General features: G+C 40.0%; 1 protein-coding gene across 1 annotated transcript; it reads right to left on the reverse strand.

The window, feature by feature from the left end:
• Positions 1-1508: 1508 nt before the first annotated feature.
• On the reverse strand, positions 1509-40186 carry tmem121ab (transmembrane protein 121Ab). Its single transcript, XM_051408526.1, has 2 exons — positions 39825-40186; positions 1509-4458 (listed from the first exon to the last, which is right to left on the reverse strand). Exon 2 carries the CDS (start codon positions 3653-3655, stop codon positions 2711-2713), a length of 945 nt encoding a protein of 314 aa, XP_051264486.1. The 5' UTR covers positions 3656-4458; positions 39825-40186; the 3' UTR covers positions 1509-2710.
• Between the last annotated feature and the right edge of the window lie 90273 nt (positions 40187-130459).

Genomic DNA, 130459 nt, shown 5'->3' on the forward strand with positions numbered 1-130459 from the left:
AAATAGCAGCAAAACTACACTGTGATAACGCTACATAATATAATTAGGCCTTATGGTGGAGAATTACTGTAAGACAGGAACTGGACTGAAAACAGACAGCCAGAATGAACTGGATGTGCCTGTGGAGATACGCCTCAGAAATATTTAATACTCCAACAGCAAGAACAATCAATATGTTTCTACAGAAGAGATTCCAAGAGAAGGGCTTGTACAGATACTGTAAGCCCCGAACTGATCCTGCTCACCCAGTTAAACGATTGGTTATTTGATGAGCGTGAAGCAGCAATATAGTGGGCACTGGGAATGAAATCAGCACATCAGGGTTTATATTTAGTTTCTTCCTAAACAAGGTTTTGTGACTCTTCTTTGCTGTGTATTTTGCATATTTTGCAAAAAACTTCCTAGTTTGTCCGTAAGCAAATGTGCTGTAACTTGGGTCTTGTAGCAATTTGCCAACCAAGCACAATTTAACCTGAATATAAATAAAAATATAATGAATCTGTTGCAATGGCTTTCTTTGCTTCACTAAGGACATTTGGCAGCACAGTGAGCAAACCTACTTATATCTTTCCTCGTTCTGTAGTTGTACTCCTGCAAATGAGGACAACTTAAATTAATTATAGCTTGCAAACCAAATATTAAAGCAGTCATATCTTTCTTTGTAAATTATAATATGACTGAAGCTTATTCTGGTCTTTGCAGTCCAGTCAGTCGGATTCAGCTCCTATGGTTGAAATTGAAAAAAAAAACATTGCACTACTTTGAAAACTGAATAAAATCAGAATGATCTTTTTTTAAAATGTCCTACATTATGTTCATGTAAAGTAAAGAGAAATGTCACTCCTTTGGTAATAGTCCAGTCTCTTTGTCACTCTGCAGCCGACAGTTATTGTTAATGGAGTGGGGCCGTTCAGGGTCTGAGAGTGTGTCTCCATGAGCTGAGATCAGCAGTTAACCTTCATTAACCTGTCGACAGTAAAGTGACTTTCCTCATGGGGCTGACCTCTCCGCCTCCCACTACAAACACTTGGGTCAGTTAATAAAATTCTCAGTGGAGACTTGAAGGTAATTCATCAGCTGTAAAAAGTTCTATTTGATAACTGATACCAGGTCGGTGCAGAGGAGATTAGTGTTAACAGAACAGAAATGCAAGTGGGAAGGTGATAAAGAGGACTGGGAGGAAAGGGGAGAAACAATTTGAAAAAAGGTTCATACATTTTTATCACATTTTAAAAGATAAATTCATTGCTTGCTTTCCCCAAATGTGGTAGCCTGAGGGGTAGAAAATGAATGCCGGATTCCTGGAAGAGGCTGCTCAGCCTAAATATTTATGTGCTATGTGGATTCTTCCATGCAAAACATAACAGAAATGCCTTACTGTTGTGTTCCTGTTGTGTAGCTGTTGCTTTCGAGTACACCAAGAGCACCACATAGTCCTTAATTTAGCTGAAAATAAGATGTCTTAAATCATAATGAACAATTTGGAAAAAGAAACCATGCTCTCATCATTATTCTTTTATTTATACTTTTATTAAAACATCATTGGCCTCCAACAAGTAAAGAATGTACATAATATTAATCATAATAATAATAATGAGAATAATAATTATAATAAACTGAATAACATCAGAAAAAGTATTTTCTGTTTGTATGTTATTGTATTTATGTTTATCTTTTGTCAATTCTTCAGTGAGGTGTTCTCTGGACTCTGATCTCTGCATTCTCTGACTTCAAGCCTTGAGCTAGTTTTAAAGGAATGTACAGTACAGGAAACAGAAAGTATCTTAACCCCATCATATATTTGTTTTTTTTTCCTGACATATTTAGTCTTGTTTGCAATTCATCACACACACACACATCACACACTCACATCTGTTCCAAAACAATCTGAAATAACCTAGACCTTCTGTAGTGAACACGTATGCTTGCAGGCATACGTACTAGACTAGTGTGCGTGCACATGGACACACACACACACATACGAAGAGTAAAACACACGCTTGGATGGCTGCAGTGGATGGTGTAAGTGCTGAGCTCCGGTGCTTTAATCAGACCTTTGGTCGTAAAGCGTCACACTGACCAAGGCAGCAGCTTCCACAGAGCTCTTTTCTCAGCAGAACCAAACACCGAAGGGAACGCATTCGTCTGCCACCAACCTTACTCTAGCACAGCACAGTTAGCCCCCCATGACTGACCTGTGTCACTCTCTACTCCTCCCCTCCATCAGTGCTTCACACTGAGTGGTTTGTCCTTTGGTGCTGGAATACAAAGGAAATGCCACACTGTCGAAAAAGTGACCTTTAAAAAATACAAGATACTCACGGAGGGGGTGGGGTGGGGTGGGGGGTGACCAGCTGTCCATTTTACACAACATAATGTCACCAGGCTGCGCAGTGTGGAGATTGTCTCTTAATAAAAGTTTGAACTTTTAAAACATTTGAAACAATTAAAAACACAATAGCACGATAAAAACTTTTGACTTGATTTCTAAAGTCTGCACGCTGCACTCAGAGTCAAGTGTAGGTTTACAGTATGTTCTGACAGGCAGGTGATGCTGAAAATCTCTTTTATGGTTTCACAGCAGTTCATGTGGGCTTGACAAGAGCAGAATATCATCCTGTCATGCAGCTGATTTCTCTATCTACCTCCTCTCCTGGAGCTTTCATAAAAAGCAGTCAGTTTCTGATGGTGCTCATTCCAGCGCTGGCGGTCATGTGTCAATGACGTCCTGAGCCGGCGAAGGTTCATGTGGCAAACTGGTGGCGTTGGGCAACGGCTGCGTGTGGCTGACAGAGTTCTGCTGCAGCTCTAGCGCCATGGCGTTCTGCGGGTGGGGGAACTCCTTCACCTGTCTGCGGTACTCCAGGAAGGTGGACGCCTTGGTGGCGATGGCCACCACATTCTTTCCGACAAAGATGGTGGAAACGCGGCTGTCCTGAAACAGCACCATGTTTACACCTCGTATGAGGATGGTGACCACGTTTATGGTGACCAGGCTCAGAACTGGGTACAGCATCATCTTCTGGGGTGACATGTGCTCCCCCTGCATGCTGATTTCACTCAGTGACACGCAGGGCAGGATGAGCAGCAGGATATAGCAGTAGAAGAACATCAGGCCCTCTGCCCAGATAGGCAGGCCTGTCCGCTGGGGCTCCCACAGGTTGGCTTGGATATCCAGGAGGTCCAGCAGGTCCAGAGCCACCCAGAATAGACGACTCCTCATGTCTTCCTTCTTCCGGAAAGTTCTCACATATTCCATACTATCCAGAGCTACTAGAACCAAGTACAAGCCTGGTACACACACAGATAATAATAACGTCAAAGCCTTCCGGGCCACCGTCTCCAAACTCTTCCTGTCTGCCTTGCAATTCTGGAAGACAAAATAGAGCTTGATCTCCAGGACAAAGATGTACAGAAACCAGAGGATCATGGCGTATCCTCGTCGGGCGGTGCGCACCTCGGCACCGACCCACACTGCCACATATCGCAGCACTATGAGGAAGCACACATCCCCTACCAGCACTATAATACACACACCAATCTTTCTGGGACCCTGGTTCTGCTCCACCAGGTAGGCGTCCATGAAGGCCATGCTGGTCATGATGACGATGGTGGTCAGGCACACGTGGCGTTTGTCTGGGGGCGGCAACACCATGGCGAGGGCACCTGCTGGCTCTCACTCTCTCTCCCCAGCTTTCAAAAGTAAAAATAGTCCAGAATGTGAATACCTCTGACAGCTCTGGTGTGCACAGGAGCAAATGTCCAGCTAGTGTGTCTAATATTAAAATAATACTATAAGTCACGGCACTAATAGTCCATAGAGGAGGACGGTTATTGCAATGTAGAAGCAGAGCAGTGTGTGGAGTCAGCGGAGATATGCTGGCTGCTGATTGCTCTCAGACCATGTGGAAACAGGAACATCACCTCGTTACTCAGCGCACTTCCATTGATCCGCCTCTGCCCGTGAGCAGCAGCTACACCAAGGGCTCTACAGCTGACACACCATGACTGATAGTAATCCACAGAGTCAAATGGAGAATACTCTGAGAGCATGCTTGGTCTAATGGACATGTGATGGGATTGTGGGACACGGTGCTGCAGTGTAGAAATGTTTATGTAGGTGTTTGGTTTTGGATAAGACAGTGTAGGAAGCAGTGAATGTATTCGTGCCCGTGCTGCAGCTCAGCATGTGCGAGGAATTCCTCTTTGGATACTCCTCTAGACGGTGGTGCAGTGTGTGTGGCTCCTTGAAATCCTGCAGTGTGTGTGAAGGGAAACGGAGGAAAGAGAGGAGGGGAGTCTGCAGTGGCCAGAGGCCCCCAGCCGCCATAAATCACGGAGACAGCAGGTCAACGGCCCATGAGGCCTTGCGTCCGACGCCGGCTTCCCTGGGGGGAGGCTCTTACTGAAGATCCATCCTTCCCCCCTCCTCTTGCCACGTGCCAGCCTCTCCACAGCCTAGAGAAGGGAGAAATAAAGAGGAGAAGAGGGGGAGGGCAGAAGAGAAGGAGAAAGAAACCTGTCAGCACTACTGGGCCATATAACACGGTTTTCATTGCCAACGGGCCTCCACATATGAGGAGCCAAGTAATGTGTCAGCTTGGCTCAAATATAGCCTGTTTCACTATTGATAGGGCAGAACATATTGCGTATGTTACAGTGGGACTGCTTCAGGATGTCATTACCTCTCTATTGTCTGTGACAGACAGCTGGATGCATGGCTCAATATGCTCCAGTGGTAATGTTATTATATTCAGCATATTTAGGACCATAGCACCCAGTAGTTTAATTTTGGGAGTTAAATTAATAGAGGATTTATTACAAGAAATTGTAGAAGCCAATTTTAAAGTATCATATAGTAGCTAACTGCTCAGTACCTCTTTTGCTTTTTCTTGCATTACTTTGTACTACATTTTCTTCTTATTCTGTGGTAAATGGAGAAAAAAAATTATGGCTAATTGTTAATTTCCTGCAAATTTTGAGCATGCCTGGTGTATTGTAGTTTCTAAACTGAAACAAGGAAATTATGATTGCACTGTGTGGTATATTTCTTATTAGGATTATTAGGCATGGAGTGTCGGAAATGCAAACAAAACCCTCTTCTCCTTGATGGATGTCTAAAACATGTATATTTTTATAATGCAGTGATAATATCCCTCATGTTTTATTTGAGCTTTGTTTCAAGCTCCATTTACATTCTCCAATTACAGTCTATTTTTGTTGAATGATGTTTCAAGGTGTTTCTGTTTTGAACTGTTTAGTATTCCAGCTGATGTGTGTCTCGATGTGTGTCTCGAGGCGTGTGACAAGTTGGGTCAAGGGAGGCCTCTCATCAACAGTCCAGTACAGGACTTTCCAAAAAAAAAAGAAGCCAAAAAACGATACAGATGCAGAGCTTAACTCGCCAGCAGGAGCACACCTTGTGCATTGGCCTCTTGCATAAATAACACAGCATGTCTAAATATTAGCATATAGAGAAAACAAGGATGGGTAAAAGAAAGTGAAATGTGTTAATTGAGCAGAAACGTCTCACTCAGGTCGACTTTAGTGAGCTTCGGCAGGAACTAGAATTTATCTGTTGCTCTGTTCTGTTCTGTTCATTTCTGTCTGCTCCTCCTGTCACTGGATCCTTCAAGCAGAACACAAATAAATCACATTAGTGTTTCTGTCAGCTGAGGTACGTTTCAAATCAAGATATGACTGTATCATTCACTGGCAGTGCTCCAATAACCAAACCTGTTAGGCTAAAGCCAGTGACCATGAAACTTCTGTGTCTGCAGTATGTAGCCATCCCAAAATGTTCCGGCACTCCGGCACAAAAAGTGCAATGAGGATAATTTTAGGTGACATACAGACCTGGACAGGAATGAATAGTATATAATAGCTTAGTCTAACTCTCCACAAAACAAAGCACAGGTTATACCTGACTTGTTAGTTTGTTAGAAAGCCTTCAGTGTGTGTACAAACATTAAAAATCGATCTTAAAGGGGCACTCCAGTGAGTTAGCGTTGCTTTTCCATAAAGACCTATAAGAGACATATAAAAAGGGTTAATACAGCATCCATAAACCAGCTGGGGGCCTTTGATGCATGTCTCCTTCATTTCCTGTAATTTCTCTACTATCGCTAACTAATAAAGGCCTAAAATGATGATGAGGTCTGGGCTATTTTCAGAGTCAAGGGAGACTTTGTTTTCATTGGCTGAATAGTACTCTCCATGACAATCAATTTGAAGTTGATGTGTAAAGTCGGTGAAGTGCCTCTTTGACTAAGATTAGTGTACTGATTTCTAATAATGCACCCTCTGCTGGAACTAATGGCTTTATCAAGGGTTAATAAGTCATTTATAAATGCTTTATAGATCAATTATCTATATAATATTGTCTGGAATCAGCTTCAGCTCCCCACAACCCTCTAAGGATAATCAGTTAGAGAAAATGGATGGAGATCAATTATAAGACGTAAGAACAAATTTGGGTTGCCATCATCTTGTCTGAAATGTCATCGGGTTGGTATTTATATATTATATATTTTACTATATGGTAATAATGCAGTTATAAATGTTAGTAATCCATTGATCATAGGTCTGACACTTTATAAGCCATTAAGTCTGCAGTTATAAATGTTAATGATAATAAGATATTTGTGCAAAATATGTTAGTTAATTTTTTTTCACACCATTCTGACATCTGTATGCTAAATATGTCATTGTAACCAGCAGCCGATTAGCTAAGCTTAGCATAAAGACTGGGAACAAGGGAAAACAGCTAGCCTGGCTCTTTCTGAACACAACAAAACCATCCTTCATCCAAGAACTTGGTGTTTTATGAAGGTTAATGTGTTAGACAATTTCTTGGGTCGGAGCTGCTGCTAGGAAACCATCTGAGACTCCGGGAAGTTACCATTCCCAGCCAAAAAATCATCTTCCCCATAATCATATATAAAACATTATAGATTAAAACAACAATATATAATTATAATTGGTCAATAATTCGTGAGGTGCTAGTTGGCAGATTGTATTAGCCTTAGAGCAAGTCTTTATGCTAAACTAAGCTAACTGGCTGCTGGCTCCAGCAACATATTTACCACACAGACATGAGACTATTGATCTTCTCATCTAACTCTTGGCAAGAAAGCGAATAAGCATATTTTCCAAAAGATTTGTCCAGATAGTCTGCAGCACTTTTACTCTCTAACCAGTCAAAGGGAGTTCTCACAAACCTAGACCTTGTTCTTTGTAACGAACATTGTCTACGTTATCAATTATTAAGCCATTAGTTACAACCTAAAGCCTGTTTATAAAGGGTACCATATTAGAAAGTGGTACCAAGGTTGGAAATAAAATAATAATAATTTCACCATCTCAAATATCTCATCAAAAGTGTTTTTAATAAAAAATTTGTGACTCATTTTAAAAAGTCAAATTCAGAAATGTATTACAAATAGTTCCACCAATAGCCTTTATTTACTTTTCCAAATCAAACTCTTTTTATTTATTTATTTTTTATTTATTTATTTACTATTTTACTCCCATTTCAAGAAACTGAGCTCTTGATATGAGCGATTTAAGTATGTGATAAATAAACATGAGTTTGTTTTCAGCCACGCTGTGTGAAATCACCACAGCAAAATAGGCTTTTGAGCCTTTTGAATAAGATCCAAACATTGTGGAGAGGTTATTTTTCATCAGAAAATACCACCCTTGAAGAACACTGTATGTACACCCATAAAGGATATAACCCTGAGCTTTAGTATCTCCTTGAAACATTTCAATGGACTCATTGTGCTCTGTCACTGCGGCATGTGTGCTGAAGAAGAAAAATAACATGTTACATCTGCTAACATCTCAAATCAAAGGCTGTTGATGGAAGCCCAGTTCAAGAAGAGCATGGCACCAGAATGAGCCTCATTTGTAATCCAAGCATGGATTTGAATGTTTAAAACCCATTATGTAGAACAGGGCCTAAGTAAGAGATTAAATTCATAAGATGGTGATTAATTGACTGATTAGCAGAATGCTGTGGATCATTAACATGCTATAAGGAAGGCTGCTCCATATATACAGTACATCACATCATCATTTAAATGCCATTAATTATCAAAAAAGACTTTGAGATTGTTTCCCTAATGAACGGATTACAGTTGGCGTGACAATGTATGAGAGTTCTGTATTGGGTGGTTTGAACCTCCCAGGAATTATGACTTGTGAAACATGGATCCCGAGATGTGATTGGTGCGATTTAGCGATGCATGGGCGCCCTATGAAACAGGAAGCTGATGAACTTTGACAGTAATAAATGATTATTAATCCCTCCGTCATACTGGTGAAAAGTGCCTTTGTCTGTGTGAAATGACAGAAGTGCACTGCTCGGGCTTTGCATATTCTGTTCAGCATTTATAATGTATAGCTTCAGGATAAAGATTAGCCCTGGTTGTCTCCGCAGAAATAGAAAAAAGAAGGGAAGAAATGTCCATTCATATGAGATTTGACAGCTGTGACGACTATCATTTCACATCTTTATTTGACTTTTTTTTTCCCCCTGTGAGAGCACGACGCCTCTGTGTACTGAGAGCTGTGGATTTCAGCTTTGCTTATATGCTTCAATTACAGCGTATTAATGATTATGGTGTACTATAAATAGTCAACATGGAAGGGCTGCGAACTGGCAGTACAACATTTCTTTGCAGAGGGAGGCTGTTATTGTGTCTGTAGTCCAGGCAATTATCTCTCTAAACAGCCAGAGCTTCCTTGTCAGGCAGTTATATTAACAGTTAGCCTCCCTGACTGGCCGCAGGCTCCCACAACAAGGACAAAGGTTAGAGCAGTCAGTAGCATTACTCCTAGTTTTTTTGTTTTGTTATGCCAATTGTTATAAAAACAGTGAGAAGGTCAGTTTGGGCCAAAGAGCAAGACAAGTCAGTACAACTGGAGGAACAGTATTTTGGCACATGATTCTTCCAAAAGAAAAATCCAATCAAGAGTTGTTTAAGCAGTAGTATTTCCAGGTGCTGCTTTTGTATTTGCACGAAAACAGTTGCTTTTCAAGCTCTTAACCTAATTACCCGTGTTCTTGCCATTGATGTTTGTCTTTTCTGACACAATCGCACAGAGCTTAAGGATAGTGAAGTCTTCTGAGCTTCAAGTAGCTTTTCTTTTCACACGGAGATGTTCTGACACTTCATACACCTTGTGAGGGCTGTGAGCAAGCACTTGTTTACAGCAGCAAAATCATTTCATCCTGCAACTATGGATAGTATGCTCTGTTACCTGTGGGCTTCAAAGAAGACTGAGATGTTTATGCTTTTGGGAAGCCACATTGTTATGCATTAAATGTATCGTATTACATCCCTAACTCTGCTTTCACTCCACGTTTCTGCTCTCCTTTCTCCTGCCTCGACACCCTGAGGATGATCAAATGTTTACGTCAATGTCAGCAACACTGCAGTGGGACAGCACAGGTCTCCAGAGCGGTCCATTTTGTCCGATATTTATGTCAGGTTGTCTTCATTAGGGCCAGAATGAGACCCATATGTTGTCTTGGCTGCCAGCCATCTCCATCATCTCAGCAGGTGTTCTGCGCCGTCCTTTGTGTTACAGTCAGCGCTCGGCTAGTTTTGGGAGAGGTGGCAGATTGCTTTGAATTTGCCCAGTACACAGAGTACAGCTCAGCACAGCTCAGCTGAACAAACGCTTGTACACACACACACACACACACACACACACACACACACACACACACACACACACAGACAAGCTTAACACACACATATGTACTGCACAAGTATGCACTCGTGTGTGCATGTATGAAAGCTCTTACACACACACTTTCCTTGCCTGAAAGGCCGCTGACGGGATGACAATCTGCAGGTCACGTCTTTATACCATCTTTCACTGCCTGATAACGTTCTGTAATCACACACTGATCACATACATCCTGTATTGAGTCTAACATAGCAAGGTATTATATCCCCAAATCCCTAAATACAAGATAAAATATGTCTCCAATAACCAACCTGGCTGTATTAAAAGATGTCAGCTTGATTCCCCCCAGTCGCACTGATGAATGTGTGTGACATCTCTTAGGCGCTCTGCACATTTCCTTAACGTATTAAAAGCACCAGACTCAGCTGCCCTCAAAGGGCTTAGCCTTGTCTGTGATGCATTATTCACAATGTATATCTACTGTATCTAATGGATTACTGTGGTGGTGTGTTGAAATTCTAAACACGTCTGTTTTGCATTTTTGTTGTCATTATTCTCGGCTGGTATAGTCCTTTCCACCTATTTTGTACAATTCAAAGGCACACACCTCATTTAGTCAAAACACAATGCACAGGATTGGTATGTACTTGCTACTCTTAGATTCCTATTCTCTTGTTTTCTTGTTATCCCTGCATAATACGCTTGTAATTGCTTATGAGGTTGCACTGGGTTAGAATACTGAGGAGGAATCGGAAACTAAGAAGAGGGACGTGTTTTGTAGCAGTGGCTAAGCTCATTTTATCACCCATTATGGTTGATTAAGGCTGATCCTCACTCTACTTTGCCATGTCACATTGTGTGTGTGATAAGCACTGAAGGTTCATTTCAGCACATAACTGTAACTAACCCAATCTGTATTCGGGCTGTCTGTGCTTTTAAATAGCCGTGGGTGTTGATCAAACGCTGCTGAAATCAAACAAGCTGCACATGACAAAGGATAGATAGATGCTACGCAGCCTAGGCTCCCATAATAGGCATTGTATAGGGTTAGATGTTGAAAGCAGCTCAAAAGTGCTTTCCTCCAACTTGGCCCTCAGCAGCAGAGACAGGGGGCTTTTCAACATGACAGACGTGTCTTTTTCTCCCCTGCCAACTCTCAAACGGCCATAATGCGCAGAGCGTCAATCAAAGTGTATTCTTTATTCACAAAGCTGGGGAGAGGATCAAAGGCACCATGCCACAGTGAGTCATCATCAAAGTGAAGAGCAGCCCTCTGACATCCCACCCGGCAGTTAGTCACTGACACAGGGGGCGAAGATGACTAGTTGTCCAACGTATACACATGAGAAAGACATTCTCGAATACTGTTCAATAATGATGCTGTTTAAGTGGCTACAGCTGGGAAAAGTTGAACCTTTTGTTTACATAATCTTCATTTTATCAATCCAGTTTTGGAAGTGGCTGATATTACAAGTATCAGGTCTATATACAGTTGAGAGGCAGTCACTGAGAGCCCCTGTTCCACGAGCTTCTGTAACTCAATGCAATCTCTCAATAAGGGTTTCTTTCATCTGCCTCTCTGAAAGAAGTGAATCCTTTGGTTTAGCCTCAATATTCCACGATCGATGAGTATCTACTACAGCACTTGCTATAAGACTTTGAAGCCTTGATGATTTTATGAAAGTTGAACCATGATTTATTAGTTAGCCTTCATAAAACAGTAGTCCCCATTAGATTCTGAGGGAGTTCCTTTTCAACTTTTTAACCGCCCTTCCCCTTCCCTTTCTAGCCTCAGTCTGCCTAACTGGTGACATGTAGCCCATTTTTTTTTGATAGGGGGGGATGCTGTTTGTTCAAGGCAGCTTAAAATAACAATTATATTACATAGCTTTTTAGAAATATTCCATTACGTTTTAGACAAATGGAGTGAATTGCATGACATACTGCCGAGCACGGTTACATTTCAGGGCTGTATTATTAATTAATTTTGCTCTGCGTATAGCCTAGGCTACTCACTACTTACTGCCCTGTGTCTGTTAATCAATCTGTAATCTGTAATTTCGTTATTAAGTATTAATCAAAACTAGGAAGAAGAAGAAATTAGCCTGAAAAATATAAAACTGTAAATAGGTTAAGAAGTAGCATTAATTGATATTTACGGGACATGTTTGCGGTGGAATAAGCTGTAAACACTGACATATTGTGACATTATAAAGTTGATATGACAACAGTGTTGGCAGACGGCTGCCCTTTTCCACATCCAGCAGACACCGAGTGACATGATTTTGGGTTTGGTTGTTTTCCTGTTTTGTTATACTCAATAATACTCACCCAACAAAACCTGTCTTTGTCAGTTTTCCCTCCATTTTTGATGGAGTTCAGTTCTGCCTCGCCCTGATTATTTTCATCTATGTCCAGTTATCCTCACCGGTGTATTTAGTCTTTGTGTTTTTTTTTGTTATATTGCTTAAGTTCGCCCTTGTTCATATATGAAGCCTTCAGTCTGCTCCCTCGTGTTTTCTCAGTATCTTCCTCAGTTTATGGACTATCTTCTTGTTTTCTTGCATTTAGGATTTTGCCTGCTCGTTTTGATTTGACTGTTTTGGACTGCTGCCTCATGGAAGTTTATGTTTCACCCCGTTTTTGCAATTACACCATCTAAACTGCACCTGCTCTGCTTTCAAGTCTGCAGTTGGGCTAAATTCCTGTCTCATAACTCAGCTTGCACAACTGTGACACTGAGCAACATTAGCATTCATTTGAAATGTTGTTTCTGCACGCCTGAAGAGGGTAAGAACAATATTCACTCTCATATTACCTCTTTTCTTTTTGTTTGTGGTTCTTTGGCTGCTTAATGATGTTCACCAGCTAGTGGCAAACTGTGTCTGTCTGCTGTTTGGTGTTTGGACAAGTAGCGTACAGTTGGTTTATTAAAGCTTTCCACCTGAAAACAACTGCCTGCTGAGGCTGGAAATGAGCTTGAGTTGTGTTGTGAGAGTGAAACCCCTGCCGCCCCAGTAAAGTTGCATGTCATAAAACCAAAACAATGAGCTAGAACACACAAAAACGAAGAGCTGAGAAGATTTTTCTCTGTGGATTCTTATGAACCAAATTTTTACATTAGTCATTTGAAATTTTGGATTAGTGTAGCTGTATACACTACCTGATGTTTTTGCTGTAGACTTTGAAGACCCCTTTTGCCATTGTTTAAGAGGACAAAATAAAATAAACCCAGTGAGAGATGGGGAAACACGACCAACTACTGCTGTCTGTGTAAACCTGATCCTATAAAGAGAAACCCCACGGAATTTAAGAATTATTACACCTGTGGTCTCTGACATTCCAGTTGACCCACAAAATACGCTTTAAAACCCAAATGTGCTTTAATGCTGCTGTCGGCTCTGATCAACGAAACATAAACCATCTGGAAATAACTCCTACATTTTTCCCACTTTTATAAAAATTCCCAGATTGCAGTCAGTGAAGCAGCAACACATATAAATCCCAGCTGCTTTTGTCCCTGGCTTTTTTTGTTTTGCGACTTAAACTTGAGTAATAGCAATTAGAAATTCCTGAATAATTAAGTCTAGCTTCCTTTTAATCCCTTCTGTTAAAAAAAAAAAAATACACATTCAAGCACATACTGTAACTACCCCTCACACTGATAATTGGATTGTCCCCTCAAGTGATTGTTGGACGCCCCCTTTAATTTTTTTAATTGAGAGCCACAAAAGAGCATAAAGTGCCGCAGTGATTACCATTACCCTCATCTTTACACACACAGAGACACACACAAACACACACACACACACTCAGACAAACATCTCTGGCATGGCATTGAAGCTGTACCATGGTAACACGCTATTACGCACTCCTCTAGCTTTTAATTCTCCAATGCACCAACACAAGAGTTTAACAAGCATATTGATTTGCCCACGCGACACCAGCTCTCATATTCATTTCTCTAATGATAATTTGGGTGTGCGATCACCCAGAGACAGAAGTGATTTTTATCCAGCGGTTTTACAGGGAGCTCCATTTAATCTTTGTGTCAATAACCCACTCCTCCCCCCTTCTCCTCTCCTAAGCTTGCTCTTTTAGCCATGCCTTGCAATTCCTCCCCCTGTGTTCACTGTCGCCATTTCTAATCTGGCCACCCTAAGGGAGGTGGCATCCATACCTCATTCCAGTCACGCTTCTTTCTGTTTGCTTTCCGTTGCGCTTGGGGGCAAAACGACTTCCCAAAGACATAAAAACCTCACAGGTCCTATTCAGTATTTATCATTTTCGTATTGCGTTAATGCAGCAAATCTCGACTGAAAATGCAGAGAGGCAAGAATCCTTCGAGTTTCTGTCACTAAAGCTTGTTTTGTTTTCTGTCTCAATTAAACACCCACTCGCCCTGCTGCTCTCATTAGTTTGCATAAAGCAGATGTGCACTGGCAGGTAAAAGGGCAAGACCAGTCACCTTCATACACCGTCCCTCTGAGAGAAAAGTTAAAGCAACTGGAGAAAAAGAGAAAGGAGATGAGATGGAGAGAGAGAGGGACTGATTCAAGAGAGCAAGGGTTGCTGTTCCACGTGATTGAATAAAAGGCAAAAGAGATGCGATACAGGGAGGATTTGAAGTGCTTGCTAATGAGCAGGGAGTTAAAACGAATGGCTTTGCAGAGGATACAGATTTAAATTTTTACCAGCCAAGGATTTATGATGAGAGTGAAAAACAGGCAGAAAGAAGCAAAAAATGTCCTTTTCAACAAGTCATTTCATCTCACATTCAGTCTTAAAAACTTATTTTCCATGGAACAAGAGAAGAAAATCTATTGACGGTGTGGGAAATGTTCCCCATTTTAAGGATGATAGGTTTTTAAAACGAAGTAGAAGATCATTTATCCTACGTAGAAATGTTTGGCAGCGAATGAGGATTTTTGGCAGATTCTGTTCATATGCTTTCTATCATGTCTGTGAACATTGCAAAACTTTGAATGTGTCTCACAGGCAAGGTGTTTGCTGAAGGCGACACCTGCTTTGTATGATAATGAAATGGAAAACAATATTTCACTCAGGATTAGACAATTGTTTGCCGTAAGACTCGTGGAGGAGTGTTGAATTTCTTGGCAACTGTTTCTGCTGTGGTGTGGTTGTGTATGACTCTGAAGTTCACAAGTACTGTGCACCTCTGAAAGAAGGATCCATGCAAGTTGTATTTTACGTTTTGGAACCCTACCAAAACCAAAATAATTGTCCAACTGTAACTCAAATTTTACTTCTGGATGTTGCTGGTTACGCCTCATGTTCTACATAAGACCAGCTAACTCACAAAAATACACACGCTTTTTACCTGATTAGCAGATAACACTCCCAGACACAAACACACACAAAATGCCATAAAGAGGGGCCTCTGCCATAAACTAATGTTACCTGTGTGGCCTTGGCATGGAAAAGTTTGAGAACTAACCAGTGGCTAGCAAGAGAGCTAAAAATAATACAACCGTTAATAAACCGGAAGACATATTCCTCCCATTTTGGTGGATGTTAGTTCACTTCCATCTCCCACACCAAATTAACACATACCAGCCCTGCGTCTCCACTGAACCCACACAGAAACTGATAACAACAGCTCCCATGTAATCCCTGGTAAGACAACAAACCAATCTCACTAAAGTGTCAATGTAAAGGAGCACTACTGTAATTAGCAGCGAGAGATAATTTCAATTAAAATCCCTTGCACCACTTAGTACAGGAAACGTAATCAGATTACTGTAACATGTGACACAGTAAAGCACAAAGTGTTACTGGCCAGCAGTTAAGGACACATGCAAACATACTGTGTGAGTAAAGCTTAAAACGCCAACGCACCTGCTATATATTTCCCTTCTGTTTCTTGACTGACAACTCTTTTGTTGCATCAGTGAGGGACAACTTGCACTTTTCTCTCGTTTATTTTATCACAATATGGGCTGTGTCACAAATCACTTCCCATTTACTATACAGCAAACAATACGTTCTATCTGCTACTTTATTTGAATGTCCAGATTCTAAATGTGAAATTTATGCACCATATAGTGAACCCAAAACCTTCCATGGGGCATATGTATATATCTATGTATCCATACACGTGTTGCTCCTTAAGTGTATTACAATCATTTCATGGTTTAAAGATCCATGATGATTTGAGAGGTTAGATTTTCTACTACAAGTGAATGCACAGTCACATCAGTTAATTTAAATGTAAATTAAAAAATATATATATTCTCCTGGAACCCCATTGAGTTGATAAAGGTTCCTCCCGGAACCCCTCCCCCCAAATGAGCAAGTGTTCCTTGAAGAATCCCAGAGTTCCTTGAGGCGCTCCTAATGTTTTATAGATGCAAAAAATACAGTAATGCAGCACAATAATGAAGATTACTAAGCATCTGAAATCCCAATTTACTGCTCACTAGAGCATCAGGGAGTGGTGAATTAGTGAACAAGATCCATAATAACTCAGCGTTACCCTTCCACTGAACTTCAGCAGAACTTTGTGCAATATACTGATCCAAAAGCCAAAAAGCAATAAGGCAGCTGCAGAATTTGTCAATATGTGATGCCAAGTTTCCTGGCTGCAGTGCCGCAAGATAGTGGCCAGAATGTTAGGTAAGGGGGCTGTGTTACAGGATAATAATAACCTGTGAAGTGTGGCCTCAGAGCCAGCGTGTCAAGATATTCATCATAGTATTTAGTGACAATTAGGGATCAAGTATTTCATTAAGTGCACTTAAAAGAAAATATCATGTAACACTTGGATTATTATGGTAGGTATGGCTTTATGGAATCAGTAAAATGGCTGTCTTGCATAAATTAATATTAATGGTGCAAGTAATTCATTTAACAATTTGTACTGTTGTGTGCAAGACCTCTCTACACAATGGGCTTTGTGAAGTACATCACGAATCATTGGCATCCACTTAATGATACTAGCATATTCTTCTGTTCTTAATGCAGGCATCTTCTTATCAATTAGGAAGATTTGAAGTTACGCATTAAAGAATGACATGAACATCAGGTTGTCTGATGTAAAGAGCCCTACAGAGGCCTCCAAGCAGATGGGGCACAGTAATAAACTTCTGTTATGTCATGCTCTTCCAACAATGCTACGCAGTAATTTACAAACAATCAACAATGCAGAGGAGTCATTAAGATAAGTAATTAAAATCTGAGGTATTAATTATGTGACTGCAAACAATTAAAGTATGACATACAGAGAGAAATATATAAAAAAATAACTTACATGATTTATGTGTTAGTTTTATGTGTCGCTAAATTCACCACTAGGGCCCACCTGGCAAGAACCAAGTCACCTTTTATCTTGAGGCTTGAGGATGGCATTAAATGCATCTGTGGCTGTTCTCTGGCTCAACAATATTGAAATAGCTTTATGGCACAATATACTGTGATATCAACATTTGATTATGTGCATCAAGGGACTGTACGATGCTGTTCATGTGTAGTGTATTGCACATTAATGTGTATAGTATAATAGTCACAAACAACCAGTTCCACAACCCTTTGCAGCGTAGGGTGAAATCAACAGGCTACCCAATTCATCCATCCACCTCCCAGTTTGTCAACTGTTAATTGGTCTGCCTTTCTTGTTTATTAATACATTACAGTTCTGTGTGTTGGCATCTGCAGAAGTTCATGTGGCAAAATCATTTTGAAGGTCAAACCCATTTCCTGGGTTATTGTAGAGCAGAGTACCAAAAAGCCAAAACTCTCCCATGCATAATTATGTATGAAAACTCTCAAGTTTATTTATTGTTTCAAAATAAAAAATGACACCTGTGCACACTGGCATCCACAAGAGGATTAGACAGCATAAATCGGTCAACTATGTGACATGCTAACTAGGTGGGTAACTATCTTGACTCACAGCAGGTGTCTGTCCCTTTAGGATTTCGCAGGCTTTTTTAGGGATTGTAGCGTCCTAAAATGCTTGATTTCACAGCATATGTTCTACAAATGATGTTTCATGCTACAATGTAAAATCCAAAAATAGCTTATTATGTTTTTTGTATATATGATTGAACATGGTGTTCCTAGTGAGAATAACACGGCATTTTGTAGCACGATCATTCATTGTTGTCATCATCTAATAATGTCGCTGCATCATGAATTGATTTGAAGATTGAGAAAAAAATATTGTCCTCTCTTTACTCAAGGTCTCAGATGAAGCTTTGGGGGTTGTTGTAAGCTAAAAAGTCAATCAGATCAATCAGCCAACTGCTGTCAGCCTTTTTAAAATGAGAACAGTCTCCATCTGTGGAGGTATGATGCTGATGTATACACACACACACACACACACACACACACCTCAGGCTAGCCTGCACCTTCATCAGCAACAGAGTGTATAGAGGAAGAATTAAAAAGCAGCAATTTGCTGTCTTTTCTTCAGAGCACACTCTGTTTCCAAATGTGCCTCTGCCTTTGGGCTGTGCTGTGTCGCCTTTATTAACAGATTAAAAGCCAAAAAGTAATTGAGAATTAGCAATTCATCAGCAAGTTATTGGCGGTTTGGTCTCGCCAAACTGGGTCTAAAATCATTCAGGCCATGGGCTCCTATTTTAGCAATCCTATTTCTCCAGCTCAGAGAGGGAGTCAGTGGAAGCACTCTGTTGCCTGCTACTGTAGTTCTTTTTGAGGTTTGTAATGTCCTTTGACAGACGTGGAGCCCTATTTAACTGCCTCCTACATTGACACGCAATTTAGTTTTTGCTAATTATAGGGTACAGCGGTCATAAATTATTCCCTGCTCCTTAGCTCTCCCTCACCCACTCTCTTTCTTCATACACAGACAGAAACACACATACCCACACACCCACACTAACCACACAAACAAAATTACCCATCTGCTGATTTTCACACTGAGGCTGAATGTCACATACAATGCGATGGCGCACACTGACTCGGGGTGGGGGCTGAGAGAGAGAGAGAGAGAGAGAGAGAGAGAGAGAGAGAGAGATGAAGAGAGCAGGGCGAAGAAACGAGAGCAGGGAAAATCCAACAGTTCATCTCTCCCCTGCTGTTAAAGGCCATTCATAAATACTCAGCCTTCACTGTGCCTCACAGTCACAGATTCTGTGAGACTCCAGTGCCTCTGCACATTGCAAGCAACGCTTTAAATTTATCACAACACCAAAAGTTCGAAACATTAAAAGCATCTTGACAGGAGAAGAGGAGTCGGAGCCGGAAAAAGGCAGAACAAAAGTAGCCTGCTAACATCAGAACACAGAGCTAGAGTTCCCCAATTATAATAATGAGACATGAGCTGCTATATTCAGTTTGCATGCGGCAGGAAGGTACTTTAAGATTCTGATAGTGCTGCAAGGGCTGAAACTTCTATTAAACTGACTTTCTGCTGTATATATGCGATACTGTGCAAATGTGTCACTATGTCATGGGGTTAATAAGGTCAACACAGACTGTCAAACACACAGAGGCTAAATGAGTGAGATAAAATAACAGAAGTAAAGGATACATCCACAAAATATATTTTCATGCAGATTTCATGCACTTCCTTTGTATTCAATATGGGAAATACAAAGTACTTACTAAATTATTACTTGTTAAACAATTAAAAGACAAGCACAGAAAACATCCACAGGTCCCTGTAGATTAATGGCTCACAGTGTACGCTTAACCATAGGCATGTTGTGTTATCTCAGCTGTTAGACAAATAAGACTAATGCTTTAAAATATTAAGATTCAACTACTACAGTTCCCATGAGGATTTGACATCATTTCTGTGGCACTGAACACTAACACTGAGAAATACTTTTTTTTAAAGGTTACTAACAAAATAAACTTTGTTTGACATGACTAGCTGCTCACATTTTACCGTCCAACAGGCTGCAGTACACCAGCCCAGAATCCCTAGGAATTACTTCCATATTGGACAATTGTGCGCCTCGTGATTTATGTGCAATGCCAACATTCAGTGCCAGTGCAGTGCAGTACTGTGGCCTTAATGTAGCAAGGCAGAAAGTAAAGTTATGGAGTTTGAGGTGGTATAGTCTAGTAGCATGTCAAACTTTCATGCAGGAGACCAGAGTCTGGGTCTCGTTGCAGACCGTAAATTCACATTTACATTTAAAACATTTACTGTTTTATTAACCGTAACAACAATTACTCTAACTCTAACAATACCTTAACCATATAGTTTATTTCTTGTTCTTATATTTCTTGTGGACAAATAACCTCAGTGTGATCACCTTTTCACAACATAAATAACATTATATTATCTATGTATTATCTATCAAAAAAAAGTTTGATGGCATTAATTGCAAGCTAGTTAGTAAGTCAGATGGTCGATCTCGATCTGTGTTTGCGTTATTATTCACTGTACCTCGCTTCTCCATTGCCTGGACTAAGATGACTTGTGTCAGGAGGCAGTTGGAAAGCAAGAGGAAGGATTTTGTCTAAAATGCTAAAGAGAGAGAGAACTGTAAAGCTGCACTGGGTAACAGACATCAGTGTGAGTGACAAACAGAGGCATAAAGAATAAATGTACACAGTGTTTTTTCTTCTCTCTTCTTTCTGTCTTTCTGTCTGGTCATAAATGTTGAGTATCCACAAGGGGGAAATGCTCCAATTCTCCCATTTCTCTCCTTGAGCGAGCTCACAGATTCCTCCCCTCCTTTCCTCTACGTCTTTGCTGTCCTGATTTTTTTCCTTATTTCACAGAGCCTGTTTGACCTGCACTAAGGGGATACGACTCTGCCCTCCTCACCCCACACAGCGCTAACAATCTTCTCCTGCTCCCTATTATGCTGAGCATTCGCGGCGCACACCTCGCTCAAGGTCATTTATTCAAGGCTAAGCTCACACTGTTCATATTTACATAGCAAGGGAGAAAGAACAAGTGCTTAGAATTAGAATTAAACCTCTATAAGATGTGATTTTTTTTTAAAATAATGATTTAAATACAGTATTGCACAGTGTAGCCATCCATGTTAAAGCCAAATTCCTTTGTTGCTGAAGCGACTGGTCTCCCGGCAGAGACTGGGGTGTGATATTAAAGAACAGGGCTATAATGAAGACCTCACTCCCTGGAGAGAAAACACTCGTGGCCAGTTTCACAGACATGGATTACGCCTGTTCCTAGACTAATTTGCCTTTTCAGCGGGTGTCTCTTTGGAGAAATCTCTTTAGTTGGAGTCTATGCGTAACCGACCCCTGTGTCTCACTCCTGAAATTATTCTTAAATTTAACTGTCTAGCCTTTTCTCTCTCTTGTCTTTCTAAAAGCATTGGACAGACATGGACTCCATCCACAATCTCACCCCTCCATCCCTGGCAAGGACTCTAGATTTAAGACCTGAGCAGATAGCACAAGTTGTACTGCTCCAGCTTATTCATCATGTTAAATATCCCTTAGCCTTCTGCTCCCTCGGTGTAGATTATTCAAATGACGGCTCCCTCATATTTGGAATTAGGCTGTAGACATATCGGCTCATAAATTGGCTCCATCCGACAACCCACTCCAGCTGCAAAGAACCCCCGTGATCTATGTTCTTGTGTGTCATTATGTACTATTATTCCATTTCGAACATGCTAGTGGGTGCTGCGTCTGTGTCAGCCACCCAGATTAGAGTCATAAAACTTGGCGCTGAGATGATGTGACATTTCGCCCGGGCTGTAAAATCTCTGCAGGCTGATCGTACTTTCACACTGTAAATTCAAAGCCTGCAGTAAGAGCACTGAGTCAGGCACGTGTATGCTAATGATTTGTTAAATGTGTGCATATACAGTAGGAGGGGGTGTGTGTCTATTCTTGTTTGTATGTGCATTCATTACATTTACTTAAACTCCTCCCCTGTTGATGTCTGCATGTGTGTATATATGAATATATACATGCACCATTCACAAGATCTAACACAAGATGCATTTGGGTATCTGAAGTCTCTGCATGTATCCAGCCATGACTGAACATGTGTGCGCACACAGTATGCATGACTGTTTGTTTGCCTCTCCTGCATGCATGCTTAAAACTCTGTATGAATATTAATCATGGTCTCTTCTACTGTGTGTGTGTGTGTGTGTGTTTGTGTCTGCGTGGCACTATCAGTATCTCCCCAATCCATCGGGTGGGGTGGCAGCGGGTTGTACAAGGGAAGGGAAAAGGGACAATGAATGACATTGACAGGCAACGTGCTGCAGAATGTCTCCCCGTTCCAGGGACACTGAGCTGATCACTGATAGCAGATGTGTGTCTAATTGCGGAGGGGTTGGGCGCCCTGGTTACGTCTCTGTCTCCTCTGTCTCTGCCTGCCAGGAAGCTAAGCCCCCTCCAGAGCCCCCAATCACTGCTTCTAATTAGAGGCCTTATCTCTGTCAATCACCGCGCCTTTCGCTCGCCTCTGCGGCCCGCTGCACGGATAACAGGGTAACGGGCCTGGCCAGGATGGCGCGGTGGTCACAGAGGACGAGAAAAAAGATAGACGGGGAGAAATGTTAAAGGGAGCTGACAGAAGGCGAGAGAGATTTGGTGAGGGAGGATCAAAGAGGTGTGTGTTTGTATGCTTGTGTGCTAAAGTGTGAATGCACTGTGTGTGTACAGGTGGTGTAAAACTGTGTGAAAGTGAAGTAAAGGTAGAAGGATGCAAAGCTACTTAATTCAAGTAAACTCAGCTTCCCCTGATCCATCCATACAGATCCACTGAGCTTCTCCACTGGAGCAGTTGAAGGTTAAGTGCATTGCTCAATGGCAACTTAACTGTATCTATTAAGTGAGAGGAGGACTCCCCCTCACACAATAGCTGCTTCTATTGATGGTTTTCAGTCATAAAACCATTTATCTGCCATGTTCAAAAATAAAATGATAAGATAGTGGCATATACAATATGTAGTTGTAAATAGATAAAGTAGTATGCATGGTGCACACAAGCATTTTGGACCAGCTAATATGCTAATGATGTTACTATCTTTGCCTATAACATCTAACAGTTCATGGCTGTTAGAGTTAGACTGTTTCAACTTTATGGAGCTCTACATTTGTTGAAATACCATCTCAATATAAGGCTACTTGGGACTTAAGAGTGAAGTTCTCTTGGTGGAAATTGTGGAAAAGACTGTTTCATTATACGTGTGTATGCATGTTTTCCCTGGAACTGCAGCAAAAGTGGTGGAGCATCAACTGTATCACTTTTTTAATTCTGTTACCTCATTATTGAATCCAGCAATTTAGCAGAGTCAAAAGTCATCGACTGACCAGATAACAGCACACGTTTATTAAAGTTGTGAACTAAGACATAGTTAATTTAATACAGAGATCCACAGATTGGATTGGCTATTTTACTCCACCATACAGAGGTGATGTGAGAATATTACATACTAAAAAGATAATAAAGACGTTGCAGACTTTGGCTTAAAATGGAAATTGTGTTACCAGTGTTTCATGTTTAACTTAACGAGAAGTTACATACTGCACGTTTTGAATTGCTCGATGCAAAAACTTGTATTCTGGGTTGTACATATTAGTGTTTATTGTTTAGCTCAAAGTTTGCCTGCTTTCCAAGAGCGATAGAGCCACAGCTTAGATACGCTTAGCTTAGCTTAGCTTAGCTTAGCTTAACGTAAAGACGGGAAATAGGGGAATCAGCTAGCCTGGCTCTTTCCAAAGTTCAAAAATAAGATTACAAACTCATTTAAGGGTCACTAATTAAAATATAACTCATTGGTTAAGTCCTTGAACAAACGGGAAATGTAAATGACAATGTGTGATTTAGGGGGAGTTGTGTGTTGCAGATATTTTCTATCCAGACATGATATGAATCTTCTCACCTCACAGTTGAAAAGAAAGCACACAATACAAGTGTATTTTCCACAATGATGAACTATTGCTTTAATTATTGCTGGTCTTTTGTGCATAATGGTTACTTATGTCTGTAAATCTAGTGCGACGTGAGAACATTTTGTGGTGTCTTCATACATTTTATTATTTATAATGAAGCAACAATTTATCAACAGTGAGTAATATCATTCAATAGGTGTGGGAATATGTATTTATTAATCTAAAAATGACAGGGTTTGATACATGCTCGACTCATCATACCAATACAACATTTAGAGAAATATCTGAATAAAATTATCACGACATATTTGTCATTGGCTTTAATCCATTGGCCATCCAATGTCAACTCCCATTTCCTTGTAACTGAAATGTGTTCATGCTCATTTTCTGTAGCTGGTTCAAGTTTCATTATCAGTCTGAATAAACCACAGTTCACCTCAGAGAGTAAAGACACTTGGAGTTTTAGGTCCTGTACATCTATGATTGTAGATTGTTGTAAAATGAGATAGTAGTTACTAAGATAATCACATCGTAGACATATGTGAACAGAAAACGTGGGTAGAGGGAGATGAGAAGCTGAGGTTAAGGAGAAGAGATTGAAACAAAAGGACGGACGTGTGGCGGTGAAACTTAAGTGTGGGATAAAAAGGCAGATTAGGCCAGAGGTGAATAGGGCTGGAACATGTCCAGAGAAAGAGAGAGTGAAAGAGAGAGGAGGGAGAAGGAGGAATCCTCTCCCTCTCCTCATCTCAATGTCTCTCTATGCCGGTTCTGTCTGGGCACCTCTTCAAAATCAATTTAAGAAATTACCATTCAGCCAGAGTTCCGTCATTAGGATTTTATAATTTCATCTTCCTCCTCCAGTGCCTTTATCCCAGAGCCCCTCAGTTCATCTCTGCAGTACAACCCCGGTGAATAATTAACCGCAGCCGTGAGCGGAAAGACGATGAGCGTCACAAGCGTTCTATCATTCACACACAGCCGCACACCTTCAACGGCGGCGGTGGCTGCATGCTTTTAAGTTTCAGCCTCTGCTTCTATCTCTCTGCGGTTTTTACTTAAATCTGACACACCATGTCTCTCTCGCACGCTAACATGGCAGTGCTCTGAGACACAAACACAAGTTCTTACACACAGGCTCAGATGGCAAGCATGTCTAACTCTCTCTCTCACACACACACACACACCCACACACACACACCCACACACACACACACACACACACACACACACACACACACACACACACACACACACACACACACACACCAACAAACACACATGTCCACCTTATCATTTGCACACACATTTGCTTACTGTCTCATCTGCCCTTCCTCTATTCCCTAAAGGCAGTTTAGCTGAGGAGGCAGAGGTAGGTGGGGCAGGAGGGTTTTGGGATTGGGCTTGGGGAGTGTGTGTTGGGTGAGGTTGTAAGAGCAGCACCTCACACTCTACGACCCTAAAGAGAGACAGCAAGTTGGCAAGGCTCTTCGTCAATACATAATAGAGGGAGATTTGCTGAGGCGGGGGAGGCAGAGCCTTCATCTGCCCTCTCTCGCCTGCAGTGTAGAGCTCCACAAGCCAGGGTGAGGTCAGAGAGAAAAGGATGGCGGAGCTATTGGTGGTGGGCACTGGTTAGAAGTACACAAGGTGTGGGTCTTAGGCGGGGCTTAGCCTTAAGAACAGATTTCTGGCCAATCAATAGGAAGGCTCAGTCGTATCCTCTGCAGTCCAGTCCAGCCATTTCCAGACCTCTGAGGCCAACTCATTCTTTGTGTTGCAAAGGCATTTATTCCGGTGCCATTTGGCTAATGGGCCTGTGGTGTGTAATATCTGCAGCAAACAGCAGCAATTATTCCTTATATTCTGCTAACACAGGTCCACCATGTCCCCAGAAATGTGTGCTAATGTTTTGCCAAATAATACAGTACATCTAGATCCGCAGACTCATGCAATGGCACGCAGTCAGCGCCTAAGAGGTATTTTTAATAGATTTAGTTCTGCAAAATGAATACATTTATTCTATTTGCCTTACACCCAATTACTGTATGCATATTATTGTTTTTCTCCTTTTTGCAGTCTTGTTGTTTAACTCTGGCTTCTCATTTTGTTAATGTCTTTAGGTTATCGATTTAATTTGTTTCTGTCTTTCTTCTTTTTTTTCTGGTTCATGTAAGGATGTGATATTTGTGTTTTCTTTAAACTCAGAGTTACAAACTCAGTGTTTTCTCCCTCTTTTTACACACCAGCAGCTGGCCACTCTTGGGATGGATTAGCATGTAATTGTGTAAAGATATTTGTGTTTCGCAGTCGATAAATCCTACTGACTTTGGTGATCCCCTGACTTTCGTTTGAGCTCTACCACGAGGTTCACATTTGCAGATTTTATTGAAATATCTCAATAACTACCAGATGCATTGCAGTGCAATTCTGAATTCATGGTCTTACTGACTTTTGTGAACATTTTAATTTAACATAAATATTAGTACAGAAATTCATGGTCCCCAGAGGAGAGATTCTGATGACTTTGTTGATTCCCTGATTAAATGTATGCGCTTGATGAGATTCACATTTGTGTTTCAGAGGGAAATGTCTTGACAACTTTTGGATGGGTTGCACAGGGCAGACACTTATGGGTTTTGTGAACATTGTTAACTTCCACCATTAGGTCAGAATTTCATTTCATCATCAGTTCCTCCAATACTTTGGATCTAACAGCCCTTACAAAGCCTCACAGAGCTGCTAGTGTGGCTGTCGACTCCTGTTAGAATGCAATGTGTTGTTATGCTGAAAGTGCTCAGTATTTTTAAAGGAAAAGAGAAAATTGTTTTATTTTTACAATGATAGAAAAACAGAAGCTGTTCTGGCAGGCTCCGCAACCTCTAGAAAGCCTAGTAAGGGTAACTGATTGGTTACTGTCTCTGTCTGGAATCATACCATGGCAGAAAAGGGAGACGGCGCCAAAAAAATTGCGTTCCAAAGGATGTAAACTGGAAACAAATCAGCCAGGAGCTGCTGGCAGATGTGCATTCAAATCACATCTCTCGGTTCTGATAGCATGTTAGTGGAAACCAAAAGTAATAAAAAGTTAAAGTATGGAATATTTGCTATCCAGTTGGCTTGAGTTGGTTTACAAATGGGCAACACTTAAGAGGAAAGAACCAGGTTGAAGAGAAGAGAAAAATACGTCTGCCTAAAATATATATTTGTCTGGATATTTAGCTGTCATCCTTCTTGGCATTACAACTGGATAAGCCTCGGTGATATTGTTGGCATGTGGAAAGGTGTGTGTGTGTGTGTGTGTGTGTGTGTGTGTGTGTGTGTGTGTGTGTGTGTGTGTGTGTGTAGCTATTTAGTGTTTAGGGCGGTGATGTCTGTCTGAATGAATGCCCTGCTCTTATATCATGGACAAGTGTACTTAATCAACACTGTTTACAGTAAAGTTAGGGCTGTAGGACAAGTATAAAAACTGTTGGATACATTAGTTTTGACTGCTGCAAACTAGGTGGAATTTACAGATTGGAAGTGGCACGCTATCATTCTTAATAATGCACATTCCCCAAAGTGTTGACTAATTGGAACCATTAAAATCTTGACACCGGTGGTTAATTTGTTTCCTTGTGTTTTATAGCGATCATTTGTCCCATCGGAAAGCTCTGATGAAACATGAGGTGATTACGCCAGTAAGTGAGTCTGATGGAGTTGGAGCGGGATGAGCGAGGCACGGGCCAAAAATTCACACTTCCCAAAACCCCTAATGTCATCAGTCGCTGACATTTTCGTCACAAGAAAATACTGGGCCTGGATTGTCATTGTTGTGACGAACAAGACCTTTGCGAACGTTCTGAGACCTAAATGGGAGAATAGTCAGCTTGGCCTTTCTGTGAAATCCTTGAGGAGAACACAGTGAAATATCTTAATTGGAAAGAGATGGAGTTGCTAAGAACACACATTGATCAGGCAGAAACCACAGCTGTGGAGGCTGGAGGGAGGGAGGGGAACATAATGCAAGGCTGTTGTTGGACAATAGTCATGAATCATGTAAGTCTGCTCTGCAACGAAGAACGGGGGTGGCTATCTGTACAAACTAGTTTTTAATACAGACACAGAAAACTCCAAGGCCACAGGATTAGATGAGGATAACTTTTACATAACAGAATTCTATTTAATTCAATTCATTCTTATTTATGTTCAGTACAAACTTCAAACAAACTTTCAAAAAAAATAAATAAATATAGACTCAGTGAACACACTTCCAAATCCAATACAACAGCTCAGTCATAAATTCAGCTGTTACAAAGATTCTAATGTGCAGTTTTGATTGACACTACACTGTGGTGGTTTTAATTTGACTATATGTTTATAATAAGAGGTGTTTTACTAGAGGTATAATACTACTGTCATTTGCAGTAGTACTGAACTGGAGAGCTTAATAATGAAAGGCGTTTCTAATGTTTTTCCCATCCATTCCTGCTTCAACTTCTTTCACCTTTTACCAATTTGCGCAAAACAAAGTTTGTTTAGTTCATCAAATCCCTGAATAAAGTGAAAAATGACAATTATTAATAATGTTTCATTAACTTTCAAATAAGACACAAGAAAGCAGCAAATTACACAACTAAGCTGTAACTGGGGAATGTTCTGACAGGTTGGCTCGTAAAATGACTGAACAATTAATTGATAATCAAAATAGTGGACATTTTTCCTTCTGTTGCCTGACTGACTGACTAATGTTTCAGCTCTAAAGTGAATGCCAATCTTTTAAAATGAAAATGTCTTCCTTTAACCTTGACACACAAAGCACAAACAACAGGGACAAGCACATTTCTTTGTTTTCCACCAGTACGTAGCGATGATAAGTTGTGTTTTGTGAGCTTCAGTTGACATTAGTAAAATCTTATTCGATGCATGTTTTAATCATTTTTAGTATGCCTTTAGGTTTCTAGTTTGTTTATTTTAAGGTGTTTCAAGCTCCTTGGTTTCTTACTCCTATCTGGCCTAATTGGTGCAGTTTCTCTTCTACCTGCACTTTATTCCTGTTTTTTTCTGTATTTTATCACTGTGCAAATATATACTGTAATCCCCCGTGTTGGCCTTGTGGGAATTTTAGTGTTATGCTCTACCCAGACCCACAGGTTCCTCAGCGCAGTCAAGAGTGCAGAAGTGTCGCTTGTAGCTTGTCACGGCTATTGACAGAGACCTTGTAAAACTCAGTGAGTCCAGTCAAGCAAGGCACCAGTCAACCTCCGATTCACCTCCTTGACTCCTGTTGACCAGCTCTGATGTAAACAGAGTGCCAGCAGAGCACTTGTCTGACCAATACAGTATGCTGTCTGTCTGCTGCTGTGATGCAACTTGACTCCTCATCCAGTTTCGAGCCTGCATTTGTGCATTTGTGGATTTCAATCAACTTGCATCACTGTGAGTGACTGCTGTGATTGGGAATGTGAGCATTTCATTATTGTTACACTTCAATTATTGGCGAGAGATTAAGAGCAGTATGAGATATCATTTGGCCTGACAGGATTCCGAGGAAAAGCTACTGGAGGACCCAGATGCTGCTGGTTTCATCAGACAACTCCAGAGTGTTTTTGAGGTTAAAAAAGAAATTCATTACTATAAAGTTTTAGTGATTGCGAGCAGACGGACAGGGAACGTAGTGATATTGATCTGCTGAGGCTAAGAATAATGTTCAAAGGCATCAAGCTTCAGGGAGTAGGCTGGTCGGGTTTCATTAAGTGTAAACATTTTCAAGAAAGAAACAGCCTGAAATGAGAGAAATCTAGGGACTGGGAGATGAGGGAGCGATAGAAAGCCAATGAGAAAAGAGAGAACAATTCATGTACTTTTTTTTTTTTTTTTTTCCTGGAGCCATCTCTTTTACTCTGCGGCCAGCTCAGGATAGATGAGCGTGTTTGCTGGATGATGGAGCTTTTCAGCCTTGGTGGTGGCTGCAGTCCGTGTCTCTGGCTCTGACATGAAACTATGGGCAGCAGCCCCGGGCCCACACTGCCAGAGCTCTGTGTGGACAAGGATGAAGCACCCACCATAGCTTTAGCTTCGGTTCCAGTAACAACACCCACATAAATGGCCTATATGGGCTTTTAATAAGTGTTTGAACAAACAGGCACTTGCATCTGCTTTTGTTTGATGTGTTTCAAGGGCATAGTAGTGTCTGTTTGGCAGAGTGGGCTTCCACCTGCCGAAATGCATCGCTGGGATGATAATAGCATTTGACTTCGATTGAGGGCTTTGCGACGGGCAAGGCGTGAATTGTTTCATCTTTGTTTATCAATGTTTTTCCCATGGTTTTCGGCTAATTGCAGAGCAGAGTGGCTTGCAGAATGCCTATTAGTGCCGTGCTGAGTTGAGAGACAGGCCAGTGAAAAAAAAAACTGCTCATCACTGAAAACAAGAAAAACCCACAAGCACTTACACACATTTGAATGTACAATAATTCTTCTTTCTTTTTAGCGTGCACAGGCATACACATTTTTCACATCGCTTGTGTGTATCCACACACACATAAGCATGAAGACAACAGGCCAAGATAAGACAGACAAGCCTTTTGTATTTGAGCCCCCACACAGAAAATGAAGCAGTACATGAGAGTACATTACTGCCGGGTGTGTGTGTGTGTCCTTGCATTATCTTCTGCCTGTTGGTGCTGGTGTTTAAGTGCTGCTGAGAGAGATAGAGAAAGAAAGGAAGAACGGAGGTGAGGGAGGTGAGGTGAGGAGAGATAGAGAAAGAATGGAAGAAGGGGGGAGAAGGAGGGGAAAGGAGCCCTATATCTCCTGAGTCCCCCTCCACAGCCCAGGGGCAGTGACACAGCAGCAGCTGCTTCTGCCTTTCAGAGCGACAGACACAGTCGTATGAAGCAACGTTCATCCCCCCAGCAACAACTACCGGCTGCCGCTGTGGACTAATCAGTCTACCAGTCCTGGCTTCAGCCCGGCCAAGGGAGTCTGACCCTCGTCAGGCTTGATCTGTATCAGTGCTGATATACACAATGGTTACTGCGCTTGCTGGGCTGAGACGTACAACACACAGGCAATAATGTCCTACAAACGGGTCAGGTGGCCCCATACAACAGGGTTAATTCCCTGCCATGGTGGCCACCCTCCTGCACTTCACAAAGCCATTGAATTTGTGGAGGGCTGGCAAAGGCCGGCAAGTGACAAACGAGAGGGGAATACAGAGAGCAATACAAGAGCGTATGAGACATGGTCCGCTGGCTCACTCCATGTGTGCATGTGTGTTTGTTTGTGCTGTAATTAAATCATGAGAGCCTCTGTTTTGGAGCACTGCACATGAAGCCTAGACTAGCTTGGGTGCTGACTTCGTGGGCCTGACTTAATTACAAGCAAACACACATACTGTAATTACACACAAGCACACCTGCACAGCACCATCAGCTCTGACAAAGGTTGTCCAAACAATATTTTCTACAGGAACAGTTTCAACTTGCTCTAATAAGCATGCTTGGAGGACGATCCAAAGACTTTCCCTCATTATCTACTGTATGCATTCAGCTTGGACAGTCCTTTAACCTTCACTCTGGCTGTTTTTGTCCATTAGTAAATAGATAAACAGTACAGCAGGGTACTGTCAGCACAATATGTTGTGGCTATTATGATAATATTTTTATGTCCTCCAGTTGGGTGAAATCCTTCACAAATGTGCACATATATATATGTTATTCAACTTATTGGGCCACACCATAATCTATTTAAGCAGCATAGAGCTGTGCAGACCGACATATGGTGACACAGCACTGCATGCACACAGACATACACAGCTGCACAGATCCGCCCTTTGAGGACATCTACACACTCACACTTACACACAATACACAAATAGACAAACATATCATGGCCCTTACACTTTGCATTAAGCTGTGTCTGGCTGATTTTCAGATCAGCTTGTTTTCCAGATGCTCTCCATTTGTCTTGCTGCTAAACCAGCATGGCATCATGCAGGCGGGGCCACCAGAAGGCCAAGCCTTCTTGTCACCCTGGGACCCTGATCCGAACCTAGCTGTCACATGCATGCAAACAGAAGACCAGCACAAAAGAAAAAATGGAAAATGTCATAGCTAACAATGGAACTTGCTCTGACATTTTGATGTTCCCCATCTTTTTGTGATGTAAACATTCAGCCCTGCAATTGGGACCTGTGATTCCCAAAATCTGAAACATTGTAAACCCGAATTTAAACCCCTTTTTTTTATTTTCAAACCACAGATTTGAGTAGAAACCAAGATAAAGTATTTTTAGCCTCCAGAACAAGTCACTGAAACTCTCTTTTCAAAATATATTTCAAAATATATTCCCTCATTTGGTGTTGTAATGATAGTAGTAGAGAGCACTGTCTTAACATGTCGTTCCAAAATCTCCCATAAATATTTAAATAGGTTGGGATCTGGCAAGTACAAAAGCCATACATAGTATATCATAGCTGTCTCTAAACTTGTCATTCTCCACCAAGCTCAGCGCAGCAGGGGGTGGGGAAGGTAGTCGCAGACGCTACAGGTGGATGCTCTGTGACGAAGGGGCTTTTGAAATCATATGAACAGAAGTAGTGGCAGCAACACTAGCAGCAAGTGACAGCATATAGCTTTCAGGTGAATGGTGTGGCAGCAGGCATGGCAGCAAAGAGTGAGCAGAGGACTGTCAGCTTAAGTACACCGCCATGGTTGAAAGGGTGCATTGGATATATGTTGCAGTGAGGGGAGTAAGCCATGTGAGTGTAGCGACAGACTCGAGTTGGCTGTCTTCACTAGCTTGCAGGTTTTGCTTCATGTGTCTCCAGTTTTGGGTGATTTTGAATTTTCTGATGATCTGAGGGATTAAGTGTTCCTTTTATGGAGTGCGAAAATTCTCCTACTACCTAATCTAAATAAACCATTTCAAAACCCCATGGATTATCAGAAAAAATGCATCGTCAAAAAGCTGAAAACAAGCCTGTTTTTCTTAGCTAATGAAAAGGTGATGTTCTGGAAACACATGATTCACATAATTTTCATACGCAGGAAGCAACTCAATGGCCCTTCCTGCCCTTTATGGAAGCATTTGCATTCATTACACATCTGCACTCACTAAATCCTGTTTTTCCTTTTATTTGTCACATACATTTAACTTTTACAAGTGGACTATCAGAACTCCAGAGCCAAATAGGGGTGAAATGTCAAAACACTTTTCACTCTAAAATGCTCGGTTGATCTCCCTTGCCTTTAGTGGTGTTAAATTAAAAGTTATTTACTGCAAAATGATTCATGGTTTTCAGAATTGGAAACTGTTAAATGTCTGGTTCACGTCTCACTGTCACCGGTAGGGTGCTTCCTACCCACTCACAAATACACCTACTATAAACACAAGCACAAAACCCACACACGTATGCTTACACACATACCCAAGCACAAACCAATTCATGTTAACACATATTGCCACAAACACATGCTCGACTAGATTCGCACACACAGAGAGTACACAAATGTATGCACACACTTACCATCTGGACAGGTGCGCATACTTGCAGTAATGATACAAGAGGATGGAAATGCGAAGTGAACACATGCAAACAGGAGCAAAACATACGATACGGTTTATTTCCTGTCTAATAGTATTAGATACCAGAAACCAGGAGCACTACTGTGACACCCTCGTTATGCACGGGAGAATGTATGCACATATGAATTCACAACCAAACACATATGCTGATAGATTAATGTGGATGCTTGTTATGCTGACAGTCCAGGCATTTAAGCCGGTACGTTACGCTTGTCGTAAGCTGTTTCCTGTAAGAGCTTCAGGAAAATGTGAAAATGTAAACAGAGCATAGACAGACACACACTTTCTGTCACTGCCTATCGTCAAGATGAAGCCATTCAGAGACTCTGCATGAAAATGGGTTTACAATCGTACTTAAAATCATTATAAAGCAAACAGTCTCTGTGGGATAATATGGCATATTAATGTTTATGGACACTTAAATCCTCTAGAGCCTCCAGCTACAGTACATTGCCTTGCCCTGTTCATTTTTGCATGTGATTCTGCTTTGGCTAAAGTTGCTACCATTGCATCCCATAGCACATATATACAGCTCCAGAGCAACAATAAAGTGTATGAATTAGATATGAGGTTGACACAGAGATGTAACCGATCTGTTTGCTGTTTGCCTTCACGCTGCATTGCCCACTTTACACAGAGCTGAGCAAACACAAAAATAGATAGATAGATAGATAGATAGATAGATAGATAGATAGATAGATAGATAGATAGATAGATAGATAGATAGATAGATAGATAGATAGATAGATAGATAGATCAACAAGTCCTCATATTTAACTGGAAAAAGAGGTGATTTGTCAGTGCCTTGCTAAACAACTACTATTATCCACTCTACAATTAAAAGTAACATTTGAAAAAGAGTACTTGTACTTCAGTGCTAGAAGGGTTGGCAACTAATAGTTCAACACATAATCAGAAAAATACTAACCATAAGTGTTGTTGTGGTAGAAACCGCACACTCATGTTATATTAACATTGACAAGAGCAACATGTTTCGCTCAGCACTTCATTGGACACATAACAGATTTTTTAGATGTGCATAAGTTAGGAAATATAATCTTTCAGGAATAATGGGGCTCTGTTAGAGTCATAATTAAGCCACCATTTATTTTCCTGTGTGTTGCTGTGTGGAGAAGTCTTTGATCTTAATGGCACAAAATCAAATTAACAAACCATAAAATTTAACTAAATAAATAAAATGTTAAAAACACAAATGCAAAAACAGGCTTCATTTTTCAGGGAGTTGTAATTATGACCTTAGTATTTGTAAAATCTTGGCTCTAGCCTTATGGCCATAGTTAAAAAAATACTTTTACAAGTTAGAGAAAGACTGTGGTCATGGTTGAAACGCTTGACTGTTGGGAGGATGCGAACTGTGATATCTGGGCAGACACTTTGCATACACCACAGCAGCTTGGTGTAGCTGGCAGTAGCTTGTTAAGAAAACATACACATAGGTTGTTTTCAGCATTTGGACAAATGGCCAATGTCATCATTTTCAGGTAACGATGTGATAGATAGATAGATAGATAGATAGATAGATAGATAGATAGATAGATAGATAGATAGATAGATAGATAGATAGATAGATAGATAGATAGATAGGTAAGTACATACATACATACATACATACATACATTCATTCATACACATACATACATACATACATACATACATTCATTCATTCATTCATACATACATACATACATACATACATACATACATACATACAGTAAATGCATGCATGTTTTGGTTGAGTGGTGGAGTTGCAGACATCAAGGGATGCATCTGGAAAAGACAAGACTCCTCTCTTCACCACAGGCCAGGCCACTCCACTTGAGCTGATTGATTTCCCATCAGTTCTGTATCCCTGATAACTGCATGCCTGGAGGGCTGCAATGGCTCCAATATTTCACTGCTATATACCCGAACAGCCACGTTCTGTTTAAAGCATGATTTTCAATGTGTGGAAACGTGCGCGTGGAAGAGGTGTGGGTTGGTGTATAGGTGGCTGTAGCTATGTCAGTGTATGTGGGGATGGGGATGTGTGTGTGTGTGTGTGTGTGTGTGTGTGTGTGTGTGTGTGTGTGTGTGTGTGTGTGTGTGTGTGTGTGTTGAACAGCAGCTACCTATAAGGTATTGTTTGTGGTAATGACATGCCAAACATTTCTGCATGTATAGAGGACAGGAAGACGCTTTGCATTATGCTACAAGTCTGATTTTTTCTTGTCAACAATCCTCCACTGTAGCAAATTATTGAGCTAGTGGCAAGAAAATACCCACAGTAAAAACAGTGATAAGGAAAAATCTTTAACCACCATGCAGATGGTGCAGAGTTTTATGACACCATAACACCTACCCGTCTTCCTCAACACTGGCAGTGATTGGTCAGAATCTTCACATTTGTTTTCTCCTCCAGCAACACTCTCAGATTTGAAGTCTTTGATTTATAAACGTCCAGTGTAGCTATTGCAACTCTGCTTTATGAGATGCTGAGCAGATTGCCAAATTGCCCTCCAACAGAGAAACTGCCATTCAGGGTGGCAGTGATTTTTTTTAAAAAGCTGGATCTAATCATACATCAGTTCTTACCGTGTTAAAGTGTGGTACTGACAGAAAGATAAACTTCTTATCTTCCATTCAGGGCAATTTGCTTCTCTGTTGGAACAACAGCAGTTACTGAGCTCTAGCTGTGACCCTTACCCAGTTACCTTTCCAATTTGTATTCTAGCCAAAACCATTATGCCTTTTTGCTGTGCATAATATTATCTCTGAGGATGTTGCAGACAAAACCTTCAAACAGCTGGATAAGAGCTTATGTCTAGGATATGGAATACTCTGTGGCTGTTTTCTCTCAGATAAAACCACAGTAATGTTCACCACTGCCTTGTTACATGTAAAATGACCGTTTAATCTTAAGAGTACTTTTAGCTAGGCATGGATAAAAGCTTGATTAACACTTAAAAAGCCAATGAATTTCCTGGCTCCTCAGGGAAAGCCAACAAACCGTTAATTGAATAGGTTGGATGTGTGAGTGCTACTTTCTTGCCTGAATTTCAAAACCTCTGGTTTGTGCAGAAGTGTGTCATGGAGAAGTCGAGGAAGGGGGATTTTAACAAGGATTTAAAATTGTATAAATGTAATTCCATTCTCATCTTGAAAGAGTGAAAATGTTCTTTGAACAACCATTATTTATATACTGATGTAAAGTACTGGTTTTACACTTTCAAGTTTTATATCTCTGTTTTGGCTTTACTTTTGTGCTTCTGGGTGCATATAATCTGTGTTTGTGTGTGTGTGTGTTTGTGTATTTGCATGTATAGTGATTAGAGAAAGAGAGGCAAGCAAAGTGATGCCAGTTTTTTTTCAAAATGCTGCGCTTACATTAGCATAGATCATGCAGCAATCCATAATACATGGCTCGTTAACAAGGTTGGTATTTTTGATCCATAATTAAGGAGTATATTTTCAAAGAGTTTCCATAGTTAAACATGTGATGGCTGCAGGCTGCTTTCCCCTCTGCCACTCCCAGGCCACGTTATTGTACAGTATGGTAGCTATTGATTCACCGTGCCATTTGGCTATTGATTGGAGTGGATGCCATTATGTCAGTGAGATTATAGCCCTCCCAAGCACAGTGATTCTGAAGTGGAAAACCAGTGGCTGAGAACCAATGAGATGAGCTGAGTGCTTACTGCATCAGATGCAACAGCAGCTGTGTTTCAGCTAATGACATAGAGCGAAGCACAGCACAGCACAGCACAGCACAACACAGAACAGAACCATACAGCTTAGCGTAGCATGGCACAACCTTGCCCAGAGTAGAGCCGAGCACAGCAAAGACAGAGCACTCTCATTTCTCTAGTTTCTATCAGTGCCAAAGGGAGCTATAGAAATACACAGGGGAGTGAAAAATCACATTGACTATTCCGGACACACAGATTTTTTATTGGTGCGGCTCATTGCGGCCTAATATTCTCTGTGACAGCCATTGCCTCCCAGATTGTCTCCGGTTGATCATTCAAATTGACCACAATTCACTATAAGGGGGAGGGGTTTTCAGAAGCCTGGATGATTGGGAAGGGGGGTTGTGGAGTGAGGAGGGTGAGTGGGCGTTCACTGCCTCGGCCTGCTCTCTGGCTTTCACACCGGCCTCGTCACGTAGTTATAGCAATATTGAATTTAATTGCGTCTCTAGCAGGGGCCTGAATTTTAAAAGACCCATAAATGGAACTCCAGGCATGCAGTAACATGATCCACTGTGCTGTGAGCACGCAAAGTGCACACTCATGAAAAGCAACTAGGTCTGCAATCTGTGTAATTCAAAAATCTGAAGCAGAACCCATCAACCTGCTGTGTCCTGGATGCCAATGAGGGCTCGTGTCTGCTGACCCTAAGGATGTGTGTGCTGTGCCATGGTTTTCAATGAGGCACAATTTGAGACAGTGCACCAGTTAAGAGGTAACCCTCTTGGTGACAAACGCCTGTTAAACTGGCCTTGCTTTTATGATACAAGAAACGCCTCCAGATAAATTCCCCGAATTCAGTGTCTTGTGTGCCCTCCAACCCTGGGAGTTTCATTGCTCTCTAGACAATGGCAGTTTAAAGAGAGGTAACAGGCTATTGTGTGGCCTGCCCTCTGTAGGGCCACTATTCAAATTCAAATTCATAGTCTGTTTATTGGATAATAAATTGAGCATGAAAGATTAATTTGCATTTATCTCATCACCCCCATGATATAGAGCAGCAATTTCTATACAGTAGCGTCCAGAGCTTAAAAACCCAGGGGCAAAACTGGCATATCAAAATGTGCTTTCTTTCTTTTAAGTACACTGGAGTGGAGCCCTGTGGCAAAATATCCACTATGATTCACACGTCTTGCTTCCTCCCACTAAATTCTTGTCACTCACAGTCTGAGAACGACATATCAGACACACTTAACACCGAGCCGAGAGTTATCACACATTCAGTGCAATCAAAATCCTAATGAACATCATTAAAATCAAGGATTTAAAAGCTGAGGATTACATCACTGTGCGTTTACACAGTCAAGAGTGTGTGTATGCTTATGTGTGTGTGAGTGTGTGTTAAGGGCTATCAGAGCCTGTTGGAGCGCCGCAGGCAAAAAGCATGGGGGTCACCTCTTATTCAAAGCATGCCTGACATGGGCATTTTTCTTCCTTTACATTTTCAGATTTAATTTCTTTGTGCAAAAGAGCAGCAGCAGACAGTTCAAGTGATGCATGGAGCGAACGAGGAAATGGAAACTGGGTGGCCACATCCAACACCCTTCTGGTAACTAAAAGGTCACATGTTTAATCCCAGGGACAGCTAGTGTGCTGCTGGGATTACAAGGCTGTCAAATTAATAAGTCCTTGAATGTGACAGTATTTACCAACTCTTGAGACATTAGGGTTATGACTATGGCTCCAACCAATGATTATTTTCATTAACCATTAATATGCTGATTATTTTCTTGATTAATATTAGTATTTGGAAAATAGTGAAGAATGCCCATTGCAACATTGAACTACATATAAATATCCAACTACTAGTCGCATACCACAAAGAAAATTGGCAAATATTCATAGTTGGTCATTTGTGCTAATCTAACTATAATCATTTGAGCTCCTGTTAATACTAATGATTGCCAAGTTAGCAAATACACCATGAGCATTATAATGGATAAAACCTTGGTCAAATAGGTGCCACAAGAACCCATACAGGGGGTCCATGCAGCAGCCATGTTTCCTGCTGAAGTGCCATTGAGCAAAAAAGAAGAAGAAAGAAAAACCTACAGGCTGAGTAAATCACGCTGGATTAACAGCCAAAGAAATGTTATATAATGTAAATGTATAGGTTAAAAGGGAGCGCCTGTCTCGTGCTCATTACCAGACAGTCAGCCTGAAATATCGGTGTAGTGAGGAAGCACGAGGGGGTCGTGAGGGTTATATATTGTCTTAGTGACTGCTAGCTGTTGGCTGCGTGCCGTGGGGGTGGTGTGTGTGTGTGTGTGTGTGTGTGTGTGTGTGTGTGTGTTGGGTGGTGGTGGTGGGGGCCTCAGAACATGGATAGGCTGATTTTTTTCCGCGCAGACCGGAGGAGGCACGAGCCGCCGCTTGCCTGGGCACGCGCTGACTCTTCAAAATAAACAGCTGCCTTAAATAAAAACTGACGGGGAGCGAGACCGAAGCATAGCACTAATGATAATGAGGACGATTATAATGATGTTTAGGGATTACTTTAGCTTCTTCTTCTGCCACATCACACCATGTGAATTCTCTATTAGCTGCAGCAGAGCGTCCAAAAATGAGCCGGTTTAACACCGAGAGAGAGAAGAGCGGCGGGAAGAATCACAAACTAGACCGGCAGAAAGTGGCAGCATTGGGGAATTTGTTTGTCCTTTAAACTCACAGACTCAGAAACTCGACTGAACTGCTATATATATATATATATATATATATATATATATATATATATATATATAAAAAAAAAAAACCTGAAATGAATTCACCCCAACCTCGACTATTCCCATTTGTAATGTCTGGCTTGTCTCCCTCCGAAGCAGCACTGAGACAAGTCGAAGCACGTTCAACATATTGTAGAAGAGTGATTATCTTTTTTTTTTTTTTTTGGTAGCCTCCCGTTTTCCGACTAACATGTGAGACACGAGCAAATGAATAAATAAATCAAAGCTGCTGTTCAACTCTGCTGGCTTACCTCCAGTGGACGGTTAGTCGCTGTCCAGGGTGCTGAAATGCTCAGTCTCTGTCCAGGGTGCTGAATATCATTACAGGCTCCGGGGGGTGGTGGGGGGGGCTTTGTAAAATCCGCTGCGAGGAGGCGCCGAAAAACGCCGGTCCAACAACAACTGCTGCCGCCGTTAAGTTACGTTAAAGAAAAATCCCATTCCCAGCCGCGTGTCAGGCACAACAGAGAGATACTGAAAATTGCGATGTCTGATAGAAATCTTAAGGAGTGCAGACTGCTGGCTGCGTGGAGCCGCTTTGGCAAGTGTAACTGCTGAGGCTTCTTCGCTAGTTGCTTCTTCCTCCGGATAGGCTCCAACCACCTCTCTCTCTCTCTCTCTCTCTCTCTCTCTCTCTCTCTCTCTCTCTCTCTCTCTCTCTCCCCTATTCTCCTCGCTCTATCAATCACTATTCAATTCAAATATGTTGGAGTGACAAGAGGGAAAGCAATAGCCTCCAGTATCCTATACAAGCAACAATAGACATGTGCAAATGACTGCCAATACTTAAACAGAAATCATTTAGCATTAGCTTTATTGGCAGTGATGTGATAAAGAAACATTCAATTTGACTTAATTCAATGCGACTGTGCCAAAACATCTACAAGCTATAAGATGAACACAGGGGTAAATCTCTCTCTCTCTCTCTCTCTCTCTCTCTCTCTCTCTCTCTCTCCACACACACACACACACACACACACACACACACACACACACACACCACACACACACACACACACACACACACACACACACACACAGTGGTGAATTGAATTGAATTTATGGTCAATTTACTTATGTGGAGGGAACAGCCATCTGTTTCCGGCACCTCCTGCCCCGTCATTTTTGTGCGTGTTTGTCTTTTTGTTTCTAACAGAGAGCAACAGTTCTCCACAGAATATTCCTGCGGTAAATGACAGTAAAGCAAACTCTGGTGGGAGCATTAGTCTTGAAAAACAATAAATAATGTGATAATTAATTTGGGAAGGGTGCCATCTATGAAAAGTGTCTTACATTATAAGAATGAGTGATGTCATGGGAAATAATAATGAGGGGTCAGGTCACTATAAACCCACATAGTATATGGGAGCAGTGATACTGAAGTGCTTCTATTGGAGAATGAAATGTAAAGTATAGTCCCTGTTAACTTAAGACACTAAGAATATTATTTATATGACACATTACATTAAAATGCCACCACACCATAAGTGGCTGTCCTTTAGCAATATTACAGAAATAGGAGGTGAAAATGACAAGAAAAGTCTGCCGCCTCTTTAGTGGTGAGACTGTATGTTTGAATTAAAAAGCTCATAATGACAGTTTTAGCACATTTATCATGTTAACATTAGCTAATTATTAATGCTTTGCTTTAAACCTCTCTAGTTAGCATTTATAAGCAATATGTAGACAGCTCATAAATGGTTCATAACCCAATGAAATGTACTGTAGTTATAAGCAGATATAACTGTTTATTCATGTATTCTTAACATGTATGCCCCATAAGTGAAGGCTGGTGTAACAGATATTGAATGACAATATAAAAGTTAAATAATGTAAATAATTTATTCACAGGAGAAGTTATAATACTAATACTAAATACTATGCTTTAATAAACACTAATGTCCTTACATCTGCTTACAGCTACATCCTGGTGTGTTACAGTATAACCATTTATTACATGTTTATATACTGCTGATAAATGCTAAATAGGGGAGGGCTAAAGTTCCATTGCTAATATTGTTTCAATTATTTACCAGTACACACAAAGTACAGCTGAGGCTGATGGGAATGTCATTAGTTTTGTAGTAGTATTGGACACATTGACCTGATGATAGACGTAAAGTCAGGGGATCAACAAAGAGATTACAATTCATCCTGAGGGGGAAATAAATATGTGAATTAAATTTCAGGACAAACTGTCCAATAGGAATTTGATTCAGAACCACAAATGTCAACCTAAAGGGAAAATTGTTTGACTTACCAAAGTCTTTAGGATTCATCTTCAGCATGAATGTTTGTACAAAATCTTGAGCCAACCCATCCAATAGTTGTTAAAATTGATGAACTTTGGTGGTGGTTCACTAATTGGAAGGTTGTTGGTTTGATCCCCGGCTCCTCCCGTCATGTGTTGAAGTATCCTTGAGCAAGGTACTGAACCACGAATTGCTCCTGATGCTGTACATTGGTGTGTGGTCTGTTTGATGGGCTTTGCGATCACTATATGTGTGTGAAAGTCGCATGTATTGTAAAGGTGCTTTGAGTGGTTGGAAGACTACAAAGGCGGTATACAAGTACCGTTTTTTATTTTTTTTTACAATATCAACACTAAATCCTTTGGCTATCTATCCATAAGTTAAATAGACATTTCACTCAAAACCATAAATGTCAACCTCATGGTTGCGCTACATGAAAAGTCTGCGGATCATAAAAGTCATTAGGATTCATCCTCTGGGGACCATGAATCTGTCTGAAAATCCATTAGTTGCTGAGATATTTCAGTCTGGACCAAAGTAGTGGACTGCCTGACCAACCTTACGACCAACTGAGCATCCATACAGCCATGCCACTAAGGTGGCTAAAAATATAAAGCATGATATTATTTTCTACACCCAGCACAAGAGAGGGAAATTTTATCTATTATACAAGACATTAAAATGCTGTCTTGTAAGATAAGGTAAGAGATTTGAGGTTGAGTGTGCAGGGGCACTTTAAATAGCTATCTAATAGCAATATTATAGAAAAAGAAGACAAAAAAGATAAGGTCACTAACTCACTATAAACTAACACAGATGTAGTATACGTAATTATAAGTAAGTAAGTAAGAGTATTACATGTAATATGATCCTATAGAAGACGTAGGTACATTCAAGCATACTGTAAAGTCCCAGTTGAAGTACCATATACAGTCTATAGGTTTGCTATGTCCTTGTGGGGTTGTAATAGGAATATTGCAGTGTTTTTTCATCAGGGATTTGGCTGCCCCCCTCACCATAGAGGAGAGGAGTCTGCTCTGTCTCATTAGCTTTCAGAACCACATCTATATAGAGTGACTGCACACAGCTACTTCAAATCAAGTAGGCACAGAAAAACCCTCCTGCACTCGCTCGTCATTTTAAACTTATTCAGATCCCACACATACCGGCACCACATTAAAAGTAATTTTCAATGATTAGGGTTTTCATAAGCCAATCAGTGCCGATTAGATTCAGGGATAAAGGGAGATGTGAGGTGACTGTCTGAGTGAGCTTTGATGGGGGAGATCAGAAGGTTATTCCTCGGCCTGAGTCAAAGTGAATGTAGGATGAGAGGTGTTAAATATTGAGGATTCCCGCCTCCCCTGTTAGAACTCAGCTTCAGTGTTATGTAATGATTTTTCACATGTTTTTGGGGGTGTGGGAAAGATTGTCCTCTGGCAGCCAAGGAGGGGAAGTTGACTGATTGATGCGTGCTTTCATCATCCAGGGGTGAGGCACTACAGTCCACTGTAGCTACCTGTGTGACTCCAGCAGAATTTAAAGTGCCTGAGAAAACCATTTGATACAAATGTTCTTTTAAAGAAAGGAGCAGTAGTATCGCAGTACAAATTCTACATATAAATCCATCTTTATATTCACAAAACTACAATGCCTTCTTGTATTCAAATCAATTCACGATATCACATGGTGGAAGATCCTATTAGGGAACTTATCTCTGGGTTCCACATTTGTCTCAATTAGGCAACACAGATTGATGCAGTCATTATACAATACACCATAATACATCTTTTTTAATCATTATAGAACATTATCTGGAAAAAAGTGTGCAAGTACCAGAAACGTAACAGATAAAGTGACATCAGCTAAGGACTTTATAACACATCAGTTTCACAATCAGTGCAACAGGATTAAGTTTACGACATCTGTGCCACCATGTTATTGCCTAGTCTAGGGGCCAGACTTTGTGTAACAGAAATGGGAGTGGATCAGTAGGTACAAAGATAAAGCACAAAGCTGTAGGTAATTTTAGCCCACATTGCCTTGTACTTAATACTGGCAAAGTGGCTTATTTTGGTAGTTCTGTTCACACAGCAAGGGGTTTTGTCCTCAGATTACTATGTTGTGTTTGTTGACCAGTGATTACCTATGAGAACATCACAAAAGATCTGGTGATGAGAGTTGTTTGTATTAACAGATAGAGTCTCTACACTAAGAGGTGGTGGAAGAGCTATTCAGTAAAACACTAGTAAATCACTATTTTTACAACAATGTACCACATAATAATAAGAAAATGTAAAGTAACCGCAGCAAATCTGCAGGTTCCACGGCCTTTACTGAGCTTTATAGTGACTTAGATGTCACGTCCACAACGTTGCAGTTTTGGTTCTCTCTCACCGCTCTCATAGCGCTGTTTTCTGTTTCGCAGCAAGAAACTGTTTTCAATGAAAACTCTCTAAAAACCCACTGTATATGCCTTGCTCAGCACCAAACAGCTGAAAAACACAATTAGCAACTAGTTGGTGAACAAAGTGGAGCATTTAGCTCCTAAAGAGCAAGACATTTCCCTCAGCAGTCGGTGGAGACCAAAAGCAAAGCTTAAAGAGAGTGAAAATGTGATCTACATTCATTAAGTAGCAGAAACACGACTCCAAATGAATGATAATGTTGCTCCATAACAGCTGGATGTATAAATAAGCAACAGTTGTGAAATGTCGATGTTTTATTCACAAATATTAAAATGAAAATAAAATACTTTCTGCTGCCTCGAAGTGGCCATAAAATGTATGTGTAGAAAAATGTACAAAATGCATAAAAATCAAAGTTAGGTTATTTTATATTATATAATTGGAATACTAATACCTCCATGTGTAAGTAGCATTTATATGTTGTAGCTGGTTATGTTGAATCTAAGCTGAAGTACTTCACGTAGTGTTATTTTATAAGATCTATTTTTTTGTATATTATATATGAATCTGCTAACTTACTTATAACTCTAGCTGATGTAGTGAGTTGAAGAACATTATCTGCCTTTGAAAATAAGAGAATTAGATGAATAAAATAGCATGTTAAAACACTTTTATTATGTAAAAGAGCCTCAATCATCAAAAAGGATTATACTGTTGGACTATGTAATTGTAAATTGTATTTCAGGTTAACCTCGGTCCACTGAGTTGGTGGGTGCGGTTTCAGTTTCTTCTACCAAACAATAGAGTCTTAAAGTAAGCGTGTCTCAAAGTAAAAGTGTTACTAGATGAATAATTTATATTTTATGATGTGATGAACTACAGAGTCAACTGAGATCTTACAACATTCATATACAAGTGTTAAATGTATTCATTTCAATCATATAAAATCAGATCATCAACAGCTCTTGATTGAAAAAGTATTTTACACCTCAGAATCTGTTTAAGTCCAGATTTCTATCTTTATTTCTCTAAGACTGAAAATTAAGTCCAGTCAAGCAGACCCACATTTAACCACATCTATTGATTTCAGTTATCCATTTATTTTGCCGTTGGTCCTTTACTAATTATAACTAGCATATGGCAGCAGATGTGCATTTTTCATTGAACAGAAGTCAGTTTAGTCAAACTTCGTCACAGTTTACAAAACTTGGGAAGATTTGAGAAGTTTCTCTTAGTGTCTGTTTTTACAGAGCAGTTGTTTTATTCTGAAAACGTAGCATTTGTTGTGACTCATCATCACAACAAGACTGCAAATGTTTTTTTCAGTCACAGTTGTGTGAAAAAGTATCACAGTGCTTGAAGTATTGTTAAGTTTATTGGCAAAATACTGAATGGATTATGACAACTTCAGTGGAAGGACAAAATAAGACGCTCCCCTTCTAGCGCAATCCTTTTTCCCTTGAAGTTGTTTTCTTTGCCTTCATTTCTGTCTCCAATAAAAAACTGTTCAGAAGCTGTAGATCTTTTTTTTCTGCACTTAACATTCTTTTTTCGATATTGAGTTGTGCAGAAAATGTGCATTTTTAACGCTTGATGCGCACACACTGCAACAGTTATAAGGGACCCTCCAGTGACCAGAGGCGTTGAAGCTGTGGTCTCCCCTGGCCTGGCCTAAATTTACTTGGGCTTAGAACTTAGGTTGAACCCTCGGGATCCAAACAGAAACTGGTGTAAATGAGGTTAGCGTTTCAGTCACTGTGTCTGTGTGGCCAGCAGCTACTTCCACAGTTCCAGCTTCTACCCATCTGCCACTGACCCTTGTTTTGCCAAAAGACCAATTGCGGTTTGTGGCTGCCAGATTAGTCTGTGGTGACATAATGATTTTGTCCCACATAGGGGTGATTTGACATGCTCTGCTTGCCTGTCTGTTGCTTGCAGGCTCTCCTCCTCAATCCGGCACTCTGCCTCTGTCTCATTACTGTCAAACACATCAGGAGATGGTTCATCCGTTTGGTGCACATTAATGTGCGTGTTATGTGCCACCACATTCATAGAAAACGTCTTCAGTTATCTTCTCTCATATTGTCTGTTTTCATGCAGCTCTTATTGGGAGCCTGCTATTTGTTCTCATCTGCATGATTTCTACTTGCTATCCATTATTCATGTTTTCTCCACACACAACTCGCTTTTTCTCGCTCTTAGGCTTTTTCTCATGTTAAGCTTTTATTTTCCCCCAGCTTCCCTTCTGTGTTTGCTCTGAGCAGTGCTTTGAAGTCATGGTGCCGGCCCAGCCCAGCTGTCTGGACCAGGTAAGTTGGGATTTATTCTGAGTTTCTTAATAACTGTTTAAAGTACTTTAAATTCAGTTGAACTTACTTTTCATGGCCGATACTCTACATACATACAAAACTTAAATTCTCTGTGTTATGGATTGGATTTAAAAAAAGGCCCAAAAGCAATGAAAATAAACCTTGAAACCCCCCTTTAAACCTTTTAAAATGCACTGATACTTTACCTTTTGGCTCATTAAAATCAATATATACTCCAAACATCACTATGGAGTGATTTTTCTCCAGTGTGATTGAGGATACCTAATAAGGTACAGTAAGATGAAACTTTAATGATCCCCATGGGGAGACTGGGCAGTGCAGTATAACAAAATGTAGCAATGCAGTGTAAGTAAAGAGAAGGAGGCTCTGCGTCTTGCTTCTCACAGATACATAATTCACATAAGTACACCTTCTCATGCATAATGATATAGGTATAAAATGTGCAGAATATAGATTTGTGCTAAGCCATTCACAGACTCTGTGTTTGGATGTCCATGCATTTTCACCTCTGCATGAACCTGTTTCATATTTTGTTTATCCTTTATCAAAGTGATATATATAGAAAGAGAGAAACAGATAAGAAGGAGGCAAACAGATAGAGAAAGTAAATCCTTCCAGGTAAGAGTGCCAGTACTTTAGGTGAGGTGTTGGCAGCTGAAACAACCTCGCTTCCCCTCTTCTCTTCCCTTCTCCTTCCATCTACACATCCTCCTGCCACCCTAACTCCCCTTCTCGGCCTTGTGCATCTCCTCATGGCTCACTTTCATCTGCGCTGCACTATAAACAGAGCTTCTTACCATTTCAAAGCTCATACCTGTAACTTCTTCTCGCTTGCCTCACATCTGCAAGGCCAGCAACACACAGCAAAGTACAGTGGGACCAGAACTCAATGCACAGGTGGTGGAATTTTGCCATTGGTAAAAACTGTATGAGGGATGATAAAGAGCCAGAGGAAAAACGCACACATTCAAAGTTTAAAAAAAAGATACATGGTGTATAAAGGATTATACAGCACATCAGGCAAAGAATGATGTGGATTTGAGCAAGTGTGCAGTCTGACACATGTATCCTTGATTTGTTCATTGTCAACGCATGTGTAAATGTGAGAGGATTTCCATGAAATATGCTGTGTGTCATTATGTGTGTGTTCATGCATTTGTGTTTGTATTTATTAGGCAGACATTTGGCATTTGGAAGCCAGCTAGGGGGCTTTGAAGCATATTGCGCGCATCCCTCTGTGTGTGTTTGTGTGCACACTGATATGTGAGTGGAGGTGGTGAAGTGCATTAAAAGCCTGCCTGGCACTCTCTGTGGAGAGACAGGGGGCCTGTTCCAAGATAAAACTAGACTTAGATCAGCATGTTGAGTTTTTGGCAGAATTAGCTCATTTGCATATTGATTGTGTATCTGATAAAACTGAATGCAAAAAGTAACATGGTTTATTACAGCCAAGGGACTAATATTCAGCTCCTGCGGCACATATGGCTTCGTGAATATGAATCCTTTGTTGCAAAACTTACTTTGGCTGCGAGTAAATTTGACAGCTTACAATCTTTAATCCTTACTCCTATTTATGGCCTGTTGTTTTTATTTTTTCCCTCTCTTATTCCTTATATACATGTTTTGGCAAGATAAGCATTTCTTGTCCTGTGCTAATATAGCAAATGAAATTGAATTGCAGGGATGAATTGAATGGATGTGTAGGATGAGAGTGAGAGTGAGAAAAGGAGGGGGTTGGGAGGGAGTGAGATTAGAGGGGGGGATTAGTAGGGGGCAGAGTGAAAGAGAAAGAGTATTGCTCTGCCAGGTGAGCCGTGAGGTGAGCCAAAGCTTTCAGAGATTATAACAGAATGGTCACAGGTCAAACAGGGGGACACGTTGTTAGAAACCGGGCGGCTTTTCACCTCCCTCAGCTCGATCACTGTAGTGACCCATCGTCAGTTTGTGCCTCATTACCCGTCTCTGGATCAGCATGTTCTGAAACAAGGCGCTGAAGAGAGAAGGCAGCTGCTGATTGAAGCGACGTTGATAGATGTGGGATGTGAGAGGAATCTTGTGTATAGGCGTACCGGCACAAAAGATGGGGGACTGGAGTAATTCTGGACAGGAAAAAAACGCAAGACCTTTTCAAGCAGAAAGGAGCACTGTGTCACACAAGCCCCTTATTTGTTTTCTGTCTGCATAGAGTACAGAATGTCATATATAATGAAGTAAATTTAAGTTATTGTATCATAATCGTAAATATACGGGAGGTGGACAAAAACATAAAATCTTCATAAAAAGGGACTTAAAGGATAAGGCTGGAAATATTCTATATTTTTCTTACTGTCAACAAATCCCATGAAAAGACCAAAAACAACAATGTGTTTGTCCTTGTCTCAGTACTTGCCTGCCCTATCTGTGACACTCAGCCTAAAGCCCATTTGTTCCCACTGAACAAGTAAATCTTTAAAGATCCATTTCAGACATGTTGAGATGTATAAAAAATACTCACATGGAATAATATTTGTATCTGTTTTGGTTTTTCCACAAAAAAATGCTTGAAAGAAATTAGATCTATTCCTTCTCCCTCACCAAAAAATGCAGAATCTATGAATATGCAAATGCTGCTCATTTTCAAAACGTTAACTGCTGGACACAAGATGTCTCCTACTTCAGTGAGAAGTCCATTCTCACTAGTATCTCACTCGTGTAAACTGCATATTGGACAGAGAACTTTTCCTCCTTCAGCTAGTGAATGTGAAAACAACCTTCTAGTATCAAACTCTGCACATACATCATTCTGCACAGTGAAGGTCAAAAAACATCCAAGTAAAGTAATAATAAGCTAAATACATTTTCGAGTGGAGGGGGATTTTAAAAATGGGTTGTGAATATATACTTTCATTTTTTTTTTAAATGCTACATAAAATACTGGCCACTGTAATTAAACAGGAGTAAACTGTATATTTGTTTGTATTTCCAGCCTCTGGTTTAAACATTTTTCTGTTTTACGCCACCACAGTGTAAGCTACGCTGTTCATATTCATGGTAATGAAAAACATGTGTTCTGCACTTTGTGTGTGCAAAGTTGTGGTTCACTGATATGTTTTTAATAGTTTTTGGAGCTCTATGGCACAGATGAATAAACTCTATCCATGTTTTGCTGTACAGACCTTACTAAAATCCTTGTTGGTTTTGGTCTTTTCATTGGATTTGTTGACAGTAACAAAAATACACACACACTTATCCTTTAATCTTTGAAGGAACTAAGTCTCTATTGTAAACAGAGCTACAAAGATGTGTAATATTATGCTGCATTCAATTAGCAGTGTCAAACCCGTACAGTATGTATTGTTTATTTTTATCTTATCCCTGTAGGTTGAACTTATGTCCGCTGTTCCTTTGGATTTTTTTTAATAGACAAAAGCTTAACTGATTAACTGATATAACCCATCTTTGATTTTAGATTTGGTCTCTCTCCTGTATGTGCATATATAAGCCAAACAGTAGTGAAGCCTACATAAAGACACATTATATTGTGAACCAGAGTGAAGTCCCTTCACTAGATGCATTTGGTCTTGAATTATGTGAGCACTGCCTTAATTCTGTACCTGGCTTCAAATGCAGGCAAGGACACCTGATGAGAACATGTTGTTTTACAAGCAGTAAACGTCAGTGTGAGTAATGTTCTCTTTGGTTAGAAAACGAGTGATGTTACAGAAGAAAACAAAACAACATAATGATGCATACAGAGAAGTGTCTGCAGGTTTTGGTCTTTCTCTCTTTAATAGGATTCCTTTACTTTGTATTCTCTGGAGCCTCACACACAGTCCCAGACCACCTGTTTGATCAGCCTCCAGTGGCGTGAAGGTGCAGCCAGCTAAGACCAGACCGAGCACAAGGCAGGCAGAGACCTGATATGATTGTCCCTTTCTGAACAGACCATGATATCTGTGCACTGACGAAATCTTGTGTAAGACAGCTCAAACACACAGTTCCCTCACCATTACTAACACTAATTAGCTTTTCCAGCAGGCTTTCATCTCACACGGATTGATGCTGTTTCTTTAGATTGACATTCTCAGATTGTAGGATTGCCTGGAGGTAGAAAGGCTGATTAATAACTTGGGTCTGGATGTAATTACTGTGGTCTCTGCTAAGACTGCTGAGGGGCTCTCAAGCACAGCATTGAACTCCAAGTTGTTTAAGGCGTCCAACAGGTGTCTCTGTCTCACAAGATGGCTATGTTTATGAATTATATGTGGAGAGACAATTTTTAATTAATTGTAACCTTAAGTTGTTGTTAATTGAAATTGCAGTGATGAATGTAACAAGACTCTACAGACTCTCTCTATCTATCTATCTATCTATCTATCTATCTATCTATCTATCTATCTATCTATCTATCTATCTATCTATCTATCTATCTATCTATCTATCTATCTATCTATCTATCTATCTATCTATATCCGGCTGTCAGTGTGCACAACATGCTTGCAATGACAATGCTGATGTATAGCAACAGAGTTTATATGTTTAGCATGCTAACATTTGTAAGTGCAGCTAAGGCTGATGGGAAAATCATTTATTTTGCAAGTATTTGTACGTATTTAATTTCTTCAACATCTATCCAGGAGTTATTGAGACATGATGAAAAACCAAGGCTCTTTGAAATATTTCAATAAAATCCACAAATTTCAACCTCATTGTGGTGCTACAGGAAAAGTCAGAGGATCACCAGAGTCAGCAGGCTTCCTCACCTGTGGACCATGAATATCTGTGCTGAATTTCATGGCAATCCATTCGACTGTTGGTATTTCTATCAGGAACAAAGTAGTGGGCCGTTTGACTGACATTGCTATTCCTACAGCGATGCTGCCAGCGTGGCTAAAAACCATATACACACACGGTGTCTTAGTGTCATCTCTGCCCTCTCTTCAACAGTTGGAGTGAAAGTAAGCATCATTTTCAAAATAACATAAAAGCGCCATCAAATTTCACCCAAACAGTTTGAGAAGAGCTGAGCATTTTGAAGAAAAGCTCTACTTGCTGTCGCAGAGTGAGGCTGACTAGGTTATCAGAAAGTACAATATAGGAGAGAATGAGGTACACAGTGGACTTTTGAATCCACAGTGCAATCATCTTTCTGCAAAACACTCAAATTATACTCGGTGGTATTAACACTGAGAATGGAAGGGAGTGGATAATGATAGAAAATTATTTTGAGGTGAACTATTCCTTAAAAGCTATTGATTCTCAGGTGACAGACACTTGTGTCCACACATTGATTCCCCAAGCTCTTCTGAAGTAAAGTGAAGTGAGAGTTAATTATTTATTATTCTCTTCTAAAACTTATAAATGTATTACTAAGACAAGCATTACAGTATGTTCTTTAATAATAAATACTTTCTGTGGGGAATTACACTTAAAATCGTATCCAGTCATGATGCTTCCGAGTATTGGGATCTTACAGACCCATAAATTAAGAAAGCAAATCAACAGAGTCTTAATGCATTTTCTTGAAGAATTACAAGCTAATAAATGTATACTTCATTGGATTTCTCCCTTCATTTGTGAATTTTCTAAACTCAGGGCCTCTTAAGTTTGACAGCCAGTTTAGATTTTGGACACAAAGTCAATTCATGTCCAGAAGTCATGAGTTAATGAATTTTATTGACCGTGCAGCTCACATTTGCTTGGCTGATCATGAATCATAAAGTATGATAGCAGCAAAATAACCTGTTGAAAAGAACATGTCTCTTAGTTGCACATAAACACATGTTAACACCCAGTATATAAAAGCCTGTTCTTCCAGTTTTTTTCAAGACATCTCAGAAGGCCTATTTGAAATAATGAAATGTTTAGAAATTCCAGTTGTCAGACCAATTACAGTATGAAACTTGCATGCTTGGTAAATTGTTGCGCTCAGTCTAATTTATGGTTTAAAAATAATTTAATTGCATGTGTAAACCTCAACAGATATTCAGAGAAATATGTTTTTGCTTATCAACATTTTTTACTCAATAACTGGATTAGTTGGATAAATGTAAAGAATAACAACGTTCTGCTGGATAAACTGTGTTTTCGTGCATTAATTCTACCCCTAAACGCAGTGAAACGAGGTCAAAAGTGCGAAAGGTCCAAGGGCTGGTTGAACAGATGATAGTTTTGCAGGAGAATGAGGAGTGCAGATGAAATAATTAAAGGGCAACAAGAATGGGAGCAAAGATGTGAGACGTAGAAAATGGTGAAGGACAATAGAGCAAGATAAGATACAGAAATGAGCAAATTGAAGAAACAGAACATTGATGTAGATCTAAAATAGTCTCTTGTGTAGTATTTCCTTCATCTTTCGTTGAATCAAGGTTTTGACCTTTATGTCACGTCTGCCCTCTCTGTCTCATTTTTCACAGTGAGTCATTCTGTGTAACAGTGCAGTAATGCCTAAAATTCAAAAATCAAAAGCTTTGTGTTCCAAAATCCACCATGTTTTGACGTGTTGAAATGGCGGTGCACAAAATGTATGATTATTCTTTATTGTTTGGTCCTATTTTGCTGCAGTAGTATTTTCAACTACTTTTCCCAGACATCATTTGTTGGTGTGTTCACTGTGCTGATGTCTTTTTTTCTTTCGATGAAGTTGATTATCTGTAAGAGGTGCTGTTTTGTTTGCCTGTTTATTCGAGGTGGCTACTACTGCTACTGTTTGCCTGCTGGAGACATAAAATGCATCTTATACCAGATTTAACCACTTTTATTGTAATTAGCAATTATTTTGATCATAAATTAATTGTTGAAGTCGTTTTTCAAACAAAAATGCCAAACATTAATTTCCCCTCAACTGAGACAATTTATGCTTTTTTTGGTCTTACATAGATAGATAGATAGATAGATAGATAGATAGATAGATAGATAGATAGATAGATAGATAGATAGATAGATAGATAAGTAGACTTTATTAATCCCCGGAGGGAAATTGGGTCATCATAGCAGCCAGGTACTTTAAAATACAATAAAATACAATAGAATAAAATACAACAAAACAATAAAATACTTAGATAGAAAAGATAAAAAAAAGATAAATAGGTAAGTAAGGTATAAAGAGTTGTAGTTGCAAGATGGTGGTAATAGTACTGATGACATGATGGTAGTGTTATTGTTAATAACAGTATATAATGATAACAGTATATAATGATAATATTAATAATATTTATAATAATATAATAACAATATGTATATATAATATGATGACTGGACAGATATACATGTATACACATAGACATTATATATTAATATTGATATGATGTAAACATGTGTCATATATTCAGCCTGTGCAAGGTGTGCATACATACATACTGTAATATATATACACAATATATATATACACAAGATATGATATGATATATAGCATATGTATAATAGATACTTGACTATAAAAGAAGATATACATACAATAGATAATATTTTATTGTTATATAGTAATAATAATAATAATAATAATAATAATAATAATAATAATAATAGTTGTAATATATAATGATAATAATAATAATAATAATAATAATAATAATAATAATAGTAATAATAATATAATATTATTAATATAATAATAATGTATTGTATAAATATGATATATAATATCAACATGGTTTATATTAACACATATAAGTGTATGTCTTTAGGTTTTAGAGTACTGGTCCAACAGAGCTTTTTGATTACATAACCCTGGGTTTTAGGAAATTATGATGGCCATTTTCACATGCTATTTTGGACATTGTATGTAAGAAAATGCAAGTGCATCATTAGTTGCAGCCCTGTACAGAATAATAAACTCAGGATTCATTGATACATGTTTTCTGCAGTATGTATTTTGGATAAAATTGAGCTCATGTTTGCTCTAATGTAAACCATGTAAACAATACTAATACTTAAAGGGCCAATATGTAGGATTTAGTGGCATCTAGTGGTGAAGTTGCAGACGCAACCAACTGAATAACTCTCGTCTTCCAAGCCTGTAGGAGAAACTATAGAGAAAGAGAAACTGTAGGAGAAACTATGGTGGCTGCAAAACTCCTTCTAACCAAACTCAAAAGACCCTATCTACAGTGAGCGTTTGGTTTGTCTGTTTTAAGCCAACTTAGAAACATGGTGGTTCAACTCCATAGAAGAGGACCTGCTCCCTCTGTAGATTACACACTGGACCTTTAAATTACACCCCCTAGCTAACTGACTGTTTTTCATTGTTCTACAAAAGTGGATCTCAGGCTAAATGTTTCTCCCTACAGCTGGACCAATAAAGACTAAAAGGCCGATATGTCTACCAGCATTAACTTATTGCCAATACAATATATTGGAATCATTGGATATGTCAACTGATAAGTTACAAGAAATTGCAGGACACAAATGCCAAAATATCTTTAATCTACAGTCATTTAGGAACAGTGTTACCACCAGAGAGCCTTGGCAAGTTTATGTTTCAGCTGTAAAAGGCTGTATTTCTTGCATACAATATATTCCACCATACATCACTGGATTTAATAATTCTTATTTAGGGTCATAGTGGACTGTAGCCTATCCCAGCATGCACTGGGCCTCAGATTCAACTAAGCATATTCTACTGGTAATTTAGAGATTCAAATTCACTTGACCTGTATTTTATTACTCTTTGATAAGAGGCTGATGCAGCTAAGGATAAAACATGCAAACTTGGAAAAAAGATGCAAATTCAACAAAATGTGAGATTTATCTACACAGTGCATCTTTATAAACTCAAGGGAGACAGTTGACCTGGTAAGACTAGAGCAGGAGACAAGGCCAGAAACAGCAGGGTGGCAGCCAGCTCTAGTGTATTAGCCTTCCAGCGTTGTAGTGATAGATTTACACAATACTCAATCTCTGACCTTTCAGTCTTGCCAAAGCAGCAGAGGACGCCCACATTTCTCTCTGTCTCCTCCCTCCATCTCTACCTCTCTCTTCTCAACCTCTTGAGTTTCCCTTTCAAAACCAATCAGTGGCCTAAAGACTCTCCTTTCTTTTCCCCGGACAGTCTTTTGCACCTTTTTATGTTCATTAAAGGCGAGTTTGATCTGATTTAACCACTTAGCTCCACTGGAAGAAGAACAGAAGAAGAGGATGCATGCAAGAGTTACCTCAGCCGTTTTTTTTTTCATATTGTATACTTCCTGATAGGAGGCTATGCAGGCTGAAATCCAACCACGCTCCAGCCTCCACAGGAAAAAGAAAAAAAACTCGAATCCATAGCTGCCTGTAATCATGGAAGCTTTTCTAGAAGGTATCAAAAAACAAAATAGCAGCTTATTTCTTGCCAACTGCGCTTCTGCTCCCTGCTTTTTATTGCTCCCATTTTTTTCCTGCTTGTTTTTCTGCTTTTCTCTGGCTTTGCTTGTCTCTTTCACATAGACCACATTCTCATTATTTATCACTCTTCCAACCTTGCTGCTTATCCTCCCTCTCTTCTCCTTTCTCCTTACCTTCTGTGCCACTCTCTCACTTAAAAGCATGGCTGGGTGGAAACTCTCCTCCCAGTACCAGTGACCCAATTACTCTAAGTTGTCCCTCCCTAGTAGGATGTAGCAGTGTCCCTCCCTGGAGACTCCGCCTGCAGCACACAGACGATCCATCACTCTTCGCTGCCACCTCCCTCTCGCCACATTTATTATTGTCACACACACACATTAAGTGGCGTACACATTCCCCCACATGTACGGATGCCCTCAAATGCTCTAAAAACCAGACATACACATCAATAAAACACAAATGCATGCATAAGTAGACATATGCATGAATTTGATTTACATGCATTTTTATATGCATACACACACACATATTGTTGCATAATTACTGGTGGGCGTCTGACACATGTTGACAATTATTTCTTTTTGCTCTGACACCTCATCACACCTCCAGTCTTTGTTTGTATAATCCTGTCTGGGTTTTTCACAATCCTGTCATTAGAATTTGATGAAGGGGGCAGGCGTCATGGAGGCAGTGTGCAACCATTAATTTACTGAATTCACCGCTGCTGCTCCTGGAAAAAAAAGTCCTGTTCAAAATAGGTGATGGCAGGTGGGGTTGCATATAAAATGTTTTCATTAATCTGTACAAAAGAACACTCACATTACAGTTAATGTAAAAACAGATTCCAGCCCTCTATTTTAATACTAATAACATTAACTGCATTTATCTGAAGTATGTTTAAAGGAAAATATTATCTTACTTGTTGAATCATAGTCTAAATGTATGCTTTTAAATGGGTGCAAAGTCACACCAGAAAGTGGCACAGAGAAATTCATTTGTGTGTGACGTGCTGTCTACTTGCAGGTTGTGCAGTGGCTTACTCGTAGCAAAATGGATACAAAGAGAAACAGCCTATTGGCACTGCCTCTTATTCTGCAGAGGTTAGCGCTATCGAGCCACTTTCCAGTTGGTCAATGGTGCAAATGTGTGTGTTAAAGTTGAATTTCAAGCTAAAGCACCATGAAAAAATACTTGGCCTCTGTAAGCAAATCCACTGATTGTGGTGATGACATTGAAATTAAACCATTAAATTGAATTACTTGATTCATTTGGCTACATACACAGCAGACAGAGAGCTATACCTGACTAAGTCCAATATTCACTCTTCATTCAGCTTTGTTTTCAATTCAATTACTTTTTTTTTTTTTTTTTTTGAAAAGTGCAAACTTAAACTGAGTTATCTCAGGGCACTTTTCAAATAGAGCAGGTCTAGACTGTACTCCTTATAAAATGATTTATAGAGACCCAACAGTTTCCACCATGAGCAAGCCCTTGGTGACAGCAGCAAGGAAAAATTTCCTTTTAAGAGGCAGAGACGTTGAGCAAACCCAGGGTCTAGGTGGGGGGCCGTCTGCCTCGACTGGTTGGGGTTAGAGAGAGAGAACAACAGGGAGAGGGGGGTAGAGGAGGGAGGGGTGGGTGGAAAAGAGAGAAATACACGGACAAAGATGCACAGCAACAACAATAGCAACAACTATACTAGTAGAAATGGCTGATGATGAATCAGTTGACGACGACAGCCATAACGATGGTTAATGATGATTATAGTAATATGACTAATAATAATAATAATAATAATAATAATAATGTTAGCAGCCATGATCCATGAGAACCTGCAAGATGAGAAAGCACAAAAACTCTGGGGAAGAAGTTGAGTTAATTACATGTATTATAGGGATATAAATGTGTGCAGATAAAGAGGGAGAGGAAAAGAGGAGCTCAGTGCATCGCTGGAAGTCCCCTGACAGTCTAGGCCTATAGCAGCATAACTAAGGGATGGTTCAGGACTCACCTGAGCGAGCCCTAACTATAAACTTTATTAAAAAGGAATGTCTTAAGCATACTCTTAAATGTGGCAAGAGCTGTCTGCCTACTGAACCCAACCTGGTTGCACAGGAGAGGAGCTTGGTAGCGTGTTTGTTCTCCACAAAGTCACTAACTTTGTGTGTCTGCTGTTTGATGCAATTCAGGTAGCGTACAGTGGGTTAATCTGATTATTTTAGCTGACAGTGTGACAGTGAATCAGTAGGTAAAGTTACAGGCCATTAAATCAAATAATGCTAAAAAGGTGCTAAAATGCGAAGCAGAGCTGAAGGGGCTCCAGAGTCAGGTAATATTTTTTTGTGGATTTGTCACTACAAGCGACCCCCTTCTTATTACACATGGTCATCTGAACCATTGTTTGTGTATAGCTATTAATTAATGCAGCTTTAGAGGATACATTTTAAAACATAACTACATGTTCACTTTCAGACAAAAATCTGAAGTAGTACTATAAATGAAATCAATGAAATTACCTTACAGTTGTTGTCAATTTTTTTATTGATGCTTTTTTAAATTATATCTTGACAACCTATTGATCACTTGCCATTGTCAGCCATTGTAATGGTTAAATCATTTTTGCTAAGCAGCTCAGACAGGCCTCAGTACACACTCTCATCAACAGTATTAGGAGAAGGACCCAGACCCAGCAGAGTATGAACACACAATATGTGACAGTTTGGGCATGTTGATCTTTCTCAGCAACTAGCAACTCTGTCAAATCAGCAAAGTAAGGAAGACTAAATAGGGTGCGTTGGGGAAACATGATTATCTCCAAGCAAGAAACTAGACCAGTCAATAACACTAATAGATTAATTGAGACAACAGGGGATGGAGTCCCATCTCTAACTCTGGGCATTAGTTTAATGATCAGAAATGCTGAAACAGGCTTCGATTGAGTTCAGCCAATGCCTTGCCTGCTGGACCTCTAATGGGTCCAAAGTAGGTTTCTGCTTCTGTCTCTCTGTATATGTGTGTGTATGTTTCTGTCTCTAATTCTTTCTTTGTGTGTCAGTTCCCTTCTGGCTGTGTAGCTGCTTCTTGTGGCCCACAGGCTCCATGGTGATTGACAGATGCTGGGAAGGGAGGCAGAAGGGTTATCAGCCCATCTGACAATCAAAGCCTGCTTAAAGTAGAAGCACACAGCATCACACAGAAAAAAGGCCCAGAAGTTGGGAGGAAAGATTTACTGAAGTTTAATGGATGGTTTTTAACCCCTTTCGCCCAACAAGACTGACAAATAACACACTCTTGCTAGATCTGGTGTTGGGTGTATCATGGAAACATGAGTCAGAGATGATGGAAAAGAACCCATGAAGGTCTCAGCATGGGTCCTCAACTGATGTGCAGACCCCCAGAAAAGACGAACTTGCTGCTTCGTGTTCTCCCAGCATGGCAGCTATCCAAGCAGGTGGGTTGGATGAACCCTTGAAATATGTCCCGCTGAGAATAAAGGGGGACGAGCTGGAGGTTGTGGCCAAGAAATCTGCTTACCTCCCTGGAAATCACCTCAATACTTTCCTTGCAAAATGTGTCCTTTGATACTGGAACTGCTGCGGCTCCTTTTCTTCTTTCTTTTGTCTTCCTCATTGTCCTCTTTACCTGTCATGGGTGCCCAACAGCTGAACAATGAATTTGGCAAATTGCTCCTCTTGTGTGGATGCTGGCCTGGAGATGCTCCAGATGGTGGTAGGAAAGTAGGAAGCTGTGCTCTGTCCACAGGCTAGCAGTGTCAGCCAATCATCCAGGTACAGCACTCGTCAAAACTGAATTGGTGTGATTTGCCCCTAAAGACATTTTCTTGTATGTAACATGTCTGTATGGTGTGTGATTCCACCTGACATATGTCTAGTAGCTGCCTTTTGGCAATGTTGTGTACAAAGAAACAATGTCAGTCAGAACCTAAGTGTCACTTTCATTTTTCAGAAGAGTTATTAAATAGGCACACCTCTGAAGAGAGAGGAAAACCAAATGGGGGAAAGCCAGCTCATTAAGTGAATGATGATCACAAGAAGTCATTAACAAAAGGTAAGACCACGAGCCAACAGCTGCAACGTTCTCCCCCAAGTCAAGCTCACAACTTTTTTTAAAGCAGCCCATTAAAAAAAACGGAAGAAACTGTTGAACTAGTTTAGTTAAATCTTCGTGAACTGAACTTTGAGCTTGCTCTTGTTTAGTGTGAACTGTGAGGATAGGTTCGTTAGCTCTCTATCAGTAGGTAAATGCTGCTGGTAATTGTGTAACTTTGCCACTGAGATATACACCCGAGGTAAGTTGTTGAACGTCCCCTCCATGATGTAATCATGATGATGCTAATGTTGTGAGGTATTAAAATATAACTGGATGAATTTGTGCTAAATTGGTCATCTAATATGAAATAGAAGAAGCTAGCTTGCTAGCTGCTAAAATGACTTGTTCGCTTATCTTTTATAGTGTGTTGGGTTTGAGGCAACTTGTATGACATACCAGCACTCGCTTGCAGGCCGCCAATCCATCATTCCTCCGCCTAACAGCACACAATGTAGAAGGGCTACAAGGCTTGCTTAACTACCCAGTGTCAGTGGTGTCTGGCTTTGCTCAGTTACACATACTGACACCATTTCACATTTAAAACCATTACAGCTCTAACAGCTGAATAAATGCAGAGTAATTACTGACTCATAAACACTCAGGAAATACTCGTCAAAATGTAAACCATGAGGTCATAGAAAAAAACAAAAGCCTTGTCACAATTTTATTTGTGGGCCATTCATGTGTGGTTTCAGCCAGAGAAGGATACCAATGTGGATTTGCTATGAGCCCAAAAACACAGAAGCCTTAAACTTTATTGGCGAACAGCATTCAGCAAGTGAGCAGCTTTCATTGGAAGGAATGGAACAATATTTGGAACATGATGAATTGAACACAGAAACAGATTGGCATCTCCAAATGCTCTTGTCATGGGACAAAAAAACACAACACATTTTACAGTAATTGTGCCTGTTGGCTATACGCCCCATTTCCTCTCAGCCATAGAGTTTAGCAGCACCCTGGCTAACTATACCATTAGTCAAGGTGGAAGAATAGTTAGCAAGCTTCTCAGACGAGAACGGTTGAGGGGATAGAGATAAACTCTTTGTTTAACTGAATCACATGTGAAAGTGTTGCTCTTTCTCTACTTGAGTTCTCTAACGGGATAATTAAGTCATCCTTAAACCTTAACACCTACCACAGGTGTATACAAATCTCCTCACAAATGGGAGTTCAATGTATTGCCCTCTTTTACATTTGCAGACAACAAAACATAGTAACCACTGATAATTCTATTCAATACAAGGCGGTTTATTCTTGCATCAGTAGCTATCTCAATTAATCTGAAGGTGAGAAAATGTTGCTTAATCAGAGAATATAAAACATTTAAAAGCAGTGGAGTATAAAAATGTGTGCAAAATATTATATCAGTAATTCAGTTGGTTTGGGGTGGGGGGCTGGTGCCTGACTCTCACAGGGGGCCACCCATGCTAAAAATACTGGGTATAGGGTGTTTTTATACAAAGTCACCCACCACGAGGCCATATTCTGACAGTACTTCTGACGCTAATCCTCTGGACAGCTTTTCAAAAGGACTGATTTTGTTGGTGCTCTGAAACATCATATCACGTTCCCAAACATTTTATGTGGTGTCCTCAAGGCGCAAATTATGTCTCGGAGGCACAGAGGACTGTTTTGGTAGTGCTGTTTGCTCTGTGCCGTCTGTAGATACTAGCAACATGGGAGTGACGGCAAACGCTGGCTTGCTGCACCACAAATTCTGTTCAAAAAGACTCTCTGTGGCAGTTCTCTGTACCTTTCTGTTCTTCCCCACTGTCCCCTGTAAGCCACAGCCTCATTTGTAAAAGAAGAAAGACCTCTCTAAGCACGCTGTGGCCTTCTTTACGAAAGGAAAGAAATTGCAGAGATTATGTGAGCTGGGTTCATTTGATGTTGTGAGGGAGCTGTACATAATACGGTTCATATACTCAAAGTGTGTTGTGTGGTATATTTTTCCGTGTGTGTAAGTGGGTGTGTTCACTAAATAACTATGTGTCATTTTGTTTTTGGGTGACTTTCTGAGTCACTGTGTGTGCTCTCTCCAGAATTCATTGCAAGAGTGGAAAATGAAAAGCTTTGCATGTGCCTGTGTGTGTGTCTATCTATCTAAACGTCAGTATGCCAGTGGGGTGTGTGTGCATGTGTGTCGCAGTGCTCCTGTATGGGAGCTCAGCAAGACAAAGAACCCATTGAGTCATTGCATGAGACTCCCATTGCAAGCAATAGCTCCTATTTTCAGAGCTCCCTCGCTCTCATTACGGGCTCACACTGCAGATAGAATATGGCTGACATTTAGCCATTATGCTCTGCCACCGTCCTAGCCTGTACTAGCTCTTCTGCACTAATCGACTGTGTTAACGAGCGGGTTAAAGACCATGGTAAATGGCATTAACGACAGGCCTGTGAATACAGTGAAGGAAAGAAAACCTTTGAATAAATGCACCAGGTTAAAGGCAGCTCAGAATCAGGGAGTGGGTTTTGCCAGGAAACCAGGGGCTTTGTAAACTCTCTGAGGATATAGCGCTGCGCTAGTCATGATCTCAGGAGGTTTTAAAAGGGTGCTGCACCATCTTGAGAGTCACAAAGTCCATGGCAAACCAATTAACACAGAGACACATGACCTCAGCAAGTAATGCAAAGCAGTGTGACGTTTTTTTCCGAGACACAACTGCCCTGCTCTGCTACCGAACATGATAATTTCTCTTGTCAGGGTGTGATTATCTGCTCTGGACTCACTCTGGTCGCCCCCCTCCAATTATGGTGCTCTGAGGAAAAAAGTAATCAAGACATGAAGGCATGATGCCAGAGCCAGCGACGCTTTGCCACAGACATGTCCCCTCACTAGGAGAGGGACTGAGTTCTGGTGTTTATATCCGTTAATGATGAGCATCACGATGCTAAGGGAAGGTCTGAGAATGTTCTGCCCTGATGCTTTCGTTGACTACATCCACAAGGCCACCACAGTAATATAAAGCCGTCCTCTGGTATGAGAAAAAAATAACTGGGAGCAAAAAAAGTGAGTGAAAGAGATAAAGTGAGACAGAGACACAGAGTGGGAGGGAGGGAGGGAGGGGATGGCTGAGCTGACTGTGCCCAGTCACCATGGCAACCCCTTTGACATGCAGCTGCCATACCTGCTGCCAATATCGGAGCTTTACTCAACCATTTACTTTGTGTCTTTGTCTAAAAGATACACACAATGTCATTTATATTATGATTATAGAATACATATACAGGATGCATATGTGTGCGTCTGAGAATCTTTTTAGTCTGCCAGTATTAATGTACCTTGAGTGCTTACAGTAATTATGTCTGTGAGCTGGTGTTTGGCAGAAAAAGGTGCTTTAAAGAGAGTTTTCCGACACCTCTCACTGGTAATTACTTTGAATTATTACCATAGTTTGAACTGAGGAGCCCTGTTGTATGCATATGTGTGTTTTGAGTGTTCTGCGGTGTGTATTTTCCAATAAAAATGTAAGGCTTTAAATCTCTCATCTTACCAGAAATTTCCAGTGTTGCTCTGTGATGGGGAGTTGGTACTTGATATCAAAGAAGGAATGTCGGTTCTGAGTTGTGCAGAATGACCAGTACATACTGCCTGAGGGTGGGTGACATCTGTACAGCCTGACAAACTGTGACAAAGCACCTGCGGCTTCACAACCTCTGCACACACAAACACACACCTATACACACACCGCATCCGAAATGTTTACATGAGTTTGCTGTGATATAGATGTATTATGCATATGTGTACACACACTGGACAGCTTCTACTTACATACATCTGCACAAGCATATATACACAGACATGCGTGCTGACATACATGCATACAGACGGACAGAAGCGCTCTCACTGGGGCCTCAACACCTTGAAAAACACCTGCAGCAATGTAAATCTCTTCTGGGTTCTGCAGAGCTGCTGTGTTTGTATTTTAGTAGAAGTGTTGTTTTGGCCCCAAGAGATGCCAGAAAGCCGGTACACTCATGCACACACACAGACACACACACACACACACACACACACACACACACACACACACACACAGACACATGGACATTCATAAATATATCCACACACAAACACGTGAGTGCCGGCTCACAAAGAGGATGGCTTTGAGCTTTTTTAAAAAAAAAAAACTGCAGTAAGATTCATAAACACACCAATGAATTAATAATGGTGCTGTCAAAAGCAACTCTCCACTCAAGCCGCTGTATCCGGGCAAAACTCTTCTCACATGTCACCTCCTTGTCACTCAGTCTCTTCACACGGGGATCAGGACACAGATAGTCATGCAAAGCAACAAGTTGCACTTTATTTTATCTTTCAATACCCTTAGGCAAACCAGGCAACTTCAAGTGAAATGTCAATACTTCCCTTCAATATCATTATTACACAATAGTCTTATTTTGTGCCATAGTGAATCATTTTAATCCAGGCAGGCCACTGACTGAATGAATTAGAATTGGGTTTGAGTCTAAATGAAAAACAATTTTTCTTTTGTATTTAATCTTTAGTCATGTGTACCGCATGAGGAGGCTTGGTTCTCCTTAGAGGCTAAGGTAACAGGAACAGGAGTGAAATGTAAAATAGTGAAATGTTAAGTAGTGCTCCAGAGTAGCTATGTGTTTATTACGATATAATCCTTTGTCATAATAACTTAATATAAATGCAAACGTTCTAATTAGTGATTCTGTATAAGGGCTTCTAAACTGCCAGATTTACATCTTCTCGTTTAAATAATCTTTGATGGAACATGCAAGTGGGAAAGACAGATGGAAGGGTGGATAATATAGTTGTTTTGTGATTTCCAAGAAATTATTTCAAACATCAGTGATTTTACAAGTGAAACCTGAGAGTGTGACAGACAACTGCTTTTATCACCGAATACCAGCTTTCACATACTAATGGAAACAGTCCCCAGATAGCAAAGTTGTTACTTCAACATTGAATTATGGTCAGAAAGGTTGCTAGATTGTTGAGGTTGACTATTCTACATTTTCAACATGTTTACAGCAGTCACATATGTAACCTCTAGCCTTTATGAATGATAATCCAATGTTGGATACATTATCAATGATACATTATCAATGTATCCAATCATCTTTTAGAGGTCACCACAGTACAGAAACAGATGAATGATTTGCATTTAGCTACTGATGATGGACAATCCTTCATTTTAGTACTCCTAGATCTTAGTACAGCGTTTGACATGGATGATCCCACCATCCTCATGTTTGGCCGCAATGGGTGGACATCCGTGACATGGCCCTTGAATTGTTTAAGTCTTACCTGACAGACAGGACTTGTATTGGTATTGCTTAGTCTAGTGGTTAAGGCTTTCTACTGGCCCTGGGTTACAGATGGCAGATTTTTGTCAGCTGTTACCCAAATAACTTCAATGAAATATTCTCTCTTATAAACTGTCTTGAGGACATTAATGGATGGCACAAGACTGAAATACTTCTATTTGGCACTGATTGCTTCAACAAATCAACAAAACAAAAAAAACACCCTGGGTTTATAATCTGCTTTATTATTCTGCAATGTAGAAATCATACAGTACTGCACCTTAATGGTCCCCCACAATTTGCAAGAAATGGTATGTCCTGGGCTCACTAGGCCCCATATTTTTGTACTGGCTGCAGGAGAAACTTGTGGGGAAAGTACTAGTCTTTCCAGTGTCAGGGTTGTTTGTGTTTTTAAATGAGATTTTGTTGCACTGTGTGTTATTTTGTCCATAAGCACATTACTCTACATTGAAATCCAGGCCAATACAACAACTGCAGTGCAAGTGCAATACATAGTAGACAGATGTTCTCTCCACTTCGACCACTGCAAACATTCTACCAAAATCCGAAAAACCTTGGAAATAAAGAATGTGTCATCTTAGTTTTAAAAAAAAGTTTTCATATCTATCATTGTTACGTTCCCCATGAGTTTGCTAAATTTGTCTTTTTTAATTTTTGCTGTCTTAGGAATGTACTGCAACACAAAGACATATCACAACTGACCTTCAGTGGTTCAGAGAAACACTGGAGAGACAAAGAGGAAGAAATGACATGAGGTGATTGCAAGACATTTAATAATTTTGTTAGTAAACATTATCCAAATTTAAACTGATTTAACTACTTTTTGGAAATGTTTTGAAAGTGAGAGTTTTCTTGGATGTTGACAATGTCATGGTTTTGAGTTTTCGGCAGTTATTTCCTGTTTTATTTTGGTAATTATCCTCCTAATTATCTAGACCTGTGGATCCCTTAGTCTTGGTTTTCCTCTGTTTTCCCTTGTGTTCCTGTGTTGGATTTATTAGCTTTTCATGGACTTATCCATTTAACCGCCTGCCAACCTTCTTGTAAGTTCATTCACATTAAATTACCATCCTGCTGCATTTGAGTCCAAAATGTTTCCCTCAGTTATGACAGAAAACGAGACAGATGCTAAAATAATCAATGCGGGGCAAAAAGAAAACAGAAAGACAGGACATGAAGAGCAGGAAAACTACAAAATAAAACTTAAAAAAAAAAAATTAAGTAAAAGAAACAGGATAAGGACAATTACCAAAAAAAAAAAGAAAACTCAAAACTATAGTGGACAACAGTATCGTATTGTAAACATATCGTGTTTATGGTAGTTAATTAGTGTATCATTGTTTCAATATATCAAAATCAACTACTGGTCTACAGCTACGCTAGGTGCTCTGTGAGGTTGTAGTGGTGCTGTCCATTGCAAAGAAAACTGTTAGACAAATAGCTAAAAAAATCTGTTTTTCATCTTTAGCTGTCATGGCGAAGTTAATGTAATAATGGGTCAGAGGCTAGTGTCAAAATAAAGACCTTTATTATCCTGTGACAGATGGGTTTATTATGTTATTAGCATGGATGTGTTAAGAGATGTCCTTAGCAGTATTACTTGCAATATTGTATGATATCTATGTGGTATACGGTGAGCCAAAGGTTAAGAAAAATTAGCTGATGTAAGAAATTCAGCCAATGTCGATGTTTTGTGAAGATTCATGGACAAATCACTTACAATATGTATGGTACTGGTACAGTTTAAACACAATCCGTGCGTAGGTAAATCTATTTCTCCTGGTGATGGACTGGAATTTTAATGTTCCTTGGTTTGACTTAGAAATAACAGGAAAACAACTGGGAATAGCAGTATTGAGGACTTTTCAGCTGGTTTTTAAAGTCTGTTACTTTCATCTAGTTTTATCATATTCTGACAGATTCGTCCCACAAGACAGAAGGCATACATATCATGAGTGTTGGAACCAAACTTCAGCTTGTCTGACAGAAGGTGTGAAAAATATAGTTTCATGAGCTAATGTTAGCTCCTGTCAGCTAACAGTCAACTCAGCACATTATCACCTGGATCTACTCCTCTGCAGCTCTCACTGCATTTGATTCAGAGCCCCCTTGTGTTATTTTGATAAAAAAGAAAGAGAGAGCAGGAAGGATTTTCTGATACTTATTTGACCATAACAGCAAAAGCAATATAAGCCATATATCCTGTATCAGCAATAATCACAGACTAGCAATAATCACAGACTAGTTTGCATGTCATCAGTCAATGTGCTTAAATATTTCAGTAACATTTCATCATCATCAGAGGCTTTTGGCCTACAGGAAGCTTAAGTTTTCTCGTGACAGAACATGTTTTCTTTTTTCAATCAGTAGCTACGGAAAACTCAAGCCAGAAATAAATATTTTTCTGTCATTTAATAAAGACAAGATTAATTTTAACAGAAACAAATGTCTTGATTTTAAACTAGAATTTTATTAGATTAGGCACGGAACATGATACTCCTGGTTAATGGTCTGATAATATAACCTCAAGGGAGTCTGTCAGGATGTGTTCCCTGATTGAGTCTGAATAACTTTGAATTACATCTTATAGCTACAGTACCAAAATAAAAACACTGAGAAAAGCTCTGAAATGTGGCAATTGTTGTTTTCATAAGGACGCAAAAATCTTCAAACCACCTTGATGGATCGGCTATGTCCTCAGTTTGTTTGCAACATCAAAAGAGGTTCAAAATGACTAAATTTGGTGAATTCTACCTTGAAAAGCTGACCATTCACTGAGCTGCTGCTGATGCTTCAAATGTTCCACCTGCAAAGCAGAGGGACTGGATTAAAGGCATAAATAACATGCATCAATTACTGCTGTTGGTGTGCTTTATTATATCCAAAGCCTTGAGAATAAATGAAAGTACACACACACACACACACACACACACACACACACACACACACACAATCACAATCACACACAGGTACTGAATATGTGCTTAGTCCCAAAGCTAGAAAACCAGAATCTGCGTAATGAACTGAGTTTAGTTGTGAGTGAGTTTTTGAGGATCCTGGAAATGCTTGTGGTACTGGGCCTCTGCTGCAGAATGGTAGAGTGAGTGTTTATTGTTAATCATTTTTATGTCTTGTTGTGTCTTTGTCTTATGGAAATTCAGTATTGTTCATTATCTTCATATTGTTATTTTTGTTTGTCAAACATGTGTATTTTACTTGTGTAAAGCTAATTTAATTTGTGTTTAATGAATGAACAAAGAGCAACAGAGACAGAGGAAGTCAGAAAAAAAAGAGAGGGAGACAGTATTTCTTCCTAACTCTGACAGACTCGAGTCTTTTACATCTCCGCTGACTTTGAAAAGTCATGATTGGAATACTGAATAAGAATATTCGCATTCTCTTTCCATTGTGTGCTTGTGTTTGCGACAGCACTTCAAACCCCCAAGACTGACACTTTTAGCAGCCTATATTTTTTTGCTGGTGAGGCGATACGGTAACTGAGATAGAGGGTTTTGTTGCAGCTCATTGCATAATGTCAATAGACAATTAGGCATTTACTGGATTCTACCCGCAAGCTAATTAGAGCTACGTAATTAGCGAAGGAGAGTCTTAAGTGTTTCCAATTGGAGCACCAGATAGCCACTTAGGCAGTGCTGTGCTCTGCTTTGGCCTGACACTCCAATCACAGCCCCAGAGACACTCAGATGAGGACTAGAGGTGCTTGACAAAGTTCAACATAGCGTTAACTAAGGATAAGTGGTGTTCAGTAGCGACAAGAAGTGGAATTTTTTTTCTTCAAATGGTCGGTGTTGTTTCTGTATGGCCTGAACTCACATTTAGAACAAAGTCCTTGAGCAAGGAGGCGTAGGACTGAAACTGTAAGGCTTTCACTAGATATTCACTTTAGAAATGAGTGCTGTGCTGGTCTTTCTGAGAGTTTTCTCTGAGCACACATCTTCTCTGGAATGACACTATCTTGGTAAAAGCCGACTAAACATCTTCTGAAGATGTCAAACACAACTTTTCTTAGTTACACATTCCAGTCATGCTCATTCGCTTGACCTCACTTCATCTTACAACTCATCTTGCTCCTTTGACTCTACCCCCTCTGTCTCCCTTGGGTTTCGTTTCAAAAATGCCTCCTCTCCTTTGCTGTGATGGACTTCCAGCTGTGATGCAACAGTTTCCAGGACTGGCTTGTCTCTTCGCATTGCCCCTGTCTCTCCCTGCTTTACATCTATCTATCCAAACTCTTCCTTCTGATGTGCTCAAATCAACAATTCAGTCACATCTAACTCCCATCCTTCAGTGTATTCACGATTCTTTGTCTTGTTTCTCCCATGGCTCAATCGGGGGGCACAGAATGGCAAATTCAGGTCAGGCAGGCAGGCGGCCATCAAACATAGCTTTCAGCTGTGAATGAAAAGAGCATGTACGTGAAATGGCATTTCTGTGGCAGATCTGAAGGTAATTGTTACTTTTACTGCAACACCTGAACTGCTGATGGTTAGTGGACAATTTCAGGAGAGGTTACGTAAATGCTTTCTCAATACCAAGCCAATTAAAATGATCTAAATAGGTAATATGGTAATATTTTATATTATTTCTCGCCTTGCAAAGAACAATACATACAAATTGTGAGAGTCAAGGGAGGCCACATTTTCGGGCATTATAGTTAGTTAAGGAAGTAGAATTGTCCTTAAACTACAGCGTCCCTGGAATGAAAATGAAACAAACAAACAAAATTAACAAGAATAAAAAATAAAACTTTGTGTGCACAAAAACTAATGTAGATCAGTGGTTACCAGACTTTTTTTTTTCCAAGCATCACGTTTTATGTCCACATAGCGAAGATCTACCGTTTATCTTTTGTCAAGGAGAAACTAACACAGGTATGAAATAAAGGACCCCGACCCCAAAATAAACCTGGAAGACACACACTGGAAGAACATCTGACTTGCTGCTTTTCATCTAACCTGCTCATCGTGGCTACTCCTCCTTTTACGGTTCTCCCTGCAATATTTATTTAAAACTGACCAGCTGAAAAACTAAAATGTGCTTGTTGTGTCCACAAAATTGTAGAAAATATCTGTTTACCCTTACCTCTGTTACAAACACTTTGCATTTCCTGTTGCTGCTTGAAAATAAAGAGATTTGCCTATATGCAAAACTTTAAATGTCAAATGAGCAGTAGGAAGTGATTCTTTTAAGCATCGCAGAATAAATAAAGAATAAGCCCTGGAAGTATTGTGAATGAAATAACAACTGAGCACAGACAGACAGATCAGACCCATCCCCATGACACAATTCACCAAATATCATATTTAGTTAAAGACTTTTTAAACTTTGGGAGAAATTCTACTAGGCTAAAGTTAGTTATCTGAACAAACAGTGAAGATTTATTTATAACCTAATCATCTTCTGGTTATATCAGAATGTCAGTCTTTCGCATTCTCTGTGTTCTCTTGAGCAATTTCCTCCGTCTTTCCATTTCTAAAACATGCCATCCACAAATGTATGGAAACCCTCAAGCTAGTGGTCTATACTGCCAGTGGCTTGGATTCAGCCTCCCCTCTGAGCAGAAAAGGGTTTGCGTTTGGACTCAGGCTTCAAGCGTAAATCTGTCCGCTCCTGATAGAAGCCTCAGCCCCACTTTTTATCACAGACACTTCATAAGTGATTCCCAATTGGACGCTTTCCTGAACTGGGACCCAGAAATCAGATTGTGAATGACTGTGACACTGCAGTGTCCCTCCCAGCAGTGTGTTTAAACCGCTCTCCCTCCTGCTGAACGACAGCAACCTGCCAATAAAGCCATTTAGTGTTTGAAGATGGGACGTTCTCTACAATGCCTGTCTGGACCCTAAGTCCTTATTAGTCTCTTACTGAAGTCTCATGAACTGCTGTTCTCCCTTCATGGTCAATCAAAGTCACTCCTTATTGGTGCTGACGATGAATCTAGCTCACATTCACAGAAGCTGGTTTTCCATCCAAAGAGTTCTGCTGAAATGATGGTCCACTGAGTTATAAAGCACAGCACGCTCTGAAATCCCAGTAAAGGTCAGACTCAGAAATGGTGACTGAAAGCATTGCCAATCATATAATTATAGTGGGTTTTTTTCCCTTTTATATTCAGTATGTTTTTTTTTTATATGTATGTAGACCCTTTCATTTGAATTGTGTGACTCAGACACAGCGTGGGTCCAATTGAACAACGTGTCAGCAAATTCTGCAGCAAGAAATCAATATGTACCCATTAAAGTAAACTGAAATTTAATCATCACTTTTTGTGTAACAAAATGTAAACTTTATTGATACTACAGCAATTGTGCATGTATATACAGTTTTTAAAAGAAGATGAAGCCAATTTTGGACATGACGATAAGAGTCATAACATAAGAGACATAAGAGTCCTCTCAGTGGGATTTTACCATACTGGTGGCTGACTGACATCTGATGTTCAGTGTTGCTAAGAGACACACTATCAACCTATGTATCATACTGTACAGTATATCCTAAGAAATGCTGATGCATTGCATTTATTTCTCTATTTAGCAAGCCAACATAAGATTATGTACCATTTCACAGCTCCTGTGCAGTTGGTGCTCCATTTGTACCACATTTATTATAAAGAAGGGTCTAGCTACCGTTAGCTGCGTTGCATGCACTTGCTTGCCCGGCCATGCACTCCCACACAGGTGTTTTTCTAGTATTCTTGCTGCTCCAGGTTCATAGACGATGGGAACTGCACTTCATACTGTGTACCAATAAAAAATTAAATGGGTATTTTACCCTACCCTTACAGGTGCAAACAAAGCAAAGAGAGAAATACAAATCAAGCACAGTCTGTACACACAGTCCCGAGAAGAAGTCTAATCAACCAGAATAATTAAAATCACCTGCGTGGTTTTATCATGATTGTGCAGGGCCTTTTTGAAGTGAGTGAAAAAGCCTCAAAACTCATAACAATGAATGCAGACAAATTGAATTGGCTAAGAGTAATAGAGGTCACAAGTTAAAGCACACTGGAAAGGATGGATAGACACTAAAACACAACTAAACAACTCAACAGTTTAAAAGTTGTATGTCTCATTGTAATTGCCTCAGAACTGAGTCAACTGCAACACAGTCCCAATGCATAATGGTATGTTGTGTGCTTCAGACAGCAGTCAGAAACTATTTCTATCCAGAGCCCAAACAACAACATCTGTTTGTTCTATTGTGTTCTCCAACATCTGGACAACATTTGGCGAAAGACGTTGTTCAGTGCACAACTTCAGACCTGACTTGTTTTGGGTTACCTGGAGCCTGTATCACAAAGCAAGTTTAACTCTTTGGGTTACCTGGTAACATTAGTAATCTGGGAAAGCTGCTATCATGAAGCTGTTTGTCAACAAACTTCATGTACTATAAGTTTTCCAGTCCAGCTGTGACAATGTTCACATGAAAAAGACAAAATTCTTAATTACAAGTTAATCTCAGGCAATATCATCACAAAAGAGGAATATTTAATATGACCTAATAGAAAACTGTGATTTCCATGGGCAAATATTTTTGCTGCTGTGAAGGAAAGTAATACTTGGGTAGGTAAAAATATATGCAATATCACCACATAAGTAGAATGGAATGAAAAAATATTGCATCCAAATACTAAAGGCAAGGCTATGGCTATCATTTTCAAGATCTTCTGTATCCCAGTATTAGAAATGAATGGATAACACATTTGTTATTTGAAACCATTGCAATTATTGCAAAAGTATTGCATTCATAACTGAGCTAATTAACAGTATGCAGTGGAATTATTTTTTTATTTAGAATGATCATCTCATTGAGTCCAAAATGGCATCTACACTGAAGCAATCACTGTCATTAATATGCAGCTATAAAAAACTCAAGAGGGCTTTTAATACAGTCAGCTATAGAGGATCTCTGTTTAGACTTTGTTTAAAAAAACAACAAAAAAACATAGTGGACACATTGTCCTACAAACAGTTCTTCTATCTGTGGTATAATTATTATGGCAAGCAATGTGTTTTGTTTTTGAAAATGCAGTCCCTCAAAGTTTGCATCCTGTTGGAATGATGACTGCATTTATCCAGTGACCTGATTGATCAGCAGGCCGAGCCATTATACAGTACAGCCCTCTGAACTGAATCTACTACCATTTTCACCAAACCTGCAAAATGGTAATTATTTCCTCTAGCTCATTTTGACATGTTTCACTTATCAAGACAAACACCATACTTGCGACCTATGCAATGAGAACCATGTAGCAGCTGCAAATTTATGTGCACTTTGAGAGCGACGATCATTTGACAATCAATGCGATGCTATTTGTGATCTGCATGTAAGCAGTGCTCGGAAATTGCTTTTGTGAAACAGGCCCCAGGTTGGCTGTGCAGCCCAGGTTACTTATTACAAGCTTTGTGATACTAGGAAAAAAAAAAAAAGGATAGCCAGCTAACCCATGAATGTCACTATGTGATACAGGCCCCAGGTCTGATGTTTGTGCCCTAGAAATCAATGCACCCCTAAGGTGCAAACTCTGTTGCCTCTTGTCTGTCACAGCCTCCCACATCATCAAATGTAATTATCACTGAACCTTTGATTAGAAGTTAAATTTCTATCCTCGAAGAGCTGGAGGCTTGAAGAAATGTCCAGTATCCACTACACACAGTTAAGGAAGCATGTGACAGAAATCCAAAGCTGTCCTGAAAATAAATGGTGACCCAACTATAATTCTCTAATATTTTTTTCTTTCCAGAACAATAGGTGTGTATATTCCTTCGCCCTCATCTCCACTCGTTGTCTTTCAATCTTCCGCTCTGTTTTGGGTGTCAGGCAAAGAGGAAGGAGTGGCTGCTGTACCGGCGTGACGGAGTGGGGTTGCTGTGCTTTTTTGTAGCTGCTGCAGAGCTGTCAACCGGTCGCCTAGGGAGGTAGACATATAAAGACAACGAGACAGGGGGTGTCACACAGGATTGAGCTGTCACACATATTGAGGGAAGGCTTCTGTCATCAGCCTCTGCGCACTATCCACGAGGTCACACACAGCGGGACTCAGATTTACATTGAAATTTGAATGCTCAGAATGCTAAGTATTCCATTTTATGCATAAGTGATTGTATACAGGAAATAAGTATTTTAATCACTATGAGAGAGTCTGACATGCTTGTGTAGGGGGCTGCACAACCACGCCTGCTGTTTTTTTTTTTTTTTTTTTATTCATGTTGATATTAGACGTGTGTTCTCTTTGCTTAATATGTGTGTGCAGTTCTGATAATGAAATGCATGAGTGGAAGGTTCTGCGGGACTGTTTAGATTGTTTGCTCCCGTTTGTGCAATAAGCCGAGGGTAAATTATTTTTAAATTATTTAAATCCCTGACCATGTTGTGTGAATATATAAAAGCATAAGTGAGTAACACTGTGCTGCGTGTACATAGGTTTTATTATTTTGAAACTTTATCGCTTTGAATAGTTAAAGAATCTGGTGGAAAGAAAATTTTCAATGATTTAAATGTCTGTATAAATCAAATTTTAAAAATACCGATTACTTTTTTTTTTTAACCCCTAGGACTGCATAATCAGGAGCTCATTTGCATTTTTTTCTCCATTTTCTCTAAACATTTTTAACACCAGAAGTTTTTCTGAGCTGTGCTCTGCTATAAGGGACATAGTTTTTTACTTTGATAGCTTTTATTGCAGCATGAAATTTGAAAATCTGAGGTGCATGGGGACATAAAATCCGTGTAGAAATCAGGTCAAACCAGACTGGTCCATGTCTATTTTTTGGTGCATATTTCTCTAATCTATAATCTACATCTCTTATATGGATTGTGTATCCTTGCCTGTGGTCATTATGTGTGTGTGTGTGTGTACAAGTGTGTTTTCTGTGTGTTTGGCTAACATGGATTGTCTGTTGTGACACTGATAAATGGCGTTGCACTTTGAGTTGCGACTCTCAGAGACTCAATCCCTCCTGGCTGTCTTTGCTCATCACTCCCGCCTATTATTTATCTGTGAAGAAGAGAGGTGGAGGGCCGGCCTCTGTCTGTCAGAGGACAATCCATTTGCACAGAGCCCCAGCCCTGTCCCCTGGCCGCAACTTCCACTCCCTCTCTTATTTCTTCGCACTTTGGACACTATGGCTCTCAACTGTTACACAACACGTCTCCACAACCAATCATATACACTTACACAGTGCTGGTAGTTGATACTGTAGATGCTGCACTGCTACTATGGTGTCCTTGTACGGTAGGAGTTTTACGCACAATGACCATGTGAAAACATTGAACTGAAATTTTAATTTTCCTCACTTTGTTTGAGGAAGTATAACCTATAATAATTACTAGCTTGCCAACATTCAACATTTGTGATGACACATTGTGCTGGTGTGCCCATTTCAAGCTACTTTTAGTGCCCACAAACATGTTGGACCAACAAGTGACAAGTAGTGACAGTGTAGGTTGAAACCAAAAATTTAATCAATTTCCTTTTTCTTGGTTATTGGTGTTATTTATATTTTATACTAGGAAAAGCACAGGATTAACACATTAACAATAGCCTGCAACTAAAATCAGGCCATCATAAATATCATTATTTGCACCTGTGCTTTACTATGACATTTCAAAGTGTCTTCTGTGAAAAGGGTATAATACAATTTTGTCCAAAAGAGTACACAAGTCGAAACAAACAGGGAATATATACTGATTTCTCTGCAAAATTGAATTTTAGTTCAGTTCAACTTTTAATTACAGCTATAATATTAATTTACAGGTCTACTTAATGCGATGTAGTGCCAGTATGTCCCAGATGCGGTGTAATTCCATAGTCCTTGGTAAATTAAATCAAACTGTTGAGAAAGGAATGCTAATCTGGGAACATGAATAGGACTGTTGTGTTTAACTTCAAAGACATTATTGTGTTACATCTCCACCAGTATTTTAATTAACTGGGTCAAGGACCACATGTCCTCTCCATTGTGCCGATTTGAAAGAGGCTGTTATGCATAAACAATCAGTTCTGCCCGCTAGTCCTCCGTGTTATCTGATCGCAGTCACCTGGCTCAGAGAGGGGACATAAAATCCTACTTTTTTTGTTGTTGTGTTTTTTTTACATTTTCAGACATTTTGTGTGTCCAGCTGGGGGCAGTGAATATGGAGACAAACGATGTGGCAGCCATCTTTATATGACAAGAACCGCTTCAGTCATTATTCAGGATGACTCTGTGGGGCTTTCAGATGCATAAGTGGATCCTTTTAAAAAGCCAGATGTTGCTTTTCTGACTGTTGATTTTGCAACCAGAGGGTCAGAGAAAGGAGTGTGCAGTAGGAGGGGAGAGAGATGGGGAGGGAAAGAAACAAGAGACTGTTTGTAAAGGTACCAGATAGACAGATACAAACTGTACAAAGGCAGGCAGCTGCATCTAATCCCCAAAAAGAAAGTGAAAGAGAAGGAAAAAAAAGGGAAAAAGACGAGGAGGTAAAATAGAATTGGGGGAGTTAAAGGAGAGCGACTGCCCACTTCACTGGCAACTCCTCTCCTACGATCTGCCATCCACTGGCTCATGTTCTCGACATCCATTTCCAGAATGTGAGTCCAGCCAGCCAACCTGGATTTTGTTCTGCATCTGCCCCTTTCACACTCAGTCATGCCTGCAGCTAATGGATTTATTCTGTATAAGAGTTCAGCTGTCTGCTTACGGATCCTGTAAGTTGTATAATCCAGCTTCAGAGGCAGTCCAACCGTGTGTTTACTAGTCAGTATAAACACAGGTAAACATGAATTTCCACATCCAGAAAATGGGACTTTCAGAAAAAAAAAATCCAAATGAAGTCACAAAATTACATAAACAAATGGAGAAGCAGTAACATTTTATTCTTCCGAAAAGTAAAACAATCAACTCTGGTAGCATGGATGATGCATGACATACTAGTTCTTAATTATTTTGCAAACATTGCAAAACCACCATTGTTCTTCACTTTCTCCCTACTTTCTATCTGTCCCTGCCAGTGGGTAAAACATTGATAATTGTCAGATTCAGAGTTTTCTTTTTCTTAACAAAATTAAAAGCTCAGACAGTCATTGGTGTGTCATTGCCTGCAGGGTTTGGGAGCCCATTTTCTAATTTTAAAAATATTTGAGTATAAATGAGAAATTAACTTTTTTCCCTCCACTCCTGAATAACATAATTTCTGTAGATATGACTTTGTCCAACATTATTACTGTGCAGTTTAAGAGCCAGCTGGTTATTGATATGAGCTGAGGAGCAGGTACAGTGGCCGGGTTAATGAGGGTCAGAGCCACTGCTGGCTGTTAGAAAACTGAAAGCAGGGAGGATCCAGTACAAATTAACACGGTTAATGGTGGCTCTAATGCAACATAGCCTAAAGCTGCCCTCTCCTTGTAAAAGACCTGAACCTTACCAATGGCCCTGTCTCCTAGACCATCTCATGAGGTCTGGACCAGCATCACTATTAACACGACACTTTACTCCTGATGGTGATTTAAGGCTCTGAAAATAAAATTTGAAAGAGTAGAAGATTATGTAAAACAAGTCCACTGAAACCAAAACTTTAACAGGAAAACATAGCTAGTAGAAACTGTGGTTCCCAAGGGAGTCAACATCTAAATGTAAAACAAATCACTGTTAAAGAATTAATCTGTGTTCTGATATGACAAGGTTGGTTGGCTATGGTTAAGGTTTTGTTACTCGATTAAGTTTATAGAAAGCTCATGGTTGGGGTTGAAATAAATACTTTGCCATGTTGTCATGGTGACTACATTTTCCTCTCATTCACCTTTTCACATTCACTCACTCCCTGTTGGCAGCGAGCTAACATGCAGGCGCTGGCGTAACTATCAGGGGCAATTGGGGTTCTGTGTCTTGCGGACAGAAGCAGGGGATTGAGCTGCCAACCCTGTGATTAATAGATGATGCTCTCATGCCAGAAATCTTAACCAGTTCTCTTCTCTTTTTTTTTATTGGATGGTATACAATTGCAGCCATCCTAAACATATCCCAAGGTGGAAGGCCAGAGGGCCATCACTACTGAGTTCTTGTAGAGGTAAAAAATTCTAAATTGTGTTGGCTCCACTAACACGAAGCACATTGTCATTCAGGCTCCATCATACTCAGTACTACAACTGAAAAGGGAGCCATCATGCTCTTGGCTGTTGTTTTTGCAAACTACTGCTTCCAAGTCAATGATGTTGGTGCCTCTGGCAAGAAAACTAATGCTGGTACACTCTGTGAATCAGCCTTTAGACAGAGACTAGGACAGCTCCCTTGTAATTCCACAACCTACACCTTTTCCTGGAGCTGTGGACCTGTGACAAGACCTTCCACTTGAGATTAACCTGATGAGGGCATACTCTGGATGCCAGCTTCAAAGACCCAATCACACTTTTTATTACAGACGTTCAAAGCATGATTGATTGAATACTTTTTTAAATTTGGCATCTCAGTGGAGGATTTATCAAACATGAGAAAGCCACTTGCCACAGCCACTATGATCTGAAGCCACCAAGCATGAGTTGGCCATGGCAGGTGGTAACCTGTTCATCGTCACCAGAGCAGATACTCGAGGCAAAAGAAAAGCTGACCATGGTTGGTCCTTGGGCAGCACAAAGTGGAGTGACACATCCACCACAGTTCCAAGACTCCTCACTGCTGTAAAATAACAACTTCTAAGTGACACTATATCACATTTTGTCTGTTTCTTTTTTACAGATGAACTCTTCCTGCCTAATAAAAACATTTGTTAGGCTACATTAACCTCTTATCTTTCTCTCTGAGCTTAGTGCTCTCCCAGTCCCAAAGTATGAGTGTTTACAAAGCCAAGAACCAATGAAGATGGTATTAAATAACAGACCCTATAGCCATTTTTTACCCACTATATCTTGAAGGTAACACACACTCATTCTTACCTATCATCCTCCATCATATATCTACAATGTATACACCTTATCAAATCCCAACACACACAGACTGGCCACCTCCTGGAGCGGAGTAGCCTGGCATAATGTCCACAGGCCATAGAAGAAAAAAACATGTTTTACTTTCTGCATTATCATTCATTTAAAAGTTATATATATTGCCACTGATATACCATTACTAAATATGTGCCTGTGAAAATCAAGCTGGTAAACCAACTAAATAAAAAATCTAATCACAAAGACTTAAAATATGTATTTTGCTGGTTTTTAAAAAAAGTGCACTAATCAATTCCATAGTCAGTCTCTCTCACAGTCTCTTCAGTACTTAAATGGAACATTCATCCAAATCTTTCTGTTCACACTGCTGACGGATTAATTCTGCAAGAGAGAAAAACAAAAGGTAAAGCACAGCCAAAGATGTTGTGTTTCATGCACAATCCTTGGGTTTACATTTAGCTAGTTAACTGTCAAAACTCTTTTATTCCCCATGGTAGTGTGGTGTCATAGATAATGGATGAATATTGTTTCAGCAGTGTGAAATGCCTTCACAAAATTTAGAAATCATTTTCTGCTTAAGTTATTTCAACAAGAACTCCAGAACTACATGTCTTTCAAATATGAAACGAAGACACATTTGAGGCCACCACTGACTCAAACTACTTTAATATTCCTCAGTATGATAATAAAATGACTGAACTGGCAATTCTTGTCATTCCTGTGAGTTTTGTCTGAGCAGCATGAAGAAAAAAACTATTTTGTTACATAAACCACAGACAGAAAACTAGATCTATTGACAGCCAACTGTCCTCCACTTTAAGTAAAAAAAAATACTAATTGTGTACTTACTGCCAATTGTAGTTTTGTTGTATTTGTGTGTGAATTTGATTTTAAAACTAAAAACAAAACAAACACAATCAATTCATTCCAGTTGCAGTGATGTGATCAACTCGTGGGGGAAATCCATGCTAATGTGTGCCGTCGACCAATAGTGTCTTAACAGTACTGAATTATGAGGGTTCCAAAGAGTCCAAAATGGAAGAAATTGTTGTTAGTTGTAGCTTATTGGTTGTGTTGCTCCATCCACTTTAATTTAACCTTGTGTGTCGGAGGATATCGGTACTTTACAATAAAGAGGAATAGTTTGCAGACCGTTGTAAGACAGAAATCTATGGTGCAAATAAGTTTCTTAAATAAACTGTGTTATTTTCCCGTTAGCAACTGACCTAAGCTAACATGCTAAGAAGGTTCAATAGCTTCAAAGTTCTTTACTGTTCCCGGCACTTTTCAAATAGAGCAGGTCTAGACCGAACTCCTTATAACATTATTTACAGAGACCCAACAGTACCAACATGAGCAAGCACTTGGCGACAAGGGCAAGGAAAAACTGCCTGTTAAAAGGCAGAAACCTAGGACAGATCCTTCGGCTCTAGGTGGGTGGTTGTCTGCCTTGACCAGTTGGGGTGAGAGAGAGAGAGAGAGAGAGAGAGAGAGAGAGAGAGAGAGAGACAGACAGACAGACAGAGACACAGAGAGAGAGAGAGAGAGAGAGAGAGAGAGACAGACAGACAGACAGACAGATGCACAGCAACAACAGTATTGGCAATGGCAGTCAAGCAGGACCATGGCAGGAGGCTCCACCAGGATCGATAAGAACCTGCGAGACGAGGAAGCACAAGAACTCCAGGGAAGAAGTGAAGTTAGTAACATGCATTAATGGGACATGAATGGGTGCAGAAAGAGAGAGAGGAATAGAGGAGCTCAGTGCACCATGGGAAATCCCCCAATAGTCTAGGCCTATAGCAGCATAACTAAGGGATGGTTCTGGCTCCTGTTCTACTTTTAGAGACTATAGGAACCACAAGTAGCCCAGCATTCAGAGAACGTAGTGTTCTAGTGGGGTAATAGGGTACTATGAGCTCTTTAAGATATGAACGGGCCTGGCCATGAAGAGCTTTGTAGGTGAGGAGGAGGATTTTAAATTCTATTCTACATTTTACAGGGAGCCAATGCAAAGAAGCTAGTACAGGAGAGATGTGATCTCTTTTTCTAGTTCCTGTCAGTACTCGTGCAGCAGCGTTTTGAATTAATTGGAGCGTTAACAAAGCAACACATGTACAATTAATGACAGTGTCTTCATTGTGAGTTGCAGCGAGCAACTTCAACTATTACAACAACAACAGGCTGACAAAGATAGAATATCACAACATTTGTCCGCATAGGATATCTCATATGCAAACATTTAATTTTAACTTAAACACATAAGATAAACACAAACTTATCAAGACTAAAACTTCAACCAATCTGTTACAAAGAAGCAAGTAAATTTTCTGCTTCACAGTCTCCTTCTTTTGTAGTGGGAGCCATTTAAAAACTGGCGGCTTCTGGCAGACAGTGTATCTTCATAATTTGCCTCATCTTGTGCCTGTTTGGCATCTCTCTCCGAAGGAATTAAGTGGGGCAGGCTGGTTGGATCCATGGCACCTGAGACCTGCTTTCACTTGGCTCCAAGAACATTCAGCTGAAGTAGAGGGTGTGCAGGAGACTGGGGCACTAGCTACAGAAGCAGTGGGCACAGGAGGGTGAGTCGTAGGGGGGCTGTGGCAGTGCAGAGGGGTACAGAGTGCAGAGTGTCACCAAAGCCATGACGCTAGGGAGGCTCCATGTTTGTAATGATGGAGAAAAGAATAGGGGCTGCAATGTGCAGCAATGCTAGAGCGAGTCATACCCCAAGTAGTGTGGCAAAGGCTCTGTGGTTGTGGAGTCCAGGGGGGCTGGATGAGTGAGAACCAGCATGAAGTTAAAACACAGCAAGCATGACCCCACTGACGGTGGCAGCAGGAGACAAGGCCACAATGGTGTACGCAGGCAGGGAAGCTCTCGGCAGCTAAAGGTAAATTACAGTTGGTGTCTCTAAGGTTAAATTTAAAAAAAGAGTCTAAAAAAGACAGAATCTGCAGGACTTCCAGAGTTGTCGTCTTGTTGCAGCTGCCTCGACCTCCTGAAGAAAATAAGTCATTTTTTTCTTTCAATACTAGTCCCTCAGCCCACGCCAGTTTGATGGCAGTCAGTAGATTTTTAGCACTTATGTTTGTGACTCATGAGGAGGGTTTGTTATCTGCAGGGTGCTTCACATCCATGGCAGTGTGTCCCTGATCCCAGACTGCCTGACATAGCTTTTGAAGAGCTTTCAAATACACCAGGGTCAGATGCATAAAACTGTGTGTAGATTCCCAACCAAAACTCTGTAAAGACAGATATGCAAAGACAGATTTATAAAGCTGTGCATATGCCTGATTCTGTTTTATATGTGAAGTGGGCGCACATACACAAGCCAATTTTCCACTTCCATAGTTCTCTATAATGGATGTAGAAATGTCCTTAAACATTACTTCTGCCCTCTCCACCACTCATTAGACCTGTCAATGAGAAGACCGGATAAGCAGCAGTGCAATTTTTGTGACTGTCGCATCGGTGAGGTTCCCCTCACAGTATCAGAACAACTGTCATTTAAATGTCACCATTTCACAAAGCTATTGTCTGTATCATTATCTGTACTAAACCACAATTGCATCATAATTTCATCAGTGATCCATGATTAATTTAAAGAGGCATTCATTCTTTATTAAAAGATCATTAACGCAGGGAGATGAGGCCTCAAATGCAAATAAAAACAATGATGAAATGTATAACTCATAAATAATTTTAAATTAGATGTGCCTTTGATGGACATTTTACAAAACCCTGTGTAGATTGCCAGAATAACACAATCGGTGAAACTGGTAAACAATCTAAAGATAATATTTTACTCTCAGGATACATATACTTATATACTTATATCTAATCCACTCCGTATCATTTAACCTGGTTATCTCTGTGTACACCTGCTCGGAAATGTTCTCAATGTTGATATGTATGTATCGGGTTGAATATGGTTGAGTAGCCTTTAGAAGGCAACTCACCTCACCACTGTTCTGCAGCAAATGTCAATTTTATGTGTGCAAGCAAGCCACTTTTATCTTATGACGTTAGCCAATTCGATTGGTAACTCTCTTCAGTAAATTGCAGTATTAATCCTGTCTTCTGCCTGAAAAAGTCTTAAAATTCCATACATTTTAAATGTACAAATTTAGTCTACACACAAATTTTAAATTGGGTTGTATCACACATATAAGGAGACACCTCACATATTTTCTTCTCTATAATCTCAAACATGAACACACTGCAAGATTTGAAAATATTGGTGCATCACACACTACAGGAAATTTATCAAGATTATCCTGCCAGAGGGATGAAAACCTCATGTGATCTCATGGGGAAGCAGAAGTAAACAAAATGGAGACTGATGTAGCGTAAAGTCTTGCTTTTCTTGTTGCTGCGAAAAAACACAAGGCTAAAAAGCTGAGTCTGGATGAGCAAATGGTTGGGGAGATGTGGTCACCACTGGTTATCTGAACTGGCGACCCATGTACCAAGGCTGAGTCCTTGCTGCAGCGGCTCAGGGTTCGAATCCGACCTGCGGCCCTTTGCTGCATGTCATCCATTCTCTCTGGCCCCCTTTCCTGTCTCTCTCCAGCTGTTACTTTCAATAAAAAAGTTTTCCAAGTTTCTGTTTTGAGAGAGAGATTTTTGCTTGTTTTAGTTTATTATTTTGGAGCCTTTGTTTGTGTTTTTAATTAATTAATTTGGTTTTGTACATTGTTTTGATCAGACCCCCTTGTAGATGTTGTTTGCTTGAAACCACACTTCTTTTGTTGCCTGCCAAATGTACAATTGGTTTTGTCTGTCACTCTTGTGTGAACGCATTCCCATTGTGTTAGTGCTGTTGGTGCTTCACAACTATATTCAGTGCTAATAAACATAGACTGATTACATGACTATGCTTCTTACCCCCAGTGGATGGATTTTAAGTCCATGGTCAAACCTGACTGTGTTAAATTCTTTATTATAAGTTGTGATGTTTTAATGGCACTGTGGTATTTTTCATTTTACTTTTCAGTGTCAGCATATTTTTCCAATAAGAGTTTCTTAAAGCCAAAGCATCTTTTTTTTTTATCCCTTCAAGTGTTGATTTCAGTGCCAGTGTGCTATTATGTAACGCCTAATTTTCAGTGCAAAATACTAACATCACTGTTTTGGCTTTATGAGTTGCATAATTAAAAAAAATTACCATTATACAGAAACAGGGTAAAAAATGCCTAAATTACTAATGTGTCACAGCTGCACAATAAAGCCATAGATGACAAATTTTAGCTTGGGTTCTTTAGGACTCTTTGTTAATTGTATGATACACTGGGGGTTACAGAAGGCTGGCACCAAGAAAGGGCTGTTAAGTGACTGAACTCTTATTAATGTACATTGTCATGACAGTACAAGACAATTACAGCTGACATTTTGACTCCAAACATCCTCAAAGGTGCACCTTCCATCAATCTGAATTACTGCCACTTTGCATGTGCTCTCCCCTGGTATATGTGTGATCTCTAATTAGTTGAGGCAATTTCCTTGTCTGGATAACATTTACATCCTTGCACGAAAATTGACAATCCATCTAGTTCCTTCTTGCATGGCATTTCCATAAACTTGTATATCAAAAAGCGATTTCCTGCCTTGAAATGTGTTAAGATTATCATGAATTCACAGGCTTGAACAGCTTGTGTTTACGGTATTTGATGTTATAATTCACAGGCAGTCCCCAAAGGATAGTCCCCTATCAACTACATACCTCTATGTGAAGATTAGAATGATAGCAGCTCAGAACAGAGAAGCACAGTCACTAAAAGGGAAATCAAATGCAGCAGGCCTCACTTATCATATCAAATCATGTCAAATTACTTGTTTGTATTCCTTTGCAAAACTCGGGGTAAATAGAGACAAACAGCTGTTCATGTATTGTGCAAATTAATTCACCCACACTCTGAAGTTTTTCCTTCCAATGTCATCATTTGTTATTTCAACACTTTTAAAATTATTTTAACCCCATGTGATAGCTGAAATGATAGATAGACATTGTCCCTAGTCTATTTGCCCCTCCCTCACACAACCACACACACACAGATAGACATTCACCCTTGACTCCACTCCAAAGTAATTTACAACTGGGATAGCCGCCATCTCTGAAATAGCTTCTCGGTTTGTTTGGAAGAGAAACGACACACATAGCTACAGCCAGAGGCTACTTGTCTGTCAACAGTGAGCACAACAAAGCAAATAATCTCTATTAATCATTTACAACTTATTCTCATCAATTATTTCTATGTTCTGTCAAATAACATGGACAGACATCAAGGTGCTGTGTCGACAATGGACTCACTATAGTTGCACGTTCCTGGGAGCTTTGACAAGCCACCCCCCTGTGAGTATCGGTGTTAGCTAATCCACCCAGAGGGTGCATTATGTTCCTTTCCCAAACATATTACCTCTGGCTACAATCCTGTTGAACCATTTCTTACATGTTCTCCATCCTGCCAGTCTTCAATCTTGCTTGCTTCCAAAGGAATCACAAACGCGAAGCCTGTTCTATCCACAGGGGGGGATTACAGAGGGTTTCGTGCAGAGGAGAAATGTCTAATGCACTAATGTACCTTGCTCTGGCATTGTGACTGAAGCCTGTGTGTGTAAGTGTGGCTTTGAATGTGTTTTTGCGTGACATCTCAGAAACCTCCTCATCGCTCCAAATAGCTCAACAGAGCTGTACTGTACATTAACTGACAAATTGTCAGTTAATGTACCTCGTCTTTGTTGCAGGGATGCCTTCAGATGGTGCATCTAAAATTGTCTGTGTGGACTCTTGGCTGTTTTACATTATTTTCTCACCACTGGGGTTCTCCAAAGCCCTTGTAGTCCCCATCATAATGACTGTACCCCACCTTTAGAGCTTCTTTGGTGACAGAATCAGGACAGCTCCGCCGTCAGCAGCATCAAAGCCACAGCGAGACGGAGATGGATTAATAAGTAAGGTGTGACAGAACAAGAAAGGCGCCCAGATCACACAAAGGCGGTAAAGTCACCTGGGGCCTCTAAAGGAGAAGAAGTTTTCAAACCTGTTTGTTTTGTCGTACTCGTTCAAAGAGTTTCTATGCATGAGCATCTACCATTCCAGGAACAGCATGAGCAGAGGAGGAGGGAAGATGGACTGCCACTGCTGTAGCCGGCATACAGAAGTTTGAAGAGCAGGCATGTGCTTACACCCGCATTCACGCAGCATGTCGCTATTCATTATTCCACCAATCTGTCAGATCCCACTGCTGAATCATCTTGGTGACACAGAAGGAGGGCACCCAAGCATCCCGATGCCATACAGTAAATTTTTATGTTTGAGGACATGAATGGTTCATTGATTGTAAGAGGGAATTTGAACAACACACATTGATATGCATGAGAGACAAGACTTCAAGTGAGTTCAAGCTTTGTGCCTTAATGATAGTCTATTCATGACACTTTGGATTGAATTTTTATGTTTTGCTCTTTGTCTTCTCCCACACTTGTTCCGTTTCCTTGTTCTCTTCCTCACCCTTTCTGTAATTTTTTACATCCATATGTGTCCTGGTGCCTCGGCACAGCCTGTTGAATTTAACACTGTCTACAGAACCACATCTGTCATAACTGCAATAGAAATTCTTATCTAAAAATTTGAGGCAACGTCTTACGGCTGAGGCCCTACTCCTACCATCAGAGTAGAATACAGCCGCAGGCGCCAACACTCTATTTCCCCTGCAGTCAATCACGCTGAAGTTCAACTCCATTAAAAAAAAAAAGCACAGCCTGATGATAAGGGATAAGATTTTTTTTTTCTTTTTTTGGTATCAAATATGTCCTGCTTGCAGCAAGGGGTTTTATCAGATACTTAGAAGTTTATGAGGCATCACTGTTTATCAGCTGCTATCTGGTGTTTAAGTATAATCTTTATGACACCCGAAAAACAGCTGTGAAATTCACAGAGCGGGGGTAAGGTCACCCTGCTGATGGGCTGTGGCTAACTGCTGCCGGAGTTGATCGCCTCTCCAGTGTCTTGCTGGGCGAAACCAATTGAGGCCTAACTCGTGTCACAACAACCCCTATCACGGTTTATTACCAAAGACACACAAACAGAAACGACCACATAAACGTCATCCGTTGAAGTTCAGGCTTTTCTGAGCTGCTGTGGGATGGGATTGTAGCACTTTATAAAGTCTGTGACAAAACACACAAACACCACACTCCCACACTTAACTTTCCACGATCTTGCTCAACCCAGGAGTGAGGGAGAGGCGTAATGAAGCTAGCTCCGCTCCCTTCCTAATTTGGTCTGACAGGTCCTGACTCCGAGAGTATGATTAATGTGAGCTGCAGCTGCAGCCGGACGCATTTAATGTCATCTGCAATATCACCCCGCTCCAACAAATGAGGGCCCAAATGTCATAAATTCCTATGGCACGTTGTCCATATCCATTAGCAAAGAATTTATTGCAGAGGTGAGAATTTTGTTGTTATTTTCTGATGCGGCTGCCTCCGTATCCATCAGTCAGTCAGCCCCTGAGCCCTGGAGTGGCACAGAAAGTCAAAGAGTGATAGCCTGTATCCAGCTGCCATGAATCATTTCTCTAGTATTCGCTCATTAACCAGGTGGTAGTTTGAATTAGGCTTTTCATGGGACCCGTCTAGTTTTCCCCTGAGGAACCAGCAGGGAAGCAACCTGAGCATATGGGCTATGAGCATTCATACTGGAGTCTGTTAACTTGTGAGCCCATGAGTAAAGCAAGTGTTTAAACTGCTGTGATTGGTCAGGAGAAACTTATAATGAGAAGGGACACGTCATTGGTCAAAGCTGTGATTAATTCAAGGATGCAGAGCTCAGAACAGCTGCACTTGTCCCAGGATTCATGAAACTCATCTGGTATCGTTAAATAGTCAACACGAGTATAAAGGAGTTCACAAACTTGGATCCGAGCTATGAGTAAGCAGATGAATTTTAATTTGAGAGCAAAACTTTTCCAATCTTATTCACCTGTGGCTGACCTTGCCGCTTAATCTCCAAGTGTTTTGTTTGCTTGTTTGCTTCTTCTTTCGTGAAATCCCACCCCATCTTGATAACGTCACACTCACTACCAAATAGCCCACCTTGATGTGTTTTGAAGAGTGTGAAACACTGCTTTTCAATTCCAGTTCTTGACATTTAGCGGTTGACTCAACAGAGCTCTGAAAGTCAGAGTAAACAATGGGTTTCAGGCTCAAATGGATAAAGTAGCACAAATTACACCCGAATCACTGTTGATGTTTCACAGTGTTGCCCTCAATCCAGCAGCCGCTGCACCCCACGTAGACACCACATGCAACCCCCCCCAACTCAGCTTTACAATATTTTCTCATTCACTGCACGTTGCACGCTAGCACGCATCTTAATCCGAAGAGACGGTTCCATTTCAGCTCGCTCCCGATAACCTTCCCATTCATCGCTCCCCACGTACACCTTCACTGAAAAGAGGGAAGCGCCCAGAAATAGAAATGAAAGAAGATGATTTCAGTGGCTGAATCATAGATTTAGTGGGAACAACTTGAGAGAAAGGAAGAGAGGAATAAAGCGAAGGGAGCCAGTTGAGATGAGAAGAAAGGAAATGAGGAGACGTGGCAAGAGAAAAATAGCTACCGTGTTTGGCTGTGTGGTATATTAACTTCCTCGGGTTGGGAGCATTAGAGCTGAATCTTATTGCTGTCGCTGACTGCCTGGTTAAAAATACGAGGAAGCAGTCTTTCAATATTTGCGGCGAGGCGAACAGAATGTTGCGTCATGACAAATGGACTGCTTAAATACTCCACTCCCTCTATATCATCTTGTTTAAAAAGCAATCAGTCTGTTTCCCTGTTTTAAAAGACAAACCCCAAGGGAGCATCCGAAAATTTGAGAGACAAATGAGGTTCAAATCGGAAATGAAATAGTCTAGAGGAAAGTAATGAGTGGATCCCGCGTTCCTGATGAGCTTTATGCTGCTGACAAATTACTGGTAGACTTAATATAGAGTGCTGATAGACTCTGTGCAGTAGTGACAAACCCTGTGGTGACTGAAGGCCTGTAGGCTCTTTTCAATTTCTCCATTGTCTCCCAGAATGAAAACATAAGGGAGGCTAATAAAGAGTGGCCTTGATTTAAATGTCATTGCACCATGTTTTCGTTGCTATGGAAACATTTCAGTCTGACTTTGTTGATGTCATGGCTGGTTGATTGTCTCGAGCCGACCTAAATAGGCCACAGAGGCTATATTTGAGTATTACTGTTGTTCCTAATAGGTAACCTCAGCAGGGTTTTTTGGTGAAATGAAGCGACACTGTGTTTGTCTAAGAATGAAAACGGGTAAAAATAATAACAACAGCAGCTACTCACCTTTTGCCTACCAGTGGGTGACAGACCAGCGAGATGTGTGGTTTTTGTCCTCAGGCTGCCAGAAATGTCAGGAACACACACCGGTGGTCACCAGCGGAGGTGGCAGGAGGGAGGAGGACAGAATGCTGATGAGAAAGCTGGAAAGAGCACAGGGGAAAATACTTTTGCTTACTGCACATACATGCCCCAGGAGTCACATGTGTAAACGGACGGCTGAATGCACACACATGCTTGGGCACAAGTAGTCACGATCAAATGGGATAAAATACACAGACACACATATGCTCATGCACAAATGCATACAGTAGCCTCAGACTGACCTCTGAGGCTCCAGTAGCTGAGAACGGGCTGTCACTGAGCTGTTGTAGAGAGCAGCAAGAGCAGACAGAGCTTTTGAGGGAGCTGACCTTTTTTTGCTGCACCTCTGACCTTTTGCAGATCACCTGTTCCGCTCAGCTACATCTCCAGGGAATGTTTGCTCTCTCAAACCGCTCACAATCCCTTGTTATCCCACTCTAAGCACACACTGTATTGTTGATGCAGTAGGTAGACTGTAGGGCTTATGAAGAATAGATAAATCTAAAAAAGAAGCTCCAAGACACAAGAACCACACACTCACACTCGCTTACAACTCCAACGTTACCGCATACTCAATATTTTCAACTTGCCGAACCCCACTGACCTCCTAGTGGGTCGGTCATTACAAAGTCATGATTATAGGGGCAAAACATTGTCCAAACTCACAGAACTTTTGCTTTAAAATTCTAGTGGAGATCACAAAGTTTCCAAAGATACCAAATATGTAGGTTTGCAAAGAATAACCGATACGAGTCAAAGATCCGGCTACAGTGTAACCACAGATCCAACCCCAAAAGTTATTTTCTGTCTTTCCATGTACTTGGTGACTGTGCCTTAAAATGTGCCGGTGGTTCCTCAAATTTTGCTGCTCATTTGGCACAACCACATGAGTGTAAGCAGTAAAATTACTAGTAGTAAGAGTGAGAGGAGCAGCTAGTGTTAGCAGCTAGCTAGTAGCTAAATGCTACTTCTAACTGGCTTTAACTGCTTACTGAAGCCATGTGCTGTTTCATATACAGGGCCATGCTCTCATACAATACCAAATTCATAAGAACAACCAAGGTAAACAATACATAATTAACAGCATTTTAATGAAAAAGTCATCCATCACAAGTTAACCCTATGTTTACGGTTGTCAATGAGTTATTTTTCTGATTTCTGATTCATCATTTGAGATCAAAATAGAAGAAATAATTGATTTATGTAGTCACATTTTATTCTTTAAAAACCACAAATTCTCAAATTGCAACAAAATCTTATCATATCGTATTTGCTTTGAATTGCAGTACAGATATGGCATATTAAATTGTACATGTGAATGAGACATTTGATCAAATAAATGGTGACACCTTGTTTTAACCCCACATTTAGTATTTATGAGCAATAAACCCTGCTGAAAAAAACAGCATAGACCAGCTACAGAGATTTCCGACTCAAGGGGAAAATATAGAAAGTAAATGTCAGGCTGTTAAAAAATACTCATAATAATTTAATCTCTAAAAAGTGGCTATTTTGTATGCCAGTCAAGAAAGGTGGTAAGTCAATTACAGTAAGATTGTCTAATGAGTGAGAGAGGGTTTTAACGTGGGGCTAAAACATACGTTATCTCCTCTTTTACAACCCCCATTAGTAGACTCACAAGGTAGATAAGCAAGAGTCGGTTTTCCAGTAGAAAAACCAATAACGATTACAGTTTAGCGTTTCCTTCACTTTCAGTCCACAGATTATCACTAGCCAAACATTCACACTTTTGTTAAGTACTTCTTACCGTACGTGAAAATGCTTTTAATCATGAGCTCAGTTCAAAGTTGTTTCTACTGTACTTTGTGAAGCTCAAAGAGAGGGCTTGTGAAATCAATAATATCCCCTGATGAGCTTCACCTCAGCTCAAGGCCTCACAACTAAAACTATCCTTCGAACTCGCCAAGTGAATTAATGGAAGCCCATTTTCTAGTGGCATCACTACATCCCTGCACATCACAGTAGGACATGTGTTCATTATGTGCCCCACCTCACTGCTTCCCTCCTGCGTTCTTCTCATCCTCATTGCCCGGGCTATCGCTGCCTTGTTGAGCTGTCTGTGTCCCTCTCGCCTGTCTTTCTCTCACCTCACTCCATCTCCTTTGCTGGTAATAGATGCTGAGACCTATTGATTTTTATCTACTACTTCTCACTGGGCATCTGGCTGTCTCTTTCACTTATGCTGAGAGCAGCTGCAAAAGGTTTTATCAGGTCAGTGAAGGAGGATCAATTACACTGCCGATTGGATTTTAATTTGCAAAATTTTAATTCACAAGGTATAGCTGACATTGAAGCTCATTCGCAGCCTCCAACCAAAGGGGTTTTCAAGGATTTGTTGTGAGGTCTCGTATTAGCGCCCCTGCTGAGGTACTTCAAGGACTTGCTCTCTACTAAATGATAGGACAGTTTGGAAATAACAGACCATTTGTCCCTTAAGCACCTCATAAAAAGACTCTAATGTTGTTTTCTCCCCATTAATCCAAAAGTAGTTTTAAATCACCACAAATTGACACCCTTGAGCAGAAAGGTCCTAGTTGCTCTTTAGAAAACTACGCCTCTCCTCCTTTCCCCACTGCATGTGGTAATGAGGGGAAATTGAGCAAAATGTGTTTTTAATTAAAAACAATAAAGCAGCCGTATTTCATGCCTGAAATGCACTCTGAGATTAACCAAAGATGCAATCAAGAGTGGGCAAGTCAACAAAGTCACGCTTAAAGCACGAAAGAAAGGGAGCGGTATGCCCAGACATTAATCAGACTGTCAAAGGGTGTCCAGATAATAATTAGAGACGACACACATCATGCCAGTGTGTAGTATCTAATTACTTGACAGTCTGACTCTTGGACCCTGAGAGGCAAAGTGGATGATAGCAGCACGAGTGCAGCCGCCCTGCTGCCTGACGCCTCTGGGCTCTGTGTTTGAACAGTATGATTTTTCTGGTGCGCTGCAGCTCAGTGATCATTACTCAGAATGGGAACAGATACTGTAGCTTGGCCAGGGACTATTGACAAGGGTTATTTTTACTATGCAGTCTGGCTTGAGGGAAAGGATAATGATTATAACACATGTATTATTCTAAAAGGTTTTTCTTGTTGCCCTCTGACACTGAGTGGATCAGAGGCTGTTGAAAGGCTATCCCATTTCCCCACTTACTCAAAGAAACATTTGCACTGTAGCCAATTCAACTTTAAATATAACTACAGCTCAAATACTGGATTTGAATATATTCTGAAGATTGAGTAAAAAACTTGATTAACTATTTTGTCATTATACATACATCAAAACAGTAAGAGAATAGAAGACTCATTATGTAATGTCACTCTAATTTAAAATTACATCTACATACAGAAATTGTGCACTTTCAATTCCATAAAATGTATTTTTTTAAGTTAAATAAATTAAAGTTTATATAAAATTAAAATTCTAGACCAGAGGAAGAGAATTCCAACAATAAATTGATGTAGGTTTTTGTTCAGTGGCAAAGCAAAACGAAGTTACATTCTCATAGCAAAGCATACTCATACATTTGGCTCCATGTAAAATGTTTTTTTTTTTCTCTCGAATCAAGGAGGGAATCCCTGTAACCTGGATGACAGTGGGTTGCCAAACAAAGTGAAATTCAATTTCAGGTTATATGAAGCAAGGGCAATAATATACTCCCTCGTTCCCTCATCCCCCCCTCCCTTCCAGCAAAGATATAAAGTAGTTGATTCTAGCATGAAATGTCTCCCACAATTCACTGCAATTCAAGGTTGCACAAATTGGGAGCTACAGGGTTGCTTTGGTGAAAAACCACCTACAAAAACAATGCTGCCCTATATGTTTTTAGATCTATTCAAAAATAAGATATGTTTGCGAGGAAAAAGTGGCTATCAAGGATACAAGCTACTGGGAAGAATTAACATTTCACGAACTTGGTACATTAGAGATAAGGTGATCTTCAAATTATAGTTAAATATTATCAGTGAATCTTAATGAATACCTGGAGCAGGACCAGCTGAATAATCTGAATTGAGAAGAATCTGTGGCATTTGAGCTGAGAATAGTAACCAAATATATCTGATAGAAAGGTTTCAGTCCTTAAGAGTTTTCTTCTAGATAAAACATTAATGTTTACCTGCAGTGATTCTCACCAAACTGCAATTTTTGAATCTCTAAAGGGCTAAAAATGTGTATAAATGGATACTCTTTTAAAATTTTTAAACAGCATTTCAAAACCAGCATTGCTTACATACATGTTTACATGAATTGGCTAGCGCGCTTTGTCTTCCCCACTTTTTGCTGATGCATTGCTGTGTTTCCATGTGTCATTTGCATTTGTGTGTACATGTAAGGGTATGGTCAGGGTGCGAATTACAGGGGAGCCAGGGGTTTATATGTATGATTCATGCAGTAGGGTAATCTAATTCACTAAAGGTACCAGCATGCAAGCTATTCTTGCAATCACCATTTAAGTGTAGTGGCACAATGTAATAAACTTATTGTAACTCAAAGGCGTGCCGAATCGTCATTATCAGTTTCTGTTTTGTAGTCAGCATCATGTGAGTCAAGCATCCTCCACATAAGAAAAAGTTAGCTCCCCTGCAAGCCATGGTGTAGTTTGCACACTGGGTATGGTTATACCAGAGCTGATTTGTACGAGGTGTTGTCTGTGCTTACAGCTGTTCCGAAAGACCACACTTATAGGCACTGGTGTAGGCACTGGTACCCCCATGTTGGAAAAAATGATGCCCTCTAAAAGTGACAAAGTGCCCTCTATGGTGTTAATCCTAAACCTGACTAAGCTGTTTCACCATACTTGCATCAAAACTTTCTATACACTGGTGCCCTTTTTATTTTTTTCTCTCCCCTGCCCAACAAACAGTCTGAGTTCGCCCTGCTTGTAGGCAGGGTGAAAAGCCGGCTGAGTGTATCAACCGCTGGCAATATGGAGCATGGCTGCTAGCCAAGTTCTACAAACTTTTTTTTTCTCAACCTGAACAAACTCCGATATAAACTTCAATACAACACACGGCTTGCTGCTGTTTGAGTAATACAGTGTCTTGGTGCTCACCTCGAACTTGCATCTTATCAGTACGCTTTCTGTCTGCCTCTTCTGCCTCTGGTGTCGGTTTATACTGGAATGTGTGCACACACACACACTCACGCACGCAAGGATTATCTTCTTTTGTTTTTGTGGTATGCCACTACTCTCAGTACAATGAATGCTGCCTCCAGACCCGAGTATAATTAAACACAGAGAAATATGAGCTTGAACTGGTCTCGATGGATGAAGGAATTTTTATTTTATTTTTTGTGGGGGGGGGATTTGCCTCTTTTGTACATTTGTACATCCGCAGTTTCCCCCATATGGCAATTACACATATGGTCATGATGATGAGTGAACATGCCAACTAGTGCAAGAGTGTGGCTAATTGGTGTTAATAGTGTTTGGACAACAATGGATTTTTATTGCACAGAGGAATAAACTATCATGCTTTGGCTAAACATGCAAAACCTATTAGTCTAAACAATTGATTGTTGATTTTGGTCTTTTCATTATTTATTGACAGTAAGAATGAAGCAAATGAAGAGGATCATCAGACTTTTTCTTTAACAATAGGCTATAAAATAAATCCATAATCAACAAGCTTCAACATGTGGTATGAATTAAACTTGCTTCTTGCCTGCTCAGTTGGCCCACACTTACTACACAGCGGAAAGTTCAACAACCTCTAAACTACCAGATCATCAATAATTTCTGGTTGCATATTTTACACCAGTGGACGTCCAAAGGCATAAAACATATCTTTTCCTCTCCGCTTTATATTTCATGAGGACACACAAGGACAAAACCCACACCCACCCACACACACGTGTACCTTTCTTGTTATCAGGATATACTACAGCTGCTGGAAGAGTGAGTGATCTGTGTGTTTGTGTGTATGTGTGCTTTTAAGCTCAATGTCTCTTGCTCAGGCAGTTGGCCATAGCAATTTTGCAGGAGTGAACAGTGACCTTTGACTCCATTACAGCTGATTGGATTGGTTCTCCCCCCCTCGGCTGGCTGGCTGCCCGACAGTGACAGCCAGGGCCATGCATTGCCTTCAGTTCCCTCTACTTACCCCTCCCCTTCTCATCCATCCCTGTATCCACCTCACCTGTCCTAACATAGCTACTTCCTGCTCCCATTCATCCATCTGTGCCTCTCTCCTTTTCCTCCCCAGCTACTCTTTCTGTCATCTGATACAAATCATCCTGGATGCCTCTTAGACTTCCTGCTTTCCTCATTCTATGATACATCTCTCCTCTTCATCCATCCATCTCTATCTTTAACCCTCCCTCCCTTTCTTCCTTTATCATGCTGTCCCCTCTGTTCCTGCCTTCCACTAAATACGGCATTACAACCATATGTGATTGCTGAACATCCCATTCTTAAACACTGGGCATTAATGTGCTTCCGTACCTGCCTTCTGGGAAGGTTCTCCCACAACATTATAGCACCTGGCTGCAGAGATTTGCTACCATTCAGCCACAAGAGCATTATGAGGCTGAACACTGATGTTGGGCGATAAGGCCTGGCTCGCAGCAGACCTTCCAATTCATCCCAAAATGTGTCAGATGGGGTTGAGATCAGGGCTCTGTGCAGGCCAGTGAAACGGAGGCTGTAGCTCAGGTTGGAAGAGCGGGTGGGCCATTCATCGCTTTGATCTCTGGTTTCACAGGTTGGATGTCCTTGATCAAGACGGTAAACATTGAATTGCAATGTAAATGTATTCAAAAAATATAAAAGTTGCCTACAAAAGCAAATATTTGTACTTTCCCAAAAAGGCTGTTGCCACAAAGTTGGAAGTAAAATATTATTATAAAACAGGATTAAAGACACAGCAATTGTGATGTGTTGCGAGTGTTTTTGAGTAAAAGAGAATATGTGGATGGATGTTTCAAGTAATTATTCAGTTGATAAAGTTTGTACATTAGCGTATCGCCTGTAGTACATATAACTATATGCCTTTCAAAAACACAAGAAAGAGCAAAGGGGAAACAAATATACATAAATGAATTAATAAATAAAAATAACATCATTTTTGTCCCAACAAGTTGAGTAGCCAGAGTTGGTATGTATTTTAGTATTAGCTGCAGTCAGCATTAGTGAGTTCAGTCTCCCACACACTTTGGAGTTGGATTGACAAAATCCTCCACCTTGGCAGGGTCATCAAAAAAGTTTTGTTCACGCCCTCTTGATAGTTGAGTCGTAGCTAAATAGATATGTATTCCTTCCTCCATCACTCTCCCCTTCCTTTTCCTCTCTCCGTATCTCTCACCCTTTCCTGTCCTCCTTCCTCTGTCTCTCTTTTTGTCTTCATATTGCCCTCTGTCTCTCTCCCTTCCTCTCTCGCTCTCTGTTCCAGCTCATACCCGACGGCTTTGTTTCCTGGTTAAGGTCACTGTCAGCTTAGATTAACTGTGGCTCAGTACATCCATCACCCGAGCTGTGTCCATGTATTCCAGCACACAAAAACACAGACATTTGCTCCCGCCAGGTGAGTTGTGTAACAGTGTATGTCCAAAAGGCCAACATTTCAGCTTAGTTTTCATCTAATTTGAAATTGCACAATGGATTTTGAAGGAGCGTAAAGGTGTAAACAATAGAGACAACAATTTGGTGTTTTTGAAAAACATCTTTTTGTTTCTGGTGCTGAAAAATATGTTTAAAAAAAAGAATTGTGCTCCTGCTATTTGTAGTTCAATCTTTCAATTTAGCATAGCATTTTGATGACATATATATAAAAATGTAGATCAGATCAGATTCAAATCCGCCATCAAGATTATCCACAATGCAACTCTGACTATTAGGCTGGAAAATTTTGGGTGTGTTATGCTAGCAGCATCTAATATAGCCTTGATTAGTTAGCCTCAAGCAGATAGGATGAGCATCCTGCAGATGTCAAGCTCACTTCTTTTTCGAATTCCTAGCATACCTGCAAAGTCAGAGTGCACCTTCAGTCCATGGGCATCAGCAGCACACTGAGTAGAACTCATGTCGTAATGCCTCTGTTGATCCTGTGAGTTTCAGTCTTGTAATGAGCAGCTGATGTTACTGATTAATCTTCATAATGGCCAAATTTGGTAACCTTGCTTCCAGACGTCCACATCTTTATTTAGTCAGGGATTCAAATGCAATAAGTCTCTGTGACTGGCCTTGGAGAATCAATTGACTAATCAGAGCTGCGTGAGTTGGATTCGAATGTGGACATAATCAAAAGAACTAATCAAAATATGTCAAACTGAAGTTGCCGAACATGAGGCACCATGTGAAGTGAAAGATACTGGCAGTTTCTGTAAGTCTGATTATCAGGCTACAAATTTAAACAGTCAAATACTGCACAGCACAGCAGGCTACCACAAGTGATTAGGGTAAGAACCAGCCAGCACAACAACAACAACATGGTACTGCTGTTGTGTAGTACAGTTAGTAAGCTGGGAGAGTAAAAAAGTTCTTATTTTTCAAGGCTGTTCATCACTTATTGACACTCCTAGTTTCTACTTCAGATGATACTCAGGGAATGAAGAGTTTTTGTCGTCAAACCACTCTCCTGCTTCCACAAATACCACACTACCACTGCATAAAATACATTCATTAAATTACTGAAGCGCATAGAACTGCTTATTCCTTCAGCTTGTGTATACACAAGTGCATAAATGTAAGGGTGGTGTTCACCTTCAATAATGTCAGCATGTGGATTTTCTCTAAAGTAAGCATGAAAAAAGAAAATCTAAATCTTGTACCTTTAGAAAATGTACACTCTCTAGATAAAAAGAGAAAGCTCTGTCATTATCGTGTGGAAGGCAATTGAATTGAAGTTTTATTGACTCGCATATTAAAACAAACACACACTCATAAAATTCACACTCTTGCATAAAATCTGTCAGATTTATTCAACCCTGCATCCACCATTAGGTGACCTTCAGTTGCATAATTGTGACGATTTAGCCTGTGTGAGAATGTGATTGAAAGCTTACCCGTGCCAGTGTTTACTTACATTATTGTACACTATGTATCTATACCATTAGTGCTCTGGGGTTGTTCTTTTGTTGGAGTTTACAGAACAATAAGGCTGCATAGAACTTAATTTATGTATGTGTTAATGTTGCTGTAACAGGTAACCAGGCATTGAGGTTGTGAAATTGCTTTGTGCTACTTTATGTCCTGAAACCATGTTTTTGATGTATTATTCAACAGTGAATTAAAGTAAGGCATTTAAAATATGTGTGGGTGTATGAAGAATGCTTCTGTGTGTGCGTGTCGGGATCTATTATCCAACAGTGAATTCAGATGAAGCTTTCCCAAAATATGTCTGCACACGGATGCATGAGCATCCCTGCATGAATGTGTGTGAGTGTTGTGTTATTATATACTGCCCAAAAGTCCGCTTTGAGTTCATCAATCGTGGACTGTGGCCACAAGGGCACCGTAATGAACTAGGAACTTTGCTGCTATTACTGAAATTAAAAATGCAGCGTGATTTACATGGTAATGAAAGTGTTAGCCGGTCTTTGACACAGCTCCAAATGGACAGAAAACAAATCAATTAGCTCCTTTAATCCTTGATGTGTTTCATATTCCAAAAGAGTTGGTATGAGGGAAAGGGCCTTATCCACTTTGGCCTGACAAACTGAGAGTAAATTGCAATAATATTGAAGCACTAATGGACAAATGGGGTGCATTTCCTGATAGCTGTCTAGTGATGATGATTTTGTTTTTTATTGACGATATTCAGTGTTTATGCACTTAAAAATGTACTCTAGCAATTTAGCATTGCGACCCTATAACACTGACAGACTCATTGAGCAGTTGTTTTTTAGCTTTAAAAAGGGATCAACAGAGCAGAACCAGATATGTTGTTTTTTTCTTTTATTCCATGCATCCCCCAATTTCTTTTCATTTTCAAACTTCTCTTCAGCCCCAACAAACATTGCCATTACCAGATATCACACGCTCCCTATGGAGCTACAAAAGGCCTTATACAATCTTTTTCATTTATGGAGTAGTCCTCCCATGACCTGTAAACAGACTTTAATTTGTACAATCTGTGCTCTTTAAGTAACCAGGTTGCTCAGAGAAACCAGGTTACATAGATAACAGGCACCAGGTTGACACGTGCTATATAACCTGGTTACAGCACATTTAAATCCAGTAATCCTCTTTTCCCCAACCCCCGATCACTTTTTTGGAACAATTTCTTACCTATTTGATAGAAGACACTGTGTTGGTCCGGTTGTGCTGACATTTTTTCCTTCTTTTTTGTCTGAGTTGATCTAGAGAACAGACAGAGCAGAACCTTTCCTCACAGCACTAAAGTGTCAACATTTTACCCATAGTCATACATTCAGCTGTGGAAATGGACTTTCAGAGGCTACTTTGTGTTGGTTTCAATTTTTGTCAGACTTTGGAATTGTGGAACTGTGTGCATTGCACATATTATCTTTCCTTTCATCCACCCAATATGCTGCTCACTCAGTCATGCACATGGCCAGGAAATCTGCATTCTCCAGGAAAAATCAAGCCGGGGAAATCATGTTTCTTTAATCCCCTACCCCGATTACAGAAACCAGGATTTGTGTTTACATGATGTTTAAGAAATCAGCTTACTGGACAAAGCTGTAACTCTGTTACTTAAGTGCATGTAAACACACTTAATGAGAGAGATGTGGGTTTTGAAAAAAAGATAAAAGCAATGGGGGGAAAAATTGTACCCACATTTTTGTATGAGTCTTTGTTTGTGTCTTTACACAAGTCGGTGCTCTCTGTTGAGTGCAGAGAGTGTGTGGAGGTTATCTCTAGCTTCTTTTGAGTTTGCCCTTCAGGCTTTGAAGGAACCCTGACTAGGCTTTGATCACTTTCCCCATCTCCTCTCCTCATCCTGCCTTCTGCCATCCTCTTTTGTTTTTTGCTCTGTCTTTCTCCTGATTCCACCTTCCTCTCTCTGTCTCCATCTACATCCTGCCTCCTTTCTCTTTTCTCACCCTTCCTGAACCCTTATTGCTTCCTCACTTTTCGTTGTCTCCCCTTTCTGAACTTATTCTCTGCCCATGGATGAGAGAGAGCGCGCGCGCGCGAGAGAGAGAGACATCCGTCTAGAAATCAGAAGTGCGGGGCGTTGCGTCTCCACATGAATTCCTACACACCTTGTAATTGCTGTCAGCGAGCCCTCCGACAACTCTCTTAATTGCCTGCCATCCAATTTATGGCAAGATTGGGGAGGCGAAGGGAGTCTGAGCAGAAAAAAAATGAAAGAAAAGAAAGATGACAAAGAGAGTAAAGAGGGCAGAGGAGGTAGAGAACCAAGCCCAAAACATGTGGTTGCTAAGCACTGAGCCCATTTTGTTCTGCTATAGATGAACAGAAAGAGTGAATAATATTTCATAAAGTGAGAATTTTAATGGCATGAAGCACAGTTATTGGATTCCCTCTACACTTTGGAAGGAGAATCTCAGAATGGACCTGCAATTAGACCCATTAGTGACTTGAGGTAATGATTCTAGGTGGGAGGATTGCACCGTAGCTGTCATCGTTCGCACAGACATTCACCTAAAGTGTAATTGGTATAAGTGCAGCCATTAATTCTCCACTGAGATATATATACTGTTGTTTTATGCAAAGAGTGTGTTCAAGGTCTTATGCAACTCATACAGATAATTCTGTGTAGCGGTGTGTATCTGTAGTCTGCACTGGTGTTTGACTGCCAGGTCTTGTATCACATCTGCAGTTAATTCAACAACAAGGCTTAAAATACCACAGGCCAGAGAGAGGGAGACCTTTGTACTGGTGCTGTGTGTCAGAGCTCTGCCAGAAAGGAAGAAGAAGATAAATAACACCAACAGTGATCACCAGCCAGTGCTGAACTCATAGACCAATCCACTCAAAGGATCCAGCCCCACTGAAACACATGAAGAGCCAGGGCAAAGTGAGGCAAAGGGTGAAAAAAAAAGGAAGGCTGCTTTGTCACTTGCTCCCAGCTATTACTGTAGGCTCCCACCACTGAACCCATGTTATTTCCAGATAACTGGTGAAACATATCAAAATATATTATTTTGTTGTTTGGTCCTTTTTATTCTGTGCTTGTCAAAGCCAAGTTGACTTTCACAGATTTTGCCTTCCTCTGATGTCAACAGTCTTGAAAAGAGAAGACTTTGCCATGCAAACAAGCACAGAGACAGGCTGCTAGCAACAACAGTTATAAAACAGCAACAAAAAAACAGATCCAGATGCACTTGTGGGATTATTCCATCTTTAAAAGGAACCTGTAGTCACTAATAATTATTTTTCCGACACTCCTTTGCCTCATCACTCAGATACTGTACCTACACACACATACTGCAAGTTGCATATTTTCCATCCACAGAAACTGTTTTACTCCCCAAAAGAGAAACTCAGAGCAGAAGACTGGTGAATGTGACGTATAGGCTCGCACAAATTAGAGTCAGTCCTTGCTGAAAGAAAAAATACCCTACTCCTAAAAACACTAGTAGTAATCCACTAGTAACTATCTTAAAGATTGTTTTATATTTATTACTAGAATATAATTGACTATAATGTAATACAAAACAGCCTACAGTGTGTATTTTTCTGTCTGTACCCTTGAACATCTGACAGTGGGATCCATCACAGACTGATTTCAGTTTTGAATGCTTCCTCTGAACAAGTTTTAAAATATGGAAACATAGAATGTATATACTTTTTATTCTAAAAACTGTGAAATTATATGGGATTTACCATTTTACTTGTTTTTAGTCATTGTTATATATATTTTTTTTTTTTGGCCTTTTTGATGGCTTCATTGGATACGACAGCTGAAGATCGACAGGAAGGGTGGGTAGAGAGAGAGGGGATGACACGCAGCAAAGGGCCACAGATCGGATTTGAATGCGGGCCACTGCAGCAACTCTATATATGGGTCGCCAGCTCTACTGACTGAGCTAACCGGACGCCCTAGTCATTGTTATATTGATAAAAAAAAAAAGATTTATGTGACTTTAGGAAGTTATTACATGACCCTTTTAAAATTTGAAAAATTAGAAGAAATTGAGATTAGCTCGTTTTATCCTGAAAATATGTCTGTGCTAACTTTTTACCTTTTATTTAACAGTGGAACTTATATGACTGGTTTAGCACCACAAACAAAATACTGGGAAGGTGCATTCTTTTAAAGGTCTAGCTGGTTCCTCTGTGTTTTATTACTATATGTGATCTGAATCGAGGAGGCTTTGTTTTTTTCTTCTTGCAAAAGCTTTGAGCGATACACTGTAAGGAAAGCTAACCTAATGTGAGTGCACTTACAAACTAAACATCCACTGTATATCAGTCCCACTGGGATTTTGCAGGCTTTTTTGGGATATTGTGGCCTAAAATTTCTGATTTCTGCAGCTTTTCTGAAAGTTGCAAAAGAAATAGAAAAATGCAATAGTTGCGATTTGTTGTGTGTAAGGCAACTTGTTCCAGTGAGAATAAATTTGCCAATAGCTTGGTGAGGTATGACTTAACATTTTACATGGGAAACTACAGTGATTGGTCAAATTTGAGGTAAAGTTGTGGTGACTGGACAAAATTTTAAGGTCATGCAGAATTCACAGGGACTGGCTGAATTAATTACTGGTTAATTGATGCGAACGCGTCATTGCAACGTCCTGGAGGGGACTGGTAATGCTGAGATTAATTATGATGGTTTGTTACTTTGTCACCAGGCCTATCCAGAGCTGCTGTGTATGGTAGTTACACCTCATGTTCCTCATACATGCATCCCACACACACACACACACACACACACACACACACACACACGTAACCACGTTCAACCTGCAGGCACACACAAGGACAGACACTGCGCAACATGCATCACTATGCACACATCAGAGTCATATATACAAATGCATCCTAATTGACAAAAAAACATGCACACCCACACACAAAACACACTGCAGTGAACCTTTCTAATAATGCAAGTTCATCACCAGTCAGGCTGAGGCAGAACAGAGGGAGGAAAAAAAACACAGCTAGACCTAAATAAACTGAGTGTTGCTCCTGAGGATGAAGTGGCCAATCCTTGCAGTTCCCCAAAATGAGTCTCCCCTCTGGGCGCTGGCTTCAGCTTTGATGAATATTCATGAGTACATCGCCGGGATGAGGGTGGGTGTGTGTGTGGGGGGTGCGGGCAGAAGGATGTGGAGGTGGTCGGATGGAAGGCTGTGATAGTGTGTGTTTGTATTTCTTCCTCTGGGAGTGTGACAGAGAGACACCAAAAAAACAGATGAAGGTTGTTGCTGCTGGGACAGCTGACATATGCATCAGCCAGAGATTCAGAACCCAGAGGTCACAGGTCACAGATAAGACGTAAACATGTGAGTGATTGCTGTTGTGTTTGTGTGTGTGTTCTAGCGGTAGTTGTTGATGTTGTGGCTTGTAACACTCCTGAGGCTTACATCAATTTCTGTCTAGGAAAAAAAAAGCAGGTAAAGAAAGAGGTATCAATATTTTGCTGGTGTACATTGTAAGTAGCTGATGTTTAAAGCTGCACATGGCGAGATTATTTTATGCCACGCTGCCTTTGTTTGACATTTAACAGTAGTGGGTGAAAGGGAATGTAGGAAAAGGATAAAGACATTCAATAAAGGTTCCTTGACGGACTCGAATAGGGGACTTTGCAAGTTAAATGGTTTGTATCTTAAAGGTAACACACAATGGCAATGTTATGGTGTGTGTCACAGCACCCCCACCTATTATTTTCTATGTAGCCAAATCCAAACACCAGCAGTGTCAAGATACTGCATCAAGAAACACAATTTTCCTATTTGCCATTTTATTACATTCCCTCCCTCCATTTGGCCTTGACAACCTTGTGTACTGCTTCTGTGTGTACAGCATATGCAGTGTGTGCTACATTCATCACATGACACAACACTGTAAGACATGTAGCTGCAGGGACAGCAGAACACCCACAGAAAGGACATTTCTGAAGACAGCTCATGCAGTCACCATTACAACTGATGCATTCAAAGATTCCTGTACAATTTTGCATCAGGACTAATCACCGGGATTTGGTTGCACCAGCTGGTCATAGATTGTGTGTAAACCTTTCAAAGTTCTTAGCTAGTGCCAGTGATTTACTAACAAACAATATAAAAATCACAGAGCTGGACTAAGTACACAGATCCTTTACTTAACTAAAAGTACTAAATTCTAAAAATACTCCATTTCAACTATATGTAAAAGTGCAGCTAATCATTCTTTTCATTATGAATTCATCTGCTGATTATTTTCTGGATTAATTAATTGATTCTTTGATTTATAAAAACTCAAATAGGGAGAAATGTTGTCATAGTTAACCAGAACACACTTTCACAATGTGTTGTCCAACCAATAGAGCAAACCTCAAAATTGAAAATGTAACCAAAAGAAAAAGCAGTGAAGCCCTATTTACAGCCACTGTTTGGTTTGTCTGTTCTGGGCTCCCATGGAAGTCGACCCATGGCATCTGTAGATTAAAACAGTTCATTCTAAAAAAGGAAACCATAACAGAATGATTTTTATTTTATCTTATTTTCAGGCCAATAGATCCTCCTAAATGTTACACACTGAACCTTTATGTACAAAGTATCTCAAGGGTCCAGAATTTTTGGGGTACTAAAAGTAGTAGTAAACTAGCCAGTTATTTGGTATTTTAGCATTTCTAACATTTCTAACATTTCTAAAATTTCTAAAATTTCTAACATTTCTAGCATTATTGCTTTGTAATTTGAAGAATTATTTTTCAGCATTTTATCAGTGTGTCAGCTATTTCAACTGTATTACATCTCTTCACACTAAACGGCATGTATTAAGAAAGCTAACTTTAGACATGTCATTTAATTCGGCTACCTGAGCGACAGTTTAGTAACAACTAATACTAACTGTTTATATGGTACAAACTTGTTTTGATTTAGTGATGCTTAAATCTCCAATTAGTAGGCTGAACACTGTATGTGTTATAATCAGGCTAAGTTTGAACTTATGAAGAGCTGGTGCTGTGCTGGCATGTTTTTGGCAGCGTAATACAAAATAATCATTAGTGGCTTTCAGCCGCTCTGTAGCTTAAAGGATGCATGAGAATCCTCCTTCTTTAGCAGGTGTGATCATGGAGAAATGCTGGCTAGGCTGCAGGCTACGTCAAGTGTTGACAAGAGTTGGAGACACCTCGCTGCACTCTGGGATGAGCTTGGAGGACTCAGGGCAAACAAGATGACATCAAATTGTCTTGACGAATCTCCACCATTGGCCAAAAATACATTCTGGATACTTTTCTGGGTGACAAACTGTCTCCAGGAAGTGAGTGCTACTACTTCTTCTCCAGGAAGAGACTGAAAAAATGTGTGGTTTACAGTTGTGTTACATGATTTCTAAGAATTGCAATCATTAAAGCTGAGGGTGCTAAGATTTAAATGTATGTTAAAGCTCTATAATTGTATACTGTACATTTCCTACAGTCAAAGTATATTTTTTGTGGTTTCCTCCATATCTTGCTTCCCAAGTTTAGTTCAATGTTAACCCAGCATTGTTTTGACTTCTACAACACTGGGAGAAGGGGAAAAGCAGAGAGGAGGCAGAGGATGAATTGAGGCAGCTGGAGGGATGGAAAGTAAGGAGGGTGGGTGGGGTAGAGAGGAAGTGAGGGAGAGATCAATAGAGGACGTACAGTTTGAGCAGCAAAAGAAAGTAAGAATTATGGTGGATCAAAGAATATTGTTCTAGGCAACACAGAGAATCACACCAGTGGGACAAAGACAGAGACTGAGAAAGACCTCCAAAATCTCAACACCGGGGAAACAAGTTTCAATGATTTATTCAGCAGAACATCTATTAAATCACGACAGAGGGAGCGCATTGTAAAAATACACTTTATTGCTAATAGTTAAAGCGTGTGTGTGTGTGTGTATTTTGGCAGGGGAACAGGTTGGATGTAACTACAGAAGTCTGAATGCAGATGTTACCAGCTGCAACGAAGGGATAGAGGCCTGTATCCCCAGAATCCAGTGGAGAGAGAAAGAGCTTTAACGGATGGAGGGTAAAAATAGTAATGACACCGAAACAGAGACCGATCCCTGCTGCCAATATCAGCTTGTAGTCCTGCGAAGGGCAACCGAAAGCCAAAGTGGCAGACTTCCTGACTGATTTGGTGATTTCCTTTAGTACCACCATGAGGTTGTCCCCTGATCCCCTGACTTTTGATCAAGCACCATCAGTAGGTTGACATTTTGACTTATACTTCACAATATTTCAACATCTACAAGATTAACTGGTACACATTTTTGTACAGACATTCATGTTCCCCAGAAGATGAATCCTGACATCTTTGGTGATCCCCTGACTTTTGGTCTTGCACCACATACACACGATATAACACTATACGTTTATACCCCCTTATATACATACCCTTTACATAATATAGCCTATATACATACTATATACATATTTTATCTTATGATACTGTGCAGCCAGTCTTTATATGTGTATATCCTGTATTTCATTTCAACTATACTTCTGTTGTACAATTATTTTTTCTGTGCAGCTACATTTTTTTAATTTCTCATCTATCACCCTTTATGTGTTGTGTAACAAGCAAATTTCCCCTGTTTGGTATTATAAGTCCATCTTATGCGATCTTATGCAGACATCCACTGTCTTTTTGAACTCCCGGCTTGCATTTAGTACAATCATCGTGTCAGAATTTCTATTTGTCCAATACTTTGGTTTATTACTAAATTCCTTCCAAAGTAATGACATTCCCATCAGCCTCAGCTGTGTTTTCCACTCATTAGCAGATGTTATCATGCTAACATAACTAAGATGGTAACATTGATGAATAAATTTATGATGTCTGATCTGGAAATGACAACCAGTACCGTACACATTATAAATACTTAATTCCCAAATGTTCAGAAAAAAGCAGACTGTTTCTTACATCTCTAGCTCATCACTTTCGACACTCAATATTACATATGATATCAAAATCTCATAAATTACTTAACATGTTGACCTTTCTGCTTACACCATCCTCACAGAAAACTATTTACAGTTATACTGCCATGCACATCTCTTAACATGTTCAGCCTCACAGCATGATAAACACTGGTTTTCTTTACGATGAGCATTACAGCCCACAAGAGCTGCTTGACTGTAGGCATCTCCGTCTTGTTAATTACGGAAAGAGCACTTATTACATGTAAACACTTGGTGTTCAAACATGGTACTTTTTAATTTATTCTCTGTCTGTTTGTAATTAAACATGCTACAAATTCTTAAGCCAGACCTCAATTGAATTGGAAATACTTGACCTCCAGAGGACCCACCTGAATAAATATAGGTTACAGTGTTTGAATAAAAACTAACTCCCGCTGGAAATATAAATAAAAGAAACATAAAAGAGCCTCATATATTTTTTTTTATTTTTCCCAGAGAGACAGTCAAGATGTCAAGGCTGTGCCTGTGGTCCAGCTAACGAAGAACTATGATCGAAGGCCTATAGCTGTGTGAGACGGATCTGAGGTCAGAGTGATTTTGTCATAGCACCGACTTAGTTTGATTACTACCGGCCTGACTGACTGGAGAGTGTATTGACTGAGAATGTGAATGGGCTATCTTAGATATTTATGACCGCCCTTTGCTCATGCATTCCTGATGCTGTGGGAAAGGCCAGAGACAGATTGAGATTATTCAGTGAATGAGAATATATTTCTGTGAGACTAAATATGTGTATTACGTTTATGTGTGCACAGGCAAGAACAACGTATAGGTGATTTGTTTCTGTATGGACAAGAGAAGGGTTCAGGGGTTATGTTCAGTTAGTTTGTGAGTATGTGTGAGTTTTGGAAAACCCATCTACTACAAAATACATTTCTGTACTACTAACCTGCCATGCAAAATAGGTTTTGGAGGAAATGTAATTGCTGCCTAGAGAACGTTCACTGGTAATCTTTTTTCCACCCCAGAAAATTTGATATTTTTAAGAGGTATGGAGGATGGTAGGGTCAGCATCCCACATTATATATTATGCTTCAGGTCACAGTGTGCACTTTTTCAGTTAAGACCACAATCTTTGCATAGCCTTAACCTCTGAGTTGCCTTAACATAACCATAAAACCATTAATCATGCTTGTTACCAGGAACAGAAATTGCAGTGACCATGAGCTGAAACAATGAATCGATTAGTCAGTGAACAGAATATTAATCTGTAACCATTTTGATCTTTGTTTATACAGAGCATATTTTATACACAGGGGAGAAACACAATGTGCCTTACATGAAGATTAAGAAGAAAAGAAAGAGGAAGAAAAAAATTGAGAAGAGGAAGGAGAGAAAATAATAATAATAGTGAATATGATAATAGACATTCACAAGCATACAGACAGACCCACATAGACTTTTCAATTACAAAGGATCTTTAATCCTAAAAAAATGTTTTAAGGAAAGATTTACCATTGTTTGTAGCACATTGTAGTTTCTCCAGTGTGAGGATTGTCTATTTTATACCGTTATAAACTGAATATATTCAGATTTTGGACCGTTGGACAGACAAAACAAGTAAACTGTAGACCTCATCTCAGGCTCTTTCAACGGGCATTTGTCACTATTTCCTGAACAAACAATTAATCAGTTCAAAAAAACACATCAATTTCTCTCCCAACATGATGTGTGTTTGAGTTGAGACTCTGCTCATGTGAATCTCTGGAACAAAACCAAGCAAACATGATGCACAGTGTCCTTCGTCCTATGTCAACACTGATGTAACATGAATGCGGCAAAAAAATCTCAGACTTAATAATACAGCTGGGGGAGACTGGGGAGGATGAAGAAGTTAAATTACAAGCAGCAAATACAGCAAGAACATTGAGGAGCAGTCTGAACAAATGGGTGCGTGAACAGTGTGCAGATGCAGTTGCTATAAGCATGTCCTCACTGTGTGAATTCACACATTGTGATTCCTATAAGAACAAAAAATGCACATTAGCCGTAGATCAACACATTTTTCAGGAGACAGAGTTGGTTTTATGGGTTGTGTGTGTATTGAGTAGTCATGTGTATTTATAGGGGGTAAAATGTTTGCCCTGGGGCATCATTCTTGTGTACATGTGAGTGTGTGTTAAGCTGATATGCGTAAATTGGATAATATGTGTATGTTTGAACGAGGGACCCCATTCACTTTTACCAGCTGCTGCCATTCATAACTCGTTGTCATGTTGCAAATAGCTTTATAAAGCAGAGGAGGGAAAAACGCACCCCTGTTATTTTGTCAGTGTCACTTGTTTGGTGCATTGACAAGGATAGGTTGGGTGGGTTGAGGAGGAGGAGGCGGGTGGGTGGTTGGACCTTGAATTCATGCAAGCAAGAGACCGGACCCAACCAAGCAATGGGCTGGCAAGGCAGGCGAAAATAAACAGCAGGTCTGAAGAATCAATTCAGCGTGCCTGTCAGAGGACTGTCAAACTCCCCTCCATGATGGACAGTCTGGATGTTCACAGTCTATTTGCCGCCAGGCTGTGGAGCGGTGAGTAAGTGAACCGTGCCGGGCCGAGCACAGACAATATGAAGAGGGAGTGCAGAGCAATATCTGCTGTTGCCATGCTAGATCAGCATAAACGTCAAGGCCACTCTGGCGTGGCCTCAGGGGTCTTCTAGGGAGAGCTATTTGTGTGTGTGTGTGTGTGCCTGAAGGTGGGTGTCTGTGTGTGCTTAGGGTGTCAATATGTGTGTGTTTGCAGCATGATACATGTTGTGGTTATAAGTGTAAACTGTTAACATAAATCAAGCTTGAAATCTTAATTAACTCAATCCATTTACCTGTGGTTTGATTTGCTTTCATGGTGCATATACATTTATATATACACCCACCAACAGAGGCCTTAGAGCAGCTGAGATTAATTCACTGAAAATTCAAGATACTGACACTGAAGTAAGTAATTAGCAGCTGGTTTCTGTTCTCAGAATTATGCAGAACAACCCGAAAACAAACAGTATCGTCTGTAATTATTCGTAATTATCACCCATGTGGTAGTCATGCTGTGCCACCCACAATAACACATTTTTTAACTGTCTGCAGTTTCATAATGGAGTTCATCCAAAAGCTGGTGCCAGACAGACAATATCATCCCTCAAGTTCTGTGTTCCAATTTTATCCCCCGAGCTTGACTTGTCATCATTGCTCAATGCTGACTGGATTTCAGTTTAAACAGATTACTGGTTACCTGGTGAAAGATGAAACCTTTGGCATTAGCCTCTTGCTAAGGGGTTTCATGATGAGGCATGTGTAATAATTTTTTTCTTAGCTTCAAAAAATTAAAGGTTTTATAACTACCAATTTATGCCAGTATGCTGCCAATATGTCACCTACAACCATTATCAATAATTACTGCAAGATTGGTAAAATGATACCTGCAGGACCTGTTTGTATCTCCAATTATGCGGATTGCACAATAATTACACTAATTATTGTTTTTGGTTAAAAACAAGTACATGCATACAAGAACTCATTGATTACAATTCCCTTGCTGCCCTGATCTTTGTTACTAACAGCAGATTCTCTTAACACACAAAACACTGGTATGAACTCTGAATTCTTCTTACATGATGATGAAATCTAGAGTCACAATGACGAACAATCTGTCCTAAAACATTATGAATCTGTAAATCACACTCTCTTTCACACAGAACTGCGATTTCTGCTCAATGGCATCATTCTTCAACACCGGATATTTAATCCAGTCCCCAACTTGAGAATCTTAATATCACCAGACAACTCAAGACAGCTGGTAAGTGGGAGACGTTTTTGCTTCAGGACTTTCTGGCAGAAAGCCTTTCACAAACACAGGACTTTTACCCAGGAGGCCGCTGTCTTTGTCCCGCGTGAAACCAAAAGTCAGTATTGACTTATTATCTTTAACAAATCTGGGATCTTTTCCTAAACCTAACCAGTCCATTTTGTTGCCTAAACTTAACCAACTGCGACTGAAAACTCAAAATAATCATTTAAAAAAACATGGAAATTAGTTAACTAATCCACTAAGTCTAAAAATAATAAGATCAATATTGACTTTTGGTTTCACACAGGACATGAAAACCAGCCTCTTGGGTAAAATTCCTGTGTTTGACCCATTCATCCACCACAACCTTCTTCTTATTTGGACTTTGTTGATCTTTATACCACATCACCTGACTTCCTAAAGGCTTTCTGGCAGAAAAGTGGAGGTAAAGTTCTTCTAAGTGCAGACAGTTGTATGACTGCAAAGTTGGTTGTCCAAGGGTTAAAAGTAGGGTGCACTCAAAATAAAGCTCCATATACATCAAATTTGGGTAAAAAAATTAAATTAGAATAAAAACAAAAACAACACATCTTTACCTTTTCACTGTGTGCTGTGTAGTCCCTTTGCTTAAGCAAGTCTCTGCCTTCAGACTACACTGTCTGACAACTGATTAAGGCTACCGATTTCTGATCTGATTACACATAATCTATAGCCCACCAGCCCTGCTACAGAATATATAAATTATCTTGTTGCATCCTACAAAACATGTATGTTTGTGTCATTTACTAAGAAAAGTGGCATCCCTATGTTCACAAAGGTTGATACTGGCCAATACCGAGTGGGACATTAACAGTTAAATAATAAATTACATTACTTCAAACATATATCTTGATCTGTACAGTTGTTTCTTGTTCATTATCAGTCAACATGCAGTATGCTAATATCTTTGATAAACTCAAATTAGCCAATAAAAGTGTTTTGGGGTTAAAGGTGTCTTCTAGAGTTTTCTTGTCGACCAACCAAGTTTTTATTCAGCAGGATACATTAACAAAATACGGACCTATTGATAATGACACATTGCTCAACAGTGCTACTAGTGGTCCAAAAACACCATAAAGAAAATCTTTTGGTTAAATAATCTTAGCATTCATGTAAAAATACATAGTCTAAAAATACATAGTCTACAATTGTACATAGTGACACAGAAATGCAATTGTTTATCTATTATTACTACTAGTACTACTTTGCAGTAAGGTGGAGTTGTAGAAGATGGCTTCATATTCAAATGACTGAGGACAGTGGTGTCAGTCCCGCTGTATGCAGCACAACACAAGTGTTTGGGGGCTGATTTAAAAAAAAAAAAAAACAAGGTCGATTGTCCTTTCCGTCCTCTGTGGACCCTCCTCTCTGTTTGTATCACAGCAGCTCTCTGTGCTGGAGCGTTCATGCTCCATTGCTCTGGTCTGAGTGCTCGGCTTGCCATGGGGTGTCTGGGTCCTGCAGCACAAGACAGTAAATCCTCCCGAGTCCTGATGGCTATTGATTAGGCATTCACATCGTGCCTCCTGCCCAGGAGAAAACAGCGCTGGCCCCCACTTTCTCTCCCTGATCATCCCTTTCTCCCTATTCACAGTTACACTTCTACCAGCGGGCCCTCACACAGATATAACAGCATACAGTATATTATGCAGTAAAGTATGCAGGCACAGCTTCTCACTTTTTTTCTCAGCATCTCAACAGCTCAACAAACATCTCGCCTCCGCTGTTGTTTATCTGACAGTGTGACTCTCCTTCCTTCTCTCTCTCTCTCTCTCTTTCTCTCTCTGACACCACGTCCCTTTCACTTCCCCTCATCTGTCATTTCCTCTTTGTCACTCTGCCTCATTTCATCCCTTTCTCCATCTCTAACCTGTCACCCTTGTCCGGTCTCTCCGGGACGTAGCGAGCGGTGTGGCTGTAATTACCACCCGCTGAGGGAGTGTGGAAGCATGCTCTGGTTGTGTGTCATCCCTGATCATGATAATGTATGCAGATGAGCCTGTGAATACGAATCAAATGTTTCCCCTTGGTGGAAGGGCTAAACTTAGATGACCAGGCGTTCACCTTAACCACTCTGTGACACCAGTTGCAAAGTGCTGAGTGAGCAGCACCGGTGAACCTCACAGTGTAAACAAACAAACAAACAGGCAACCCTCGGTGGAGTCCAAGAGATGCCCTGGTAACACATTCAAACACACGAAATAGCACAAACTTCAAACACAGACAACAAAGGATGAGCTCGACATGATTAGTGCATTTCTCCCGAATGGAAAAAAAAGCTCATTGACTTTGTGCTCATTCTGCCCAGAAACTCACTTCCTCAAACACTAAAGCAATGTCAAAGCATGGCACTAAAGGTAATTTAGGAGAAGAAAATTGCAGCTTAGCTATTTATAGCTGGGATGTGAGTAAACAGTACACAAGCGCAAGTTACAATCAAAACTTGAATACATCATTTTTATTTGCTCAATATATCTCCATGCTACAGTTTACGGTGTGTATTTACAACCCCTCCCTCGTGTCATATTTCAACACACAGCTTTTACCTAAAAATACGACCATAATATAGTTTGCAGGTGAAACTAGATTTTTTTTTTTCTTTTACTGCATTGACTCAGTCTCAGCAGGGTTTTGTGTTTGTGTGCGAATTGGATTGGGTGTGTGTGTGTGTGTGTGTGTGTGTGTGTGTGTGTGTGTGTGTGTGTGTGTGTGTGTGTGTGTGAGCACAACTGTGCATGTAATTGTGTGCATTCATGTATGTTTGTGTCTGTGGGTGTGTGACAGAGGGAAAGATAAAGACAGAGAAAGGTTGTTTATTCATGATTTTCTTTGTGAACGTGGGGTTGAGAGGGTGTGGGTGTCAATGTGTGACTTTTGAGTGTGTGTGTGTGTGTGGGAGAGACGTGCTTTCAAAATTTTGTTTAGGGATTGTCACTGTGGATGTCAAAATGTGTGTGCATGCATGACAGAAAGGGGGATTACTGTATGAGTGTGTGGGTGTACATTTTTCTGCCTGTGTGTGCGATTGGGAGAGAGAGAGAAAGAAAGGTATGCCTTCTAGTTTTGCAAGTGGGTGTGTGTTTACTTGAGAGACACATGAAGATATGTGTGTTTTCAGGATTTGCTGGTTGTGCCTGTGCTCGTGTGTGTGTGTGCATACGATGGAGGATCCATAAACTGCCAGTCCCTGAGCTGGAGGGCTGCCCAGGAGCCTCTGCTAACCCTCTCTTAGGTGATTTAGGAAGCTATCGATTTCATAGTGCTGCTTTGTTTTTCCGCTTTTTCATAAATAGCAGATCAAACTCGCTATCGCCCTTGTTTGTTTTGTTCTCTTTCTCCTGCAGGCTATTTACTCTGACATTTCCACCACTATCCTTGTTACATGGTGCAGGAAAATCATTTCATTTTTCTGCAGCTCTGCAGACTATCAGAGGCAATACCAGTGATGATGAAGATAATGATTACGATGAAGAGCCCGAGGACAGTGAAATGCTAAGGATGAAAAGCTTTTAATGAGCACATAATCATGATGAAGCCAATAGAAATAGTAACAATGACTCTGACAATTTTAATATAGGGGGATTTATTTTTTGACAGTATATAATTAGTGGACAGAGCTTCTGGGTCTGTGAAGTGAAGCCAACATGGAAGTCTCTTAAACCTACATTTTCTTCAATGGCCAGCAGGGGGCAGCTCCATGGACTGCAAAATAGAAGCTCAATAGAAGAGCCTTGATAGGGAGAAAGTTTAGTTAGTTAGTTAGTTTCAAGTCTTCTTCCATATAGCATAATGTTCACATGGTCCCATTTAGATTAAAATATATGATAAAGAAGGGTATGCTTTAGGACGTGGCTACCTTGTGATTGACACTTCATTCTTAGTGAGTCCGTCCAGTGTAACACACAAAACTCAGATCCTTTCCTGCTATGGATGAATCAAAACCAAGCGTAGCCCATGAGTTGTACTCACAGTACATCACTAACGCTTGCTCAGAAAAAAATTACATGGCGAGGGCCATAATGCCAAACTCGAGGCATCAAAACTCTGACAATAGGTTCACACTCGGATTACTTTATACTACTTATACTTTGTTCTTTTAAACGTTAAAGTGTCACTTCATCCAAATTGCAAAAACAATTAACTTAACTCACTTAATTACTGTGGTATCTAGTCATGCACATAGGTTTCAATCTATTGTCTCTGATTTTGACAAATCGGTCCCTGAGATTTCTGCCTCAAAATCAATACAATGGATGTGAATAGAATTGTATTGTACTCTCTGCATTGAAAGATTACATCTTAAAACGGCAGGACAAACTATCTGCATGGCCACATTGATATTACAAGATGTAAATATGAAAATAGTTTTGTTGTTTTTGTTATTTGAGTGAACTAACTCTTTACTACTATTTTGAAGGTAGATTTTGTTTTCCTGTAGTTGTGTTGTTAGGGTTACACTGAAATAATGAGACAAATAAATTAAATCTAAGTCTAATTTGCAGAGCAAGAGTGTCAGCACATCATGCTTGCATTAGCTGATTGTTTTCATTCATGCTCCAAAATCACTGGCTCATTCAGTTTGGCTACCAGCCGTCTAGTCATGTACAACGCCAGTGCCAGAACCAGTTTAGTTAGTCCCTTCTGGACTATATGGCGGACTCTGTGGCATCTGTAGATGTAAAAGGGTCATTCTAAGGTAACAAAAACAGAATGATTCACTTATTTTCAGGTGTTCTATACTAATAAAAACATAATTTTGCCTATTATATTCCATTTAGATTAAAAAATGTATACATATATATAAATGTGATACAATGGACCTTTAAATTTAGCACAGCATTAGTTCAGGCAGGCCAGCTCACAATCACAGTTACATCAGCTTATAGCAGCTGATCATAAACAACCTGCATCAGTTGATGGCTCAGCTGTTTCCCTATGAAATAAGATGTAACACGCTCAGCTCCCATTAAGACTATAAAGACTGCGTACTGAATCCTAAATGTGTAGGACAGCACTCCTATAAAACTTTTTACTTTTGGGTTTCCATGTGACAAAATTAAAAGGTTTAATGGGAGTGCTGTCCTAGTCCTCAGCTGATTCCCTTCTAGAATTCAATTGGGAAATCTCATATATAGCCTTATTTAAGCTGGGTTAGTCTGCCAACTCTTTTTGCTTTCTCTGCAAGCTGCTTTGCAACCTGCCTCCACCCCAGCTCCTCCTTTCATGCTGTATCTGATTTAATCAGTGTCATTTCTGTTGTCACTGATTCCTGCTCTGTTCTTAACCCTATGGGGGGTCTCTGCTGCTGCTCTCCCAGAATAGAGCCATACCACCAAATATAACTTACTGCTATTGGAAATGACAAAAGTGGTCCTGACTGAACTAAGATTTCTATATTCATGTTTCATGTGTCATGTTGTGTGTTTTTAGTAACAGGGGAATTGCTCTCAACCTAATCCCCGTTGCTACACTGACTCTTTGAGAGTCTTTTGATGATGAGGAAGAACCTGATGACAATGTAATAATACTAATGAATGGCAGGAGTAATGACATTTATGATGATGATGATGATAATGATGATGGTCCTGATCATTATGAGGTTGATGAAGATGATGATATGCTGTCTGTAATAATGATGACAAATAAGTTGAAGAAGATGGATGAAAAAGGTAATAAGGTTTTTAATAATAACCAGTCTATATAAGAGTTATTTTGAGGAGTCAAATGTTTGCCTGGCTCATACAGGTTTATTTCTCACCTGCACTGGTTTGGTATTTTGGGGATTTGACACAAGAATGACTGCAGCGAAGTGAGAGGAGGAGGGTGTATTCTTCGGTGCTATTTTTAAGGCTTTTAGTTGGAGCTATAATATCAGATTTCCATATGAGACTATCATAATATCCTGAATGTTGGTGTTTCTCTGGCTGTATGACACACAGCATGATACAGTTTTCTAACCCTATTAGACTCTTACATCTAAGTGAATTAAACAGCAAATATCACTGCCTGTTTGGCCATAGACTAATCTCCTGGCAGATTTTTCTTGATGTGCTCTCCTCCGACTCCAACATTACAGCAGTGCCAGAGTCAAACTGAACATAATTTCACTGATAGTGAACGCACAGATGCTTGGATTGATCACGGTTGGCAATGATCCACTCTGACAGATCAAGGAAACCTATGTGAACGTGGATGTTGTTCAGTCATAAAAAACATGAGTGAGGTTGTTTATGACAGGCGCTCGGAGAAAAAAAATAACATCAATGTACCAGTTTTGTCAGACTGCCACAGGAGGGTTGTTAAATTGCCTAGCCGGCACAACATGGAACTTGTTAGCTTATGGATACAAATCAACAAACTTGCAATTAATGACTACTTGCAATGTAATCAGATGAAACACATTAATAAATACATCATTTGATTCATTTAATTAAAAAGCGGCGTATTAAATTGAAAATGTGGAGTAGAATTTCTCTTCATCAGAGCCAAGAAACATGATATGTGTGCAAAGCATGTGGTTACAGATTCAGCATAAGAATTTCATTCATGAACATTATTTGAAATGAAAATGACTGAATGGAGTTTATGGATTTTGCTTTCCCTTTTCCAAAGTGGCAGTTTAATGTTAAGGAGCAGATAACAGCACAGCCCAGTAAGCTAGTTTTTGTGATAAGTAGGTTAAAAGATTTTCAGGTATATATTCAAACTGGGAAAACCCTTTTTTCAAAATTGGAAGTCCAGATTTCATATATCCTTGGTTTCAACTGCATTTTGATCACTATATTTGTAGTGTGTACATTGAGTGGATGTCAATGATTTAACGTGGAATATGGTGATGATTAAGAAATTGACGTGATGTATGAAACAACGAAGAATATAGATGCCAATACTAATGATGTGTAAATCAGAGGGAATAGAACCCTGTGACAGACTAAAACTAATGGAGGCAATTGTGTGTCTAAATAATCCTTGCAAGTCAGCAGTAGCTCATCTCCATGTCAGGGCAACAGCACTAAAAGACTGCTCCCTCACGATGAAAAGAACAATATGTAAAACTGAAAAGCAACCATAGCAACCATTTATCTCAGTATAATATTACTGATGGCATAGTTACAAAGCTTCTATTCATACTTACATTTAACTAATTTCCCAGTGAATTATCATCCCAATTTATCCTACAAATGGCATTCCAAATGGTCTCTCTTTTTAGGGGATTCAGTGGGGTTTTGAAGCAGCCCTTTTCGTTGCGGATATGCATCTCCAAGAACACAGATGCTGTGTTGTTTGCCTCGCCGAGAGCCTCTAACCCCCCACAGATGTGCTCATTTCCCAAGGCAAGGGGAAATGACATGCCTCTGTGCAGAATCTGGACATATTCCCTCCTAATGATATAGAAATACACAACTAAGCAATTCTGCTGGGGACAGATCCTGTCTCATTTGGCAAGAATTTTGTTTATATGTATACAGTTCTCTGACTCAAACAGCGTCCTTATGTCACTTTCAAGTTCCAGTGGTAATTAGGTTGGAATCAGAGGAAAAACACCCCATGTTGTGTGATCCATAGAATGAAGTCTCAAGGGCCTTAATGAATGTCTAAAATATGAGCACACATCCTCATAAAAGCACAGAACTGAACCAAATTGAAAAATAACCATGTCTAATACACCCCATTTGCCATTGATTGTGGTTTCTCCAATTGTGCGTTGTAATTATTTTGTTGGAGCACCACAGAGAGCTGCTGACCACAACCTTGCCCAGGACACGCTGCCAGCAGAATAATAATAAAGCACAGGAAGAAAATTGAGGCCAGTGTCTCCAGTCTCAGGTCTTTCATTCAACATGAGTCAGACAGAAGTGTTTGTATCATTTTGTGAAACCTAAATTAAATCTAAGTAGATGAGAGCAGGCCTCCTGTACTCTAAGGTCTTTGTTTCAATGCGAAAGAAGGAGGAGAATTTAATATGGCTGAAACTAACATTTGTGTTGGTTGTGTTGATTGTCTGTATGGGGGGGGGGGTTAGAAGAAGCTAGGCCAAACTGAACCACTGGAGTGTGCTCTGGGGATAAGATGGAGGATTAAGGGGAAAAGGGAGAACCGGAGAATGGGAAATAAGTTTCAAAACCGAGAGAGAGAGAGTCTACAGCGCATAGGAGGTGAGCGAGAAATGAAGATGAAGTGAGGCAGAGAGAAAAAAGGAAACTGGCTAGAACGTGTTGAGACAGAGGATGAATGTTTGAGGCTATAGCTTTTAAAAACTCCAATAAAGCCAGCTGGCTCTTGGCTGCATTGGAAAATGGAAAAAGGAGGCTTTGAGTGGCAAGTCCAGGGGCCAGTGGAGCGAGGCGGGGCCCGGTGAGGCCAAGCAGTGGGGCAGCCCCCCTTTGTGAGCGAGAACTCATTTACAATGGTTAAGGCAGGGTGAGCCTCACTTAGCTGGGCCAAAACAGGACTGCAGCTCTCTCCTGCAGTCCTCACCAGGACTCCAATCCATCATGTGTTTGTAATGAAACACTGGGTAGTCATAAAACACCATTATTCATCATATTCCTACAAAATAATATAGGCACGCTTTTTGGTGTGCCTTTCCCTTTCAACAGCTCTATGCATGACTTACATACAGCACAGAGCTAGCCTTAAAGCAGCATGGGGTGAAGTTGTAGAGGAAATGACCCTGCTGGGCAATAATATGACTAAGAAGATGCTCCGCTCACAGTAAACACCAATCCTGTCTGGCCGGGCTGTGGTAATGAGTGAAGAATCCTGCTGTGGTCTCCCAGCCTGCCACTCTCCACCTCCAATATTAACATCTTTTCTCAAAGTCAGGCAAAGGCAGGAAATGCATCTGTTGTTCAACCTTGAAGATGAACATATTGCCTCTAAGCCCTTCGGTTCCCAACCATGTGACCATTTAAAGAAATAGTTCAGCATTTTGGGGAAATGTAAAGAAATTAGCTTAGCTTAGCATAAAGATTGGCAGTAGGGGGAAAACAGCTGGGGTCTGTCTAAAGCAGCGTCAACCGAATATTTTCCGCCATTGACTGAATTTTTTTAACGATAATGGAAAAATATGAATGCTGTCCATCAATTTGACAGATGTGGGTGATATGCGGTGAGTGTTTAGAAAGCATAGTATTTGTGATGTGGTTGATAAACAAGGTTAAAAAAAAGAAGGACTGATGCGGTGGAGGATGAAGGACTAGCAAGTAATACTCATAATGTTAATCAGCCAGCTGCAGCTAATGTTACAGGAGAAGCAAGTTACAGCAAGAAGGTAAAAATCTGCTTTGTGTGGTTTAGACATGAAAAGTGACCTCACCGTTGGTCTCTCTGTTCATCTTTTCTCTCTGTTATTGTCATAGAGTTGTTTTTAAAAATTAAATGCTAATGAGAAGGCTATTATGTCTCTTTACCATTAAAAAATTAAAAAGGCGAGTAAATAAATTATGATGGAATTTTTACCACCCTGTCTGTCAAAATGATGGACAACGTGAAAGCCTATAATGTAACCTCTGGTTTATAGTGATAAAATACACCTACAAACACATCTAACGCTCACTAATTAACATGTTTATATATATCTATCTTTTTTGTTTAACCCGTGCACAAATAGAAATGTAAAAATTACAATTTGTGGTTTCAAGGACCAGTATTAGAAACGAAATCAACCAATCACAGAGACTTGCTGTCTCCACCTGCTGCCATAGTCCAGACGTGTAATACAATAAATTACATATCTGGGTGTACATCAGCTATGGTGTAGCTGGCATAGCTTTAGCTAAGCTGTAACAAAAAAAATATCACTCTAGAAGAAAGCTACAAAAGATTCTTTTGTTGCAATTGTGACCCACTTCCAAGAAAAAAAGCTTAATTAATTAATTAATTAATTAATTGAATGCCCAAAAATATTGTGTAGCATAAATCTTTTTGCTGTCGTATTAATCATCTTGCTACCTGTCAAATGTATCTTGTGATTCCTTGGGGGGGTCCAGACCACCTGGTTAGGAAGAAAATGCTTTACATCATAAACATGTCAGGTATGTGCTTTGGAATTGTTTTGCCACAATGAGAAACCACTCCCAGGAGGAAAACTTTTTTATTTTTGGGCCATGAACACAGCATTATCCAGGCTAAAGCATCTCCTCAATGTTTGAATATATTTAGCAAATGTGTATTCTACCTATCCCACTTTTCTGATATCTGTAAAATGTTGAAAAGAAAAAACAGAAGAGAGTTATTTCTCTGCCAGAGCCATACAGATATTTCTTACACGGTCTTGTCTTCTTGGCAACAGGGCCCTCTCACTGTGATCTGCAAATATAGACCAGGATAGGTTTCATCGAAAGAACTGCCATCACTGGTGCTGAGCAGTGCAGACAGATTGAAAAGGTGCCGTATGTATGACTGCTAACATCCACAGGGAGGGCGTGAGTCAGTAGATTTGGCCTGAATTTAGAGCCGAAGCCCGTTGAAAGATGGGGCTCACCTCGCCGTTACCCATAAATCCCAAATGCTCTCATTATTGAGTGAATTCATCTTGTCAGGGGCCGGGACGTGGCTCAATTTAGGCTCCAGATTGCCATCCAGCTTTATTGAGTGGTCTCTCTCCTCAGTCAGAGAGAGGAGACGCCCTTGCCAAACGAGGCTGGCGCGATGACGGGCTGCCATCGACATCTTTACAGCTTCATCCTCCACTGACTTTGCATACACTTACACCACATACTCTCACATTGTGCTGAGTCACTGTGATTTGGTACCAGGAGTTTGTTTTGTTATGGGGGGGGGTGCGTTTGTGTAAATGTGTGTGCTTTCTCAAAGTATGTCCATTTATCATGTGAAGTCATGCTTTGGTTCCTTTGTTTTTGACAGTGAACAATGAAATGACAACCAGCCAAGTTGCTTCGATAATTTTAATACCAGCCTGTTGTTTACTGTCCCTGCAAATGCATCAAAGTCCAGCGACTCAAACACACACCTCTTTATCTTTGTGTTGGTGCATTTCTGTGGGTGGCTTGTCATTATTCTGCTTTGCGTCCTCTTTAACATAGCTATCAATAAGGAGCCCCGTTTCTAATCCTGCTGGTTAGCAGACTGAAGCCAGCACGGCCACCGTTGCATCCATGCTTGTCACGCTGGGCGTGTTATCATTAATGAGAGGCAGATAGCAGGGAGAGACGAGACACGTGGCAACTCGGCTGTCGATTTAGCAGCTGTGTCTCCCTCTTTCTCCCTGTCGGAAACTGTTAGGTGTGTTGTTCTTCAGCGTCATAGAGTTCAGTGTGTTTTTTAGGGTTGCTGAATGGTCTGTGTGATAAGCAGGGGGAGGATTTATTTCTGAGTGGGTCTGTGTGAATATCAAACACAGATTTGGTTAATTTTATATGTGTTCAGGCTCAGCTGTCCATTTGGTTAACTTGTGGAAATAAGTTGAGGGGGTTTGGTACAATGAATGCTGTGGCAAAGGTTTAAAGAGATCATTTTGGCTTGTCTAATCTAGAGTATATAATAGATCTATAATAAGGATCTCTAAACCCATAACTTCTGCTGGCTCCCTCCTTCCCATAACATTTTAAAATTGCAGCAGAGAGATTTAAATAGGGGGCGTGGCCTATTAGCTACAGAGTCGCCACTACATATGTCACCTGCCTCCAGATCAGCCAGTAGTGAAATTCAACTGCACCGGCCTGAATCACTACTAAATACCCATATATATAGATTTGTTGGAAAATTGGATGGGGGTTTAGTTACTCTATAAGAATGGTATTACTTGCATGGGGTTTTAATAAAAAAATTCTTACTGTGAGAGCAGATGGTACCTTTAAATGTACCCTGGGAAGTTTTCTTGTAAACATTTAGTGTATATGCCTTCAGTGTTTCCCATCAAAATGCATTGTGTGGATTTTTGAAGAAGAAGAAGGATTGTGGTGAATGCATTTTTTGAAGCCAATTTTTTGAATATTTGTTATAAATGGCTAACAAGTAGAGAAAAATAGGAATCTTGTAGAGCAATATTCTGGCAGGGGTTACTGTGAGACTGGTATGCCGCACAGTTTTTAATGGAACTGCCAACTGTACACAGAGTAGGATTCGGTCACAACAGACTGCAATTTTAACTGCTTTTGACTTTCTGATTGATCAGGGAAACTCACATGCTGACGCTCATACATGTTACCAAAATATTTACATGAATATATTGTATACATCACTTATACAGATTGATTATAAGATTGCTTCCTCAACAGTTCATACCCTGCAGACTGATTTATTGGTAGTTTTTAAATTATGTCAAAATTACATATCTACTGCACTTGACAGACTTGGACACAAACCAAAAAATCCTCCTTTTCAAGTGGTCTGCATCAAGTTGTGTGATCCACACCAGAGTTTGACTGACATCTTTCACACCACCCTGTACAGATCATATTAACAGGTCAAACACACCAGGGTTTGTTTAAGCTGGCCCAAACGTTAGGTGTGAAAACCCCTTTAGTTCCTTGTTAGTTCCTGTGGCTCTATAGTTCCTGGAACTATTTGGTAGAAATGTGCTATTGGTTTGGAAGTGGTGAAGATTTTTTCTTCATTTGCTAATGTTTTGCTGTTTCTTTGTGTTATTGTATGCTGCCGTTTGTTGAACTCTCTCTGCCACTATGTTGGCAATTTCAAATACTGTTTAAAGAAGTTCAAGACCGTTAGAGGTAACTCCCCATAATTCTTCCATACCTTCTTTACCAACAACAGAGCATTATGAAGTTCTTGAAAATAAACACATAGTCACTACTGTCTGTGCGCCTTGGAATTTGCTCATACAGTCTTACAACCATGCAGTAAACGCTGATACCTGCCACACACACAGTGCACACAATATAAACGATATCTCTCCAACCATTCACTGCTGCTGCACCTCCCATTTACAGCAAGAGATCTCCCAGATAACCCACTATCTCACAAATTAGAATAGTCACTCAGCCAGCTCCTCTTCAGCACATTCTTTAACGGCTGCAGATTTGTGACAGTCTCAACCGCCAGGATTCAATTTAAATCTCCACTTGACATGCTGAGTATGAGATGGTGCTTTTGCACAATCTTTCTTGTGGAGGTGACAAGGATTTTCCGCCAAGGCAAGTCTCTGTGCTGAGTATAGTGCCTGATTTGGAAATGCCCTTATGTACAGGGCTTGACCTTGCGTACTTGTTTCACAATGCAGTCAAATTGGTGGCATTTTCAAACTCACTGTAGCTGCTGATGAGTTTCGTAGTTGCACAGCTTTACTTTCTCATTAAGTCTAAATGTCAGACACTGCCACAGATGGAAGAGCTAGAGTCATTTAACCTATGCTGTGACAGTAAACACAGGTACCGCCATCAACCATAAAGTGGTACAGGTATAATGATTTGGGAGCAGATGTCAGCTTCACTGCCAGTGGGGAGCTTTTGAAATCACGTATCATAAAGCGTGAAATCTCTCAACTTAGGTCAAAATACTGAAGGTTATTGACCTCAAGGTACTGCGCAGCAGTGGGCAGCACAGTCATTCACTACATTTACTCTGCAGTGCAAAACTGCCATATGACTCAGCAGCTTTTATGAGAAATAAAGGTGTGAATCACACAACAGAGATGAAATTGGAAATGCTTGGAAGTGTGCATTGAAAATGAATAAATGTTGGGAACTCGCCACAAGTCAGTAGAATTAATGAACCTCTATGAATGTCTGACAGGCTACACAACAAGTCAGATTTACTTAATACCGAGGAGTGACAGAATTTCGATTGTTTCCAATTAAGACTGTTGCCAACATTATCAATTAATACACTATATGGATTATTTTTAATGTTTAGTCAGCAAAATGTCAGAAAATCTTTTAAAATGCCCATCACAATCTCTTTGAACTCTCCCAAAATTCTTGCCATTTCATTTCTTGTTCATCTACTAATCAACAGTGTGTAGGATTTAGTGGCATCTAGAGGTGAAGTTGCAGATGCAAACTAACTGAACACTATTTCACGACCTGGGAATCAATTAGTTTATTGACCAAAAAAGCCAAATTGGCAAACATTCCCTAGTTACAGCTTCTAAAATATGATTTGCTGTTTTACTTTATCTCATATGAGAGTGAACAAAATATCTTTTGGATTTGAACTGTTAGGTGGGCATAACAAGCAATTTGAAGATGTCATCTTGGACACTGAATGGGCATTTTTCAATATTATTTATAGACAAAACTGGCAGTTTAATTGATTATGACAATATTAGTTGGCCTGCATTATGTAGGGTGTTCTGTCATCACTTAAAATGATAAATATGTATATCGATATTCTCTGCACATCACTAATCCTGCAATCTTTGTACTATATGTATGTGTGTGTATGCCAACAGGACAAATTCCATAGCGATTTAAACAATGATGATAATGATGATGATGATGATGATGATGGTGATGGTGATAGTAGTGATGAGGAGCAGTGAGAGTGGACAAAGATAAAGGTATGAGATAACAGAGGTATGGTTGAGACTGCAGTAAGCTATGTTGAGGTTTTAGTGACACCTGCTGGAAGCTTGACAAGCAAGAGAGCGCCTCCTATAATGGCTACATTTATTAAAGTTTTACCAACAGTAGGGTGTCACTTTCCTTTCCAAGTCAGTTTTACCACTAACCACATTTACATATCCCCAGCAGCAGCTGGCCTGGTGAGGTAGTGAAACAGCAAGCTAAACATGGATTACAGAGTGCGCATAATAAAAGAAAGGATTTCACAGAGAATAATCCATGTACACAGTCCAGCCCAACACACAATTTAATTTTAAAGACCAACATATATAGATGCTGCTGCGGCCTGTTGGATTTACAGGATTGTGAGTAGACTGACGATGTGCAGGCATGATGCAACACTGCCATCTATTGTTTGAAAGCAATAAAGAAAATGTCACTTAATATTTACTTTCCTAAAGGTTGCCTCCACATCCAAAAGCAGTTTGTCGTACATAAAGTGCATTTGGTGCAGATCCTGATATTTTATGTGAAAGCTGTTTTACAGCTGTAATAAGAATAAATTGGGACTGCGACCTAATGTAATTTGGATACGCGAGGTGGCGGTGGCACCATTACGTGGGGAAAACCCTGAATGATTCACAGACGTAGTAGATTTTTATTATGTCAGAGGTTCAAGTGTTTTATTGCATCAGATCAATATGAGAAGACACACTTTTATCAAGATTTAGTAGACTGACTTTCAGGAACACAATGGCATTAAAGGTCATTATAGATTCAGGACCTGCCTTCACATCACATCAGCATGGTAACAAAATCAGCTTCCTTACATTTGAATAACCTTTTCCAAAGTTACATTATTCATGTGTTACTCATTGCATTACAACAATGGATGCTCTGACCCATACACCAAGAAGACAAAAATAACTGCTGAATAAGCTCATGATCTCATGAGGGCTACCTCCTCGGGTTAAGATTCAGCAGATATATCAAGTGCAGCAGACAGTGAGTGGACTATAACATTTCAGAGAGAGAAGACAAACTGTTTGACAGAGAAGAGAAGGAGGCTATCAATCTCAAACAACCATCTCTGAACAGAATAACAAACTGTGACACCAATTAGACTGCCACGGTGACATGATCTTCAACGGTAATTCGCACCTTAATTCATGTGAGTCCAGTGACTCTCAAATGACTGCCACCAAATGGCTCTCATGTGACATTAAGGTGTGGACCACCCCAAGAGGACAAAAAGGCCTGTAACAACCAAGAGTCACATGCTGCATTTAAATGCTTTTATGCCTTGAAATGTGGCATGAAATTTTTGACACGCACGAAATGTACCTCAGGGTCATTTTGGATGTGTCAGGCAATGATACAAATCTATGAGCAAGACAACTTCTTTTTTTTTTAAATATGACTTTATGGATTTTTGTATATATGTGTATATATGATCCTAAGCCTAACCCTGTCAATAAACATACCACACAAAAATATATAAACACACACATATATATATATAACATATGCCAAACAGTAGTCCTGCTCATTTGTAATGTTTTCTAACACATCCAATTTAAACAGTATGGAAAAATCTTCAACGGTTGTCAAATTTATCCCATTTACCTCACGATATATAATATTATATTGTACATAGCTGACACCAATTACAGTTTAGTGGCATTAAATCCTTTAGTGTCATGAAAGAGAATCCACCCACATCATCAAAAATATGAGACACTCACATATAATAAAAATATAAAGTGCAATTAAAACTTATCAGCATCACATATGGTGTAACAAATGCAGCTTGGCAAGGCATCTGTTATGGTGTTCTCTATCATAACTACAGTCCACATAACATACCTTATCACTGCCTGACATATGGATACATTTATGTTAATTATTTGACTCACACACAGAAAGATCCTCATGGCATTATTGAGTGCTACAGAGGTGTCTGCATATGTTTCTTATTGTATCTACTGTTGTGTTTTTTTGTTGAGTATAATTTCCACTGCAGTTACAACACATCTACTATATAACTGAGAGGTATACTGGTGCATACATCATATGAGAAAATACGTATAAGATAATGCAAAGAGCTATGCTCCAGTGCTACTGTAAGCATTGCACCAGACAAATCTAAAACAAAAACCTTGATGACTAATTTTCCTATTTTTAAACAACTATTTACTTGGCATCATTAAACAATAATGTTGAATTATTGCGTTGATAGCTGATTGTATACAGGCAAAGCTTCACTCATAAGCACCCGAATGTCAATACAGGATTTAATCATGGAAACATCAAAGTAGAAACAGCCTCGCTCAATGCACTCCAGCGAATCAATCCCCATACATCTGTTTCTGATAAATCATTACAATTGCTCCATTTTCACACCTAGAAAACCTTAATTACACTACCTGGCAACAATAATTCACACACTCAGACTAAATACAGACTACTGCTTGCTAGCTGATTAGCAAAGCATTGATGATACAGAAACACAAACAGTTGCTTTTCTCATTAAACCAGCACTAAACATTAAAGAGGCAATAACAGAGCGAGCTGTCTCACCCTGAAGCGGGTGTTTGTTCTCTTCTTTCTTGTGTAGAAGAAGACATACAAGGTGATTTATCTTCATATTAGTTCATGCTTTAGGCCAAACTTCAAAAGCTCTCACAAGGGTGCATCAGTAAAAGATGCAGTCAGAGATTCTAATCCAATACACTATATATTTTCTAATCCCCATGTCCTTTTTATTCAGTGTTTATGCACTGTACTGTGTAAAGTATCTTCTCTCTACTGTATATATGTAGACATGTAACTATGCATTTTATAAATAAAATAAAAGTGTTCACCCTCTACTTTTTTTTAGGATGGACAGAGGTTTCCATGGGCAACCACCCTTGACGCCCATGCTTCAGATAACTCATAAGACCTCGCTATGAAGTCAACATCATTAACAGCAGGCTCAACTTTCTGCTTTGCACACGATTAAATAAATCATAAAGCTTCGGCCGTAGATTAACAATTTCATCGGTGCCACTTACTCCATCAGTATTAGAGGTTAAAGTTGTTTTATTGGTTCTGACCTCATTCAAAAATTCATTATAACTTTTAATTAGTAAATCAGTCCTTGTTATATTCTAATTTCTTTTCATTTTGAATCAAGATAGATAGATAGATAGATAGATAGATAGATAGATAGATAGATAGATAGATAGATAGATAGATAGATAGATAGACAGATAGACAGATAGATAGATAGATAGACAGATAGATAGATAGATAGATAGATACTTTATTTATCCTGAGGGAAATTCAAGACTCTAGCACATACAGTACAATACTTTTGAAATGCTTATTCCAACTATGTATAATACTGTATATTTTACATACCAGTATGCTATTCAAGAGTAGCTCAGGTTGCCTGACATACTTAATTTACATTGTTTTTCACTAAGGCCAGAATAGTCAAGCCTCACACTTTTGCTATTGTTCAATAAATTATGCAAGTAACTGTCATAGCAATAATCATATGGTCTGTAGTAGCCATCCTGTAATACTGTAAATCTCTACGTTATATAGGGGAGTCAAGCCAATACTATTATATGTATCTTCACAGTGTAAAACTATTTACAGGTAACAATACTTTACTGAATAGACAACAAATTATTGTCTGAGGTTTCTGCAAATCACATAAATGCAGGTTGTGTTATATCCTCAGTGAAACAATTCATAGAAGCCAGTAATTCATCCTCGTTTTGATAAGCTACAAATGCCATGTAGACATTAAAAATACTACATTTTCTAATGCTTCAGTTTATCTCAGTGCCAGTGCCCCACACATTAATCAATCTTACAATATTAACAGTTGGATCATAGTAAATATTCCAATCTATTGATATTCCTCCAGGTACTGAACCTTGAACTAATTCCCCAACTCCAGGAATTGTTTTGTGTAAAGAGTACAAGCTTGCAAGATCTTGCAGTGCTAACCATGTCTTTTGAATTCTGATGTTACAATCCCCAAAAGGCTCTTCAACCACAAAACTCCCTGGCCAGAATTTAATTAGAGACGTTGCAGTTGTATCTCATGAATCTAAGATCTTAGACTACATTTAATATATTTCTTCATTAAAATGTGTCATGCATTTCATGAAATGTATTGTAGTACAGAATACATTTTAATGTAAGTGGCGTGATGACGCAACACATTCTTTCTCGCAAGTGTTACAAATTAATATGGTAATGATATTCTAATGAAACTCTAATGATATTTTAATTATTCTGTTCCATTTTGTTTCTGTTTCATAGCATTAGATGCATATCGTGACATGAAAAGTGACACTTGGCCCAATATGCATTTGCTCTAACCTCCTTTCAGACCTCTGAATCGCTGCCCACATGTCTGATTTTTTATTCATTTTTCCAACAAAAAAG

The sequence above is a fragment of the Dicentrarchus labrax genome, unplaced genomic scaffold, assembly GCF_905237075.1.
Source record: "Dicentrarchus labrax unplaced genomic scaffold, dlabrax2021, whole genome shotgun sequence".
Taxonomy (NCBI): domain Eukaryota; kingdom Metazoa; phylum Chordata; class Actinopteri; family Moronidae; genus Dicentrarchus; species Dicentrarchus labrax.

What these genes read in the sequence shown, in the direction of transcription:
- tmem121ab (XM_051408526.1), bottom strand. Translation starts at nt 3,655, where the DNA reads ATGGTGTTGCCGCCCCCAGACAAACGCCACGTGTGCCTGACCACCATC.